Consider the following 110,339-nt stretch of genomic DNA (forward strand, 5'->3'; position numbering starts at 1 on the left):
TCCATCCAGTAGAGGATTTCCTCCAGCCAGAAGAGATCTCTAAAATGTTCACCCGCCCGTTTTTGCTGAGATTTGTTGTTCCACTTGTGCCACTGCTCATATTTTCTATGCTGGGAAAGATGAGTGAGGCACATGTTTCTAGGACTGCTACTATAATTTCAGATCTGCTGATATTTTTTGTGCATTAGCCTTCGGGCAAATAGACAAATCTGGTGTGGTTGTGGTTCTGCTATTTTTCACGAAGGCATTGCATATTCCCTCTCCACTTTCCCTCCCTCTTGGACTCACCTATTATGCTATACTTCGGCATTCCAAAAGCTGTACATTTTGAAAATTCCAAATACTCTACACTTGTACATTCCAAATACTATATACGCTTGGACATTCTAAGTATTCTACTCTCGGGCATTCCAAATACTGTATGCTCCGGCATTCTAAATAGGAAATTAAGGTGGTATCTGTACATGGTATCTGTATTTGGACATATTTTCACTTTTTATTTGTGTTTCTGTCATTCAGGGCTGATCTCGTAGTTAATTCCTTTTTAGATCCTTCAAAGCAAGGCAAAGCAGTGATACCAAAGGAAATAAACAATTACCACAAGGACAGTTTTGGAATATTCAGTACTGAAAAGAAGAAATTTAACCTTTTTTGGTTATTTAAAGTGGATGAATGTTACAAGAATCTCTATTTAGTTATATTGTAAAACTTAATTTTGCAAAAGTGCCCCACAGAAAGATGGTTTATCTACTGAAAATAGGCATACGGCTCACACTGTGGTTGTCGGCCAACAATCTACAGGGGGTGTAGAAACTGGCAGGCTGAATATAAATAGACGGTTCAAGTGATAAGATACACAGTGACAGCCGAAAATATAAGCCATGCCTATTAATGGACATTTTCACTCACAATCCTTGAGTTCAATTTACAAAAATCAAAACATGGCTTTTGTGAAGATGTAACTTTAACGTTAGGCTACGTAACCACACCTGCATTCATGTGCAAACCCCACCACTGATTCGGGAGAGTGGAGACATCCAAAGAACATGGTGTCACCAGATGCTTCTTTTCACACTGTACACTACAGCCAAACTCACATAGAGGAAGAGCTTGCATACTGTATACAGCTTTGACATAATTATTGTTCAGGGGCCCTCGATTAACCAGCAGGGGTCACTAGGGAGTGATGAAATACAGACCCTTTCTAACTGAACCCACTGGCTCATGCTGTCAGCAATTGTGTGTTACACTTAGGAGCTACTGGCCACAGTTGGCACTGACACTGTCCAGATTTGGTCCAAGACCGTGGGGCTCATCCATGAACCAGTGTGGTGCCTTAACCGAATGAGCCTTCCAGCACCCTCAGAAATGTACATTTCAGATGCTTTCTCTGACATTTCCCCCATTTCAGATCTGCCCATATGCTATTTTTTAGGCTACATCCACACGCATGCTGCTATCCCCACTGCTGATGTGTGATAGTATAAATAAGCACACACTCTCCCCCAAAGCACATTACGTTACTAACTGCTTCTTTTTACACAGCAACCTACAAGTCAAGCTGGTACACACATGAGATGGAGGAAGACATTTAATGTGTAGCTTTAGTAAGTAGAGCACGGGACACTAATACATGAGTGGAGGTTGCTAGAAAATGATGGGATGCAGATCCCAGCCAAATAAACCCTCCTTAATCCAGGATAATGGTATAGGCAATTACTGTATGTGTCATGCTGGCAACAGTTGGCATTGGCACAATCAGAATCCTACATTATGGGGCCCATCCATGCACCAGAACGGTACCTTAACCCCAATAATGTATTTTTTTTTAATCATGTATAAGATGCATTGGTAAGTAATTCATTCTAAGCAATTGTACCTGCAGGCCCTAGTCACTAGCAGTGGAGCTGACAAATTGGCATCTGAACAGTTACAGGTCTCTTAATAATATTGGTGCAGCCCCTCGAGAAAAGAAAGACTATAAATATGTACATTTTATGTGCAAAATGACAGAAGGATTAAAGATAGAGGTAATGCATTGTAATGCAATATAGCATTAAAATAATAAAAATACTACACACGTATATATCTCTAATTCAGCAGTGAAATAGGGGAAAGGAACAAGTGGGAAGTATAATGATGATGATAACAACAACAACAACAACAACAATAATAATAATAATAATAATAATAATATAAAGAGGTTATATACTTGGATTGTTTGTGAAGTGGAAAAAATAGGCTTTTAGCAGCCCTGTCTCTGCAAGAGGTGCCCTTCTGCGTTTTGACCTTTTATTATGAGTCAGAAAGCCTCCCTGTGACTCTGTCTGCCACCCTGTCATTAACTTCAACAGTGTGAGATAATGTGTCGTTCTGGTTGTGGCGCGTCAGCAGGTTACCAGTTCAGGGTTCTGCAGTCCTGGTCCTAGAGAGTAAAAATGTCGGCTGCGTTTGGTTTTCACCGTCAGATCACCCAAATCATCCAGGTGAGGTGAGTGAATTGTGTAACCAAGTGCTTTTATTTATCAAGCAAGTGTTGAGTAATAGCGGAAACCCGAACACAGTGCGGTTCTCCAGGATCGGGGTTGCAGACCTCTGTGCTGTTCATTGCTCATCCACTCACCTGTTATACTAAATTAGGCCAAGGGAGCACAACTTTATACCAGCATGGATGGTGTGAATGCTAGTTTTCATTTCAACCAGTTAATGCAGCTTAATTTTTGTATTGCTGTATACACCACCAGTGGTTCATTCCTACTGTATATCAGATATTGCATATTTTTGCTGTCCATTTGTGTGGACGTACGGGCTATGGCTGTTTTACATTCTCATCCAGGGTGTATCGCCAAACTGGTCAATGAGTGTCACCCTAATTAAAGATTCCGCTCTGTTGTCTTCTACTACAGCACAACCACATATTGCATGTCACATCTTAAAACCATGTAGATGCTCTCTCCATTGTCCCCCTGTCTGTTGCTCTCTACTCATCTTCTCTTTAAATTAACTAACTAACCAATTAGTAAATGCAAAGTTAAAGTAAGTCAGTACTCAGTAAAAAAAAAGCTAAGCAGTAGTTTCAGCTATAAGGAAATAATAAGCTATGTTATGTAAACGAGCTTGACGAACTCAACACTGTATGATTCCTGTAACGTACTGTATACTGAGTTTCCAAACGGGCAAAAGTCATGATGGGTAGATCATAGAGAGGGTAGTAGTAGGTTGCTTTTAGGTCATTTACGTGGCACTGGAATGTCTAATTGAGAATATATTTTCGCTGTTTGTAAGATAAGAAGTTGCTTTTTTAGAAAAACTGCACTTTTCGCGTTTGAAATTCTATTTACATGCATGGACATGCCTGTTTTCAAATGCTCATAAAAGCACTTTCAGTTCAATGGAACTCACACATAATAAATAATAACTTTTGATAGCCTGTATACAGAGAGCAGATTGATTGCTTAGGGGTCGGAGGGGGATTTTAGCGATATCGATATCATCAGTGTAGTATTAGCAGTTGTTTGACCTGTTGTGGACAGTTATTGCATTATAAAATACCATAATAATCAACCTGGGGTGACAATTTCAACCCTCCATTGGGGAAGGGGTCTGCCTTGTTATTTATTTTGATATCTCTAGTAGTTTTACAAATCGAGACAGGGTTTTTTTGCTTCAAAGTGCAAAGAGTCTATGCTTTACAATGGTGTAGGTGTTACAGCAGTGCACCTAGAATCAGTGACCAATGAAAGCAATAATTCATGAGAATGCTATTTTTAGATGCCTGTATCTTACTGGGGTTTAAGAAATTAATGAAGTATATTATTATTTTTGATACTTTACAGACACATCTGGAGAATGGCAGACATAATGTGTTGATGAGGAAAGTTGCCTGATTAAAACAAAATTCCTCAGGCCTTATTTAGAGTTTTATTTCCTGGCTCCAGGGTTGCCAGGCAAGACAGGTTGTCGGTGGCGATGAGTGAGTCTTCCGTTGATGTGACAGGATGACAGTGCAGCTGGGTGCCCTGACCTGGCTTGCATCTCCAGATCCTCCATCACTCCATAAGTGTGAACGGGGTGGGGGTGGGGTCCTTTCACAGCCCCCCAGGGGTGCTAGCCAACTGGTGACCCATCTTCTTCTTCCGCCTGGCAGATGCCCCATCATCAGAGGGATTGGCAAGTGTCATGGCCTCCTAAGGACATCTTAATTTAATGCATGTCTCAAGTGTCAAATTTAACTGGTGTCTCAAGTGTCAGAGCAAATCTGGGGCCCTTGAAATTGTTCTCATTATTTTAATAATTCTGGTCCAAGCTTTCTTAAGTAGCTGAATCTCTTCTCTCCACGCCCCAAACTCACCAGAACTCACGTTGAGGCAACTGCTCCCCAGTGGGTTTTAGTTGCTCTTTATGTCTCTGTAAACAACCCGAATTCCCTGTCTACTCAACTTCCTCCAGACTTTATGCTTCTTCATATGAGTTTGGGTCTGAATAACATCTTTGTCATTGTCCTCCTAATTGTTCAATTATGATCTCAAACAGGCTTCAAACTAAATCATACACACGTTGCCTGTTGCTCTCTGGTGAGTCGTCGGAGTGTGTAATGAGATTATATGATAGGCCACAGTCGATGCTTGAAAGGTGAGTTTGTACAAATTGCATTATATGCTGTGGTTGATTCCCCCAAGCTCAGCTGGGGAATCACAAAGAATGTTCTCCCTGATTATGTAAGGCTTCCATTCTTTCTTTCCAGGTCAGAGTCTTCAACAGCGGGCATACGTTGAACAGTGGAATGGTGGAAGGGTAGTGCAATGGTCCAAGGAGCTGGGCATATAACCGGGGTTGCTGGTTCAGATCCATCATGGGACATGGCTGTTAAGCTTTAACATAGAGTTGGAAAAACACACAAACTGTGAAATTCATTAGTTAATAAATACATGAATTTATACACACAGCAATGATATCTTCCAGAAATTTGAATAATAATAATCAGAATAGAAATCACTGTGATGGAGAGATTTGACCCGGGGGGGTGTTGAGATGGGGAAAGATCTCCCTCAGCACCCTGTACCTCAACAACCCATGGGACCGGATCATTCAAAACTATTTTAAATTTAGAACTGCTGCCAGCATGTTAGCGATAAGACTCCATCCCCATGACAATACTATACATGGGGCAGGCATATATACTTTAATAGAAAATAGCTGGCCTCCTTTCCCTAATGTATCACACCTCGGCCCTCACTGGCATAATCATGTCATAATGAGGGAACCACTGCCTTCAGAAACTGCTATGTCTCTGTGAAGAGAGTTGCAATGTAATGTCTACTTCAGTGGTTTTCGTTATGCTGTATTTGCATATTTCCAAGCTAAAGGAATACTCATCCATTAAAGATGCATGTGTTGAGTGTTTATGGGTTTATGGGTTAACGTTAAACGCACGTTAAAGTAGACACACACACACACACACACACGACACAACGGGCAACAGTCTTACCTGGAAAGCAGACTTTCATCTCTGTACCATCCAAAAACAGCACAAAACTGTTGAAACCTGAAATTATAGAATTAGTTAAACATACTGCAATTGATTTATGACTACACAAACGGCAGAATGCGATGCATGTACTAAAACCCTGATCTGAGCCTACACTGGCCTTGACTAAGACCTTTCATGGAAATTATTTTTAAACTGACTTGAGTTGTGAGATGCTTGCAAACATCCTGTCCATTTTAGACATGTACACATGTGAACTATACTGCGTAAATTGTTAGTACTGAGGGGATTGGGATTTAGAGCCTAGATTGGATTAATTAGGATTCACCTGGAAAAAAGCTGTGAAAAACAGCTTAAATAGGGCTTTTTAATAGAATGCAGCTGCAGGATGATCTTGTTACAATATAATTATTATTCGACTCCAAAATTTTCCACAGTACCGTATTTAAAAAATAAAAAAAAATGTTTAAAATACAAAACAAATGTCTCTTTCTGGACTTGTGTAATTATTATTATTATAATTTTTTTTTTTCCCAGAACAGAAACCCTCAACTGAATGCTACTTATCTATCAGGCATTAGTTCTTATGATGTGCCCAGCCCACCCCCGCTCCCCCAACCCCACCACCCCCCCACAGTGGCGGAGGGGTGGGAAATTAAAACCAACAGCACAGCAACCTTTAAATTCATCAGCGATGACCTAGACCGCAATGTTACGCTTCCCTGGCTGTTTCTGATGATGATTGTTTGCTGATTAGATTGGTGGAGCATTTGACAGATTGTTTGCTGCGAACCTCCCCGCCTGCTTTCCATTTCCTTCATTCCGGGGCAGTGGTGCCTTCAGACATGCCGTGCGGGTTAAGAGACATGGCAAAAGTCACTAAACAAACAAACGGACAACAGAGTTTCTTTTAACTTTTAACTTTATACATTTACGTACATGCATTCGGCACACACTCTTATCCAAGACAGATTACAAGCAAATGCATAAGGAGATTTTAAACAGTTTGTGTGGTAAGCTGCATCTGCTGCTCAGATAAGCCTTTCTCATGTGTTCACTTTTATACATTAGCTGGTACACATGGGGTCCACACAAAACGTTAAAACATGAGAACAAAACAGTAATAGACAAGAACAATACAAAGACTAAGCTACAAAAGGAAACCATTAGTAAAAAGATTCTATCGGCTTATTATTACACACACACACATACACACATTCACATGTACACACCCATAGGCACACATTTATATTTTAATATAAAAAAGCATAGAGTATGCACATGTCCAATTCCAATAGCGTGGAACCTAATGGACTAAATGAGTCCCTCAATCTCTCATGTTTTTTTGTAATCCTTAAGATTGTTACTGTTTATGTTTGACCAGCATTGGCTATAATTTGTTTGATTTTTCCCTTTATTAATTTTATTTGTTGGTTTTCTTTTGTCTTAACCCCTTTTATGGTATCAATAAATATATCATATGTTACTACAATTATTCAATGTAAGTGGTAATTTGTGCAAGGTATTTCAGGTTCTACACATGCGCACCTTACATTGTATAATTGATAGGAGGGCATTTATATTTCTCCCGGTGTGGCCCTTGAATTTTTCTGACGTTGTAGACGTCAGAAGGTCTGTCCTACCACGTGCATTAAAACTGTGTCTTTTGCCCTGAGCAAAGCGTGTTCCAGTGTTCCTTATTTTGGGCCAGTGCCTGTGAAGTGTCCAGGTAAGGAGTCTTTTTTTTTTTTTTACTCTGTGCGCATGTCCACTCTCATATAGAAATCGCATGCCTTTAACCGAGTGCGTGTCCGCTCCAGGGCTGCACGCGCTCGGTTTGCTCTCCTCGTCCTGAAGAGCCGTCCGCTCCCACGCGGCGGGGTTTTCAGCCCCCTGACGCTATTCCGCTCATTCTGGACGGCCGCGCTCCCACGCAGCTTTTTCCAGCTGGGCTTGCGCGGAACGGGCACGGGATGCGCGGCCCATCTGGACCGCATACGGCGGTGATGCGCGCGATTCCTCGTTCGTGGCTCCGGCTCCGCGAATCGACGTGGGATTCGTGCGTGGTCTCGCGACGAGACTGCGGCGGGACCGTAACGAAGAAAGGCGTTTCTGCGGCCCATCTTTGACCGCTCCAAAGACAGCACATTTGCAGGTTCAGATCAGCAGCAGAACTTCAACTAGAGGGCAAAACCAGACCCACTGAAAGGGGCTCCTGGAACTTTCAAAACTGCAGAACGTCTAGATGAAGGAGTTTATCTAACTGGCTCCCAACCATCCATCTGCTAGAAAAATCATGAAGACACCCATGGTTTCCCATAGTTCACTTCAAATCTATTTCTTTTCATCAGTGCGAGTGTTTTTATCTTGGCATAGGCCTCAACGGACAGCAGTCTGATATGGAATATTAACGTGTGAAGCTATGTATACCCCTTTTCATAGGGCTAAAAAAAAACCTTTTCATAGGTCTCAGCAGCAGAGCTTTAACTAGAGGGCAAAACCCAACCTACTGAAAGGGGCTCCTGGAACTTTCAAAACTGCGGAACGTCTAGATGAAGGAGTTTATCCAACTGGCTCCCAACCTTCCATCTGCTAAAAAAATCATGAAGACACCCATGGTTTTCCATAGTTCTCTTTAAATCTGTTTTATTTTCTTCAGCGTGAGCCTTTTCATCTTGGCATAGGGCTCGAAGGACAGCAGCCTGCTATGGAAAATTATCGTGTGAAGCTCTATACCACTGAGTCAATCGATACATTTCTTAGGAGTCAAAAAATAGATCAGAACAAAGGTATCTAGGATTCTCACAAAAAAACCTTTAGGTACAGTGTGGGATCCATAGGTCATAGAGGAAGTATTCTGGGAGCCGTGAGCCTTAGTGAGGTCATCAGCTGTGATGCTAATACATGGATGGCGTGAGGGCTTGTAATTTTTTTACCCCAGGGGGATAGTTGATTATGTTCCCTAAAACCCTTAAAAAACAGGCCTGGTGATTAACTCTGTGCTCTGCTAATCTCTCCATCCATGTAAAGCCCAGTCAGACAAAAGGAATATGTTTCAGCAAAGAAATTGTTAAAAGGTTTTACAAGAAAGATGGATATTCTAATTCTGCTACAAGAAAGATATTCTAATTACCCTTGTTTTAATGTGGCATGGTGCTAATGGATTTCTCACATTTCTGCAAACAGGCCTTTGGAAACCAGCCTGTGGCTGTACTGAATGCCTTTCCCTGCCCTAGGGTGCACATACAGATTTACCCTGGGTCTGGAGACCAGATCTTTCACAGGTGCTTCATTTCTGATACTAATTTCCTCTGAGGAGGATGGCTGTATTTCCATATCTAGCATCAGCGGTATATCTTTTAACTTTCTCCCAACTCCCTTTAATGTTTCAAACTAAAACTTTACACCACTGACAGATGATGATGTTCAATGCTAAGTTGAAAACTTTATGGTGATGATGCTGATGATGATGATTATGATGATGATGATGATTATTATTATTATTATAAGGACACAAGCTGGCTTAGTCACTGCTTGGCTGTATTTTCTTTATGCAAAAAGATTACGCAGTCAGTGAATAGAATTAACTTCCCACTCAGACTGAAACCCTGCTGCAATCCCTGTGATCGAAGTAGTGACATCACAAGCGTGGCAAGTACTGTTCAAGGCTATGTGCGTGTATGCGTGTTTGTGTGCATCCATGAGTACTCTGTTTGCGTTGTAGACATGTTTGCGAATGGGTGTTAATGCACGTGTCCCTATTGTATGTGTATATAAAAGTGTGTGTATGTGTGGGCGTAGCTGTGTTTAAAATAGCTAACCCATAAAAAAATGTGTTAGCATGCACATGTGTATATTCATGTCATTTGCTGTTCCTAGCATGTAGAGGCCTGCGTGTTTCTGCATGCCCAACACTCCCTATTACTGAAACAATTTTCAAATGCCTCACTGTTTCAACGGCAAACAATTACGGTTAATTACAATACTTCAGCGTAGCTGTACTTACAATTTAGTATAGTATAATTGTATAAAGTATAATTTACACTAAACCTGAATCATGACAAGTTCTATGAGGTGAACACTATGGGTCCTAAGAGGGTTTGGGCAGAGGAAAATAGGTTAATGGAAGGAGACAGCTGCTGACATAATCTACAAGTGAACTAGCATTGGTACATTCAGATAATTAGTTAACTGAACCAGAGTAATTGGTGCATGCCAGCAAAAACCGACATATTTTGCAACCCTTAAGGAATGGAACTGCCCAACTCTGCTTTACATAATTCTAGTCCCTTGCACATCCATTACCTTCAGTCATACAGCTGTACTTTACAACCCCTTGGTTATTTAAAAAATTTTTTTTAATATGTGTTCCCTTTTTTGGAATTGTCAGTTGTGTCTCAAGTTATGTCACTATGTCCCCCTCACCTGTACACAAAGAGCACTACACCTCCAACACACTCCTCTGTGAGCCAGTGAATATTTAACAGACAACAGTTCACACAGCCTACAGCAGGAGAGAGTTCTGAGAAGAGGCTGACCACTGAACAATGCTAGTTGAGCATAAACGGGTAGCCCTCTGTTTTTTACTGTACAGCCCTGACTAGCTTTCTGATCTCCCCTGTGTTTTGAAGGCTTGTATTCCCACACTTTGTTACCTTCGCAAGGGCAGCACACAGCATATTTCCAAATATACATCCTTTTGGACTTCTTCATATGGATAAGCAGCTAAAGGAATATCATTGAACATGTGTAGGAAAGCTCATATCCACACTATCCAGGAATTATTCCTCAACTTTGCCTAAACCTGCATCCATCTCTCTCTCTCTCAGTTTAGTATCTTGCACCCTGTTTCATATATTCCATGTTGTTCCATGTTGGCGTTGTAGTTCACACACAGCTCGCCCTGCATTCCCGCGTTTTCTAGAAAGGCCAACTCATGGAAACATTTGTCTCTGGCGGGTACTTAACCGTTTGTATTGAATCAATTAAATGACGCAAAAGTATGGAAGACATGCAGAATGTCACAAAACAATGACGTGTTTGATGAACTAATAACCATTGACACACATATCACAATTTACTTTAAATGCTAAAAAAAAAGAAACTGCATGGATTCGGTGAGTGGAGGAATGGGCCCACGTGCCTGTGGCCTATGTCTTCAGGCAAAGAGCCGTGATCTGTTAACAGCCTTGTTGGCATGCAACAGGTGCCGGGCCTGAGGTGCCCTCATTGTCATTCAGAGAAACATGGCAGCCACAGATCGGCACCATCTCATAGGGACTGTGTTGATAAGTTATGCGTAGCAAGTGCGCACACAGGGAAAAGCTCGCTTCGCAACCTCTACCTGCTGCAATCGAGGGGCCATCAGTTGTTTCCTTGGATTGTATGTGTACTGGCATGCATCTGCGAGAGTGAGTGTGTGCGCGTGTGTTCGTGTGTGTGTGTGTGTTTGCGTGTGTGTGTGTGTGTGTGTGTGTGTGTGTAGTAGCCCTGTATTATGATGACACAGCAGCAGCCTGGTTTCCTCAGGCACTAGCTTTGGTCATGTGGAGCTGTGAATTGTATACATTCGCCTGAAATTTAATATGAAATATCTTTTTATTATGCATGATCTATTGCAGTGCGTGCCGTCACAGATGCAACATTCTCACTCTTTTGTAGAATAGCCTCCAGGTCGGTCATGTTTCCTGTCAGGTGGATGCTCCAGGTACTGCGTGCTTGGACTCTGCTCTGTTCCTCTGTCAGACATGTTTGTTTACATGCCTCCACTTTCACAGAGCACCATACAGGAAACATTGTACTGCAGCACCATGTGGGTGAATGCTGTTAGTGTCATCCTCATTCTGTTATGTTTTCAATGGAGAACTAGTCACAAGAAGGACTGAGCTTCATGGCAATTTCAGAAAAGAGGGTGTGTGTGCGCAGGCATGCGTGCATGCATATGCATGTGTGTGTGTGTGCCTGTGTTTCCGGGTGGTTAGAGGATGGGACAAGGTTAATCAATGCAATGTAAATCATAGACCTTCAAAAATTGAATTTATCCATACAAAAAGATGCATTTGAAGGAGCAGGACGCAAAGATTTGTATAGGATGAATGAGGATGAATATTGTTATACAGAAAGTCTTTGAAAAATTATTTTGATGCTTGTCCAAGGACACGTTTTTTTCCCCTAGAAGGCGATGCTTGAATGCATACATTAATTTGCGCTGTGGAGAAAAATCTAAAAGTTTCCTACCTGCTGTCTACCCATCCATCCCTCTCAGGACAAACGCTCAATTTGAAAAATAAAATATCCAAAGATATATTGAAAAAAAAAAAACTGTGAATATGATGTCAAAGTGCAGAGCGTCAGTTTTAATTTGAGGGTCCATCTTCATATCAGGTGATCCGTCTAGGAATTACAACCCTTTTTATACATAGCCCATGCATATGTATTGTAATACAATATTTGCGCAAATATATGCGTTATTGGTACTTCTAGATATTGCGGAGTGATGTCCGGAGTTTGAGACTACCATAGAGTCTAATGCCAGTGTACAGTAGCTCAGTGTTACAACGTTGTTACACATTGAAAGATCTTCAGATTTAACTATACGATGGTAAAGCCTAGTTTATGCTGCTTTCTTTTGTTTTGTCTGCTAGAGTAAGGTTACTGCTCTAACCAGCTCTAACCTAGATAGCAATGAGGAATGGTCTACATATGTGTCACATGTGTCATATGGCTATTAATGTTAATGAGCACAGGAAACACGCCTACCCAGTCCTTGTCTGCTGAACAGGTCACAATAATCTAATAGTGTTTATTCAATTTAATGGTTATAATTGGGTTAAAAACTTGAAAGAAATATTAAGAAGACACTTCTGGGGAATATAACCACAATTTCAATCCAGTTGCCTGGACCTAAGGAGGCGATAATAACTGCTTCAATGTGTTGTTCTAAAAAAGAAAAAAACTGGATTAGAATTTTGAAGTTGAAGCATTTGGGATTTTTCTGTGCCTCTCTCTTGCTTCTGACCCACGTAGTGTGAGTGTGTGTGTGTGTGTGTATGTGAGAGTTTCTATGTGTGTGTGTGGTGTGTGTGGGGGGGGGGGGGGGTTAAGTACCCTTAGCAGTGTGGCAAACTGTTTTTAGTTTTGAGTACAGGTTTTAGAGCTCTATACAATTTTCAGTAAGCATTTGTTAGGAAATGATAGTTGCAAAGCATAGACTGCTGTCAGGGCAATAAAAACCCATAAAAGTATCCTACTGGACAGTAATGTACACAACAATTCAATCACAGGTACCATCACTGTGCTTGTCACACAGATCATTAAATTTGCTTGACCTAACTATTCCTGGACCAGAGGAAGACAGACATATAATGCGCACAACATTATCCAGGGTCAAGAACAGGCATGGGCGTGGAACCCATTTTTTTGCGTGTGTAGGAAAGGCCACAAAAGATCTTTATAGACTGTCAATAAATCCAGCCCTGCAAAGTTTATGCTGCAAAGAACATAGACCTTCAGAAAATGAATGATTAACACTGCAGTTCACCAATCCCGGTTTAGAGACAGTTGCTATATGCTACTTCCACCGACATCTAACTCCGACATTGTTTGCAACAATTTACCTTAAAAAAAACTTTAGCTACAGGATACAAAGCTTCTGTAAGTGGTTAAAAGCTTTTGTTGGGGGACGGGGTGTTCTTTTCATTCCATTCCGCAAGCTGAATACAAACTTGGTAAAGTGTCTGTTATGGATAAAACTTGGACACATGCAGTCAATACTGCAAATACAGCCAGCTACATTTGCATGAAGGTAAGCTATAGTCTACTGACTGGAGTTATCCAAGTAATGAAAACAAAGTTTGTTTTCAAATGCTCCGTTAACAATACAGCAGATAGGCAGTTGTTAGCTGTCAGCATCATTGTTTAGCTATTATGAAGGGAAAACATAGCTGGTGGTGAAACAATAAGAGAACTAATAAACTAAAAAAAAAGTGTTATTTGTGCACCATCTTGACATAGGCACTTATAAGATTTTATACCGCTAATTATAATTTAGTAGCCATTCAATGCTAGCTCCTATGCTACATAATTCTAATTTATCTAGATAGCTCTCTAGCTATAACTACCTGTACGCATATTAACGATTTCTCCGTGAAAGTAAAGGTTGTGTTACTTAGTGGTCCATACTGCAGTAAAATCAATATGCTGTATCATTCACATAGTTATTTGGAGCTGTTGTTTATATGTGGTGGATATGTCAGAAATCTTACACATGGCACATTATGTAGAGTGCCATTTTAATTCCTGCATCTTCATCATTCTTACCGCCTTATTGTGTTTGCAGTCAGTGCATGACTTGACTTAGCTACTGCAGTGAGTCTAAGGAAGTGGCACCGACACTTTACTATTAGTTTTTTTCTAAAAAAACCCTAGCACTTGTAGGGCCTGATAGCACTCAAATGCCTGTAATGTAATGTAATGTAATGTAATGTAACATAATGCAGTAAGTCAAAAGGAAGGGCCCAGACATTTGGTATTTATTTTAAAAACAACCCTAAAGTTGTAGGGCCTATCAGCATCATTCAGTTTATGATCAAATAATTCTAGCTCATAGAGGTATTGTTATAGCATTATTAGGGCAATTATTACATGCTTACTGTTTTCTGTTGCCTATGTAATATAATTACTACATGAAAGATATTTTTGCTGCATCGATGACTGCACCACATTCTAACAATTCACTGGGAAACTGAACCATATAAATTCCTGATAATAATGCACACAGAGTTATGCTCTTTTTCACCTGGAGGAGCCCTATGGAATAGCACTTTGGTCAGGAAAATATATTAGGTGAGTTTACTTCCGGGTGTTTTTGCATTAATTAGAAGTTTACATAAGAACCATATCACCTTCCTACAAGCATAGTAATTAGTGTATTCTGTTCTCAAAAGTCACCAGAAATAAGAATTTAAGTGCTTTATTTGTTTATTTTTTAGGTGGGTTTTGTTGTCTTTTTAAACAGACTGCCCCCTCTCTTTAAAAACCTGGAAGATTGCCAATAATTTGTTTTCGAGTTCCTTCTGTATGAAGCTGTTGATTTAAGGAAATTTAAATGAATGGACATTTATTAGAAGAACTAGAATGACTGCCAAACGGATATTCATTTTTACTAACCTATGGTGCCTATAATCCCTTCTTAACGTGTCTGAGTGTTTTACCCTTAATGGGGAATTTGGAATTTTCCCTTGTGTACATATGGTGATGAATTCCACCAATTAAGTGTTTGTTTGTTTGTTTGTTTTTCCAAATTACACTTGGTTAGAAGAAGAATCCTTGTGTCCTAATTAATGTCTGCATAATTACCTGATTCAAATCTGCAACTAGTGGAGCAACCTCTTCTCCAGGGACCATATAAAACAATGATTATTTAGTAAGTTAATCAATCAATCGTTAATTACTGTTTCTGAGTCTTCAGTGTTAGACTGCCTTCAAAAAATATTCAGTGTTGACTACCTATAATAATAATACTCATCATCATCACCATCATCATTATTATTATTATAGGTAGTCAACACTTAAGACTCTTTAAAGGCAGTCTAACATTGAAGACTCATGAACTGTAATTAATGATTGATTGAACACATCTGTAGAAGTACAGCGTGCCTGAGTATTTTCATTTCCGATTTCGTTTGGCACAACTAATTGAGGCACACACGCGCGCACACACATTTTTCACGTGATTATTGCTTTTTTATGCAAGATTATTAATTTAATTTCTTTCTCTTCAGTGATCCAGATAGAAAATTTCACTCTGAGCTCACTGAGTTTTTGCAATAACAGTTTGTTTTTGTGTGCTACATTCTGAATCCATGCTGTTGAATTACAGCTGTGGAATCTACATCAGTTCATCTTCATGAATCTTTGCACACAGTCGCTTCTGGATATGTCCAGCATGGAATAGGGCTGAGTAGATTTTTGAGAAATAAATAAATACAGTTAATTTACGGGGAGCTGCAAAGCACTTAATCGCTTTTTCAGAATTCATTTGTCTTGTTTCCGTCCATTTAAACTACTGGGGTTTTTTTTTTTTTTCGTTTCAAGGAGTCTGAGCCACATGTCATCTTTGAGGCATTATTTGGTTGTTTGTCATTTCTAGTAAGTGTTTTCGTACCAGCACAACGGTCGCTCCTGCAAGCACAAGTCAATGCACCATCGATCCAGGTCCTAAAATCTGTCTTCTTGACTTGATCTTCGGGGGTATTACACGCTTCGATACGATCCAGTTGTATAAATGGATTTCATGGGCTGGTGTGGAACGGATAAAACCGTAATCCGTGTAAAATTAATAAGTAATAAGTAAAAGTTCCGAGCCTAATTAACTCAACTGGCAAACGTGGCCCTGGCTTTAATTGGTAGGTTACACGGAAAGGTTCGAATGCTGATTAATACTAATATGGCACTTTATTTGAGGACAGATAGTTATCCCTCCTCCCTATTTACGATGTGTGTGTGTGTGTGTGTGTGCGCGCGCGCGCGAGTGCAGGCCTTTATGATATTTTCATGCACATATCACTCTATGTTGATATGCGGTGGGTATTCTCTCAGCCCCAAACGCACTACTGTCAGTGTGTACCCTTTTCTTATTCATGCTGACGTAACCCAGTTACGCAGCAGTCACCATAAATACGCTAGAGTTTAGCTCTCTATCATTACTCTACTGGAAAGCCAGAAAGCGCCGAATGCGCCTTCAGTCACATCTAAACGAGAGCACTGCTGTGCGGTGGCTGAAGTAAGAGTAGATAACCGTGAGACACAGGTGGACAGATTTTTCACCGCTGTGCGCCAGCAATATTGAATTGCGTAGTGAAGATCAGGTATTATTCGTAAATTCCGTTTAGCAGTTCGATACTCCGTTAGGTATGCTATTAGATTACATTGTCGTCATTGGAAATTCTGAACTCTAGAAAGTAAAGACACTAAGCACGTGTCATAATTGCGATTCAGGAATATTGGGACCTGTTTTCACATCTCATTAAAATACCTGTTTTAAATGCAAAGAAGGAAAATTGGCTAAATTACAGTTGCATGCTTCCAGATCCACGTGACGGATGCAGTTATGATGGATACAGACTATCATCGAAACTCTTCCTTATTGTTTGCTTTTTGTTGGTATCATCTCTTACAATGGGACTTAATGGCTCAGAACTTTCTCGGTGTCTGTTAAAATATAAGGCTTTATTTTACATTTAAATGTAAGCCCTAATCAAACATAGTTGCCTATTCCAGGGATTTTTCATCTGCTTAACTCTAAAACAGGTGATCATAAAAGGCAAGTGCTTGAACAGGAACATACAATTTACACATCTGTAACGTTCGGAATGGGAAGCTATTCAGTGCCTTACTGTAAACCTGTTTATTTAGTTAAGTACTTACAGTGGGCAGGCGCACTTCAGTCTTAGTTAAGAATGACCTCGTTGTGTGATGAATTTAAAGATACACATGCCCGATATTTTCAGGTGGAAAACTTTCGGGAAGGCTACATGTTTTATCTCTGCTTTTCAAACGAACAGGAACAGATGAAGTAATGAGATTTTAATACGGGGGTTCTGCCGCCAAAGATGTTTTCGGAAGTGGCCGATTTCAACTATAGCTCCAACGCCAGCGAGGAGTATCCTTATGCCGTACTGGACCAGGAATGGACTGACGCACCGGTGGGGAAACTATCCCGGACGGGGTTCAATGTGATGTCTGTGTTTTTGGGATCTATTATGATATTTGGTTTTCTGAACAACCTCGTCGTTCTCATCTTGTTCTGCAAGTTCAAGACATTGCGAACCCCGGTGAACATGCTACTTCTCAACATTAGTGTGAGCGATATGCTGGTCTGTCTCTTTGGTACCACGCTCAGCTTCGCCTCAAGTGTTCGGGGAAGATGGTTAGTCGGGCAAGGTGGTTGCATGTGGTACGGCTTCATCAACTCCTGCTTTGGTGAGTGTTTAATGAAAATTAAGAAATAGTTTGTTATAGCAGTCATAGCCGAATGAAAAGGGTCTTCGACAGCGCGGCAGGTACAATACTACTAGAGTGAGCCACTTAGGCTAACTCACACTGTTTCCTCACCTGTCTTTATTTTGCATTCAGGAATTGTATTGCGCTGTATTCCTTTACTTTGAGGGCATAACTTCAGCCAATGCCACGCGCTTTGCAACGATTACCTCTGCGTAAATTAAACGCACATTTATTTCGGTACCTCGAATTGACAACATGCACAGTAAAACATAGTTAAAATCCGGTATTTGGTTTAAATTGGTCAAATGACAGCTCGTATCGTTCTGCATCTGCAAGGTATTTCCATGAGGAAATCAACGAAGTTTTCACCTTTGAATTCCAGATGAGCTCCAGTGGCGTGATGGCAGTGCCTTTACGAAAAAATCACGTGTTAAAACACCACGTTTTCTGAAACCATATGAACACCAAACATGTGAAGAGTAGTCTACAAATGTGAACTATAAAAACAACCCCACTTATTACTGTAAGTGATAATGTGAGTTGAAGAAGATAATCTATGCTATTTCAAGTCACTATTTTCGTTTTCTCATGTGGAAATTGTTGTCCACATTTTAAAAAGTCAGTGACGTGAAAATCTGAAGACACAGTGTGACCTATTTTCTTTTCACATGTGGAAATGTTCATTCACGTGAAAAAAACCAATCACATGCGGAAATGTCTAGTTCACGTGTCACGTTTTCTTTTGGTTAAAGTCACATAAAAAATTGATTTTCACATGTGAAAAGGCAAATTTCATATGTGATTTTTTTTAAAGGGTGGAGTTCACCATAGGCATCAGGACTTTCTCAAAAACAAGACCAGGTTAAAACCTAGTATATGGCTGACCAATGCTGTAACTTCATAACTCGGCTGACCAATGGTGTAACTTCATCACTCACTCAGTCACTCAGTCACAGACATTCGCATTTGTAGGGCTGGTATCGCTGTTGCGGTCTAGCCCAAAAATAAGAGCCTTCTGGCCACGGAGCCATGTTACTGTATTGATCAGTGCATGTTGACATTTCATAGTAATTACAATTGTCTGAGCTGAAACTGTAGCAACGTAAGACACATGCTGAAGTGGGCATGGCTACTTAAGGTATCTCTTGTAAGCGTGGGGGGGGGGGGGGGGGGTTAAGATGAAGGATCTCTTTCAATTCATGAATCTCTGAGCTTGGTGAGAGGGTCAACCCCAACCCTGAGAAGATTGTGCTGAAATCTAAAAGCAGGATGAAATCTTTGGTCCTAATAAGTCAAGTGATGGGGATGGGGGGCACATGGTAGAGCAGAACCAGATTAAAGTGGATTTGGAGAGTGAGCTCTGCAAGCCTGAGTGAGTCAAAAAGATGTGGTGGTGGTGGTGGGGGTGGGGGCGGGGGGGAGTCATGTGAAAGGGATGAAGTGGGTTTAAGGTTGGGATGGCTGCGGATTGGGATCCGCTCCACCTGCCCAACCCACAAGCTCTGCGCCTGGTGACCCTTGAATATTGTTAGCTGCTTTGGTGGTAGAGCTCCCTCAAAGGAAAGGGCACTGTGACTAAAACTCCAAACAGGTGTCCCTCAGACAAAGGTGTCAACAGAGCCTCTGCTAGTCTCAATCTCCATCAGTACCGTTTTTATAGAGGTCAAGAATCCCATGACCACAGTAGCACAATAGCAATATACAGTATCCGCTTATAACGAGGTCATTCTCCATATCCTGAGAAAGCATGCATGAATTACATAGTGTGTCGGTTTCCAGCAACAGTAATTTATGTTATAATGAGGTTCACTGCAGAGAGAAGTGAGCCGGTAATCCTCTTCCTTCCTCTACAATTTTGATCATGTTTGCAGGATATGTTCAGTTAAAGGGGAATCGAAAAATGAAGGGCGACACATTCATTAGAAGGACAATATCAGTCATGAGACGCAGGGGCGTGTGTTTACAATGAGTCTAATGTGGAGTTTGATGTTGAATGGGCTTCTATTGGATGGGGGGGTACACGGGTATATCGAAATATCTAAATATTGAAGCAAGCAATCTAAAAACTGTCTGGGGTGCATACAAAAGCCCGGGTAGGTGTGAAAATGACCCCCAAAGTGTTATAAAGTGAAATTCCCCTTTAAATTCAATTTTATTTGTGTGCTCTTTTTCACAGAGAAACTGTCAAATACACATTTCCAGATGCATTACTTTAGGCTGCCCAGTCATCCTCTTTTGTCCCTGACACTTCTTATTTTTGTGACTGAAAATATTCATCCAGGCGGGATTTGTTTCGCTTGTCCCATAGACTGTATATAAACAAACAAATAGCCTAGTATTTTGTGCATGAGGTGATCGTCAGCATAGTCACTAATCAATCAGTAAAGAAAAGAAGTAATGAAACCAAATGAACACAAATTAGTATGAATAATATTTTCATGAATAATATTTGGGGTATTTTAATAAAGAAGGGAGAGTGGAGAAGCTGCCCTTCTTAAGACGATGGAGATGGAGATGGTATCACAGTACAGGGAATGTTATGGCAGGGAATCCAACCCCTGCTGCCCTGATTAATTTATGTGTTAGGAGTTGAGCACTCTACAGGCTGCACCGCACAGTTCCCCCTCTGGCATTTTTTAATGGTTATCCATGATTTGCAGGCAGCACTTGATGTTTTATTTTATTTATTGTTGTTTGTAGGGGATGCAGAGGCACTTTATGTTTATCTCTGTGAAATGGTAGATGGTGTTATTGGTTATTTATGTATTTACATAATGTTGCTCTTGTCTTTCTCCTCCACATATGTGAGCTTAATATTCTGAGCACAATTCTGAGTACAATTATTCTGAGCCAGAGATATGAATTCTATTGTGTTTCACTCCATTATACAAATAATTTACTGAAGACAAATGTGGTGGATTCATACTCTGTATGGCTTAGGAAATGTCCAGGTAGTGTGGTGGTTGCTTGAGCAACCACCGTTGAGCTTTTAATACATTCCCAATGCCATTCATATTGCAGAGATGGCTTGGTACTGTGGAAAATGGATTTTCTCTGGAATGCACTGATGTTTATGTTTACCTGTAGAATTGTAATGCCATGGCAGGGGAGGGGCTTCAGTGTAGAGTTTATTCTTGCAATGGCTGTGATCATCAAGTGAATTCAGGAGAGATTGTGTGGGTTTGAAGACTCAGACCAATTAACAGATTTTAAAAAAAGTTAATTTTCATTTTACATTAAAAATAAAAATGTGGGTGAATGGCCTCAAATCTAGCTTGGGGCCTTCATAATGTTTACCAAAAGAATGTGTTTAAACTTGAAAAACTGAACACTTTTCAAATATTGAAAAGCAGCCATGCTAGCCATAGCCTTAGCACAACATTTTAACCCATGTGTGAAAGTTCATCTGTCCTGGCACTGACTGAAAAAGGCTTTGGACAAGTGTGGATGCATTCTGTCAAACACACCAAAACCTTCCTTTAAATTACGCTGGAATTCAAGCTTGCTTGAAAAAAAAAAACAAACAAAAAAATGTTGTTTTACAAAGGCTGAGTGACGACGATAATCGTTCGGTAATGTGTTTCATTGTGCAACTAAGCCTTGACATTAAAACCACCAACCTTGGCACACGTTCCATGTAATTACATTATGAATCTGTGACTAAATGGGCAGCATGGGGTTTGAATCAGTGCCAAGCTGGGCGAGTGTTTTAGAGCTGCGGTTTCTCAACCCACCTTGAGTGCCATTTTCACCGTCCTGCATATACATGGATTTCATTAATCACCTTGGGTCATGGTTTATTTATTTATCAGTTATTTAGTATTACAGAAGCCTTCTGGGTAAACACCTTGAAATATTAGTTTGCCTCGTTGTATGGTCTAACATCTGAATGTACCCTAAATATAAATGGACATTTTCTGAAGTGCAGTTATGTTTTGCAGTTAATTAAAACAAGGAGCACTTTTCATGGCAGTGTCATGACTCACCAGAAAAATTAGTCCCCCAGTTTTGCAAGTTTCTATGGTCATTCTTTAATATTTGTTTCCTCTGATATTCTTTGAAGGTGGTTAGGTTCTGTGTTTGTCTGGGGCCCACCATTAATGCTGTCCATTAGAGTTATTCACTGTTTGGTCTGGCCAGACAGTTCACAAACACTGGGGAAACATCAGGATGGTATCTGATGATTAAAAAAAAAAACATTGTTATATCACCACAACCTTACACAGTCTTACTACAGTTCTGTAAATGTGACAGTTTGTGTTAGAAGGGAAAAGCACTGTGATCCCTTTGGGAGTAATGTCATAAACAATACATAATCACGTGCTTAACATCTGAGGCCCCATGCTGTTAAGCAATGAAAAGCTTGGCTGTTAGAGATTCAGCTAGAGGGATTATACTATGGGTACCCAACTACCACCTACAAAGGGTCATGTGTATGCTGGGCAGCCGATTGGTCAAACCAGTCCTCCTTGTCTTATTGGTCCAATTAGAAATCAGTTGTGTTTATTTCTACATGAGGCTTCCCCAGAATGCATTTCTTGAGTGCAGTTGTAATCTGAAAAGTGCAGAGCAGCAGGCTAATGAAGTAATTAAGAGCAATGATTGGTTCATAAAGAACTGCATATGATGCCCTGGAGGACTTTCATTTGATCCCTTATCTTTTTGCCCAGGCATGGTACAAATTAAAACCTGGTGATTTTAATTATTCTATGAATACATAAACAGCTTAGTTAATGTACATGGACACCTAACAATAATAAAATGCTCCAACCAGGCCAACATTTTTATTTTAAATTGTGGCGAGTGCTTTTGTGAACCTGTAATTTCTCTTGTAAAGAAATCACATTTCATGGTCATTTCTTGGGTTTTTACAGTAGCTAGAATTAGAATTTTTAGCTTTATTGGACAGAACAGTGTAGAGAGACAGGAAGAACGGGGGAAGAGAGGGAGAGACGTGCAACAAAGGTCACGTGGTCTGACCCAAACCGCCGACGTCATGGCTCATAATGAGTATGTGGACAGTGCTCTACAGGCTACGCCACGAGACACCCCCTGTTTGCTTTACAAATTTAAGTAGTTTGAACAGGTTCACTTGGGGGCGTAAGGGGGCATTGATTGTCACCATGGTTGCATGCTTTATATATAGAAATTATACAGAATAGAGTGTTGTATTTGGCCACTTCCTGATTTCCTCTATTATTGAATCTTTGTCACGCTGAATGGTTTCCGATCTTTAGACAAAATGTAATATTAGACAGAGAAAAACTGAGTAAACACACAATGCATTGTTAAATAATTATTTCATTTAATTAATGAAAAAGGTTATCAAACACCCATATCACCCATGTGAAGTAATTGCCCCTTTAGTTACTCAATCAACCAATAAATCAAACTTAATTGATTATTAGGTTCAGTTAATTGAACACAGTCAGCCTTGTTGAATCTAAACCTCACTCATCTTAAATCTTAACATCAGAGCGATGTAGTCACCACAAAGTTTCTACAAACACACTTTGCCATGATCAAAGGAAATTCCAGAAGATTAGAAAATAAATGTGTTGAAATATCAGTCTGGAAAGGGTTACAAAGCCATTTCTCAGGCTCTGGGACTCCACCAAATCACAGTGAAATCCATTATCTCAAAATGGAGGACTCTCAGAACAGTGTTGAATCTTCCCAGGAGTGGCTAGCCTGCCAAAATTTCTCCAAGGATGCAGCGACAACTCACCCAGTAAGTCACAAAAGATCCCAGAAGAACATCCAAAGAACAGCAGGCCTCTAGCCTCAGTGTTCATGACTTCATGATAAGAAAGAGACGGGGCAAAAGTGGGATTCATGGGAGAGCAGCAAGGCGGAAACCACTGATATCCAAGAGAAACATCAATGCTCATCTCACATTTGTAAAAAAGCACCTGGATAATCCCCAAGCCTTTTATTCTATGGATAGATGAGTCAGAAGTGGAACTTATTGGATGGCATGGGTCCCATTATGTCTGGCATAATGCAACTACAATGTTTCACAGTAAGAACAACAGTCAAACATGATGGTAGTATGATAGTGTGGAGATGCTTTGCTGCCTCAGGACCTGGATGGCTTGCCATTATTGAAGCATGCATTTTGCTTTGCCCCAGAACATTCTTACGGAGAATGTCCGGTCATCTATCTGTGAGTTGAAGCATAAGCATAATTGGGTTATGTAGCAAGACAATGATCCTAAACATAAAGGCAAGTCCACATCTGATTGGCTGAGAAGAAACAAAATTAAAGTTTCGGAGTGGCCTAGTCAAAGTCCTGCATTCCTCCACAAGAATGTTAAAGGCTAATATCACCGTGTAAGGAAGTATTTGGTTGCTGCTAAAGATGGTACAACCTGTTAATAAGTTTAAGGGGGCAATTTTTCACATGGGTGATTTGGGTGATAACATTTTTCATTAAATGAATTGTGTAAAAAATGTGTCTTCTGTTTACTCAAGTTCCAGTTGTATAATATAGTTGCATCATTTTGTCTAAAGATCAGAAACTGTTCAGTGTGACAAATATGCAATCATAGGGGAAATCAGGAAGGGGCCAAATACTTTTTCACGCACTGTATTTTTCCAGCCTTGTGAATAAGTGCATATGATATACATTTGTGTACAATCACATAAGTAAATGCAGGTTTTTTTCAGAGAAATGTTCTACCAGCTCAAGGTCTGCTCTTATTTGGTAAAGTTAAATCCTGGAGGGTAATCAGTTCTTAGTTAGTGAGCATTTGAAGATCAGAAGCTGGAGTGAAGCTATAAAGATTCTTCACAGTCATGGTACATGTGGACCAAAAACAAAGATAAATCTGATTTAAAAGCTTTGAAGATTAGAACGCTTTATCCAATGAGAGGCACCTGTCTGAGAAAATCTGAGATTAAGTTTCTCAAAGTAATTTGTTTAAAGAACATTGGCCTAATTGCCGAACTCGTGCCTCACCCAGATGGAAAGTTCACTTTCACATGGAATTCATATCTAATGCCAAAGTGTCGTCATGAATGAGTGTAATCGTCATCACACTTTAAAATAGCAAGGAACAACCAAAAAGCCTAACAAGCTCTCAAGCCCTAATCACCTGTGTGGTTTAGGTTCCCCTGTGACCAGCTAGACCTCAGAATTCATTTGGATTCCACTATTACTGTACATTTTATGTTTTTGTATTCACGCCTATACTTGTGTTAAGCCTATATGGATACACTCATGGAAGTTGCTCAAGATTGGAGCATCTTCTAAAAGAAACCTGATGTTAAATTTTGTCACTTTCATGTTATACTAGAGATTTGTGGTCTGTCAACTGACATAGTTAATAAAAAAAACGATCTGACTTGAAAATGGCATTTTTTACAGCCCTGTTTCTGATCTGAGCCTGGTTTACAGGATGGTGTAGGCATTCCATTGATTTGAATTTTAGCTCAAGATGCACCGCATAAAGAAATGTGAAACCTGGCAGGTGACATTGAATAATAATTTTAAAAAAGAAATAGTTTGCATGAGATATGAGTCTCATGCGAATTAATGCTAATCATGCGCAGGAGATATAAATCATGCACATCAGGGCGATCAAGACTTCCTTCAAGCAGATATCACTGACCCCTGCATCCTGGGCTCGGATGCCCTGGCCAGTGCTGGGGTGACCGACAGTATAGCCAAGCGGCTGACCCTGCTCAAGGATCGACGCCTGCCCCAACCCATCTCCAGTGGCCGTGTTGGTGCAGCATGGAGCTCCAGGACAGCTTGCCCAATACAGCTGTGAGGGGCTCAGTCCAAGAGAGTGCAGCCAGCTACGCAGCCTCTTGACTGAGTTCCACTACCTGTTTGCTGCCAAGGGCAACGAGCGCGCCCGTGTCATCAGGTGTGACGTCAATGCAGGCACGGCCCTGCCCATCAAACAGTGGCGATGAGAGCGAACGTTGAGGCAAAAATGAAAGAGATGACGGCAGCCCGAGTTATCTGCCCCTCGGACAGCCCCGGTGCCTCTGATGGCTAAACGCAGTCACTAATAGGGATTCCTACCTTTTCCCTCACACCGACGACACCCTGGGCAGCACCGGGGGTCTGCTTGGTTAAGCTCGCTGGGTCTCTGCAGTGGCTCTGGAGAGGTCCCTCTCACAGCCACAGCAGGCCCTAAGATGGTCGTCACAGCGGGGAGAGGGCATGTGGGTGTTTGATGTCATGCCGTATGGACCAACAGTCCAGAAACCTTTGAGCAGCTAAAGGAGTGGGTCCTGCAAGATGTCCCTGCTGCAGCCTGCGTGGTGTAACTGGAAATCTTGGTGGACGCCTCCAGCTTCATTCAACGTGGCACTAGCCAACCATCGGCTAATGCTGCTACGGATCAGCAAGGCTAACCTTTGGCTCAGCCTTGTCTGTTACAGATGACAGAATTCTCTTCTTAATGACCAGTTGCTGCAACTTTCCTCATTTATTAATACAGCTGTCTCACAGTGAAGTGAGATACTTGAGGCTAGGGCTAATTGGAAAGAATTTGTTACCAAAGTCACTGGGATGATCTGTTATCCCTTACAAGAATGTTTTATTTAAATGTGTTTAATTGAACCTTATCATTGTTCCACAGAGCGCAAAGCTGATTCCCTGACAGGGATATAAGGCATTTTAGCATAATTGTTCACACACTTAGCTTTGAAGACAGAGAACAGGGTCCTCAAATGCTGCCGTGTTAAAAAAAACCCAAAAAAACATGGGGAGTTGTGTTTAGTGGTGCACTAGAGCTGAAAGTACTGTAATGTTGACAGAAAACATACTGACTGCAACTCTGTATTTCATAATATTAGACAGAATGCCTGCAGTTCCTACCGTTGAGCCGTCAGTTGCATTTTAGTCTGCAGGGTTTCGTTCAGTTCCATTTTCAATACTGTCAGTTTGCAAAATGAATTCAATGAATGAATTACAGGAATCCCCATAGACATTTCCATGAGTGTGGTTGTGTTTGACTGCCCACTCAAAGTTGGGGAGAAATTGGGGGCAATATTCACGATTTGTAATCACTTTGGATATAGAATGGCCAGATTGAGCCAGAGCATGCAGTTTGTACAGATCGATGAGCAATCACCTCATGTGCAAAGGAGCCTAGTCAGACAATGTTTAAGGACTAATGATTATTGTGCTTTGCCACTGTATGGGTATTACTGAGATTTGTCAAGGAAGAACTATTGACAACTACCGTCCAAAATATTGATAGGTTGTGTTCAGATATGACCCACCTCCAAGCCGCATAGGACAGTAAAGTTATTCCCTGCATAAAGGGATGTGGTTCTGGTATGGATGTGCGAAGCAACAGTCACTGCTGTCACATATGAACCATCATACCCAAACATGCTTACACATAGATGCATACACATGTACAAATAATCACATCTGTGCTTGCACGTATGTATGGATACACATAAACACACACACACACACACACACACAGAACGCACACAGGCACACACTCACACACACACACACACACACACACACACGGGCACACACACAAACACACACATATGCTACTCATACACCTAGACACATACATACATAAATGCACACATGCAAATCACAGAACATGCTGTGCAATTTGAAAGTTGCTGGATTTAAATCAGTGCCAGGCTATAGGAATGTATAGGCATGAAATATTATATGAATGTGTTTTCAAAGGAGCATGCGGAGAATACGAATCTCCTATTTTTTCTGTAAGGTTCAATCAGCACCAAAGATACACTGCACCATCTTCATTGTGCCTTGTCTGTTCAAACAAACTCACTGTTTTTACCACCCTTTCTACAAGATTCATTGCAGTATGCATTTCATGTAATGTTCAAAAGTCCTGAACTGATGAATTTCCAAGAATATTCCATGTATATCTCACTGATTGTTCTGGAACATGGTTGATTTAATATGTTGTCTAGGGAATGTGTTTTTCGTTTAAGGTATTATTATTTTAGATGACATGCTATATTTTCACTGGAAATGATTGAGCATATAGATTGAGTCAAGAAAGACCGTGAGTCCTTGAATTGCATTGATACATAAAAAGCCAAGACATACCCTAATGGCAGAAGAAATAGAAATGAAAAATGAAACAAGAAGAAAAAAAAGTAGTCTTGAAGAGGAACAAGGGGAATACATAATGACTAATTAGGTAACATTTGCAAGTGTTAGATTTCATTCCACGCAGGGTCCTTTAGCTCTGTAATATTCAGACACATGGGACAAATCCAGAGGAAGGTGGCGTGCACATGATTAATGCAAAGGGTTTGGCTGTCTTCAGGAAAGGGGGGGAGTAAGAATAATGGAAGGCATGTCAGACTATCCATTCCTAATGGTGCTCCTCTACCTCAAGGGTCATGAGGAGGGGAGAAACAGCTCGGCTGTGCTCTGAAAACCCTGCCCTCGTTTCCCCACTCACGTGCTGGTCCAGAGCGATCCAGAGCTAATTTCAGACTCTAATGAACGGTCCACACCTGGGAAGATCACAGAAGTCAGTCGATTCACTCGTCTCTCTCTCTAACTGTACTTCTTCACGGACACGTTTTGCATGATGTATCTCCTGTGGAACAATGTGAATTCTTGGAAAGCAGTGATAATTGAGTCCAGTGATGGGATAGGATGACACACTGTCTGTGGTTGACTTCCAAGCTGAATACTGAAGGACTGGATTCTTGTAGGAATCCATGTTTGATTCTTGTTGCATGTGAGGCTCCAAGATCCTGGACATAATTATGTGTAGCTATCATGTTATTAATAATGGTTTGAGCCATTTACAGTATATTGTTTTATTTTTATGTTTATTTTTTTATAAAGCATCTCCAATTCCCACCCAAATTTTCAATAGCCAATCATCAACAACCACAGCTGCATTCATGCTGCAAACCCCTCTGGCGATTCAGACGTGGTGTCGCCAGCCGCTTCTTGCACTACACAGGCTACAGCTAAGCATGCACAGACAGAATCAAAGGAAGACCTTTCAGTCTCATGGCCAGCTGGTCGACCAGCAGGGGTCGATAGACAGTGATGATCGCGGATCCATAACCGACTAAACCCTCCCATGTCCTGGGTGGGCATGTTGCCCTATGGAGTTACCGACCGCAGTCGGCACCGGCATGTTTAAGATTCATTTCCAGGCCATGCAGCTCATTCATGTGCCACAGCATGGTGCCTTGACTGAACGAGTCAGTCAGCATACCTAAATTAGGCTGGTTTTATATAGGTAGCTCTGCTCACTCCGGGGTTTTCGAAGCCACCCCCTTTCGGGGAAACAGCAGGTCCTTTTTTTTTTTTTTTTTTTTTACAAATGCACAGGTATGGAACAGATGAGAAGCAAATAATTTATATTTCACCAGTAATGCTAAAACATTATCAACTGAGCCAAGACCAAGAGCACTAGGTAATTAAAATGTCTGCTTCTGGCTCTTGGTTCTCAAATTAATTTCCAGCAACACATTTTTATTTTGTTGGAACAAAGAAAAATGTTGAAGCGGCTTTGTTTTTAGCACCACAAAACACAACTTTCCTTAATTGTAAAAGTCCAGAAAGTTTTTCTGCTAGAAAACATTTTAAGGATATTTTTGGAACAAAATTGCAATAACATGTATTCACAACTTTCTATGACCCCAAAATAATAAAGACATGAAGCCAAAATAAAGGCAAAAATGGGGGTTCCATGCAAAAAAGGGCTGTACTTCCTAAACGGATCACCCAATATCGATGCAAATACCCTCAAATTAAAGCCGACAGCCAATACATTATCCTCACATTCATAATTCTATTTCAAACAACAAAAATGGTGTCACTGTCCCAATACTTTCACATTTACCTGCACATCCCAGTGTTTTTGAAAAATGAATTTGAATTAATTTAATCAAAATTTTGATACATTTTTCATTTTTATACTCTTTGAATGCTGAAGAACAAAAACTGTACCAGCTTATAAATGCCAATGCTTTTGGTTATTTGGGTTTTTTAGGTATTGATTAATTACTTCACTTGTTGCTCATTTGTGACTTGAATGGATGTCGCATATGCTCACCATGACTTCATTAATCAAGAGAAATGGCTGATCACAGCTTATGAAGAAACATTAGCATGCTCAAACATGATGTCCAGAAAGAACAAACACCCAAGTAAGAGGAACAAGCACCCCACTATTCTTCAGCAGAACCGCCTATTTGTGCCATTGGCTTGCCTGTGGTCACAGTCTGGGGTGCTGCTGAGCAGACTGAAGGCTCTGTGAAACTGCACCTGTCATACAGCTGTGTCACATGACTTCAATGACACTTTGGTCCACTTGCTGTAAAATCATTAGTGGTTAACCTTACATTTGTCATTCCACATGCACATCTAATTGATTATTAATTTTAAAGTGGCACTATCCACTCATTTCATCAAATTTCCATTATTAATATATGGCAATAATTCCCTTGCATCCATTATTCCGCTTTTGCGCATTTCCATTTTACATAATGGGCTTTCATAACTGGTATTATGTTTGTAAGCAGCTCCCCGTGGAGTTTAAGAGACTGGGCTTCAGACAGTGTAGATCAGCTGTAGATGGACAAGTTCACTCTAGTCTGGGAATGACAAGCCGAGATGGGCTGAATGGTCGGTACATTCTTCTCATGAAATTTCCCTTTGCCCTTATGAATATAGATTACAATTTTAGAAATAACCTTTCACAAATGGGCAGAATTACCTACAAATATCACATCACTGACTCCAGTTCACTTCCACGTGTCTTCTGACTGAATATGTACAGTAAGAATAAACCAGATTTATTTGTAAAACTTGTCAAGTGTCAATGCAGTTAGTTGCCTGTAAAGTATTCACAAACATTCCCGTTGAGATGCTCTTTGTCATCAAAATGAAGTGAACTTTGAGGAGCCTGACATTTGATGTGTGGGATTCTGTTTTTGGTAACTGTCACCTACCCACGGGTCTATCTATGTACTCAAATTTGCTCTATCAATGAAATTCATCTTCTCTTTCCACATAAATCTGACTACCCTCAGCTGCCTTAACTGAAATGCATGATGTTTGATGATAAGAATAGACCAGGAGGCTTTAAATGTTTTCCTGCTGTCTATACAAAGCATGGTTTCCTAGTCTTAAGTGCCATGCTGGACCTGAAATTCAATTCCTAGCATCTAATGAGGCATTTTAGTCTGTCAATTGGACGATATTACACACAACTGCTTTATTTATTTATTGGTTGGTCCTCCGCTGTTCGGGGTTCTCCTGGGGATCTGCGTGCTCGAGGGCTCCCCCGACGTGTTTAGAAAAGCATGTGAGGCAAAACGACAGAGCTGCTTTATATAACCTCCATCAGATGCACTGCCTTTTCTTTACCTGCTTCCTCAATGACTTTTCATCACATTTTGTTTGCCACAAAGATGAGTGATCATGTGATCATCTCTCCATCTCTCCGCCTGTTAGCTTATACAGATTTTTTTATGTATTTATTATTTATGTATTTATTCATTATTTTGTACGTGTGTGTGTATGTGTGTGTTTGTGTTTGGCATGTTCAGAATGATCACATGTATCACGAGTGAAAATAATAAATCTGGTCAATTAGGGTAAGTTTTTAACAAGATCTCTTGCTGTTTTCTTCCTGGAGGACTTGTTTCAAAATTGCTGCACTGTAGTTTTAACTCACTGTAGATCAGTTAGTTCATGTGACGCGGGATGATGATTTCAGCTGAAGGAGGAGGGCGTGCAAAGGGTGTATTTCCACAGAGCCGTGGGGCTCAGTGTCTCAGGTCAGACTTTTACGAGAGACGCCTCATCTCACAGGAGGAAAACTGTCAAAAATCATGATGCGTGCACTTTTTTTTCACAGAATAGGCTAAATTGAAAACAACAGAACTGATTCACCAGGTTCACTGATGTACAATAAGTCTATTACCAATAATTCCCCTATTGGAGAAACAGGAAATACCTTTTTATTGTCCGTCGAAAAACAAACTTGGGTGTTTTGACTTTGGCTTGGACTGAGGGCTGAGCCTTTATTATGTGCATGTGGTTTGGGAATACCCCTTCATGTTCCTTTCAAGGGCAGCCCAAAATGACCCACAGATCATTAACAGGTACTAAAATGAGACAAGGGGCTTTTTCTATAAAAAGCCATGATTGTCATGAATGAAAACATGTTTCTTATGTCCTCTTTTGTTTGTGTGGTACCTGTAGCTCTGCCTGCCTGTGTATTTGTAGGGGGCATGATATGGAAATGATTTGGTCAATATCCATTAACTGATATGACTGTATGACTGCCCATACTGCCATTGTCAATATCTTCAGGTTATACGTTATTTCACAGATTCAAACTGCACCCGCACAAGGTTTCCACATTATTTAAAAAACTAAATCAACATTGCCGTCAACCTGTGAAGGAAAAATGTAACAAATTTAATTTGCATAACAAAATATTTAAACTGAATTACTTTTATTATTAAGCAGCGAGCTACTGAGTCTGTGTATAGCTTTACTTGTGAGCTTGGCTGGCAAAAAAAAAAAAAAAAAAAATTGTACATAAACAGGTTCAGATGACAGTGATTAAATTTCTTTTTGAGATGTTTGACATTTGACTTGATCACTTGATTTACAGAATCAGTGGTGCATGAAATACATCACTGCTCTAGTGCATGTATGTTGTGGCATCAAACCTGCCCATAATATTGACCATAGTGTTAGTTTACCAGCTGATCCCAATAAGTATGTTTAAGCTGTCTTTGGCTGATACCTAAAATGGAGAAAACACTATTAGGCTTGATTGCCTTCTCAGCTGAAGACATAACACCGACTGCTAGGGCTAGATTGTCGAGGAAAGCGTTCCATCACATCCTCGGTAATCAGATGATATCAATCGATCAGCATATAAATCAGGTTCACTCCGAAATTGATTTTAGTGATTCCGACGGTGTTCTTCATCTAATTAAAGAGAAAATTACTCGCTTTGATCTGAAATTCTTCAAAGATGGAACACAGCTTGACTCTTGGAGCTTACTGAGAATGAGTTTTACAGCCTCCAGCTCAGTGTGCGCGTGTGGTGTTAACAGCCTGAAAGAGATAAGATAATCATTGCTGGGAAAGGGGAAGGGGGCTGATGTCTCAATTTCACCTTATTAAAGATTATATGGAGTTTGCGTTCTTTATTGTTGTTACTTAAGGTTCAGCAATTTGATTTTTCACTGCAGTATTCAGCTGCAAAAATGATAAGCGGTGGGGCTTGCTGAGTGGTTCACTATGTAAAGGCTGGTCAGAAGCCCTGCAGGGTAGTCCATGCTACAGGGGAGGGAGGGATTGAGTCTGTAGGATGAGTGCGCAAAAGACATTCTCCACTGACTCTGGCCGTGTTTGTGAGCATGGCATACATGCGCGCAGGCACAAACACACACACACACACACACACACACACGTAACATACATATATGAAGGCTATATATAGCCTGTGTCACCTGTAAAAAACTTGCATCTCTAAAGGACGGAGTGTGGCACAGTGGGTAAGGAACTGCGCTTGTAACCGAAAGGTCGCAGGTTCGATTCCCGGGTAAGGACACTGCCGTTGTACCCTTGAGCAAGGTACTTAACCTGCATTGCTTCAGTATATATCCAGCTGTATAAATGGATACAATGTAAAAGTGCTATGTAAAAAAGTTGTGTAAGTCGCTCTGGATAAGAGCGTCTGCTAAATGCCTGTAATATATATATATATATATAAAGACTAATGGTTTCAATAGAAACTGCTGCTATTTTCCTATAAAGCACTATGCGTTTGCCACCTTGGCCTTTAAACTAGCTTTTTTAGTTGTCGAGTTATGAAACTGACAGTACACAGAGCTTGATGGCTTTCTATATGTGCTACAAAGCCACGATGTCAGAAAACAGGTTCAAAAGGTGTGAAATCTTTCTTGTCTATTTTGAAAGAATGCATTAGTGGCAGAGCTTTAGTCATGCTGTTTATACTGTTGTCTGATATCTAATTCACCATTTGGCCGTTCTCAGCCATAGGAAGCTTCAAAGAGCTTGGCCGCCATTGCCTAGAGATAAGACAGAGCAGGAACTGGGGGGGTTGCCGTTTGAGGCGTGAATGTGTATGTTTGTGTGTGAGTGTGGGTCTGCATGTGTGTGTGTGTGTGTGTGGTGTGCGTGTCAGAGGGGGTGTCAGCCCCCCTGCTCTCTTTCACTGTATAAAATATGCAGCTTTCCTTTAGTCAGCAGTCAGTTTTGGGCAACCTGAGAAGAAGTTTGTAACAGTTAGTTGGAAGTGGGCATTTGAGTCCTGCATCTAGGTCTGGAATTCTACATTTTATCTCTGGTTCTTTTGGAATATTCTGCTGTCTTTTGGTTTTTGAATTTTTGATTATTTTGGGACAAACATGGTGTGTGTGGTTTGGTATGTTATTTCATTCATTTCTTGTGTGACTTCCCACTACACATGCCCACTTAGATTAAATGTAGACATGAGCTGCATGAGGCATTGTATTGTTGCTGGCATAGATCACAAGAAAATCAGTTGATCAAATTTTATATGACAGAGATCCATTATCAATGTAATTGTTGTCCACCGCAGTGCATTGCCCATCGTCGTAGTAACGGTCAGTGAAACAGACTCACCTGATCTCCTGAGCAAGACATTACAGGATGTGAGCAATGCTTATGTGGCAAGGCAAGGCAAGTTTATTTATATAGCACCTTTCAAACACAGCAGTAACGCAAAGTGCTTTACACAGGCATAAAGGACAATAGAACTGCAGTTAAAAATATAAAAACACAATTATTACATAAAATGAGAAAAAAAATAGGAAAGGAATGAGGGCATAAAGGGAGATAAAAACAGAGAAGCTAAAAGCAATACAAAAGCAATTATATAGCGTACTGAAACCAATTTTATCAATGCAGATATCTAAGCACTGGAGTAATATTGTCCACTTTCTTGGTCTTGGTTAGAATTCTAGCAGCAGCATTCTGGATGAGCTTAGTTTTGCCAAGTCTTGTTTTAACATGAAGTCTTTAATTCTTGGTATGTTTTTAAGGTGGCAGCAAGTAATTAGTGATTTAGTAATTATCTTTATGTGGTTATTAAAATTCAAGTCTGAGTTCATAACTAAATCAGGATTTCTGACATGACTTGTAGTCATCAGTGAAAGGGAATCGCGATGAGCACTGGTTTTAGTCTTTCCTGTTTGCCATCAAAAACAATAATTTCAGTTTTATGTTAATTTCACTGGAGGAAAAAGCATTGTTCATTCAGTCATGTTTACCCCCACCAAATAACTCCCACTAATCCAGAGTTCCTTCTGAGCAATTCCAGAGCACAAATTGTGCTGGAGAGTTTTTCCTTCTAAAATTATAATTCTGTCTGCATTTTGCTTGCAGTCATATATCCTGTTTTTTTTTGTATTTAATTCAATTTTTTGCCTCTGTTATGTAATGTAATATTATTTGCAGCACAATTAGTTGTACATCAGAGGAAAATTTCTAAGTTAATTTCTAAGCTTAATTAAAATATAAGTAAATAATGAGAGACACTTCCCGAGGATTAAAACTGATGTTTAAAAAATTGAGAATTTAACTGGTTGTAATGAGGACCATAAAGGAAGTTATGAACAATTATGTCACAATCTCAGAATCAAAGTCGATCTTTTTTCTCATTCATTAAGGGTTCATTTTTACTTTTTCATCTCTTTCCCTCTTTGCAATGCAAACTATGTGCAAATAGGGACTTGAATTTCAATGATGTGGTTTTACCGCCCCAGTCCTCCTGCCATGTGTCTGTTTCTCTCTAATTACCTGGATTTATGGGCTTCCAGTGACTGTGTCTTTATAATTACATGGAGTTATGGATTTTCAGTGTTCAAATAAAAAAATTAAATTTAGATTAATGGCTGTGGCATGTTGGCTCAATTATAAAATGAATTCATTACAATAAAATAATATGTGTAAGTGTACCCTTCCCTAATGGTTGTTCAGGTTAAATTTTTGACCCCACAGAGCAATGCATAATTGCTGCTAGCATTGCCTGGTGTTAGGGATGGTTCAGATGGACAGGATCCATGTCTCACCCCTGTCTAGCGACCCCCGCTGGTCAATTGGGCTCCTGCACATGAAGCATCTTCCTCCGTCTGATACAGTGTCTGTGCCTGGTAACCTTGGCTTGTGGGTTGCGGTGTGAAAAGAAGCAGCTGGTGACATTTCCTGTTCCACTTCTCTCTCCCCTCCAGGAATCGTATCCTTAGTCTCTCTGGCTGTGCTCTCCTACGACCGCTACAGCACCTTAACTGTGTGCAACAAGCGAGCCCCTGACTACCGCAAGCCGCTGCTGGCCGTGGGCGGGTCCTGGCTGTACTCTCTGTTGTGGACAGTGCCCCCGCTGCTGGGCTGGAGTAGTTACGGACTGGAGGGGGCGGGGACCAGCTGTTCGGTCACGTGGACCTCGCAGACACCGCAGTCCCACTCATACATCATCTGCCTGTTCATCTTTTGCCTGGCCCTGCCCGTGCTGGTCATGGTGTACTGTTACGGGAGGCTGATGTACGCGGTCAAACAGGTAAGGCGCCCCTCGGCATGGTGGCCTTCAGAAGCTACTTGTCCACACGTTTCCTGCAGAATTTACAGGGTGCTGATCACATTCTCAAATTTTACTTCCTGTTTGAGAAGTCCACTGTGGTGAACATGTCAAAGCAGATCCGCACTACAGATATCATAAATGTCAATGGGTTTGGGAGCATCTCCCTTAGAAATGCATGAGCATATTCCCATTTGCCAGGATCTTCTGTAGATAATCTGTAACTATTTTACTATTTTGCAGAATGACTCTATTTGTGATACAGTTTCCCCGAGCAATCAATGTATTCAAAATTCGATCAGACATCCTTAGCAGATCATGTGCAAAGGAATCTGGGAAAGGTCAGAGGTCTGAAGGGTTGTGAGCTGACACTGTCTCTTAGAGAGAATGTGGGTGCCTGCTGTCCCAGCTCTATTTGGGGTTCTCTGTGAGGAGTGTACTCAGGGCCATTGTAGCGCATGTACTGAGGGTGATGATGATCTGATGCTGGCACCATGCTCTGGGGACCTTCTATTACCTTACAATGTCCCTTTGAAGGAGAGATGGAGCGCGTAAGTGCAATTACGGAATTTATTCTTTTTGCTCTTGCACATTCTTTGGAGGGCGTGCTGGTTTAACTGATACACTAAAGCAGCTAAGTACAGTGAATTCACCGTCCCTGAGTATGTGCACATTCATTTTGCTCTCAAACAGACCTCTCATGTAGGCGGTGACAAAAAATGCAGTGGAAGGATAATGGAAGACCTTCATAAATGCCTTTATGCATGTGCACAGACTTTTCAGATACAAGGGCATCAAGTCTTTTTTAAGGAGCTTAGCATTGGACTGAAGTCGTATTAAGGTAAATGAAAATATAATTCCCCATACTGGAGTGCTTCCACGTCTAGGTGTAAAAGGTGTAAAAAGCTCTTTATAGGATGGAGAAACTATCGGATTCTTGAAACCTAAGATGTCTCAATAGTGCATTATAGTTCATTGTGAGTGCTTTGTCCTGCATGGCTGGATGGCATTTAGAGCTACAACAGCCCAACCCTGAGCCTCTGGCGCTTGATGTCGCTGCCATTGTGACATTGTCGATTTTCATTTCGATCAGCGCTTCTCAATGTTACACTTTGATAGAAATCTGTCAAACGCCTGACCGCTCACTGCTTTTTCTTTTACTTGAAAACCTAACGAATGTGGCCACTCATGCTGTTCTTATCTTCAAAATGCAGATTCACCCCTGATTAATTACTTGTTGTCTCCTGCTGTGGGGACAACAAGTAATGTTTAGCAGTACGACGAAACCCTTATGACCTGCTGCATTAAGGCCATGTTCAGAACAATGGCAGCGGCTCACGGTATATGAATGAGAGGCAAAGGAAAACAGGAAAACACTTCACTGTATTCTTTTTATTCAAATCATGCAGGGCAGGGTACGGACAGCTGTCTCAAATTGATCTGTTAGAATGTGTTCAATGCTGTTCTCCTGTTGTGTGACAAACAAAGAGCATCGGGGTCTCCTTAGAAAACGGACTGCCTCTGTTGTGAAAAGGTTACTTCTTAGTGTGTGACTTGATGCCATATTTACGTTCCTGTATCTACCCCTGTGTTTGGGTGGTCGTTCATTGGTCTTTGCTCACAAAGAGGTCCTCCTGTGAAGGGAAAGGTGTTGCTTCTCCTTTCAACGTGCCTGGCTTTCACGTATCCATAGAAAACATCAAAGAATTCATTAAAAGCAGGAGGAAAACAGCAAGCATCTCATTGATGGCACTCCTGCACACTGTTAGTAACATGATGTTTCACATTTATTTGTGAAAATAAATGTGTTCGGGTTAAAATATGAAATATTTTAACAGAATGATTGAATGTATTTGTGCTGGTTTTGGATTTGTGAGGTGTCAAACTCAGAAGGAACGTTAAATACAGGCAGAAGCATGCAAAATGTTTGTGAAGGAAGAAATTGTGTGTGTGTGCGTGTGTGTGTGTTTCCCCAGTTGACAACTGTCTACCATGCTGCAATTAAGCTGTGACAGAATGGCGGTTTAACCCCCCCCCCCCCACCCCCCCTCCCACCACCACCCTTGATATTGGCCAGCATAATCCAGTTCATGATCCAGTTATGAAATGGGTGATATCAGCCTGATTGACTCACTGATTAACAGGCAGGATCAGTCACACCGGGATCCTAAATGTTGGCGGCTTAGACACCTGCCTGCTGAAAGTACCACATGCCCGCAACACCACGAATGGTAATGGAGGAAAAAAAAAAATCCCACCGCAGAGGGCATTTAAAAGTAAGGATTAAATTACACGTTGATTGACTGGGGAAATTGCATGGAACCAAAGCGCAAGTGTCTTGGCTAATGGCTCGTGCGGAGACGCGGTGTGAAACAGGGCTGGGGAAGAGAGGCTGCCGCTCCGCCGCCCCGCGCCTCCTCTCCGCGCCTCCGCCCCGCTGCCGTCACCGCCGGGGGCTCGGGGGATTGCGCGCGCGGCAGCCGTGATAATGCCTGCTGGCAGCTCCGCAGCGTGCTGATGGGCCGAAAATTGAAGGACTGTCCCAGCATTTCTAAATGGAGCGAAATGGAATGGATGGATTGATTGTTGCCATGGTGTCGTGGGAAGAAAAAAAGAAAAGACTCTGGTGGGTCAGTGTGCTCCTGAGGGAGAAGGGAATTGGCGCTTTAGACCCCCTGCTGTACCGCCAGCACCACTTTCCAGTAGTCATGGGAACACAAAATCAGGTCCTTTAAGCTGTAAATGAGAAATCACATGACTTCCATCGCACAATATCTGTTTTGCTTGAGAAAACTGGCAGTCTCCATCGCCTGCTAATCGTGGGATCCTAGAAACCAAGATGATGTACTGTACGCAGAAAAATGTTCAGTGTTAAATCAGTTTTGATCCAGTGGCTTTTGTGCCGATGGAGTCCGTTTTTAATAACCATTTTTATCATTGTTAATATGAAAAGGGGCTGACCATGAATTGCATACATTCAGCTTTGAAGTAACAGCCCCCCAACAACAAACAAACAGGCGACCCTTACCTGAAAACCCCTCCCATCTCAGTACGTCATCATTCATGTAAAAAAAAAGTCAAGATAGCAGAATAAATTCTCTGATGTATAATTAGCTCCATAATATTTGGGACAAAGGCATTTTTTTCTTCATTTTGCTCTGTACTCCACAACTATATATATTATATGATATCAAACAATTCTCAGCTTTCATTACATGGTATTTCACCATGTAGAAATTACAGCACTTTCTATACATAGTCCCTCCATTTCAGGGCACCATAACGTTTGGGACAAAATGACTGCATAAATGTTTCTGATTAGTCAGGTGTGTTAAATTGCTTCCTTAGTGTAAGTATAAGGGCACGTGAAGTATCTAGTCTTGAGTCTAGGCTTTTGGTTGCCTTTGGAGTCGGTTATTGGTGTTTGTCAAAATGAAGACGAGAGTTACACCAAAGAAAGTCAAGGAAACCATTATGAGGCTGAGAAATAAGGTAAAGAAAAAAGTCAGAGACATAGGCCAAACCTTAGGCTAGCTATAAACTAAATATATACTATTGGGAACATCATTAAGAAGAAATAATGCACTGGTGAGTTCAGTAATCACAAAGAAACACTTTCCAGGAGGCAGGTGTGGATATGTCAGTGACACAGTACTGTCCGCAGACGACTTCACAAACAGAACTACAGAGGCTAAACTGCAAGATCCGCTATTTAGCTACAAAAACAGGATGGCTAGGTGACAGTTTGCTAAGAGGTACCTAAAAGAGCCTGTAGAGTTCTGGAAGCTGAATCATCAGTTAAGTATTATTGTATAAGTGTTGAGGTTTAAGATATATGGGTGTGTTCACCTGCTTGATAATAACTCCTAACTTCGCTGCTATTGCTTTCAGGTGGGGAAGATCCGGAAGACAGCTGCTCGGCGGAGGGAGTACCACATCCTCTTCATGGTGATCACCACCGTGGTGTGTTATCTACTTTGCTGGATGCCCTATGGCGTGGTAGCCTTGATGGCAACCTTTGGGAGACCGGGCATCATCACACCGATCGCCAGCGTGGTGCCCTCCATCCTGGCCAAGAGCAGCACCGTCATTAACCCCTTAATCTACATACTCATGAACAAGCAGGTGAGCCAAGCCCTGCCTCTTTGTTTCTGCTTGTGGTGCATTATGGGGGTTGCAGTCTTTACAGACTCAAAGATCTTTGTTTTCAACTTGATAGCCTGCTTTTGCCTGGCTTGAGTTTGGTTTTTCAACACTGTTTTCCTTGCTCTACAACAGTGCTCTTCATGTCAAATACACTTGTAAAATGAATCTTATTCATTCGTGTTTTTTAAATAGTATTGGATAACACTTTTATGAGGAGTTTGAGTTCCGGGAAGAAGTAGTTAATGAACGCCACTGTACATATTTAGTCAAATCAGACGTTCCAGTATTAGACAAAATCAAATGGATTCGGCATGGGATTACAAAAAAACACTGAGTCAGACTGTGGATTGAAAATGATTCCATTTATGTCCTTTTATTTAGACAGTAGAAAAAAATAATTGAACAAAGAAGAAAATATTGCAAACAGCATAATACAATTTCTAATAAAAGATGTTAAGTACAAACTAGTGAGAAAAATGTATCAGCTCCCAAACTGGTTTAAAGTGAATGGGCTTGCCTAGTACAGTAGATCTAATTCCGCTGACTTTACCTGTCAAGATTTAAGGTTGTACAAACATTTGCTGAGAGAGATTTTAAGACTGATATTACTTAAAGTCTAAAATTTCAAAAGCCATCTTTATAGTGCATGAAATCCATAATACACAATAGAAAAAAAAAAAACCCTACTGCAAGTGCTCCCACACATTTAAGTATTTACACACTCAGCGAAGGAACTTTTTCTCAAACTATGAGGAAGTTTATCTGGCAAGACATCTGTCATTTACAGAACAACAGGGCCGCTATAGCCAGTATTACAGCAGGACCCCATAAAAAGATTTGGCACAGTATCAAGATTCGACTGCCACAGCAAAAGGCTGTGCATTCTCATAAGTGCTTCCAAATCCATTCATAGTTTGTTATAACCTGACATCCCTACACCAAGCCAGTGATTAAAGAACAGCACAGGTTATTTACACAGTGTACCTAGGCAATAATTCATTCATTTATTTACTTTAAAAAGGACCGATTTGCATTTTAAGAATCCCAAAACTCACTTAAAGGTTCGGGAAGAAAACAATTTGACTTGATCAGGAAAAAGACCCGAAGCCCTGATTTAAACTGCATGCTACGTGCATTCAGTAATTTATTTCTTCAAGAAAATATGATTTATTATTTTTATTCTCTTGAATTCAGTGTGTAGAATAATCACAGTCTTGTGACTCCCAGGTCTGTGTGCTGTACTTGAGAGGGTAAATAGGAACGGACTAAGTTCTAAGGCTTACAGTGTAAGGCTTTAAACATTGTATGCTTTCGCATGGTACTTTAGCAAGCCAATTTATGGAAACACAGCACATTTAATCTTTCATTAAACTGCCTGATTTATAGCACATGCTACATGAAGTCAACATTCTTACTTATTTTAAGAATGTCTAGAAGTACCACAGGCTGTTTACCAATAGACAATGTCATTACCTGTATGAGACGTACTCTGTATATTTGTGTATATGTATATACACGTACGCACACGCACACACACAACTGATATAACATGTTTTATAAGCACTCTTACATGGAATTCATACAAGCATTCAGATGGAGATTAAACCTAATAAAGGGACTCATTGCTTTATATGGTCATGAAGCAGAGTGATGAAGGGGAGTGTTTCTCATTGGAGCTCACATGCTGTACAACTGTATAGCTACACACCTCTGCAAATGTGTTTCCCTGTTCTCAAGGAGTCCTGTGTGTGCTAGTTTTCACATGCCTGACAGATCCAGTGTATCATTGAGCTTCAAATAAATAAATACAGGTATTGAGCTGACATCGCAGGGCAGTTATTTTCAAGCAGAATGACAGCTACCCCAAGTAACGATTGTGATCTGTTCTGTACTACAAAAATTAATGAGAGTTTAGCCACTACGCAAGGACAGACTGTGATTTATAGACATGTAAGCACATAGCTAGCATGTTTATTTACCTTAATATTTACACTCAAAGTCACAGTATTTCATTTAGATAACTATTTTTGAACAAAGTGGAAGAGTCGACTAAGTTTTAATGCATTGTTAAAAATAAGCACCTCTCTCCTGCAAAGCTGCTATGCTCTTAGCTTTTTTTAAATTTTACAGACAAAGAGCATTTGAACTGAGAAAATGCATCCAAAAGCAAAGCGTTTTTCCTTACATGGAACTCAAGACACCATATTTATTTGCGGTCCAGATGATGGATGAAGAGTCATGAGTGATCAAAGGGAATTTGTAAAAAAAAAAGTATGGTTACAGGCAGATTCTTTTCCTTTTTTGACTGGTTAGACCATTAAAACAGCTCACAAAAACAAAAACATGTGGGTGGGTATCAGAAAATGCCACTTCACTGTAGTGTGGAAAATTGCAAGGGTTTAATGTCAGTGAAGGAAGGAATGTATTTTTACTGGGTAGTGCGAGATGAGGGTAAGTTAGGACAATGGCTGACTGCAATTGGGAATGCTAGATATACTCCAGATGCACCTCAGACTCAGCTAAAGAATGCACAGGAGTTTCAACAGGCACTTTCACCCAGATGATTTTGAGGGTAACATTTGGGCAAGACTAGGTTTCTGAACATACCAAGCAATCGTCTGCTAGCTTGGTCAAAGCCATCTTTACCTAGTATGGGAGGTCAGGGGGCGGTATCTCTAAATTCAAATTACCCACCCATTGTAGTTCTTCAAAAATGATAAAGGGTAGAGGTGACATCATTATGATGTATACCTCTACCAGATTTGCACCTTTTGTTGATGATATTCCTGTGCAGAGATTGCTTTGGCCAACCACTAAGAGAGACTTAATCAGTTGCACCTTGATTTGTCCAATGAGGTTAATGTTGTTTTGCTGTAGAATTTCCCTTTAAGATCCCACTGTGATGACTGGCCAGCAACAGTCATCACAGTGGCAGTGGGCGACTGAGTTGAGTCCACCCACGGAGTGTGGGGACACGGTCAGTGGGTGTGACTGTATCTCATCAGCGGATGTGCTGACTCTGCAGCACTGGCAGTGGACAGCGAAAAGAACCATGGACTGTCAGCATGCACTTTGGAGAGACTTCACTCTTCACTGAACTGATGAAGGGGGGTTCCAGCAGTGGTCAAGTGATTCAGTTGGACATTGCAAATAGAGAAGGAAGTTGTAATTAAACATTAAATATGACAATAAATACATAATTTAACTTAAAATTTATCAAAATAAAATGTACAACTTAATTCATTGAGGTCAGGTAGAATGAAAACCAGAACACACAGGTGTCGCATATTAATTGGGCCACAGTAAGGAAGCACTGCTTTCAGACTCTCCTCAAATCATTGTGGAGTATGTGTGTGTGTGTGTGTGTGTGTGTGTGTGTGTAGAAAATGGATGTACATAAGGCTGTATCTACAGTACAAGACCAGACGGCTGCAGAAATCACTCGAAAAAAAGAAAATGCATTTAGAAGAAAATGAAAACATCAGGCAGAAAATAGACACATAGAAAAATGCACATCTAGGCATTTGATGACCGCAGGGTTAGCGATTATCAAAACCATCATGGCTGATCCCAGGAGGATGGGCATAAAAGGCTGTCTAACATTCAGTATTGACTAGAGTGTCTAGTCTAACGTCACACGCCGCCAGCCACTATTGGACACAGACATACAGACTCGAGTACAGCTAAATAAGACATCCCTGTGCAAAGAACAGCTCAATCTGGGACTTACTTGAACAACAAGCATTTCTCATTGCAATGCACATCCAGAAATCACACAAACACTGCTCTAAGACTTGAGCTATTGCTATCGTAGCATCTTAGGCAGCACCAGGCCAAGTTTTCCGTTGTGTTTTCAGTTCAGAGGATGCTAAATTACTTGGAACTCCTTTCTTTATGGCGAGAAAATGTTTTGTCACCCTCCCTCAGACCCAGTCTTTACGATTGTAGCCGTTGAGCTGCTGCTAGTCTCATCTGAATGACGTGGAATGCCCTGATTGGCTATTGCTATGGTTCTAGTTGCGGTTCTTCTGGCAGTCCATCCCACCAGAAGGAAGTCCTGGAGACAGGGTTGACAGATCAGGAGTCGCACTTGACCGCGCTGAACCCAGTCAGCGTGACCCTACCATTGTTCTTGAGGTCATAGTCCGTGCCCGTATTCATGTGCTGGATCAGCATCTTCTCGTACAGCAGCGGGTGGTAGGCGCCCAGCGTGCAAGCCGAGTCGTAGTAGCGCTCGTGGTAGTGGCACAGGTCCGTCTGCCGAAGAGAGGGGATGTACTCGTACACGTCGATCTCGTCACAGAGCGACATCATGACGGCTATTCCTGAAATGCAAACAAGAAGAAGAATGTCCAGTTCAATTCACAGCAGTGCTGCTGGAAGACATGCCCTTATCGTAAATGCAAGGCACGACCGTCGGCACCGGAAAGGATCTTAAGCTATAAATGTAAGCTTAAAAAATGTTAGCACTGGAAATTAGCATGATGCTAATGTTGAACTGGAATTCAGAATAAGCTATATGCTAATGTAAATTAGTGCATGTATCTCTCCCTATCTGATCTTCAGCACAAGGAAACACAGTTGCAAGACGCTCAATTAAACAGAGCAGCATTGCACAGAGGTGCTATTGTAGCACAAATGCGAGAAACATTTTGAGCCCAGAGCAAAGAAATTGGATAGTCACAGATAACCCAACACACAGAGAAGCTTCACTGCCTTTTAATGGGCTGGGGAATAATTTTCTAGTTTTTCCAAACTTACGCAAATTGCTGCTTTTCCATGTTGCTTTATTCTCTCAGCCCACTTGAAAACTTGTTTATAAATGGAACCAATCAAAAAACAAGGAAAAAAGATTGGCTGTGCGATTGATGACTTGAATTCCCGAAGAGTGGCTGATATTGCCGGGGGTTCTTGTCTCCAGTTCTACAGGTGTTTCCTGATTCTCTTTCACTGCAAGCAGCAGTCACCGGAGAACGGCCTCACCTCCATGCCCTCCAAGACCACGGTCATCCAGCTCAACCGCAGGGTCTACAGCAACAACGTGGCCTGCACCGCCCAGCTCTCCCCTGGGAAGAACCAGCTCGACTGCAGCACCCCCGTCACAGAGAGATCCAACCCCTCAGAAGTCCCTCACTGACAGCCCCACACGTTCCTCCCCCTTCCAGCCCCATCCCCACCAACATGTGGCACTTCCTGTTTCCTGTATGAAATCTCACTGTGATTTATGACATAGTCTCATATCCAGCACCTGTTTTAACTTGCTCGCTTGTTATTAAGTATAGGTGTACATATGATCACATTTTCCATGTACAAAAATTCCAAGTTATGCACACATACACTGTCTATAACTCATTCATTCAAACTGGCAAAATCTAGGCCTGCCATTAAAAGTATTGATATCAAAATGATGCCACGTTACTGTACTACAATATAGGCTATCTTGCCTCACCAAAATTAAATAAGATGTATTCCAAAGCAATGCTACCCAATGTTATAGACAGTGTATGTCTTGTATGTGTGCGTAACTTGGCATTTTTGTATGTTGAAAGCATGTTTTTTTATGAGATATCGTTTCTTTTTGCAAAGCGTTTTGTTATGAGAAAGTGAGAAATGCGAAGTGACCCTTTAAGAAACGGTTGTTGATTATGACTATCCTTTTGTGAATTTGTACAGTCTGATGAGCGTGTACCGTTTAGCAGTTTCGCTTTGCTATATATGTAAAACAGTGGCTGTGACAAAGGGTGCAGAAACGCAGAAACGTAGAGAAACGCAGCTGAAATATACCCAGTGTGTGTACTCGCGGATTTGACGGCCATCCAACGAGCCTTGATTGAGAAAATAATCAGCAAGCCCGTAGAATTAGAGCTCCCTAGGTCGCAACTTGTGTACCCTTCTGTCCTGCTCCATTTTCTGTTATTTCGTGGAGATGCAGTTTTAGTGTTTGTAAGGTTCATAAGGCATTTTGATAGGCTTATGTGCAGGTAGGAGCCCTCTTCGGTGTTTTGCTAAGCAACATCAGTCAGTTTACGTGAGAACTGGAAGTAGTAAAACCGGAAAACTTGATAGTGGAGAATAGGAGCAGACGCATATGTCCCAGCAAGCTTTGCATATGATAAAATAACAATAGTACGAAAGAAATTAGGAGAAATTATGAAATTGAGTAGTTGAAACAATGTTTTTAGCAAAATGGGCATGTAGGTGAAGGTTGACATGATCACAGACTATAGTGCGAAGTAAATGAAGTGACCATGAGCGAGCTGAGTTTCCTTATCGAACGGCTAGGAAGTTTCTTGGGTGACAATAGAAGAGCCCATTGAATCCATATGGCTTTGCAATATTGTAGCCGGTTAACTGAACGTGTAGATGGTACATCGTAATGCAGTGTATATACTGTACGTTTGGTGAACGGCGGGTATATGTGGTGCAAAAGCAATAATTGAGAAGTAGTAGACAATTATTAGCGAGGGAAAAAGCAGGTTAAAGAAACTTGTTTCTGAGTGGGCTTGAACCTAGGGCCCCATGGACCATGGACCATAGACTGTAACACTGACCACTAGGCCACGAACAGACTAGCTGTTCTGACTGGAAATGTTTCAGATGAGAAAGGTATGGGCATTTTTTGTGTGTATGCAAGATTTTCATTGGCTCATGTAGGTGAAGGATTGGCTGGTGTCGGTAAAATGTCCAATGGGGAGACATTTTGTTTGTGGGATAGGCAGCAGGAAAAATAAGAATGAGAAGAAGAAGAAGAAAATGCAAAATTCCCGTTAGTTTGGGGCTTTATTGCGTGGACATGTGAAGTTATTTATGAATTCTGTCTGTTGAAATGGGGTCAGAATGTGCAGAATGTAATGTTTTTAAGGGCTGAATGTCTGTGGCTGTTGTGGTTATTTCTGTGGGGAACCCTGAAAAGTGGCAAACTCTCTGCGCTGTATAGGTATGGGGCATGCCGCCCTGCCAAGGCATAAGTTGGCGGGATGGCATACCTGCCATCCCAAAACCATTACTGTCTTACAGTCGAGAGGTGTAAGTGCTTTTCATGCTTCTTTTATTTTAACCTGTGCGCAACTTATTCTATGGTTGTGTTTGGACTGATGCAGTCTTCAACCTTGTGCTGTCCTTAATGTGATTGAAAACAAATTTGTAATAAAGTGCAGTATGGCAAATCAAATATTAATTCTGGATATAGATATATAACACACACGCATGCCTGCACACACATCCACACACGCACGCACACACACTCACTCACCATAGACCGTTTAAAATCAAAGGAGGCTTGGAAAATGACTACAGACATTTCAGATTGGTTGTCGCATTTCTTCTCTCAAAGTGCATTTATGTCCAGTCTCAGCCAAAAATGTGTTTTCATGTTTTGATTCGGAGGACTTCATTTTCAAACTGTTTTCTGGAATTCCGGAGAAAGAGGCTGACTGTGGAAAAACTTTTGAGATGCCCACTGGTTTCATTTGCCACACCAAGAGTCTGGTGGTTTTGAGTCTTAACGTGGTGTGATTTTCTCATTTGCTGCCTTGCTAGTTTATTCACATCAATCCTGAATCCATGTGAACCCAGGGGTAATTTCTCTTTTTTTTTTTGCTAAGGTTTGATCTGAGCCTGTCAGGAACCTCAATAATATCCCCAGCCCAGCAGCAGAGATCCAATAAAAAATCCCTTTGAATATTGACTGCTTAGCACTATTTTTTTCATCCACAGTTAAAACCAGCGGCACTCAGGACAAACAAAATTTAAACGCAATCACAGCACATAGCAGCACTGACTGTACCATCAGAAGCAAGAAATAGTAAATTTAGCATCAGAATGCAGAAACAGAGCTTGTAGCACTAGAAAGTAAAAACAGAATGTTGCATCAAAATGTAGAAACAGAGAATGTAGCATCAGGATGCAGAAACAGACAGTGTAGCATCAGAATGTAGAATCAGTAAATATAGCATCAGAATGTAGAAACAGAGAACGTAGCATCAGAATGTAGAAACAGATAATGAAGCAACAGAATTTAGAAAAAGCAAATGTAGCAGAAGTGAATGTAACAGAACGCATTGGTTTTGAATGCAGCTGGAACACCAGCAGCAGGTGCCTGGAATTTGGTTATATGGCACTGAGATATGACAGAGTGCATTGCTCAGTGTACCGAGGAATGCTGTGGTCACAGTACATTGGGGATATAGGCTGTCAGAAAGCGCACACACACATGCACACACACACACACACACACACACACACACACACACACCAGTGCACACACGTACAGTGCTCCCATCCCTCATTCTGGGGTCCTTCTGGAATTTTCTAGGCCCACCTGTGAGGGGAGCTACACATTGTCATGCAGAGCGCAGCAGCACGGGGCGGGGCCGGAAGGACCCACCCGCGTCTTTGATGCTGCTGACCCCAGGGCCCGGCTGCTCGGTTCCAGCTGTGAGGAGAAGCCGGATCGATACGCTCAAATCAGCTTTCATCAGGTCCAGCGCCTCGCACGCGCACACGGGGCGGGGCACCGCTAGCTGCACGCCCGCACGTGCGTTCGTAACGCCGGGTGTCGTCGGCGTGAAAATCTCTTTCAAAGAGCCTCGCCAGCCCGGCCTGCCCAGTGAACCTAAACCCGTTCTGTGTGAGCCATACGCACGGGCGGCCACGGGCCATTAAATATGCCAATCAATAACACCACATTCACTGACAGTGGGACTGAAGTGGATTCCCCTCCCCGGCGGGGTCAAAGGGCATACTCCCCACCATCCAACGCAGTTGTTCCGCATGCTACGAATGTCACCAGAAACATGACAGAGCTCTTTCGTGAGATCTGCTTTGTGAGGCAACACACTGGCTCAAAAAACAAAGATGGCACAGAGTAGTGCAGATTAAAACAGACATCAATACTGAAATATGCAACATTTCCAGAAATAGTAGTACAAAAAGCAGGGTCCCCAATTCCCGTGAGGGACCCGACAGCCAGGTGTGGCCCCTTCTGAATGAGGGTGAGGGACCTTACAGCCAGGGGTAGCCCTTCTGAATGAGGGTGAGGGACCTTACAGCCAGGTGTGGCCCCTCTGAATGAGGGTGAGGGACCTTACAGCCAGGTGTGGCCCCTCTGAATGAGGGTGAGGGACCTTACAGCCAGGTGTGGCCCCTCTGAATGAGGGTGAGGGACCTTACAGCCAGGGGTAGCCCTTCTGAATGAGGGTGAGGGACCTTACAGCCAGGGGTGGCCCCTCTGAATGAGGGTGAGGGACCTTACAGCCAGGGGTAGCCCTTCTGAATGAGGGTGAGGGACCTTACAGCCAGGGGTAGCCCCTCTGAATGAGGGTGAGGGACCTTACAGCCAGGTGTGGCCCCTCTGAATGAGGGTGAGGGACCTTATAGCCAAGGGTAGCCCCTCTGAGGGCTAAACAATCAGCTCAATGAGCTCGGACTGAAAGGCCAAAAGGAAAGACAGACCTCAGGATGGTGGCGACACTGTTTCCTGGGGATGTACTAAATGAATACCCAGCAAGTGCCAACAACAACAGTCAGACCCAATCCCACTGACAGACGGACACGCAGGCCACAGGATGGGCATGAAGACGGACGGAGGGGCAGTCAGGAAGGCAGAGGCAGGCGGACGGACGGGCGGCACTTGCCGATGAAGCCGGAGGAGGGCGGGTTGGGCTGGATGTCCTCCTGGGTGTGTCCCTGAACGAAGTCCCACAGCTGCCAGAGGAAGGCGGGGTGGAGGATGTAGAAGGGCTGGGCGGGGCGGCGCCGCCTGCGCTCCGCGTAGGGGCGGAACAGGTCGTAGTCCGGGCTCCGGTACCACTGCAGAGAGGGGAGGGAGGCAAAGGAGGCTCTCAAAAAACCCCGGCGGACTTCAAAACCGAGCCTCACGCCCCCGCCAACGTGAGCCCAGACCAATAGCGTCCACCCCGCTACTGGCTGAAACAAAAACTGCCACCTGAGAAAAAGGACTCGCTAAATGGAATGGGTGCTGATGAATGGACGTGTCACAATAACACTATTCATGAGCTCTCGATAAGACCCGATGGACTGCCCTCAACAACAACATGACTGGATAGAGGCTATTATTACCCAGCGTTACCACTACAAAGACTACTGTGCTTCCATTACCGCAGGACGTAATAATAAGGATTCTTACCTCTCCCAAGCAGTAATTAGAATGCGGTACTTCATTAGAGTGTAGCGCTGCTATAGTGTAAGAAAACCAGACGTGGAGCTCATCTTTTTCAACCGTGTGCAATTTCATTAAACTTGTTTCAATAAATTTTCAATTTATGAGAAGAAAACAAAAATGTAGATAAGATTATTTGCTCTTGTAAACATAAACATAAACATAAAAATTGGTCAAAAAAGGGTGCTCTAAGTGTCTAGGAAATTTCAGATTTCCGAAAATCCACTTCATATATAATGCTGTGCAGTGTTTATCGAAGCATAATGGTAACAATCACAAAAAACACAACAAAACATGATCTGGTAACGAGAATTACCAGCACACGTGCATACAGTACACTGCAGGCACAGAGAAACGAGAGCGCAGAATAGCCTCTCCACATCAGCCATCAGAGTTCAGATTAAATTCCAGGAAGTGTCAGAGGCACATGACAGCTCCAGCTGCGGTGATTTATGGGTCCTCCATGCCGTCATTGTGTGAAAAATAACATCTGCTCATGCTTAATTCCCGCTCAACACATCTACGACCGATGGCCCTGTCACCTGCTCGCGCTTCCATCCCCGAAAACGCCGCACCCGTGACAAAATGCGCACACGCAAGGGGGGGGAGGGGATAAAGGTGAGGTTGACACCTGACGTAATGATGCGTGCGCAAGCTTCGCTGACGCCGGTATCGGGAGCTACGCGCGTGCACCCAGATGAGGTATGTTCTCGCGAGCCAATGCTTCACCGTATGTAAGAGCAGGTGTGTTTCTCCACGCACAGATCGTGATTCGTGACCCATGATTGATAACATGGCGCGGTTTGCTAGCAGTCGCAGCGCACATGACCGGTTCTTGACGGGCTATTTGTTCAGATTCTTTCAATATCTTATTTTTAAAGCAAAGCCGTTATTTACTTCAGGTACGCAGTGCTTTGGCAGAAGGAGAGGAGAGACAGAAAAAATAGCTTACAGAATAAATCCACATTCTGTATATCCACCGAGTATAGTAGCAGGGAATAGATGACAAAGTACAAAGAATAACCCTATGTGCAACAACAGAGTATAGTGGTAGATTGCATTAGAGCTGAGTGTTGATAGTGGTATAGGGGTAGTACAGAGCTGAGTGTTGATAGTGGTATAGGGGTAGTACAGAGCTGAGTGTTGATAGTGGTATAGGGGTAGTATAGAGCTGAGCGTTGAGGGGGACTCACCTTGTGCAGGTTTACAGTGTACGGTGCTGGGTCCCAGGCCAGCAGGACCACATCCTTATACAGGGAGCTGGTGTTGAAGCGGTGGTTGGGCTTAGCCAGGATCTGTAAGGGATTGAGAGGCGGGGAAGGTGAGTAGATCCCCCCCCCTTCCCAGAGGGCCACAGATCCCTCTGCCCAAAGGCAATAAAGTTATGAATATAATGTTGATTTGGGTATGTTTTGGGTATGGGCATGTTTGTGTATGCCGGGTGCATGCGTGAGTGTGTGTGTGTGCCTGTGTGGATGTGTGTGTGTGTGTGTGTGTGCGTGCTTGTGTATGCCCATGCATGTGTGTGAGTGAGAGGCTGTGCCTGTTTGTGCCTGTGTGTGTATGAGAGAGAGTGTTTGTGAGTCTGTGTGCGTGTGTGTGTGCGCGCCTGTGTGCGTGCGTGCGTGTGTCTGTGTGCGTGTGTGTGTGTGCGTGCCTGCGTGTGTGTGTGTGTGTTTGTGTGTGTGTATGTGTTAGCGATAGGTCTCACCTGAGAGTTGATGATGCGCAAGGTGGTCTTGTTACCGACATCTATCTCGTAGCCCTCCGTTGGCGCAGAATTGAAGCGGAGAACAGCATCATGGGAATCTGAGAAAAAGCAGGGGTCAAAAGGTCAGGATTCAAAAGCTGAAAGCGGAAAGGTGCTCCTTCTGTAGTTAACCCCTCCCTCCCGCACACACACACACACACACACACACACAGATAATTTGATTAGATAAAAGTGCTATACTTTTGATTAGGAGATGATTTTATCCACAAAAAATGACACTGGCATATACTACACATACATGTCCTTCAGCTCATCCATTTATGCAGCTAGATATTGACTGAAGGGCTTCATTAAGTCCCACCAATGTTTGAAAATAAAAAAAATAAAAACAGTAGGGACAAAGAAACTCATCCTACAGGGTAAATTTTCAATGAAAAGCCTTCATGAAGACTGACAAAAGTTAATTCTACAAGCAATTTCTACATTATAACAGCTGTTTGATCTTGAAAAATAGCAATCTATAACTGCCGTACAACTTTATTAAACAAATTTATTTACAGCACATATATACAGACAGACAGAGGTTTACCACAATTAATCTTCCTCAGATAGTTGAATAAACAAAGAATGAAGCATGACTTCACTTTGAGTGTTGTGTCAGCCATTCTTTGAACCGTGTCAATTATGATGAAATAATATGAAATAATGCCATATCAACGTAGTCAATCCCTAAGGCATAAGAAAAAAGGCAAGGTATGAACGCTGATCCTGAGTTCTAGAAACGTTTAAAAAGCCTTGTGACTTTTCTTCTGTGGATTAGCCCAGCTGGAGTCATGGCAGATCCAAATGAACAGAAATAACAAAATACCTTTCACATCTGATATTCTGTTCTTCTCTATTAATGTTTTAATGCTTACTTTTGCCATTAAACGTGTACTGTATTCGATACAACGTTGAATTAAAAAAATATACCAAGTACTCAAATGTTAAGTGGTCGAGTAAAAGATCAATAATATTCTATCATTAAATTATACCATTCACTGTGCGCTTGAAAAAGGTCCAGGCAACATGAGACTATTCTCTGCTACATAATATAAAACAGCAAGCACACACGCACACAGACTAAAGGTGAAATAATAATTGCTAAAATTAGTTCTCTTCAGTTTCATGGATATGACTTAACACTTTTAGTGGATATCCCACTTAAACAAAAGTTTCATAATAAAGTCAATCTAAATCCAGTTTGCAAGTGATCAAGTGTTTATTCCAGTGTCCACAACAACGGCTCCACCTAGTGGCCAGGCCCAGACATTAAAGTCATATCCTACCTGACACTGTCAGTCCACCGGTTTGATGGTAAAAGTTTGATCTTTACAACCCAAAAGCCACACCATGTACACACACTCCTCACTGCCAGTTTTACTGTTAACTAACTCTCTTACTGTCTCTTACTGTTAGCTAACTCTCTCACAACACTGAGTTGGGGGTAAAGGGAACACACACACACACACACGCACACACACACAATCACACCCTTGCACAAGGTATACGGGCAGGATGATGGGCACACGTTTGGACTCTTCTCACCACACACAAAAATCAATCCGCACATTTTCTCCACCGGATGCATGACATAAATAGATTTCAAACACGCCTTTCACCCATCCATTACTGTCCTCTGACAGACACATTTGCTGACCTTCATTGATTGAACATGAGTATGAGAATAGAAAAAAAACATATATCATTAAAACATAACATAACATATGGCTTTCGCCAGTTTCTGAGACATCAATTCAGCAGATAGTCAGTCACTCAAACAGTGTTCCTATTTAGAAATTTCAATCATCACCAATATGCGTTGGCGTTTTTGTTTCCGAGCTCGGATTCTTCACAGTTTGAGAGATGCACCTAATCTGGACTTGTATTCATGTAACGCCTCAAAATACGGAGTACTGATCTGAGGCCAGTCAAGTATTTTAGCCCGTATTGGATAAGATTACCATATGGACAGGGGTAATCTGACCCTAGATCAGTGCTCCTACCCTGGGATACTTCTCGAAGACGATTCATGGTCTTATCACATACGTTTTGTTTCCGAAAATGAACAGGAGATATAAAAGAACTGGAACTGGGCTGGTGGTGGGCGGAGCTGACTGACAGCAACTATCTATTTTTTTTTTTTAGCGACTGGCACCAGCCGAGCACTTTTTCCCACAGCTCGAGACTCTCATGTGGTTTTCACACCTGGCTCCATTGGAGGGTTACAGAGCTTTTTATACTTTTTGCACTGAGTTTCAGTTCTTTTCGACAGTTGTGAAGACCCGCTCTGCTTCAGAGCACGGACACAAATAGCCACCCTGCTTTTTGCTCTCGTCCTCGTCATCCTCGGACAGGATGCGGCTCACCCACGGCCATTCCGTGGCGCAGCGGCGCAGATGTGCCGTTCCGTCTGCGGGAAAGGGAGCCAGCTGACAGCGGTGTGGCGCGCGCGCACGAAACGCGACACCCCAACAAAACGAGCCCGCCGCTTCCCTCGCGGGCCTCCCGCGGACGACGTCCGCTCCGCCGGCTCGGAGTCAGACCAGACGCATTTCACCGCACCGGATGCGCGGAGAGTGTTCGTCGCGTTCCGGTTCTTTAAAGGTCACTTTAGCAGCAGCTGTCCCCACAACAAACGCAGGGTTTTCAGTGCTTGTGGGGAGGCTATTAGTTCTGGGAGGGTGACTATAGTCCTGAATGCAAGGAGTGGTAACCTCTGTGGGTTTCCCAGCATGCCTTTGTCTTGCTTTCAAAAAGCAAGTTTGAAAACAAATTTAGAAGGGAAAATAAAAATAATTTTTAAAAAATTAAAAAAATAAAATAATAATTATAATGATTGTTGTTGTTTTGTTGTTGTCATTATTAATATCATTACTAATAATAATAATAATAATAATAATAATAATAATAATAACAATGTTATTATTAATCCAAGTTATACATAATCATAAACACTTGAGTATTTATGGGAGCTTCAAAATGCTTTGAAAGCATTTGCTATCTTGCCTATCCCACATACAGTGTACATTGGAAAGTGCTGAACTTGAAATGGAAATGAACATTAATGAGTGCAATTGATTATATGCTCCGCTAGAGGTCAGCAAAGACTAACTCAAGCAAGGTTTGTTTTATTCAGGATTCTTTCAACAGTCAGTAATCAGAGCCTTGCAGCTGGTGCCTATTCAATCATTTATTCATGTATGGTTACAGTGCAACTTAACAAAATAAGACTTATAATGCCTGAAAAGGAAAATGTACAAAAGATCTCTGAGAACTCGGGACTGAGGGAGATAAAAATTCTAAAATTACGCCAATAAAAATAGCCAGGAGAAGTAACTGGGCCAACTGCTTCAATATATTTGGAGAAGACAACCAATTTAGCCAAACATTTAATTAAAACTGTTTTGAAGTGAAGCATGATTCATTTAGTTTGAGTCGCAGCCAAATAACATGTCTGATTAATTGAGGCTTTTAAGCCATGTAGATTTGCGGAAATTTACCACCTCCCTACTTTTACCATAGTATTCCCCACTCCTGAGCAACAAATAATCATTTTTTCTGGTGTCCAATTGTGAAATCATTTTCTCAACGATGGTCAACAACTAAGAATCTAGATCATTAATCTGAACTGCTCAGAATAACATTGTTTGTCCTTGACAAAGAGATAATTTCCCTCAGTACAGTCTCTATTCCCATCTTCAGAGGATATGAGAATTAGGCTAAATGTATTGACGCAGCACCGTAACTTTGCATGCCAGGATCTGCTCCCTTGAAAGAATGCGCTGTAAGGGAAAACCCTCTTAAATGTCCTGCTAATTTAATTTCCCCCGCAGGGACGGCAGGCTCAGTTTTACCTAACACTCACTCTGCTTTCTCACTATTCCCAAAATTCCAGGCAGTGGAGGACTGTACTAGCACAGATCCATCGTTGGCTGTGGGAACAAGTGCTCCTGCTGCAACACATTTGACAATTAAAGCCGTTTGTCTGCAATGACTCCAGTCCAGGACATGGACATAATGGAACCATATACTATGCGTTTGTGTATGTGTGTGTGCATGAGTGTGTGTTTTCACAGTACACATCCAATGTATTACATAATCAATGGGGGCACCAGGTGTTTTACACACTTTTTGTCATTCCCAAGGTGCAGGCAATAAGACTTTGTGTTGCAGGCCTTTTTTAGAAATAGGACCAGTGACCTCTTGCCTCCGGCAATGCCCCTGATCCTTAGAAACTAGAAACCGAGGAAAATAAAGAGAGCCCCATTCCCTTTGTAACCGGAGACCTATAAAATACAAGGGGGGCTAGCATCAACTCCCCCACAGCTCCATAGAGACACTGCTCAGTAAACCGAACTGTCGGAGCTGACTATTGGATGGATTGGATACTTCACATTACTTGCTGAGATAGTCACACACCCGCTGCCTTATTCAGGGTACAGAATTAGGGCAGGGGGGAGAGGTGAACCTCACCTGACATATAGACGGGACAAAAATGAACTTGGTACCAGAGCACGGCCGGGCACAGACGCCCCCAGACGAAGGTGGGTCTGTGCACCGAGGGAACTGCCACGCGCTCCGAGCGGGAGGCGCCAGGCACCCGCCGCACAGACAGGTGGCGAGGGAGGAGAGTCCAGATCGGGCGTCCGTACGGACGCGCGGCGCCTGGCTGTCAGTTCGTCTGGAACCCGTCCTCCCCTCAAATCCCCTCCCCTCCCCAACCGCGCCGACAGATTGCTGTCATAGCCTGAGGATTCAGCCGGCTTGCCTTCCAGCGGAGGCGCACAGAACAGGGGTTCTTCAGCTCCTAAACTGCACGCCGGTAAAGTGGTTTTACGTAGCCGCTGCCATCCTCCTTATTCCACTGCTACAAGAATGCTCTGCATTTCCTTCAGGAAACACACACTGTGAACTATGGGAATCCAATAACATAGAGCTCGGATGAAATTCGATTTTTGATTAGAGAAACTTTATTATCCACGCATGTGGAAATTTGTCCTTGGCTACACGTGGCATATAAAACACATTACAAACATAAATCACATAGGCTATTTAATCATGAAAGTACTCATAACAGACTGAACAGCAAGATTTGCTAATGTGCAACCATACAGCACATTTGTATTCCAAGTTTAGGAATTTAGAGTGCGTACTGCATTCGGAACAAAATACCTTTTATAGAGATTCTTAGTGGCTCTTGGCATCCCATAGCACCTACCTGAGGGGTGTTGCACAAACCATGAGAAAAGGGGATGAGATATCCACAATTTGGTTTGTGGATTGGGGGATAAAAAAGCTAATCAGGTGACTCTAGAATCGCAGACAATAAAGCACAAAACAGAACCTCCAGAAATCCTACAATCCCTTGAGAAACTCACCAATCTCCTTGCCCAGGGAGGAGTGGAGGATGGCCCCCGCGGAGGAGACCACCGCACATGTGCGGAACGGGGCCTTGTAGAGCTGCCCCAGGGGTTGGGTGGGAACCAGCCGGTCCCAGCCCAGCCCGGAAAAGGGCTGCTCGGTCCCATCCAGGGCCCGGATCTGCACCTGCTTCTTCATTTCACACAGCAGCTCCTGGCCTCGGAGATGGGTCCTGCGGCGCCCCCTGTAGACCGCGCGGTGCTTGTTGGCGTTCAGGTACTCCATCTTGGCCCTCTGCAGGTGGGGGCTGAGCATGTGGGCGGCGCCTTCGCCCTTCCACAGCTTGCGGATCACTGTATTGGTCTTGGACAACAACTGCATCTCCAGTTCCTTCGGGTTCTCCTGGCGCTTCCTGTTCCGCGTCGTCCGCGGCGACCCTCCTCCCCCCGCCTCGTTCCCTGAGTTGGCCATGGCCGGCGCGGTCAGGGGCCCCCTCGCCGGCCCCTGGCGTCCGTCTCCGCCCAGGGGGCGGGACGAGCGCGGGCCGGGGGCGGGGCTGGCGGCCTCTGGACGCGAGGCCGCTGTGGGCCGGTTGTCGGCCTGGATGGAGGTGAGGCGGCGGGCGTCGGCGTGGGACAGCGGGGCAGAGGAGTGCCGCTCATCGGAGTGGCCGTCCATGTAGTAGGTTAACAGCGCCACGCACAGCCCGGCCCACGCAGCCATGGCAACCAGAAGCTTCCACCGCCTCATGCCGGACTTCATCGTGGGTTTCTCCCCCCACCCCCCGCCTCAGAACCCGGGCCGGCCCAGGATGTACAGGGGCGGGGGGCAGGACAGGTCCTGGGAACATACAGCACCCCAAAGAAGCATGTTACACAGCCCAAAAAGCATCCCTCTATCCCCAGCTCCCTGTGTGCCAGCTCTGTATGCCCTCACTGTCTTTCTCCATCACACTCTCCTCTCACTTTCTCTCTCATATCTTTTTCTTTTCTATTTCTGTTTTTTACTAAACCATTTCCTCCTCTGGTGTCATCTTCTGACAACTGCATTTATACTTCCCACTGGTGCACAGAATGACCACACCCAAATAGAGTACATATGCATTTGTGTGTGTGTGTGTGTGTGCATGTGTGTCCGCATGCCCGTGTGCATGTGTATTTGTTGACAGTCAGAATGACAGGATGATACTTACCACAACAGCTACCCCTACTTTGAATCCATTTGGTTAACAGACATCGGCAAGGCCCTACAAAATAAAAAATAAAACGAATCATTAACAGATGAAGTGCGCACACAAACACGCACACGGGCACACACACACACACACACACAGTTTCTAACAATGACTCCAAAAGAAACAACCGCTACGTCAACCTGTTCCATGTCATTAGTTCACCGCTTACAAGGAACATATAGGTACGTTGCATTCTCCTCTCAGAGAACGACGTCACAGGTCACAGAAGCGTTCTTCTTTAAGCACAGTGTGTGTATATACAAGTCAAACATAGCATAGTCCGTCTTGTATTCACAAATAAAAATAAATACTTGTTTGAAATTACCGTTGATTAAGTCAATGCTCTTGCTATGTATGCCCTACACAAGTTTTTTTGCTGTAAAGTTATAATTTAAATACGTTCTGAGGAGTTTCAGATACTAGACGAGTTTCTTGCTTTAAGTTACAATTTCAACTTCCCCTCAAAAATAATTAGGCCTATGTCTATTGTGAAGAAATCTTCATTTTTTTATTTTATTGTATTTATTTTTATTCTTATTTTCTTGATCTATCTTCCTCAAAGGCAATTTGTGCTTAGAGGCTATATATGTACACATTTAGGTAATACATAACCTTGTTTAAACTGAATACAACTAGTTGAACAAGGAGCATGTTAAACCTCCTAGTGTTAAAACACAAATGTACTGCATATAGTTGAATGATTTATGATACATCAATATTTAATCAAAACATGATACATAATCATCACACATCTGAGTTACATGTAAGATATATGTGTTTCATAAAAGTGTACAAAGTTGATACTGCGGGCATGATAAATTGTTCATTGATAAATGGGTACCCATCAGACTTTACTCTAGCATAAAGGAATGGGCCCTGATTACTAGCCAGTCATAATAGTGTATCCAGAGCAACGTACACAGCATTTACACTGTATCCAGTTATACAGCTGGATATATACTGAAGCAATGCAGGTTAAGTACCTTGCTCAAGGGTACAACGGCAGTGTCCTACCGGGGAATTGAGCCTGTGACCTTTAGGTTACAAGACCAACTAGAAACCATTAGAGCCCTCTCAAACACGAGGGTAAAACAAGCTATAATGAGCAGCAGGGAAGAGGAAGTGAGACTTTCGAGTGCAATGACACAGCTCTGATAGCTTAGCACGCCATGCTGAGGCACGCCACAGGGGCCGACTGATTTCTCCACCCGTTTCATTGAACCAGTTAAGCAATCAGTCGAGTTTTATTTTCTACAGCCCAAAATACAACCAGGCTGTGGATCTAGGACACATTCTGGTCATAACAGGACGTTGTACAGATTCTGAAAAACCGTACGCTCAGCAAAATATCTCCTTCTGTAAGGGGACATATTTCATCAGCTGAAGCTGCCATGCATGGGTAGACAAGACACGGGCAAGACATTCTATTCTCCGGTAAGGCAATGTCCGAAAAAAGGTTCTCCAGACTTGTGCCACACACAAATTACAGCTGTTCAAAGCCCAGGAAAGAAAATGTCTGGCATGCAAGCGATGAACCCCTGAAGGCTCATAGTGATGTCCTTTGAACTCTGTGGGAAGCAGCCAAAATGGAGGATGATGGTGAGAAGCTAGCTTATCTCATGCAGAAACAGAAACATGAGTGAGTCTGTGGTTGAGGCGGAGAGAATGAGAAAGTAGGATGCTAACAGGCTCTTGAGGTTGATGCCGCAGGCCTATGAGGTTTGCTACCTACAGAGAGTGAAAGGTATGCAGTCAGATTCAATGCCGTTCTCTTATACTTATAAGGTACAACACACAGACATGTGCACAAAGGCATGCATGCGCCCACACACACACACACACGTTAAAGACATAGACTGTTAAAGAAGCCCTCCGCTCTTTAAACCCGGAAATGCAAACCCACAGCCTCCTCAAATAGTTTTCAATAAATATTTTTGCATGTCTGAGAGTGTGGAAGTGGAAAGGAACTTTGAAAACACGCTTCAACATTTCAACTCCCTAAGAGACAAAAAGAGAATGACAGAGAGAACAGTATGAACAGAATGACAAGCAGTGACAGTGAAAGAGGCCAAGAGACAGAATGAAAGCAGTCTTGGCGATGCATAAGCAAAAACAACAGACTCCACACTTAATTATCCATTGGCTCATCAGATCCAAAACAGTCTGTTTAATATCATTCTGGAAGCTTCCACAGCCAAAAATCCTGATCAAATGCAGCGGCGCACAAGAGTAGCGTTCAACCAAGATACAGGTGAAGAAGTCAAATTTCATTAATAAAATCATTTTGCCGAGCGTGTGCAACCACAATTTTACAGCAGTTTCCCTGGTTCAGCTACTGAGGGTGGGAAACTGCTGTAAAATTGACCTAGCCTACACCCCCTTAAGGGGATTACACATGTTAAATCTGCGCAGTGTGGGTCATTGGGAAGTGAGCCGCTTACTTTGTGATGTCAGCAGAGGTCAAAGGTTACAAAACGCAAGTCAGGCACCACCCCATGCTGGGAGTTCCATTTAAAAAAAAAAAATTATTTTCATGAAGATAAGAACTGATGAAACAATGAAAACTCCTTTAAACTGAGTACTCGTCTCACCACTGCACCAAGCGACTCATGATGGCGGCGTAGGGCAGCATGATCGTTAGTATCACACCCTTCCTGGCAGAGCAAATATGTAATTACAATGTCTTCTTAACTGAATGTTCAAATGGTGATGTAACAATCACTAATGGTAAATGACAGCCAGAGGTGTGCGTGGCAGTTTTAACAGCTGCAAATGAAACAGTCCCTGACATGCAGAGGGGCCCCAAACGCCCACAAGCATTTTTGAAAAATGTAAATAGTAACATTTACATTTGCATTTTTTAAGGTTGCCCTAAGACCAGCCATGCATTTGCCATTCGTAGCTACAGTGCGGCACATCTGGCACTTTAGTGAACTCTGACCTTTCATAACCATAAATTTACGGCCCGGGTAACTCCTGTTTACATCAAGCGGCCAACACCGGGCTGCGTTTTTGAAGCCAACTTCCTGCTCTTGTTGAGAGACGTTGCGCACTAGCTCCAGTGTGGTTGGCTCCAGTATAGGTGTATCAGCCACCCATTTCAATGTAGATCAATGGCAACAATACAGTCCGAATACAAAGTCAAAAATTTTTCCCCACAAGAAAATGTAGTTGCAATAGGTGTTTTCTAATTTGATAGGGGATGTTTTTAGGGGTGAAAAAAGGGCTTCTTGGTGCGTCAATTCGCATTGCTGTCTTTGAGAAAAATAGAAAAGTGATGTGTTTTTGAGATGGGATCACTTGAACATGGTGTTAACAAAAAAGACCGCTTTCTCTTGCCATCGGTCTTTTATGACTGGTGCATCGTGCGTCTAATTTGGTGCATTTGCTGCAGGACTACGAGCACTGAATGGGTACTTATCCCAGCAGGGGAGATATCACCAAACAAAGCAGGACAAGTCAAACTGTGCTGAACGATCGAAGAAAGATGTGCTCTGGCATCCAGAGGCTATTGAAAATAACAGAACACAACTTTACTCAGAGAAATATGAGGCTACTTCAGATGAGGAGCTTATCGCTCTGACTTAATCTCGTCTCACACAGACGAGTCTGTGTGAGACAAAACTAAGTCACATTTAAATGTAACATATTGCACTTATTGTAGGTAGCTTTGGATAAAAGCTTCTGTCAAACTGTTTACGGTTCCTGGAACAAAAACCCCATCTGTGTAGCAATTGTTGCTAGTTCCTGTTATTTAGTTTTCTTTTGAGGAAGGGGACCTGAGGGACTTTTGACAAATCCCTGGACTCATTGTTTCCTCATGTTAATGTTTTTTTTAAAAATTATTTTTATCTTTTTTTTGTAAGAAAATAAATGTTTGTCTTTTATAACTGGAGTTTGGTCTGGTCATAGGTTACATGCTTCATTATTAAAAGTCAGGTTTGAGGATGTAACCACATCCTTCAAACTGCCACTGCAGGAAGGAGGACGTCTGCCAAAACGCTAATGTAAAATACAGTGTTTAAAACAGGCCTTCTGAGCGAAACTGCGGATGGAAGAGTGCGGATGGAGCAAGAGTGAGCGGACAGGAGGACACTGACATGGACATGATCCCAAAGCGGTCAAATCAGGGGGAATTAAAAGGAGCTTTTTTTTCTCAAAGCACAGTGTCTGTGGACGTCAGAGAAGGGAACTGCAAATAATTCACGCATTTCCTCAGCCTCCACTAAAATGTTGTTTTATAATAAAATAAAAAAGAGACATCTATTCATAGATTTAAAGAGATATTCCCAGTCTTTTTTTTTTAATTAGTCAAAAAGTCCTTGGAAAATTATCTGAGCAAAAAACAGAGAAGTACAAAATAACTTTTCTTTCTTAGACCTTCACAGTAATTAAATAACTTACAGGAACAATGTTCACCTTCTGAATGCCTGGAGGGGTAGAGGGCTAGGGGGAGGTGTGAGATTACTCCAGGTTACGAGCTTTTCACTCTGACCTAATGTCACCTCGCACGATGACTATCACAGCACGAATGGACTGTGCCCAAAATCTCCCTGCATGAGGGGGGGCGGGGCCTCCGCCTTCCAGGGACAAATGGATTTGAAAAAACTGGGGAGGGAATGAGAGAATGGGACCGGAAGGATGTCTGGAAGTTTTCTTCACTCCGTCCTAAGGACACAAGGCCTGAAATCTGAAGGGGTCCCTTATTGTCATACACTGCACCCAGACTCAACTTGTTTGTGTGCACAGTTTAATACAGAATGAATGTGAACGCTAGGGTGTCGAGTCTGTAGATTAACATGCACAGGAATCTGTGTACATCCAGGCATGCCTGCATGTACATGCTGGTGTGTGTGTGTGTGTGTGTGTTTGTCTATGTGTGTTTGGTGAGAATTATTTATCAAGGAATTCTTTGTCATCCATCACCACGGGGTAAAATGAACTATTTAATAACTTGTAGTGGCTTGTTCTCATCGTGGCCAGGGTTCAGTAAATGTACAATAAAAAACTTAGGGCATGAGCCAACCTAGAGGGGCATATAAATTATCCTGTCTACTTCTCCAACCTCCACCCATCATCATTTGATCTAATTTAAGCATATTAGGCAAAAGCAGAGGAGCAAGGATCAAACATAGTTCAGCAAGTACATTAAACAAGTCTTCTCATGTTTGCTGCAGAGATCTGGATATCCTTTATTACAGTGTTCATTCTGTTAGAAGCCTCCACACAACAACCTCTGAAATGAAACTACAGGTGTGCAAGTTAATGAGAGAATAATTACCCATCAGTGTTTAGATATTTCAGAAAGGCTGTTAATATGGTTTCAAAATGTAAGTGTGGTCCAGAAAGAGGATGCGAAATATATATTTTAAGTCTTGGTTTATCGAAACAGTTTTGCCTTAATGTGGTGATGAAAACATGCATAACAACACTTGAGGCTACATGCAAAATAAATATGCACAGGAAACAGACAGAAATAGCCCCACAGGACCTACCTCTAGAGCACGATTGGCCAATGAGGTGTTTGTGTCTGCATTTCACAGCACTTTACTGTGGGCTAATCTACAAGTAATCCAATATTGGTGTTTACAGCCAGTTAGTTCATTAAGCCAGTGTAACTGGCAAAAAAAAAAAAAAATTTGCACATACACTGGTCATCCAGGTATAGAACAGGCCCATCCTATCTGAACAGGGAAATTTGTGAGATTTGTTTACACTATGCCACGTTCATTGTTCAGCGATTGACTTATTTACAGATGCACTGCAATATTATTTAATGTATGACTTGCAGCCTTCAATTAGTGTCACACTTACAGAATGTCATTACACATCAGAAGTGACTTACCATTAATTTATTAGGAAAAGCTGGGTGGTTTATCCCCAAAAAGTGAGATGGATTTATCTCTCACCAGGGTCAACCTGGTAAGGCTCTGAGTGGCATACGCTTATAAGCCTGAAAAGTTTGACTAAGAAACAGAAAACCAGAGCCATCACCGGAGAGCATGGTATAAACACAGACTAATGTGGTACCCTAACAGCCCAAGGCTCAGTGTACCACCATTCAATAAATGATGGCTCGGTTTATACAACAGGAAAAGTCTGAGGTTGCAAGCTAATTCCAAAAGTCAAAAGCATTCTAAATATTATTCTCAAAGAAGGCTTTTCAGCGGTTTGGAAATGTAGCATGAGTGACTTTCAAACAGAAAAATGAGCAACGTGGAGTCACAAGAACAAAACTGGTGCTGAATCATCAGAGCCTTCAGCACAGGGTCGCACGGTTTTCTTTAGCAATCAGAAAATCCCTGATGTTAACTTACCATCATCCACCGCTTTGCCTGTCTTGGTTTCAATAAGAAAATCTATTGTGGTGACAGTCGCATGTAAGTATGCCTTTTGAAATGACTACAATATTTGTTACAGTCAGTGTAAACCCTTCACCCTTAACAAGAGGGGAAAATAATAAGTTGAAATTAGAAAGCTAAAACTAATCATATCTTAGATATGACCTCCCTTTATTCCACTGAGAGAGGAAATCGATAGAATAATATTAGCGGCAAGTAAATTAACAACGGCCCGCTGTCTTTTTCCATCTCTACAAATCATTTTATTACAGTGAGTAAACATACAGCTTTGTGTTCTTACCTTTAAAGGTCAATGGCAAGAGAACATTTGATGGCAGGTGTCCATTCTAGAGAGAAAAAATGACTTCAATTTCTTTTCATAAAACATTAATAATCCATCTGGTAACAGATCAGATTACCAGTCCACATGAAAGCTCAACAGCAGCAAACAAACAATGATAAATCTCATAGACGTAAACGGAAGTATGTGACAAGATAAAAGATGGCCATTGCAGTACATACACGACAAGGCCTGTGATGTTTTTCTTTCTAAGTATTATGAAAAGTTGAATTCTATTAGTCAATGCAGTCTTTCATTCACCCCCAGATAAATATGTATGCACCAAAGCCACTTGAGAATGACTATGGGCAACTGCATACAACAATCAGTTTTAGTATCACATTTTAACTGTGCCACTGCTTGACAATGCTATTGGACAAGTGAGTATTACTTCAAACTAGGTTTATTTTCTGAATCCAGCAGTAACAACAGTCAATGCCCTTGTTAAAATGTTCAGAACTCTGTATACTAAACACAAGTGGTACTGCATGCTAGAACCCCTCATTTAACCAACATATAATATATATTTTACTTGATTAAAATGAATAATCATTGTTGAAAATTAGAATTATCTATTAAATTGTTGAATTTTTTCATAGGTCAGTCTGCAGTAAACTGGTGGAATTAATACCTTACCCAGCACTGATTGAGGATGTTTGGCCTCATTGGATGATGCCAAGTTAAGGCGTGGAAGGTGTTTTGATGTTTGTGAAGGGCAGGCCGCATTCTTATAAACAATTTAATATGGTATCCAGGCCATAATCTAAACACCAGATATCTGACATCCTGTTGTATAACAGGATTCACTGTCTGACATGCTGTGCCCATAGTTACTATCTTAAGTGTAGACATACCAGCTGTTCTCAGCTCGTTTTCAGCGGAATTAGATGTTTAAATGAAGGCAATAATCCTGGCTCTCGCTAACTGTCATAGGCAGGGCCGATGTCAACAAAGCTTTGTTCGGCTGGATTCACACCAGATCAGGCAATGCAGCACCTTGCCGCAGGGTTGTGCGGAGGTGTCGGTGTGTCACTACATGGCCCATTTGTGTGACGTCATGTTGTGAACTTTAACCCCCCCCCTCCATTTCCTGTCTGCTATCTCAAACTAATGGACACAAACACAAACTGAAGGAAGCTTCTTGCTATCATTATTTTGCAGCGTAGACTGCAAGCCAGATGCAGATGTTGAAGCTGGGTACACAAAATAAACCAAGCGAGGACTGGGAGAGTATCATCGTTTGGTCCATGAACTCCGTAGTGCTAGGTACAATAAACTAGCATGCAAGAACTGCTAAATAGCAAATCTTTTTTATACAACTTAATTCTAACGTTCGGAATTGATATTTAGCTAGTAACTATTGTTTCGGTACTTGTCCCATTACCGGCACAGTCAATTCACGATGACGATCATAAAATCAAATCTTAGGAAATGAATTGTGTCATCAATTCATCTGACAGTTGCTCGGTGAACAGCGGAATTCTACATGGTAATTTAAACAACTTATGTGATTGGCCACTGCAACGTGACTCGGGTTGCGTTATGGCAAAACTTGATTCTGGTTCTACTTTCTTCCCGCAGGCCGCTGCGTTTTTTTTTCTGCACTCCACGCGGTCCTCACTCCCGCAGCCTAAACGCACTACCCCCATTCGAATGAATGGGAAGACTGTCGTTTTTGCCGCATTGCCTGATCTGGTGTGAATCCAGCCTTCACCACCTTATGACCACAGCCGGAGGTGGGCGGGAGGCATTGCTAGGGGCTTTACAGAGCTTGGTGCAAAGCAGGACTATCAATCCGTCAGTGTATGCCTGCCAGAACCGTGCCTCAGGAAACCAGCAGGACAGACAGGTGGGATTCTATGGCAACGGTGCGATGTGGACTAGCTTCAGTTCAGGAGATGAGGGGCGAGGCAAGGAGACGAGGGAGGTGACGGGAAGTGGAACTCCTCGCTGAGAGTGCACCTCCAAAAATGCTAACAACTTAACTTAATCCTCCCAAGCGTGACGGAAAACAGCCTCCAACCCACAAAGGAGTTGCCCCCCCCCCCCCCGCATTTAATTTAAAAGCTTCAGACGTCTGGTGGAACAGTTACAGGAAGAGGACATGTGCATATTGCCCCCATGCAAAGTGAGGAAGATGGAGAGGAAGGCAAAGAAAAACCCAAGGATTACAGTTTTAAAACAGAAAGATTTAGTTGAATCTTAGGGTCATCAAGTTTCAAAATTAACTGTTAGATTCCACCTTCATGTCAACACACTCTTTGGAAGGGTGGCACAAAAAAAGCCCTTACTGAGAGCAACACATGAATTGAAGCTCTAAGAATTATTGGAACTAAAACTGGAATCATATATTGTTATCAGATGAGACCAAAATAAAATTTTTGGCCATAGCTACCATCGCCACGTTTTGTGACAAAAGACAACTTCACAAAAGGAAAAGAACCCGATATTCACAGGAAAATATGGTGGTGGTCATTGATGCTTTGGAGCTGTTTTGATGCTAGTGCCAAACCCTACATGCCAGCCAGATCCCTCCGTTCTGCTACCTCAGGACGCCTAGCACCTCCCCCTCTTCGCACCTGCACTTCCAGAACACGTCTCCTATCTGTTCTGGCCCCACGATGGTGGAATGACCTCCCTGTGGAGGTCAGAACAGCTGAGACTGTGAACAATTTCAAACGACGACTGAAGACCCACCTCTTCAGGCTGCACCTCTCTCCATCCCTCCCTTCCCCCCTGTAAATGACTAAACTTAGGGTTGTAACTAGGCAGCTGTTTCATAGGTTACTTAGTTGATGCGCCTGTCTTGACTACTTGTATTTTTATTTATTTTTATTTTTCCATAGATTGCGTTGTTGCCGTTCTCGTTGTTAGTGTTAATCAGTTTAACCATCAGGGTCCAAGTTGAACTATGCGGTTGTTCCCTGTACTTGGACCGGTACTTCTCTCTAGGGGTTTCGTCATACTTGTTCCTGGTTATGGTTATACACTTTGTTGTACGTCGCTCTGGATAAGAGCGTCTGCCAAATGCCTGTAATGTAATGTAATGTAGTGGTCCAGGGGCTCATGTTAAGATCAATGACATGAATTCCACTGAATACAAGGATATTTTAGTCCAAAAGTCCTGGTTGCTTCTGCCAGGAGGTTGAGACTTGGCTGTAGATGGACCTTTCAACAAGACAACGACCCCAAAAATACATTAAAACGTTGCGGGAACACAAAATCAATGTTTTGCAATGGTCATCTCAGTCTCCAGACGTGGACCCTGTTGAAAACCTACGGCCTGAATTGGAAAGGGTTAGTCCACAAATGCAAACCTAAAAATATCAAGGATCTCAAAATGTTCTTCATGGAGGAGTAATCCAAGATCCAGGAAGAGGCACAGTACTATTATCCTCTCCAGGGGAGGCTCAATAATTCTGCTCAATAAATACATTCTGCTCAATAAATTGTACACGTGCAAATAATTCTGAAACCTGCTTTGCATAAAAAACATTAAAGTTACAATCTCGAAGATTTCTGTTTTGTTCTTTTTGGCGGTACCAATGGCGAAAAGCAGTAATCGCAGGTGTGTTTTTGGACCTCACTTCCCAGAGATCCAACCGGATCCAACGAGTGTCGCCTGTGTGGCGTCAGTCAGTTGGCACCTGGGCCACGCCAACTATAACACTTACTATTTACTAAATAAAAAATGGTTGTTATAAGAGTAATGTTATGTACACACTCATTCATTGTCTAACATTAGGCTAACTTAAGCTGCCTTTACACTGCCGAGCTGGGTTAAAATGCTGTAGCAGACCTGGGGTAGAATTAGTGATGATCAATTTCCACAGATGTTCTTTATCCACCTTTTGCCCGGTATGAACATCTTTACACTGCAGAGAAGAATTTGCGGGATTCACTGCGGCTCGTACAATTATGTATCTAGTGCACACTAAACAGTCTTTCTCGTGAATGATTGTTGTGTGATATTTTTGAAACAACTGCCTTGCAAAATGTTACCGCTGGTGTTTCTGGTTTTGCTAGCAAACTGTTCGAGAATAAAGCGGAGCTGGGTGTTAAATTAGCAACAAGAATACTAAAACAAAAACAAAGGAGATTTCATCAAAAAAGGGCAAGGCTGAAGAACCATATGAGCAAGCGTAATAAAATAATAACACTAATCCATACTGCTGTATTCTTTTATTTAGTTTTCTCTGGTTTGACATCTTTACACTGAAATCAGACCTGGCTCTGCTCCACCTATACCCCTGGTTAATGCTCTGTGTAAAGACGGCTTTATTCCGATCATTATAATATATTGATGAACTTGATGGCAATGTAAATAATGGTAACGTTAAGGCCAACTCAGATCAATGATTCGCAACGAGACAAAACGGTTTTAGAATGTTGCAGAGAAAATTGCAGAGGTGTGAACTGGTTAGTTGCAGAGCGTCTGATGCCGTTGCCTGGGGTCTCAAAAGACCCACCTTGTCAAATCGCCAAGTGCAGTTAGAACGTTTACAATCAGACGTCTTGGAATTTTGCAAGTTGCATCCAGTCTCGTAGCCGAATCATTGATCTGAACTGGCCTTTAGTTAGCTACATTGCAACATTGCAACAAGGTAGCATTGCATTCGAGAGACGTTTTGCAAGGTCGGTACCAGTCGGTAGCATTAGCTAGCGTTTTTTCTAATTGTTAGCTGACATTAAATTGTGTTAATTACATTAGCTAGCTAGCTAACGCAACGTTACCTGATATGAGAGATGGATACTGCGTGCAACGTTGTCTAAACTAATGTTGCCTTTCTTGACATGGTCCGGTAGCTAGCGTTAGCTGTGCAAATAGCTAGGCTATGTCATTTAGTAACGTTACATTGTCATCAAATCGTCAACAAATAATATGACCTCTCATGTAACACAAAAACTTTACTAAAACAGTACTTCGCTCACACGCAAGTGAGTTGAAGAGCGAGCTTGTTGCGTTAGCTCCGTCTACCTTCTCTGGCGGATCAACCACTGATGGATGATGAAAAACGCGTCACTAACTATGCGCCACTTGTGATTTTTTCCCGGGAATGTCGTCACAGACACCCAGTTCTTTAATCATAAATTATTATATTTATAATAATATAAATTAATATAATAATAGGCTCAATCACCATTGTGTTACCTAATCGGCGACAGATAGTGACTTAATTTATTTTAATGAAAATCTTCGAGATTATTACTTTAACATACTACTCAATAAAACGTTTTGTGATTAAATTATTGCGTTAAAAAAAACGTATAAGCCCCCCCCCCCCCATGTCTAAGCTCAAAATATGACTAACTGCATGTGTTTGTATTTTATTGTGTGTGTTCTTGCACCCATTTTTTTCTCATTTTCATGAAGGGTGTCAATAATTTTAGAGTTCACTGTATATAAAGACACAGATTTCATCCCAGATTAAATGACACATTATTTTTCCACAGCGATGGTTCCACAGCCTGGGACAAAGAGAGCATTCTAAAGGCTCCTGTCCTAAAAGCATGCAGCCCAGCTCAAGGCGCTCATCTGTCTCTAAGGAGACGCCACTTACTTGACACACATGGGTGAGCTGCAAAGCCCAGTTCATGGCTTTGCCCACCAGCATTCAGCCTTCTGGTCACCCAGCACACCTCAGATTGCATTATCTCATAGCCTTACTGTCCTGCTTCAACTCGTTATTCCATAAGCAGCATTTTTCAGTGCAGTGATATACCACGCAAACGGGCGCAGCATGCTGTACGTTCGACAATGATAGCCTGCCTTAATCTGCTCTCCTGGCCAGGGGGAGAGTGCACAGAAGCACAACTTCTCGCTAATGGATCCTGAGCTAGAGTGCCTAACAAGTCGCCCAAAAGCAATGAGTGAGGCGGCAACCACACAGCTGCTACGTCATCGCAAAGCGCTACTTCACAAGGCCGTCTGTCCCAACACTGTTTGGCATTTCCCTCCTTAGACCTGGTGATAGCTTTGACCTTGATTTTCTGTACCAAAAGGCAGTGCTTTCAACAGGGATTTTCAGGAAAGGGCCATGCCTGCTTCCCCTCCGGTGGACACAATGCCAGCAGAGATTCACGTCCACACCTGTGGTTTGATATAGATCTACATGTGCCCAGCATAATTGATCTGACCCTCTCACTCCCCAGAGGCACACTGGTCAGCCTGAGAATATTTATCAATGGCCCACATCCACTGACAATGTCAAATATTAAGAGGGGTCAAAGGTTGTGACAAGAATTTTTTCCGTGGCAAAAATGAAGGTGGTACAGAAGTTACCAAGCACTATAAGATAATGCGCACACTAGCATTTAAACATGGACACACCAAGGTAAAGTTACTTAATTGCTTGTCGGACCGCACCATTATGCAGAGTTCAGAATAAGGAAGATGAAACTGTTCTTTTGCCTATCAGCTGGTGTTAGGTTATGGAAGTGAAAAGCAGCATCAAGCCTAAATATCCCATAAATGGTAAGGGATGAAGATGATCACTCAGCACCATTATAGGCAGGGTGCAAACTGACAGGGTGGAGGGTGGGGGGGGCGGGGGGGGGGTGGGTGGGGCTGGGGAACCTTTCATCCCAGACAAGAATGGTATCACTCCCACCCCACCCCCCCCCCCGCACCACACTCTGCTACTTGCCTCTCATTCTTAATGTGTTATAATACATCACAAACAACAAATAAAAGTTAACACTTAGATTTATAGTTATTATATATAGTATACTGCAATGTTACCTCATACATTTGTTTTTTCGATGGTATCATTCCTGCGCCATTATTATATATTTATATGTCTTGACTCCCAGATCTGTGATAGCTTCTGACACCTCCTCCCCCAAGCCCCTCCCCCCGATGTCCGCAATCGGTTAAGCCACTCCAACTGGTTTCCCCCTCTGTTTTCTTCACAATTCACACCCTAAATATAGGGACATTTTTTTCCTGGAGTTTGTGATATTATTTCAGTTTCTTGCAGTGACAGGTATATGGCATTGGGGGTTTGTCTTCAAAGCAAGAAAAGCATTTCAACAAGTTCAAGGTAGGTTGTGAATTGTAGGGTTTATTCACAATTATAAACATAAATATCAGTTTTATATCTTCCTATTGCTTCTCTCCTTAAGGGCAGCAGCTTCTTGTTTACAACCTGTATAAGACCTGTGCAATGACAAGGCAGTCTATGCATCCTTCCAAATCTTTAAATTATTTCAGTTAAACTGATAAACTTTTGTTAACCCCTTCAAAAATGAAAATGCCAATGACCTTTTAAAAGGCTAAGAGGGTCACTATATATGCATATATTTTATGAAGTAATATTGCTCCCTCCATTAAATAAATAAAAACCTCCACAGGAATTCTCTCTCTCACTGAAATACTTGGCAAAGCACCAGTTTGACCTTCATGGCAAATCTTTCTCCAGTAAATAACATAGCGGACACCCATTTCAATGACATCCTTTTTAACTCAGGATAATAGAGTGCTGAACGCCTTAAATGGATCCCTCCCAAGAGCAAGGTCTTTCAAAAAACGGAACACTTCAGTAGCATACAGATTGAGGGTACAGGCTGTCTCTCCAAGCCTGGCAAGCGTGAAACCTTCAAGCACTGTAGGGGCACTTAAGTCAACCCGCACAACAAGGACAATAAAACTAAAGGTCAAACGGCGCTGAGAGTTTGCGAACACATTTATTGAGGGCTAGGTCGCTTGTGCTCGGAAACTTAACGTGGGCTGCAAGTGTGGATGCCTACGCTAACACTTCTTTAAATTACTTCTCTCTCTGAGTTATTGCACTGTCGTTAAAGCAGGGTGCTCCTGCAATAAACTGTAAATTGTGCCACAGAAACAAGAAATCGTGTCAAAATGTCATGATCAGAGAACTTTTTTCTTTTTTTCTGGTTCACAGTTGCACGCAGAATACTGTTGAAGCAGTGACCTAATTACCGCAAACCTTCTGTCACACCAAGTGGCTAGCAGGACTTAAGCTAATTAGCTGAACATACATGGTGTCTGTCAGATTGTACGTCAGACTGCTTTTCAGAGGCATGTTTAAGTGCGGCTCCAAATTAAGTGTATGTTTTAGTGATCAACAAAATTAGCTCATGAAAATGTAAAAAAAAAAAAAAAGTTTCACTTTGATATATTTGTTAACGACCATTGCTGATTGAACATAGGCTGCAGTCTTTAGATGAAGTAGTCTCACATTTTTCAGCATAGTTAAATATGAAAAATACTATCAGAGCAGCCTTAAATTTACCTTCATGCCTTCAAAGTCAATCAAGAATGACAATATACTAGATGTAAATATTGGGGAAAATATATATCATTTTGTGTAAGTATCAAGTGATTTCTCTGACTAAACATTACATTACAGGCATTTGGCAGACGCTCTTATCCAGAGCGACGTACAACAAAGTGTATAACCATAACCGGGAACAAGTATACCATCATCAGACATTCTTGTGTTAACCGCAGGAAGGAAGTGTCTGTATATGTTTTCTTACTGTTTCTGGCTCGGAAATCCCCCTCGTCAAATCCAGCGAGTTATTCATGAAGCTAAACCTGGACATCGTAATCAGCTACTTAGTTGATAATAAGAAGCAAAGATGTTCTTTAGACCTTGATATTCAAAATGTAAACTTGATGAAATACAAAACACACATCTCCCTCCCCCCCATGCATTCCCCTTACTTGTTCAGACCCTTAGCCCTTTCACAAAATGCGATAAAAAAACATGTTGCCTTTGCTTTACAGAGAAGAAGCTCACAAAACGAGCGCTTCCCTGATCTGTGGCATGGATGGAGTGTTCCAAATTGTAAAAAAAGGGACTCACTGGGAATCAACGAGCCATCACAAGCTACAACATAAAGATAATGATACAAAGTAAAATGTAACTGCTAGATGAAGGTACATGTAACATGAAAGTGGCACAGGAGATACAAACTGTACAACCAGTTCTCTCTTTGTGTGAGAAGTATGAAGTCTTTTTCTTTTTTTTTTTTTTGTTTAATCACCCTAGCTACTGAGTTCATACTCAAACCAGACAGGCTGATTAATTGCTGAAGTAATTCTGCCTTTTGCACTATTATCTACATTTTTAGATCCTGTGCCTACATTAGGGTAGGAAAAAAACAGGCGCACAATTGTAAAGCATTACATGCCCAACATATTAAGCACAAGCGTGAAAATGCTTCCATATCTGCGCTGCAGTGCCCTCCAACTGGCCTGCCAGTTTGGGGTCTCTCCATTGAACCCTATAGGTCTAATAAAAAGAAACTGTAACTGCTCATTTGCGATAGATTGGTAGCTCAGGGGTTACCATTAATGTTGGGCCCTGTAATGCATGTTTATGATGTGATATGACTGCTATGCATTGCATGCCAGTAAACTTTAAAAGCTAGCAATAAAGTGATTTGCTTATGAATAGGCCTACTATACTGTATGTTCTTAGCCAATCAGCTAGCAAATACGCAAGCAAGTTCTTATAGTTACCTGTTTTACAAACAATATAAAGTTAGATTATAAAATGCTATCAGTTTAACTGGCCTACCACAAGAACCACACCTCAATGAGGCAGCTATGTCAGTGGAGTCACTTGATCAGTTCTGAGAACTTCTGACCATTCTGAACCACTAAGGCTGTTTCAAATTATTTTTCTCTGTATTATGAAATGTTCAGCGATTAGTTGCGTTGCATTAATGTTGGCCAGTAGCAATGGTATTCATTCATAAACCTGCCTTGCTCAGTGAAAGAATAACTATTCCCACCTAGAAGAGTTGATACGGATATTCTCCACATTTCAATAAATTGACATCAGGATCAATCAGGCTACATCAATTGGTCTTTTTTATTCTATGCTACTGCAAAAGCAAGCATGGACTTAATGTTTTCCATCAGTAGTTTGTTAGTCAATTCTCTGTGTTCTTTTCAAACACAGGCTTCAAAAGAATAAGAATATCTTCCAAGATTGTTAGAACACCATACGTTAATCTCAACAGCTATAAACTAGATAATGGCAAATCTGTGAAGTAAATAGGCTGCTAATGTCATCACTATTAAAATCAATGTGGCAGTACAAGCTCGGGTTCCAGGAGCCCCCTTACTGGACCTCAGGGGGTCCCAGGTGGCGCTGCACCCCTTCCATCTACTTGCAGGACATGATTCAATTCTATACGCCTGCTCGACCACTCCGTTCTGCAGCAGCAGGGCACCTTGCACCCCCTGCCATCGAGGGTAAAGGTTTCTCGTTCATCCCTCCCACGGAGCTTCTCCACTCTAGCTACCCAATAGTGGAACAAACTCCTGGTCCTTCTACAAACCACTCCCTCATTGCCCATCTTTCGCCGTGGTCTGAAGGTACATCTCTTCAGTCTACAGCTGGCCTAACTAACTATCACCACTCTGCGGATCATTTCTATCACTTAAATTCCCCCTCTTTCATGCTACATGTACCTCCATCCAGCACTTATTGTGCCTTGTATCGTTGTCTTAATGTTGTAGCCTGTAATAGGCCTACCTCCTAGTTTTACTTAGCATAGATTAGGTCAGAGTACTGCTCAATGTGTGAACTGGACTTAATGTGTTCTTGGCTAATGAATAACTGTACAAAATGAGTATTGTACATTATCGGACCTGTGTTTTGTAGTTGTTCCAGTGACCTTCGGTATGCACTTATTGTACATCGCTTTGGATGAAAGCGTCTGCCAAGTAAATGTAGACGAACATTTCACTCAAATGCACACAAAAAGTTATGGGTAACAAGCATGTCCCTATTAACAGCTTGTCATTAAAATGTATTTTCCTCCCCTTTCCTGATAAAATAAGAGCAGTGGTAATTTGACGCAAGCCACTGTTAACTGTTAACAGGCTAACTGTCTGAAAAAATTGCCAGTTGGTGGTGGTTTTGCAAATAACAAGTAGCTAGTTCCTGTGGAAACTCTGGCAAGATCTCTTGCGGCGGCAGCGGAAACTGAAACCCTAAACCACTGTATATGCACATAAACAAAATGTTTTTCTAAGTTGTTATATTCTGTCATACTTTCCCTGTCATGCCACATCAATGTGAATTATATCTTACATGTTATTACAGTGGTCTAAACGTCCACATCAGCCTGAAGAAATACTTAAGTTAAAGCACATCAAACTTTACAGCTAAGTAGATGTTACAGCGTCTGTCTTTGTGTAGTAACTTTTCCCCTCTCTGTCAACACAGAGCAATCGAGTATAATACATTGACATACTAGTATAAGTGTATAAGTCATCCTAGTCCACTTGTTACTATCCTTCATATCAGTGGCGGCTGGTGATAAAAAATGTTTGGAGGGCGCAATTTTGTGGGGGACAAACAAACTGAAGCAGCACTTCATAGCTCAGCAAAAAAACACACTGTAATGTTGCCTAAACACTGGCCAGTAGCACTAGTTGAACACATTTTGCCCTCCTTAATAATATAAAATAATATGTAGAGATGACAAAATGCCCATTTCACCTACATTACCAAAAGTTACCAATAGGCAACAGCTCAAGTTCTAAATATGGAATTACTAAAGTCATTTTTACTGCCACTGTTACATTCTATGAAGTCATAAAAAGAGTAGGAAAATATTAGCTAACTCCAAGGTCATTTATAGAGCCTTCTGCTGCCATCTGCGGGACAAAATGTGAATATGTGAATGCTGAAGTTTAAAGGAGGCAACTAAATTCAGCAACCTACGGAATATCCTGGGATTATCGGAGCTCTTACTCTCATCATGGCCACACAAAACCAACTCAAAGGCTCCACAAAATTTCACGCAGTCTATTATTCGATTTTGTCACCTCTTCGTTGTGCCTTCTAATGCCAATCCTGCAGCCTTCATCTAGATGTTCAGCAATGCTAAGCCTGCCAAAAAAATGTAGTCTCATACTATTGTCTAGATGGCTGCAGCTACTTTCATGTCGTTTGCATTTTTCAGAAAGATGTTATAGGTCTTGTACCCCCGTCGTTGTCCACAGCGCTTCGATGCCGACACTTTGAAATAGCAAACAGGGAAAGCAATAAAAGGCATTACTTACACCACATCCAGCTAGCCAACTCCATTCGTCATAACAAGAGCAGGAGAAGCCCCGGGTGTAGGCTCGTCCTCGATCACTTGCCTGCTGCTGAATTTGTAAATCGGGTTGTACGGTCCAAGCTCCTTTATCCTCTTTTTTTTTCTTCCAGCGAACGCCTTGTGAAAGGCTGTTTTTGTAAGGAAATAACTGAATTTTCTTTGATTTCCGCGGTTCCACTTGAACTTGCCATCTCCTGAAAGTACCGGTCAGCTAGCTAAGGAGCAGGAGTGACAGTCGCGCATCCGTACTTATATTAATGGCAGGTGTGAACATGGAAGATAGCGTTGAGAATTGTCCAATCGCATTAGATCAAAAAACATAAAAACAATACCAATTCACTGCCAATAAAAGTGGGAGTGTCTGGGGCGCAGAGAGCTGCGCCCCATGGAAAAGCTGAAGCAACCATTTAGAGAGCAGCCTCAGGTCACCTGCTCGCCAAGAATTGAAGGACTTACATACACACTCATTTGGCCGGTGCCCTTCACCCAGGAAGTGTATGTATTCACACAGAAATTAACCAAATAGAATTTGATTTTGGAACCAATTTTTAATTAATTCTGACAGGCGCTGACAGACTACCAGGCACATTGTACGAGTAAACAATTTTTATTTTATAATTATTTTGCATTTAGGGGGGGCGGCGCCCCAGCGCCCCGCATTAATGAACCGCCACTGCTTCATATATATGTTCTGATAGTAGCGCAGATTTTACCCTCAATCCTACAAGCATACTTAGTTTGACAATCCCACTTCAATTTATTCTGTGATTCAAAATTTGTTAACTTACTCAAATTACTGTTGACATTTGAAACCAGGTGTGTTGACATTACATTACATTACAGGCATTTAGCAGACGGTCTTATTGTTGACCACTGTTGTAAAATATTAGCCTTCTATATGCAAAGCATGGTTAAGGTTATGGCAAGGTGTAGACACGCTTAACTCACATTCACTAAGAACCAATCTTAATAATGAGAGCATTTTCCCAAATTTCTGTGCTTTCTAATTTAGCTGACACATCGCCCCACACTGCAAAGCACGTCAGTGAGCAATCATTTAGTTTCAGTACCCCACCAATCATATCATAAGCACCAAAGTCCAGATTTCTAGAGAAAATGCTCTGTTCACAGGGTCTCAATTTGTGTAAGTCATGCTGGGTTCCTCCCTCTGAAGTGATACTCTGGTTCCAGATGTTCCATCCTAATTCACCCATTTTCCCCATCTGTTCCTCTTCTTTGCCCCTCCTGGCTAGGAAGTCTGAGCTGCTCTGAACATTTCAAACTAACAAACAGGCCAACTAATTACTTTCAGACTCACAACAAGCTCCTTAATATTTCATAGTGTGTTTTTCTGCAGTACAGAATATTAAAAAACGGCTGCATTTCACATCCATGTAAAATTATCAAGATATAAACAAAAATGCCCCTTTTCTTCATGTCAAATATATTAATACTGTGCATGGAGATCATAAGTATTGAGCCATAAAAGTTATACATAGTTTAGCTTTCCACTGCTGTTCTCAAATTATCTGCAACGTTAATCGCATGGGATGTCAAATCTGTCACAACGAGAAATGATCTAGAACTGGAGGAGATTTTCTGTCAATATCTGCATTACGAAAACAACCTCAATTTGGTGTCAGTGCAGCTAGCGGTTTCCATAATGTCTCAGAATGTTTCAGATGATCACTTATGCTTGATGGTGTCATGGTTCTGTGTTTCTGTCTATCTTTCCTTGTTCGGCTGCCAGCTGGCGGCACTTCTGTTTTGTGTCCTGCTCCCCCTGTTTAATTGTATTATTGCTTTCAATTATTCTATTATTGTTTTTGGGTTGTCTCATTTTCCCTTCCCTCTCTGTGGCCTGATTGTTCATGGTGCCCTCCTGTGTCTCGTCAGTGTCTGGTCTATATAAGCATATTGGCTTGTGTTTTGGTTTGTGCGCCTTCTTGTGTTTTGTCGTGAGTGTTTTCCTCCCTGCCCATGTTTTGTTTTTGCATTGTTTTTTTGAATTTCTGCATTTTCTCTGTTTTTGCGCATTAAGATCTTTTTTCCCCTTTTGACTTGCTCTGCGCGGCTTCGTTTTTGTTCCCTTTTGTTTTTGTTCTAATTAAAAGCAACATTCTTGGTTTTGCGTTCACTCTGGATTTTGGGTGTTTTTTGACTCCGCGTTTGGGTCCATTCCCTCGCCCACCCTGACAAATGGTTGAAAGTTGGCCCACGAACTATGGCTAATGAATTAATGAAATGAAATGCTATTGTATGAAATATGCGTCAGAAATGCAAATCATCATACATAATAAGTAATACACCTACATATTAGGCTATATAACAATTCCAAAGTACATGAAAAGTTGCATCAACCAATGTATAGCCCTACATGAGAAAATGAAGGACCTCTAAAGATTTAGAAAGAGAATGTGACCAAGGCTACTTAACACAGACTTTGTTTATTGGTCACTAAGTGTTGCACTCGGTGCACTTAAAGCTGGTAAATCACCCCTGAAACATGCCAATGATTTGGTGATTGCTTTGCATGGACAACTACATGTGTTCCCTGGGGTTCACTCTCAAATATGTATTTGAATTATATGATTTTCATAAGTTAATGTGATAGTAGAATTCATCAAATGTCAGTTCAACATGCATTTTCTTCATCTTATTAATCAAAGAAATTGCCCTTATAGTTGTTCAATGACACCAGATAATTCACAAAGGAATTGAGGCGTCGGGATATGTTTCAAAAAATTAGTCAACTGAGCTTAGGCGTTTTACAAAAGCAGCTTTTCTGTTCGTTTTCATTCTCTCCTGAATTCAGTTCGTGAGGCCGCACGTAGTGATCCAGAACTGGTCAGGACACCATTGTCTATAACGGTTGAGTAACTCCTGCTTTTATGTACCCCTCTTTAGGTCACAGTGTAACTTACGTATATTCGCGAAATGGGATAGCTCATTCTCCTGTACATATCCTAGGCTTTATGCTTGTTGTCACTTTGTCACTAAGCTCATTTCTAAACATGTACAATTACCCGTTATCATAGAAGTAATACCGCATTTCTCTAAAATTGGTCTATGTCCATTGCTGCAATTTAACCACGCAAACGAATACGCTACTGACGTTTGTTTTTCATTTGCTTTGAATATTTCCCTCCATGCTGTGTCTTCCGTGAGCTGAGCTCATTGTCGCTGAATAGCCGTTTAAAATAACTGTTCCAAAACGCACACACATACGCACGCACGCACGCAGACTCGCTCACTCAGTCACTCAAAAACACACAACACGCACACCATCAACATCAACATCATTGTAACACTCACGGGGACTCCACTGTCCGAAATGTGCTATCTACTTAGCTAACCAATCTATCTAAACGGTACCACAATAGTTTCTACAGCGATCAGCGTGTAAGTTCTACTGGAAGGAAACAATGAATTACCTGCAAAATTCGCCCGCCTTCATTATTTTCGGAAACACAAATGCAACCATATATTTTCGTCCAGCTCTAGAGATGGCAGTCAGTTATTGCATGTCTTTATTCCACCTCTACAGATGAACGACAGCGATGGTTTCAGCACTGACGGTCATTGATAGCCCTTTTCACTGCCATTCCCTCTGAGTTTGTGTGTCTGTGTGGTTGCCTACAAGGAGGTGCGCGTGTGAGCTGTAGGCGGGGCAACACAAGGTATACTATTTCGAGAGATTTTTTTTTTCTAGCTACATCTCCAAAAGATTTATTTATTTATTTATTTATTAGGGGTCCAAGCAGCGAAGCTGGTGGAACCCTATTGTATCTGTTAGGATTATTATTATTATTATTATTATTATTAATATTATTATTATTATTATTATTATTATTATTATTATTAATATTATTATTATTATTATTATTATTATTATTATTATTCTCCGCTAAAAGTGTCTGAGGCTCAGCAACCATAAGTTGTAGACCAACCAAATTTGGTAGGTGTGTTCCTATGCCCCCCCACTACTCAGACACTACAAATCACCTATGTCGGCCAGATGGTGGCGCTATAACAAAGGGTCATGCGTAAAAGGCCATAATTCCCGCACCATAAGTTAGATTAACACAAAACTTCATTGACCTATGCATCTGAACGTGCTCTACAACTTTGCTATTGGGACTACCTATGTCCGCCATATTGTTTGCCCGCGATTTGGACTTTTTTATGAGTTGCGGTACGGAAGAGCTGTAGCTCCAAATCTAAAGTGTTACGACATCTAGTAAACTTCTTTACGGCAAGCGGCTAGAAGTCATCCATGACGACGCAAGTAATCCGACACCGCAGGGTCTAGTTTTTATGGGGCATGCCCCCGCCAAGGCGTAACTTGGCGGGATGGCATACCTGCCATCCCAATCAGTGAGGGGAGGGTTTGAACGTCGGGGAAGCAATGGAAGACAGTGACAGCCAGAGTGCATGCTAGGCAACTAAAAGTTTGTTAGTAAAAGCGTTTTGAGAGGATGAATAATTAGTTTTCTTTAGCATGGATCCATTTGAAGACAGTGTAGGGTGAGTTTGTTTGGTCTTTGAATCTGTCATTATGCTGAGAAATAGCTAAACCATTTTATTGATAGTATGTTAGCTTCTGTGCAAACCCGCGGAAACACGCTGGTATAATAAAACAATGACATAATACATAGTCAACTTTGTTCCGTTGCTACCATAACATAACAAACTACCTTGTGTCTACGGCTGCAGTTTCTCCCTGCAATTACTAATATTGAATATAAACAAAATATACAATTTATGCTGTAGTCTGCCAATGTCTAAATAATATGGTACTCTGAGCGTAGTACGAAGGTAGTAGGGATGGTGATCTGATATTTCGTTTTTTGCTACTAAAAGTTTGTTAGTAAAAGCTTTTTTTGAGGATGAATCATTACTTTGCTTTGGCATGGATCCATTTGAAGACAATATCGGGTGAGTTCGTATAGTCTTTAAATCCGTCATTATGCTGAGAGAAATCGTATTCTCAATTTAATCTCTAAATTGACTGTAAGCTTAGGGTTGTAACTAGGTAGCTGTTTCGTAGGTGACTTAGTTAATGCACTCGTCTTAACTATTGCTTGTATTTTTGCATATACTGCGTTGTTGCTGTTCTTGTTTGTGTTAGTGTTAGTCAGTTTAACCTACAGGGTCCAAGTTGAACTATGCGGTTGTTCCCTGCACTTGGAACGGTACTTCTCTCTAGGGTTTTCGACACACTTGTTCCTGATTATGATTATACACTTTGTTGTATGTCGCTCTGGATAAGAGCGTCTGCCAAATGCCTGTAATGTAGTGTAATATTCTGTAGCAACAAGATAAACCCGACATTAGCCCTAAAATATGCCACTACAGCAGTGAAAACGCTGCTCACTAAATAACGAAATAAACGAGACAAAGTTTTTTTTAATTATACCAAGTCAATATCTGGGACTAAACATTGAATAAATATACAATCTTACTACTGGTTTTATGCGTAAAGTTGTCCCTTTTGAGACTGAGTGGTCATATATTGTGTTAGAAAATCAGTTTCTGAAATATACGCGCATTTGTGATGCCTGGGTAGGCTATCTTCAAAAATAGCTGTGCGTAATACCACACCTGTTGCTTACGGCGTTGTCGCCCTTTTTAGTAGAATTTGGCTTGATTGACAATTCATTTATTTAGTAGGTGAGAGTATAAGCTTTCTAACAATGTATAACATGTTTGATTTTGCTTCTGGAATAGCGTTTTATAGGTCAGCGTAACCGAACATTTTCTTATCTGCCAATGTCTAAGTAAATATTAGGCTACTCTGCGCGCAGCACACAGGTCGCGAGTTGATATTTCATCTTTTGTTTCGTTTTTTCTCAATGTTCTATTTATTATTTGAAATGTGTATTTATGTGCTATTATTCTATCTGTCTCTGAGGCGCTCTGAAATGTGCATCCTCTGCTAAGCTGAGCAATGGATTGGACTAAGTGTCTGACGCCCATTTTAGTTGTGGCGCGGAAGCGCTGCAGCTCTACATACACGCCAGACCATCTAAATGCTGTTTTATAATTTTGCGTAGTCTGCATAGTTTCTGTTGTTTGCGGCACTCGCGAAGGGCTAGATTATTTATACATGTGCGGCATATTGCACAGGCCACGTAATTAGATTTTGTTACTGACCATTATAGTTCAAAAGACAACACCTTCATTCATATTTCCAAACCTACTAAATACTGCACCAATGACCACAAAAATGCTCAGCTAGATGTAACTTGTTGCAGCGAAGACATTCACCTGACAAAAGCGCTTTTAGTCGCATATTTAACGTTGCCTATCGGTTTTGTGAATCAACTGTTATAACCTGTTAGTCAAAGCCGAATGCCAGTGACCTCATGTCAGCAGTCAACCAACCATCTTCTTTACTGCGTATGCGGGCACTGGTTACTAACTACGCGCTTTTAATTTCTTGAGGAGGTCTGCGTCTTCAACGTGGCCGTGATCTGCAACCGTCGCACGTGCGGCTCATTGGGCACAACCCCTACACAGACCTATTTTCACGTGTACTATGCAGAAGTATAAAACAGCCTTTAGTGTTACGACATAGTAAAGGCCTTTACGCCTAGCGGCTAGGAGACATCCTCCTCCTCTGATGAGAATGAAGCTTTTGAGATAACACATTCTAACCCTCCTTTTGTTTCTCAACCACCAATAAACCGTTCTGTCATCTCTAAACCACCAAAAGATCCTCCTGTCATCTCTCAACCACCAAGAAACCTCCCTGTTGCCTCTCAACCACCAATAAACCCTCCTGTCATCTCTCAACCGCCAAGAAGCACCCCTGTCATCTCTCAACCACCAAGAACTGACATGTTCACTTCCAAAAATGGAGAACTACTATGGTTCGGATCCCCAGTTGAAAGACAGGGTAGACTTAGTGCTGCTAATGTCATCAAAATGGTTCCAGGCCCCACCAGATATGCTAGCAGTCATGTACAAGACATAAAGTCTGCATTTGAACTCTTCATAACACCATCAATGCAAAAGGATATTATTGAGATGACAAACTTAGAGGGGAGGCATGTGTATGGTGACAAGAGCTGGAAAGAGCTGGATGTGACCCACTAGCAATCCTATATTTGGGTTGCTTATTTTGGCAGGAGTGTACAAGTCAAAAGGTGAAGCAACAGCAAGCCTTTGGAATGCTGACACTGGTAGGGCAATTTTTCCAGCCACAATGTCTCTGGAGACATTTCATGTTTTCTCCCACATTATACCCTTTGATGACAGGGAAACAAGGCAGGGTCGACAGGAGCGTGACAAACTTGCACCTATCTCGTCTGAATGAAGAATTGATACCCACGGGTACCTAGTTGAGCTGTTATGTTCATTTTTTATCAAAACTCAATTCTGGTGATTAATTTACTTGTTATTGGTGTTTCTTCATTATTGAATAACTGTCATATGTTACTTATTGATGTTCTGAAGTGTTTTCTGAACCTAAACATTTGAAATGTTGGACATTTTAAATATTTTTTCCTGGGGTCAAATTGACCCCGAACATAAAATGTTACTACGCTTGATAATGAAAGGTGTGTTTCTTTCCAAATGTTATTTTTCTTTTTTAATGTGCACTTAATACCAACAAAGCCCTGCAAACACCAAAACATACTTTGTTTTCCATTAGGTCAATGAATGAGATTGTACAGTCAATTGTGTTACTGTAATGCACTTCTAATGTATATTTGCTAATGACTTTACTTGAGCTCAGCAAAGTTCATTGGTTAGTAGCCCAGTTTTGTTAGCTGGGGTTATATTATCTCTCAGACATTGAGCAGAAATTAGCCGCACTTGTCAAGATCGTAACCTTTCACTGCTACCAGACTGACCAGGATGTGGTCTGATGCAAGACTAGTCCTAACAAATCCCAGGGATGTGCCTTGCTTATAAACTTGTGGTCAGTTACTTCTGATGAATTATGTGTATATATTGTGTAGGTGGGGCAGCATGTTCAGGAGTCAAATAAAGCTGATGCAAGCAACTACCTATGAGATAGTGCTGGCTAAAACCTAATTTAATGACTAGGCTAATTTATCACCAGGAAGGAGGACAGTGATTGTTTTACATTACTCTTTTTTGAAGGCAAACTTTGAGGGTCAGAGACTCTACAGAGATGAAAGAATGCCAACGGTATGTGTACAAAAAGGGCCCACGGTGTTTATATGGTTGCGGAACACCTGTCTTTCAGCAACATCAGAGCTTGCCCTGTTATTAAAGAATGTCAGAGTCCAGGTATGTCTGTGTTATACACCAGTCTCTTTGTTCTTCCATGGGAAGCTGTATATACACACACACACACATAATATATTTCATGATTTCAAATATTTCAAGCTTTTAGTCACCATAAAAATATCTGCAAGTTGCATTGAAAAAATGTAAAGAAACATCTATTTCCATCGATATTTCTTTTGTATGACTAAGTGAGATGATTTGCTGAACATTCTGACTGACTTGTATGTGTGTATTCAAAAGCTCCCTTCAGCCCTAAATTAAATAAAAATACTGCTTTTATTCAGCTGGATGTGTACAGAGGCTAAGTTTCTTTGCTAATGGATTGCCTGTTCTTAGCAGTTTGTCACACCACCAGTCATTGTCATGGTCCTGTTTTCCTGTCTGTGTTTCCCCTGTTGGGCCGCCAGATGGCGGCACTTCTGTTTTGTGTCCTGCTCCCCCCCTGTTAATTGTATGATTGTTTCATTGTCTCGTTATCCCATCATTGTTCCCACCTGTGTCTTATCCCCTTCTGGTTTATTGTTTTGGTTCCACTGGTCTGTTACCTGTTTTGTTCTCTGTTTTTGTCTCGGGTGTGTTCCTTGTGTTTGTTCTGGCTTGTGTTTTGTTCTGGCTTGTGTTTTGTTCTGGCTTGTGTTTTGTTCTGGCTTGTGTTTTGTTCTGGCTTGTGTTTGTTCTGGCTTGTGTTTGTTTCCTGACTTTCACGTACCTGCCTTCTTGTGTTTGTTCCTGAATTCTGTTTGAAAACTGTATGTACCTGCCTGTATTTTGTTCCAGATTTGTGTTTTGTTTGACCTTCCCTTGTGCTCTGCCTTCCCGTGTTCTGCCCTGTCCGTGTTCTGCCCTTGTCTGTTCCCTGGTTGTTTGCCCTTTTTGTTAGTAAAATCTTTGTTAATTTTCCCTTTTGAGTTCGTGTTTTTTTTTTTCCCCCTCTGCGTTTGGGTCCCCTCTACCCGAACCGTGACAGAAGGAACCAGCCAGTGTGGGACCCAGCAGAGTTTTTTTTTTTTTAATATTGTTTAACATGCCATCGGGGTGGTGGGAGCTTGAGCCTCCCAGTGCCCGGGGCGGGCGGTCGCGGAGGCACCATGGTCGGGCTGCCTCCCGGTCGGCCGGACCTCCAGCTGATCAGCAGGCGGATCCTGACCCTTTTGAGGGGTCTCGGCTTGCCATTTTTCCGGGGTCCGGCCCGCGGGGGTCCCGCCGGTCCCGTCCGGCTGCCCAGCCGGGTTCCCTACAGCTGTGGTCTGTGTTCCTGTCCCCTGCCCAGCCCAGACGGCAGGGCCCTCGGCCTGCTCCACCTCAAGTCCCGGAGCGGCCTTCACGGCCTGCTCTGCCCCAAGTCCCGGAGGGGCCCCCAGAGCCACCTGGAGCCCCGGAGAGGCTCCCAGAGCCGCCTCGGGCCCCGGAGAGGCCCCCAGAGCCACCTGGAGCCCCGGAGAGGCTCCCAGAGCCGCCTCGGGCCCCGGAGAGGCCCCCAGAGCCACCTGGAGCCCCGGAGAGGCCCCCAGAGCCGCCTCGAGCCCCGGAGAGGCCCCCAGAGCCGCCTCGAGCCCCGGAGAGGCCCCCAGAGCCGCCTCGAGCCCCGAGAGGCCCCAGAGCCCTCGAGCCCGAGAGGCCCCCAGAGCGCCTCGGAGGCCCCGGAGAGGCCCCCAGAGCCGCCTCGAGCCCCGGAGAGGCCCCCAGAGCCGCCTCGAGCCCGGAGAGGCCCCCAGAGCCGCCTCGAGCCCCGAGAGGCCCCAGAGCCGCCCGAGCCCGAGAGGCCCCCAGAGCCACCTGGAGCCCCGGAGAGGCCCCCAGAGCCGCCTCGAGCCCCGGAGAGGCCCCCAGAGCCGCCTCGAGCCCCGGAGAGGCCCCCAGAGCCGCCTCGAGCCCCGGAGAGGCCCCCAGAGCCGCCTCGAGCCCCGGAGAGGCCCCCAGATCCGCCTCCAGCCCCGGAGGCCCCGCCTGCTCTGACCCTTCCGCGGAGGCCGCCTGCTACACCCAAGTTTCGGGCTTTACTTGCGCCTCAAGCCCCAGGGGGGCCTCCGCAGCCGCCTCGTGTCCCGGGGGGGCCTCCGGAGCCGTCCAGAGCTCCGGAGAGGCCTCCAGAGCCGTCCAGAGCCCCGGAGAGGACAACGGTCCCATCTGTTGTCCCGCAGGGCCCGCTGCAGACTGCTCTGGCCGCCCCGCAGGCTAAGCCACCTGTCTTGCCCCCTGGCGTTTGTGCTCCCCCTGGCGTTCCTTCTCCCCCTAGCGTTCGTGCTCCCCCTAGTGTTCTCGCGCCCCCCAGTGTCCGTTCTTCCCCTAGTGTTCTTGCTCTCCCTAGTGTCCACACCTTGCCCCCTGGCGTTCGTGCTTCCCCTGGCGTTCGTGCTTCCCCTAGTGTTCTCACGCCCCCCAGTGTCCGTTCTCCCCCTAGTGTTCGCCCTCCCCCCAGTGTCCGTCCTCCCCCCAGAGTCTGCACTCCACCTAATGTTCCCACGCCACCCAGTGTTCCCAACCATGTGTCTGTGTGTTCCCCGGTCCCCGTGTCTATTTGTCTGCCCGCCTGTTTGTCTGCCTGTCTGCCCACCTGTTTGTCAGCCAGTATGTTGGCCTGTCTGTCTGCTCCCCAGGCCGTCAGCTCGACGGCTAATGTGTTCTCCCGCCTGTCTGCCTGTCTGTCTGCGTGTCAATCCGCATGTTTCTTGTCATGTCTCCCCGTGTGTCAGGTTGTGTGTCAGAGTTCACCCCTCTCCTTCCCTCTCTGTCTGTCCCTTAGCATGTCTATAGGTCTTGCCGTGTGTCTCCCCGCCTGCTTGTCCCTTTGTCTGTCCTTGTAGGTCTCCCGGTGTTCCAGTCCTGAGTCCCGTCCTGTTCCTGTCCAGTCCTGTTTCTGCCCTGAGTCCTGTGTCCAGTCCTGTTCCTGTCCAGTCCTGTTTCTGCCCTGAGTCCTGTTTCCAGCCCCGAGTTCCCCTCCAGCCCCGAGTTCCCCTCCAGCCCCGAGTTCCCCTCCAGCCCAGAGTCTTGTTCTTGTTTTGTTCCTGTCTCTAGCCCCCACCCTCTGTTGACTCCCTCCCCGGGTCGGCCTCCTGGGACGTCAGGAGCCGTCCCTTGGGGGGGGGGGGTACTGTCATGGTCCTGTTTTCCTGTCTGTGTTTCCCCTGTTGGGCCGCCAGATGGCGGCACTTCTGTTTTGTGTCCTGCTCCCCCCCTGTTAATTGTATGATTGTTTCATTGTCTCGTTATCCCATCATTGTTCCCACCTGTGTCTTATCCCCTCCTTCTGGTTTGATTGTTTTTTGAGTTCACCTGTGTCTTGTTACCCCTGTCTATTTAAGTTCTCTGTTCCCTTGACTCGGGTGCTGGTTCCTTGTGTTTGTTCTGGCTTGTGTTTTGTTCTGGCTTGTGTTTTGTTCTGGCTTGTGTTTGTTCTGGCTTGTGTTTTGTTCTGGCTTGTGTTTGTTCTGGCTTGTGTTTTGTTCTGGCTTGTGTTTTGTTCTGGCTTGTGTTTGTTCTGGCTTGTGTTTGTTCTGGCTTGTGTTTGTTCTGGCTTGTGTTTGTTTCCTGACTTTCACGTACCTGCCTTCTTGTGTTTGTTCCTGAATTCTGTTTGAAAACTGTATGTACCTGCCTGTATTTTGTTCCTGATTTGTGTTTTGTTTGACCTTCCCTTGTGTTCTGCCCTGCCCGTGTTTGTGAGTTCGACTTGTTTTCTGTTTTATTTCGATATTTTTTTGAGTTTGTTTTGGCCTTCGTGCCCTTGTCTGTTCCCTGGTTGTTTGCCCTTTTTGTTAGTAAAATCTTTGTTAATTTTCCCTTTTGAGTTCGTGTTTTTTTTTTTTTCCCCCTCTGCGTTTGGGTCCCCTCTACCCGAACCGTGACAAGTCATAACACACAACCCTAAGAGCGGCCAAGTAATATGGAGCCCATTTTAAATGTAAGCAACTCATATTTTAATTACATGCATGTAGAGCATGTCCATGTGACTGTGTCCATTTTTTTTTTTTTTTGTGAACTTGAATGGAGGGTGGCTTGTTGTTGTGTGTTACGGCACTGGGCATGTGAATCTTTGAATGAGCTCACATGCCTGTTAAAACATGCTGAATTTGGCATCAGTCAGCATTTCGGTCAGATTTTTCTACCAGATTTTTTTTATTTTTTATTGCACGCACAGGCTCCAGACCGTGTTATGATTGTCTGTCACCACATAGTGTTCCTTGGTTTGTTTGTTTTTCTGTTTTTTTAAATTTTATTTTTATTTTTTTTAAATCACTGTAGACATTTCCTTCCCTTCATTTTCAATGCTGATGTATTTGGCTCTTTGGTAAATGGTAAATGGACTGCATTTATATAGTGCTTTTATCCAAAGCGCTTTACAATTGATGCCTCTCGTTCACCCATTCACACACACACTCACACACCAACGGTGAAAGGCTGCCATGCAAGGTACCAATCAGCTCGTTGGGAGCAATTGGGGGTTAGATGTCTTGCTCAAGGACACTTCGACACGCCCAGGGCGGGGTTTGAACCGGCAACCCTCCTACTGGCAGACAACCGCTCTATCCTCCTAAGCCCCACGCCATAGGAAATAAAATTTGATTTATTAATTATTTTATAAGAAATCTAAAACTTGTCTTTCATATCTTGAATCAACAAATGCTGGCATGTTATCATTGACAGAAAGACCCAGACAAACACACTTTGTAACTATGCAATGTAACTTATTTGCAGTGTAGTCTTATGAAGTTACACTACTATTAAATTACTCATTAAATATCATGTGGGATTTAAAATGATTAAATAAAACTTACTGAAAGCATGTAGATACATAAAAGCAGTGTAAACAAGTGTAGTTAACAAGGTTCTCCAAAGCCCTCCAACAGTTCTTATAAAGTATTTATTCACAGTTTTAGGCTGCAGTTATGCGACTTTTAAATTTTAATTTCCCAATATCTTTCCCATCAATTTGGCTTATTATAGTAGGGGTTCTTTTGCCCAGTAGCATAATCTCCCAGAGTAGCATAATCATATTGCCACTCACTTTGGAACTGAATCTTTGGGAGCCTTATTTTTCCAGTGTTTTTCATTTCACAATGCAAACACGATTCCTCTAGTCTTTTGCGGCACACCTTTCTCACAAAGTCTGCTATTTGTTTCAGACCCAACGAGACCCTGGGGATAAAACTGTCAGTCTTGTCGCTGTTCAGGAAAAATCCAGTTCTGTCATTTTCACTGGTGGGAATGTGTTTATGTTCTCACAGGCATGTAAAAGACCTTTTTGATTAGGAACAAGAAGTGATGTTTTTCCCCCCGAGCCCTTTCAGCTAGGTATCACATTTGGGCTCTCTGTCCCACTCTTCCGGGAAATGGACCGAGCAGTGTGACGGCTGCCAACCGTCCAGCTTTCCCTTCCTGAGCTCGGGGTGACAACTTGTGGTCAGCGGGGCTCCCAGATGCTCTCTCAGATCTTTCAAGCTCCAGGAAACTGGATTCAAATTGTGGTCATATTCCCTAGAAGTGACAATTGATTGTCTTCTTAATATTTCTTTCAAGTTCCAGTTATTACCATTAAATTGTAATAAACAGCATTTGATTTTTGTTACCTGTTCAGCAGACAAGGACAGAGAGGGCATGTATCTTGCGCTAATTAACATTCATACCTGTATGACACGGCATATGTAAACCATTCCTCATTGCTAGCTACTGTAGCTTAGAGCCAGTTACAGAATATTGTCCCATACAGTAACCTTACACTAACAGACAAAACAAAAGAAAGCAACATAAACTAGACTCTATCATCGTATAGTTAAACCCGAAGAGCATTTAATTACAGCACTGAGCTGCTGTACACTAATATTAGGCTCTATAGACACATGTCCAAGCTTGAAAAGCTATTTAATTGTCGCTAGCTAACAGTAGGCCTACCGATCCACCTTGTTCTGGAACTAGTTCCAATCAGAGAAAAGGCAAGGCTTAGGCATTTTAAAGTTAGCTTGTCTTACCCACACAAAAGTGGTAAGAGCATTGTTTACATATTACATGCTGAAAGGATTTCACTGGACTTAAAGTTGTTGAAGGTCAGGTGTGTTTGTTCTTCTGTATTGCCTTACTGGGGCTGTGGGACAGCCTAATTCCAACAGTTCCCAGAGAAACAGCAGCATAACATGATTCTGCTTATATTTTAGTTCTGACTTAAAATGAAATATGATAGCCACAAAGCAATGCTGGTGCATGCAGACAAACACTGTTTATGTCTGAAGATAATTATTGAAAGTAGGTGCTGAATAAATCTTTTTTTTCCCATCAATATTATTATTATTATTATTATTATTATTATTATTAGTATTATTATTATTATTATTATTATTCATCCATTCATCCATTATCTAACCTTCTAACCTTTAGACTCTCCAATATTAACCTAACCAGGATGTGGGAGGAAACCGGAGCAGCCGGAGGAAACCCCTGTGGACATGGGAAGAATGAGCAGAAGGTAGCAAAACACATTTACAGTAAAGAAAAAAATGTTGATCAAAGGGGTGTAAATACTCCTTTTAGCCAAGCTCACTGTACAAGTATTTATCAACAAAGAATGACCCTTTACCTTGGGTAGCGTTCAAGCCAAATTTAATTTTTTTGTTTTCATGTCCTAAATTGGCTGTCCATTTTAACTGTTTAAAGCAATCATGAAGTGTAGCATATCAGCTACTATTGTGTTATACCTTTTAACTGACTCCATTCCCAGACATTATCACAAGATTTGCTTTTCTTTTTTAAATGTTTGGTTTCTATAATTTACCTAAAACTATACCACTCAGTTTTCAAGAAAATAAGAATAATTTATGTTTTATCTTTTGGACTTTTGTAAAGACCAGAGGGAAACACTCTGAAAGATTATCACAGACCGGTATGTGCCAAAATTTAGCCAGGATACTTTTTTTGAAACATTTTCAAATTTTGTAATGTGCCATATAATCTGTTGTGTTTCTGGTTAAACGACAATTTTATTGAGGAAGAACAGTCATAACATCAAAACCTATGTCCAGAGAAACATGTGTGACCCAACATGGGCTTGAGATATGCTCACCCAGCCACTTCACAGGAGAGGCAATCAACGCTGCAAAATCACTATCCGTTCAAAAAATTGTTAATATCAGAATCGCATTTCTACAGATCAAATCTACCATTCGCCTACATTTCAAAATTCTAATCACCAAATAAATATGTGAAGATTTTGTTAAACGGGAAATATTCTGTCCTCCAGTCCCTGATAGGTATATGCCTGGTTCACACTGCAGGGCTTTTCAAATACTAACCAATATTGAAACCTTGGGAGACTTCATATAGATTTCATAGATTTTTTTTTTTCCATTCCTCAGATATCACACACAAAACAATTTGGCCCTGACAGCACATCACAGACTTAATATTTACATACGTGCTCACAGGTCCTGACTCTCAGAACCCGGGAAACAGTTGTGATCCAACTTGACTTCAGAGCAAAACAAACATCTTTCATTGGCTACTACAGGTTTCTGTTTGAGATTTAATTGCTGTTCCCCTCACACTACGAGGTTGCCGATTATCTGCCCAGCGCATCCGGCAGTGTGAGGTGTTTACAAACCATAGTGTGAGGCATTTACTGATTTTGAATCATACATATCTAACATTTGATATTTACTATTCAAAATCAGGGTGACCCCAAACTGATCATGAGGGTAACCCTGCAGGATAATCTGGGCGGATAATCGAATCGGCGAGCCTCAAATCGGGAACACCCCAGAGATTGTTGGGAGAGGCGAATCAGACCCACTTGACGCAGTTATCCTGTAGTGTGCACTAGGGCCCAGGAATTACACTCACCATAATGGTGGAATCCCAAGCAAACTCTTGCTTGTTCAAACATGTTTGTTATTGGTATGGTCTTGCAGATGGAGATCATACTTTATCCGTATTTATGATTTTACAACGTTCTTGCCTCTCCTGTGTGGTCGAGCATGAAACATGTATTTCAAGACTTCATTGGGTCGCATTTATTTTGTAAACATCAAAATTCAACTTCAAACGAGTTTATAGAATAACATGAGCAGTGTGTGTGAGTGTGTGCATGTGTGCATGCCTTTGAGATGACCTCAGATGGGAGCAGTGTTCATCTGTGTCTGATCAAAACTGTAGTGTAACAGAATGAAATGAGTCAAAGGTCATTATACTAATATGTATCACAATAAATCTTCCTTAACCTCGGGTGGTGTCCGTGCCAGACTTTAATGGTTTGTTTTCCTGTCCTAAATTGGGTGGTCCATTTTAACTTAAGGTAGTTCATAAAGTGTAGCTTATCAGCTAATCATGTGTTATACCTTTTAACCCAGTCATTATCACAAGATTTACACTTCTTTTTGGAATTTGTGTGTGTGTGTGTGTGTGCGTGTCTTTGGTTGTGTAGGTGTTTTTCATCAGCTGAATGAGCTTAATCTCTCATCCATTCATTTTCTATGGCTGGCTATATTTGGCCAGAAACATAACAATTCCCAAAATTTTGATCATAACTGTTGTATGTTCAAATACCTAGTATAGAAAAATTCATGAAGCCTTATTGCATTAGAAAGAAACCAAATGTCTGTCATTGAAAAGTTGTAAATCAGTCAAATTTGAATGGAACACTGCCAGAGGCTTAAAATGGTGAATAAGGAAATGAGCAGGAATTTGTTTTACGTGTTGAGACAACAGTAAAATTCCATGTGTGGATAGCTCCAGGTATTATTTTATGATGTTCACAGAACAGAGAGGCTGTAAGTGAATTCATTGTGGTTCTGTTTCTTTGAAAATTTAGGGAATGTTTAACATACATACACAAACACACATGTACACACACACACACACACACACACACCAGATAAAGTAGGCCCATTGGTGCTCATTCATTGAGGTTTTACATGGGTTTTGCCCCACTGGTGTTGCTTTTATCTCCCCTCCACTCATGCATGTTACTTCTGTCCCCCATACTCTCTTTTCAGATGGCTAGCCTGAGTGTTTCACACTGAAGATTGACCATGAAAAAAAGCAGAAAATCTACCACGTTTTTCTGACTTCATTTGTATCACATTGGTCTCATTTCTCACCTTTACTTATTTTAAAAAGCCATGAAATTAGTGGAAAATCCCTGGAAAAGATAGAAAAGAATGCCTGTGAAATTTCAGCACTGGTTGGATTTTCATCTACACAAAGTGATTTCTCAGTCACCTACTAGGAAAATGTGGAACCTTTGCTGAGAGTTGGAGCAGAATGAATTATTCTGGCTCCCCTTGCCACTCACTCAGTCGCTCTCTCTCTCTCTCTCTCTCTCTCTCTCCTTTTTTTTGCATTACTTGTGTGCATATGTTGTATGTGTTTCCGATTTGCATGTGTTTCTTTACATAATTGCAATGCATTTGTGTCTGTCAGGTTGATGTTAATTCACTGTAGAGTGATCGGAAATGTGTGCACTCGTAGCTGTTGCTTGTATTATTAAACTTTATGAAGACAATTAATATAAATATTGCTTGAAATGATTCAGAGATCATGTAAGCAAAATGATTGGCAGAGATGCCCAACATTCCAAGTAAAAAAGGAAAACAGGTGAGCATTCCTTCCTCTGCTGTCATATGACCATATTGTTGTTTATGTATAGGTTTCAAGAGATTAGTTGCCTTCTGTCCATTTGTATCTATTCATATCACTCATGAACCCCACTAGAGTATGCCCCAGCTGCATCACCAATGGGTGTCTCAACCACACACTCAGAAGACGCAACATTCAAAATAGTACCGAGTGTGATGAAAATGTCCGCTGGTCACAGTGAAAAGAAGTAATGTTTAAAAAGCAAGGTCCTACCACTGTATGTTTCTTGGAATGGAATTGCAACGACTATTGAATGAGACCATAGGCGATAACCAGGCATCCTTATGTGAGTAAGTGCCTGTTTCATGATTTCAAAACCATGAAAACTTCTTTATTACAAAGAGTTCCTGATAAAATATTACCTCCACAAAGTTGCCTTCATTAAAATTGGCCATAATACTGTTGAACAGACCTGTTTTATAAGTCAGTGCAATCTTCACCAGATTTCAACAGCACAAGTCAGTTGACATTGGTAATGGAGTTTAACATCAAAAGTCCAAATGGGTTTGTGTAACAGTGCAATAAAATCACCATTTTAATTATTTTAGAAACAGGTGTCCTTTCATGCTATTGTTCTGTTATGGACGTGACCACTCTTAACTTGTAGACACATATAGGGCCTCATTTTACTCATGTTCCTTTTCATAATGCAATTCATGAGGTTTATGATTTCCAATTGTTACATAAAAAGCAATCAGTTCCATTGCTCAAAAACACAATTGAACCTAAGATTATTTTGAATAGGACTGTTGAAACCAACATGTAGGCTATAACCAATTGCAAGGAAGGCAATCATTTGTCTAACTGTACTGGTTGGGTCCAGAGTTATAGATGCTGGGACAATATACCTCTACACTCATTTTTCTCTTTGGCTAACATTTTTAATGAAGGCGCAGTGTAACAGCTGGAGAGCTGTTTAAGAAGGCAGTGCCACCAGAGAACTACTCACTGAATTTTCTTGCAGCATACCTGAGGGCAGATGTAAATAAATTGAAAGCCCTCATGCAGGAGTGAACCCAGGAAAGGTTCAGCGGTGTGTCAGTGCTCTCCAAACTTACAGAGCTGTTATAAATTGACCGATTGATTGATTGATATCTTCTTTTAATGTCTACATTACATTTGTACCCGTTTTTTTTTTCTTTCTAGAAGTGTATTACATTTCTTAAAGCTTGTTTTTAAATAAATAAAAAATATTTTAACATGTTCATCAGAGCGTGTTTTGCAACGCCTTGGCTTTCTCAAATGCTATGGAAACACATTGCCTACACGCAATGATGGTTTAATGTTTGTATTTTGAAACACAGCTAATTCTAGTTGTGAATTATTGAAATAACAAATTTATTTATTTAAGGTTCAGCAGTTACCACTTAAGGTGGTGCCGCAATTCCAGTATCCTGTAGGCTCATATAGGCAAACGGCTGGTGTTGCAGCGCTGAACGAAGAGGAGGGGGCCATATGACAGCATTTTGAAATGTCTCTGGATATGAACGTACATGAACTGTGGAAGCCTTTGCCTTTTTTGTCCTCAATCTATATTTGTGCAATCTTTGGATCTTTCTTTTCTGACATTTCATATTGTAAGTCCCAAAAGCAAGATCATAAGCCTCTCCAATCGTAATAGCAAGCTATGGGCTTTCTGTGACATCACTGCTCTCACTCCAGCTGTATGACTGAGCTATTTTCTCCTGCTGCGCAGCCATTACTATCATCTTCAGGCTCAAAGTGATTGTCTTGAACTGATATTTGCCCTGTGATAAGTCCAGAGAGATGAAGGCAGAAATACATTTCCTTAAGGCTATTTGTGAGGCATGTGGAACAGATACAGAAAATATTGTCCCACAAGCAATACATATACTGATACGGATAATGTCATTGCCTTACTTCCCTAGTATATTCCTAGTATATATTATATATGTATCAGGTAATACTGTATGTCTGCATCTACTTATATAATAAAGGAAGTGAGAGCAATGCTCTCTTCAAATTTGAAATTCAAAAAACAGAAATGCCATCGGCTATGGGCACTCTGTTTAGTTGTTGACACTCGATTGACCGATTCAATACAATCGGTTTAGTCACAAGTCATGCTTAGGCACAATGTTGTTATTTATTTATTTATTTATTTGTTTACTGATGCTTATTTTTTTATTGTTTAATCTGTTTACTTGGTTTATTTATTTACTTTCTTTCCCTCAAAGTAAACATCACATTGTTAACTGCTTAATTGGTTTAGGTTTTGAAAATATTGTGCTGTGATTTTGACTGCATGTTGGAGAGGACGTTTGAAACAATGGTATGGTATGAATGAAAAATGTATTAATGTAGTTAATCAATGTAGTTGTATCAGCGTTTAGCACTGGGGGTTTATTTCTTGCTACGAGGTCTTTTTGTGACCGTCTTTAGCTTGCGGGAGTGAGACAATATGAAATGTGCTTTAATTCCTGGCAGAGCAGAACGGCGAAGTACCAGCGGGCAAGCCGCTCAAAAGCCGGAACTGGGTTGTTTCCATGGTGATTGAGGGCATGATGGACGTGCCAGTGTGTGCGCACTGGTCCAGCACCATGGCTGTCTTGCATGGAATCTAAATGAACTTTGCTGTAATTAGCAGCTCTTCCCAACAGATGATACCCCTATTCTCACATCTATTCCTGTATCCTCTTAAGCTCAGCTGCGCCAGATAAACATCATACTAGTTTAACTGGTTGCTCCTCGGCAGGACTGGTCATGTTTATGTAGCAGTGGAATCGATATGCCACTCACCATTCATTTTTATTAGCTTTTTGTCCTGTATTTGAAGCCACACATCTCTGTTTGGAAGAATAATGATGCACTGTGTGGAGTTGATTAAATCATCACTCATTTTGATAATTTCTCTTGGCTCCACATACAAGCTGTATGAACAGAACTATTATCAGAACAAACAGCTAAAATGCAGGGCGTGGCAGCAATACATTTATGCATATATGAAGACATGCATTTCTGGTTTAAGCTTCGACTACAATCCCACTTCGACTACAATCAGTGCAATGATGGGTTCGGAGTGTTTCTCCTCTGGAAGTAGTGATGCCATACGGTATCAGGCAACATTAAGGGCATAGGTTGTTTATGTACAAAACAGATGTCATTAGGGAACAATGAGATAGGCTCTCGCAGATAGGATGGACATGTGTACCCAGTCAAGGCCCCAGAGGGTGTTTAAACCAGGCTAGAAGACCAGTTTGGGGTGGGTTGCTGTACCGCTAATATGTTTTGTGTTTCAGCGACTTTCCTGCTGGCCAGTGTGATTACAATAAACTTTTACTTTCGTCAGTGAAGGGTTTGTTGTCTTGGTGAGCTCCTGCATCATCCTGACTTTGACTCCACAGGAAGAAGCTGAGTCCTAACAAATTGGTGAGTTTGGAGGATGGGATTTGGCTGGCGATGCCTTAGAGGTGATAGCAAAGCAAGGGAAGATGCACAGAGGAAAAAGCCTGCCGTCATATACAGTAGTTCAGTTATGACGATGCTTAAATGAAATTAAATCCTTGTCACTTTCAATTTTTTTGAGATGAGGAATATATAAGAGACAGTGACGGGAATGTTTAACTGAATGTAAATATAATGTAATATAATGCATGTAGAATGAATATGTTTTTCTCTCAAGTGCAAATTATGAATCGTTCGATTCAGAACATCTAGGGTCAGTCAGCAAATGTGTATAAAATTGATTGTTGGACTAATTATGCTGAAGCTGATCTCACTGTGTGTATATCTGATTGACCTGAGGTGACTTGGTCAAGAATGAAAACCAGACTGTCTGTATGTAATATCAGGGTCCCTGTATGAAAACATGATGAAATCCAGACCTTCAAAAACAAAGTTTCATTGTAATTATTTGATGTCCTCTTTCAGAAACTGGCATGGAACTGGGTGTGTTGTATGGACTGTCAGTAAGCAATGATATTGTTACAATTGCAGTATTTTGCCAACATACTGTAGATTATGTAATGGTAGTTATTTGCCTGGAAGAAAACCAACAACGCCTCTGCTGTGTTCTGCCATCATTGCAGCTATACTGTATGCCCAACTTAATGATGCATTACCTGAAAATAGGTGGAGCTAAAAAAAAAAAGAAGCTAGCAATCACTGGTGTATTTGAACAGATCAAACGGATTTGCACACGGGGAAATGCAAACATTTGTTCAAATTAGTAAGTCAATGAGTGTATACAATATTTCACCGCTCCTCATTTTTTGTTTTATTAAGTGGCACTGTTAAATCACCAACCCAACCCCCAGAAATCTAATCTGTTTGTTCTCACCGTGAATTGGCCATCATTGCTGGGCGACAGACACGTCTATGTGAATTAGTTCGGCTGTATCAGATGTGATCTTTGGAGAGTTGCCGCCATCTGTTCGCTCGTGCAGCAAATGTCTCACCTATGCTGGTGATGACCGTTGCCTTGCTTAACCCTGATAAAGGGATTTTTAATATTGAATGGCAACCTACCAGAAGAAACAGTGCTGTCACGTTTAACAAAAGCCATCATTTCTCAAATCTTCTTTGCTTCATTTCTTTAATCCTCGGTTGCTTTCTTAATTATTTTTCACTGTTTCCTGGAGATCCTTCCGCAATATTTGCCAGGTGCATTTGCCAGCATCAAAAAAATGGGATTGTAATATACCTCTTCCTACAGCTTTTAATTTCTCCTGGTTTTCTTTGTGAATTGGCATCAAATTATTGTAAACATTAAAGTATGATCGTTTGGATTGAAATGGAAAACACACTTCCGATGAATTCACCCTTAAATCGTCCTTTGCATTGCCATCATGTAACAAAGCATTTCCATTCCGAGCACACAGTGTACTCTTTTCCACTTTAAAGGCTTCACATATCAAAAGAAGTGAATCCATTCCTGTGATGTCACTGTTGAAGTTGGAGTGGTGGTGGGGGGGGGTTGTGGAATCTTTTCATACCCACAAGCCATCTCTATCTCACCTTCATGGGTGTACAATGTCAGTCCGACTATTTACTCAATTTTGGCTCGAATGAAACTGATTTATCAAAGTCTTTTGCATTTTCCCTGGGCACATTTCCCTACTGGAAATGTACACAGACGCTGGCGTGCATTCAATCAATGTTTGCCCTTAGCTGGACTTAAAATAAACGTGCGTCTCACCTTGAATATCAACTACAACATTGCCCTTTCAGTTATCCAAGAAATATGCTACAGTGCTAATGCTCCAAACACTCCAAATGACCATTCATTCTCGATTTCATGTTCATATCTCAACAAAAATTCTTAAAGCAATATTTAATTAGATAAATAGCCTTTATTCATTTTATTATTCTGCCCTATTGTTGAAATTTTGCACACATTTTAAAATTATTTACAAATGACAAATAATTGATTTAAATGATCTACACATTGTGTTCAACTTAACCCTATATTCTCAAGCGCTTTATGTTGCAAGATTTTGTCCATTTTATTTACAATAAATTTAGTTCAACACCCAATTAAATTCTGTATGTATGAAGAGCTGAACTTTAAAATAACATAGACACAACAATGGTTTGGAAAAATGATATATCTTTTATTAGCTATGGTTATGAATATATGAATCATAGAAAACAATAATTTGCATAACATGAGGGATAATATTATATGAGTCAGAAGAAATGATCATTCTGCCAAGGGTAACTATAAACGCTAACAGTATTAACATTAATGTAGGTTCATTCATGTTATGGGTTACTATTCCATGCGGTTAGTTTGTTTCATAAGTCTCATAAGAACAAAGCTTTAACAGTGTAAAACAATGAGGACAGGGAATATAGCTATATAATGTTACAGTGATGACTTTTTGTAGGCCAACCCAGAAGCTTCTTCCTCTATGGGTTCCTACGGCAGATTTCCAATGTTTTTTTTCCCCATTTGGATTTTGTTTTCTGTAGAAAATAAGGCCTGTGGTTAACACAAGCCTAAGAGAGTATTTGTTTTTTTCAAAAAGATGAATTAAATATTAATTAATATTAATATTTATTAATTTAATTTAATTTAATTTAATTTAATTTAATTTAATTTAATTTAATTTAATTTAATTTAATTTAATTTATTAATTAATTAATTATTTATTAATATCTCAACCATGGATTTTGGATCTGTTATGTGATTTTAAAAAGTAGGTTGCTGACAATTTGCTCTGTTGAAACTACTTTCACAATGTAGGGGTACCTTTCACGATGCAGGAGCAACTCTGTTTCCGTCTTACCAGTCAGACCATGACCACATAGCCTTTCGTCTGTTGGCGACCATATCTGTCTCTCATAACAGATTTCTCAATGATCAGGCTGTGGTCAGGATCTGTCTCAAGAGATACTTGGCCAATGTGCAATCATGTTTTAGGGCACACACATTTGTTTTAAGTTTTGGTTGTATGGTCCCAATGTTTCAAATATGATTTTTTTGGCTTACTTACATAATTTTGTTTATTCTAATTTCTGGGGGTTTAAAAGCAGAGCAGGTCTGAGCCTGTTTTAAATTTGAATGTGTTATTTGGTTCGTAGACTGGCTTAGGGGACTTTTTTCTGGCATCCATAAGATAAAAAAAATGTCAAGGGTGTAAGCTGTATGTAAAACTGTGTGTGCTATCCTAAGATCTGATGTTTTATTGGTAATAATATAAAATTAATTTTCTACCCCTTTTATATTGGCAATGTTTTCACTGTACCCAATGCTCATTCTTGAATAAATACATACAATTTCTAACATTTATATCACTACAATTATATGTTTAACAAGACCAGGTCAACACCTAGTATATGGCTGGATTGGTGACCAATGGTGTAACGTCATAACTCAGCTGACCAATGGTGTAACTTCATCACTCACTCAGTCACAGACATTCGCGTTTATAGGCATGCTACTATATATTGTCAATCAGGCTTTAAAAGATAAAATATAATTTACAATAGGCCTATATCAATACTGTACACAATGGCCTGCGATAGTGGTATGAAAAACTGCAGATCAAACACCAGTGAGACTAACCTCAAGTGAAATACATTTTTTACTTAATTCACTCATTGTGCCCTCAGTATTGAAATGCAACGGTTTCTCTGCAAACTTTTATTACCTGGAGCTTACTCACTCCACAGAGGGTCCATCATATTACAGAAGTGTGTGAGTCAAGAAACTTTAATTCATCTCCAGACTTACAGAGGAAAGGTACATACATGCAATACGACTACACTACATTATAACATATTTGAACAGGAGTCATAAGACAACATAAGAGCATTTCACAAGAGTGCGTAACACAGTGTTCTAATACATAATCAATGGTGTACTAAAAAAACAGAGAATGAGACAAACCAGTGAAGAGAGAGTAGCAGTCCTCCAGGTGAGAAAGCACTAGGGCCTAGCGCAGGAAGTGGAGTGGTGTAGGCGGTGACAAAAAAACAGATTCTTCAGATGTTGCAGAGGAAGGATCTGCATGTCCAGCTAGCCGACGCTATGTTTTCAGGAAAGGTCATGTTGTTGTTGAGCCTCACTTTCAGGTTTATGGCAGTAGGTATAGCAGCGCTACTCAACTCCAGGTCCTGCGGGCCACAGTGTCTGTAGCATTTTCTCCGCCATGCAGTACAACATCTGCTTTCACTAATTATTTACAACCTTCAGGAAGCAGTGGCTGAGCTGAAAAATTCTGCTTAAACTGATTATTGGTCTCGATCTGTTTTAAATAATTTCCCTTGATTAACAATACAGTGAATCATTCACAAAATACTCAATACCATCTGATATAGCCAGTTCTCCTGAATTAGGCTATTAGGTGAGTAATACATTTCTTTTTTTACCATTGAGAAAATGATGCACACTTTATCAACATTATTAAAATTTTGGATACATTTGTTCTTTCTACCCACACCCTGAGAATATTCATAACAGAGATGCAATGCGCAGATTTTGTAATTTTCGATGGTCTTGAAGTGCAGGTTTTGTAGCCTTTATTGAAAGTTGTACTGAAAGCAAACACAGTTTTTAACAGAGTGGGAATTTTTTTTTTTTTTTTTTTTGTTATGTGTACTCAGTGATTAAAACGGATCTTCCTAAACTGAATTTATCATTTAATTTCCCTAATTTAATGTGAATAAAGAAGCTGCGTGTTTGCCTGACCATGTATTATTCAGATCATTGGCACAATTATTAATCAATGAAAATGAATGAAAACAGTTGAGCCCAATGATCAGTTTAAAGGGAAGTTTTCTGCCCCATCTATTTCAGCTCAGCAAAGACCACTCTCAGTCAGTAAGGTCATTAGTCAAATCAGGTGGTGTGCACAATAAACACAATGATATCACTCAGAAATGTGAAAAGACTTCCACAGTAGCATAGATCAACGTATCCTTCATTGGAGTTTAAAGCTTTGCTCGTCTCCTCAAATATTGGGACACTGGAGAAAGGAAGGGTTGCCCTGGAAACTGATCTTTGTGTCCTCCCTCGCTTCAGTGGCCCAATATTAGAGGAGACGAGGTGGTAGTGGAGGAAAGGAGGAAGCATTTTCTCCCTCTCCAGATCAGGTTGTTCTAAAATTACAAAAGCACAAACGATAGGTCGAAGCTGTATATAATGGGCTACATATGCATTTGTAAAGAGAGAGATCTCCATGTCTTTCACAGCTTGCAAAAAAACCCTCTTTGCATCACTCTCCTTTTCCTGGAAAACATTCCATCCACATGCCACATGTCTCTTTCCGCACACCGCTCCAGAGCAACGACGATGTCACCCGTTCTGTCTGTCATTCATATGAGCACTCTGCCCCTCAGGCTTGGAACGGAGAGCCTCAGCACTGAGAGCTGGAGGTGGGGCGGGGGAGGGGAGGGGATGGGTGCATTCTATTTGCCCATCAATCTATGAGTTAAGTGATAGAGAAGTTGACCTTGTACTATTGATTGGGCAGATGTAAGATGCTGGCTTGGCACCATGCCTAAAAGGTTCACATTTGCCTGGAATAACATTTACTCAACAGACTGCTGTCTGGATGTGATTGGAGCAATGACCCCCCCGCCCCACCCAATGTCTTTGTCTGTCATTGTGTCTCCAGTGATGATGGATTAAACATGACTCCCCCCGCCCCCCACTCCCACCCCTTACAATCATAAGAAGCCGCAAGGTACTGTATGGGAATGCATTCTGTGCGAATGTGTACACATTGGCATTTACAAGCAGCTACTCAGCCTAGTTGCTTACATGAATAAAAACCGCATAATGCTGCCAATTGTTTGCTCACAATCACAGAAAAATCCAAATCTGTCTCAAATCTCAAGTTTGGGGGTTGTGACATAAAATTGTGAAACCACACACTTGACCTGACAGTGATTTTTAGTGTTTTAGTATTCTTTGGAATGCTTGGTTCTGTACAGGACATCTTTCATTTAGCGGTTCTTGACTGGAAGTCTCCCGTCCATCTAAATACAGCCCTAAATTAGTCATCAGCTGCTATGATTTCAGCTGCACGGACACACATACACTCAAGGACACTTCATAATTTCCTATCTCATGTGGCGGAAAATAGCTCTGAAAAAAAAACAGTAAATAAACAAATTTTCCTCTGGCAAAAAGACCTACAGGTATATGCTTAATCATGAGCACTTAGGTTGGCTATGAGTCACTCCTGCAACATATTTCCATATACTGCTATTGCATTAGTCTATTAGAAATCAAAATTACATTGTTTCAGTACAACACATTGACATGTAATAGTATATACATATTAGCATTCACTTAGCAGGCACTTGTATTCAGATCAACTTTGACATGGACTGCCTCACACAGGACAATGAAAAATTGGATATGACGAAGACCTGAAAATATCTTCCTGTTTATCTCGCCAAGACATATAAAAAACTAATTGAACAGAAAGCAATATAAATCATCAAACATCTAAGTCTCACTTGGAATGCCAATTTCCGAGCACCAGCAAGGTCTGGCTCTGCGTTGAACACGTTATTGCCCGCGTGATAAGCCCTCTGCACTTTCATTTCCTATAATCACAGCTCCGACCACAGCTAAATGACTCAGAAAGAGCCTCGTGTCCATTCTCTCCAAATCTAGCAGGTAATACCGCCGAGTGACGCACGTGTGTTACTCAGACAGAGGATAATAGTTCCCCTCTCACACACAATACTGTTCTTTCAGTCCATCTTGACTATTACCTTACTATTGTTACTTAATTCAGATGAAGCTGTCAGTGAAATGAGCTAGTGCTCTACTAGGGCACACTGTTTTAGTGAAAATTGGAGCAGTGCTTTGCCGACCAGGCCAATTACAGCTGCCTGGAAGCAGTCTATGAGCTCCACGTTGTTCTTTCATGGTCGGATTTATTTTAAGCTCACCATTATGTAAATTGCCGTCCTGGGTTACACCTTTTTTAAGAAGTCCTTGTTGCTGACACACTGTGTGCTTCCATTTACTAAAACCAGAGCAGCCTTACATGAATAAAACATTTAGGTGTTTTGTTTATTTTTTATTTCCTTCTTCAACTGAATGTCAGACTGTGCAAGTAATACAGTAATACAAATATTGCATGACCTAACATCTGTCCTCATGATACAGTCAACCAGGTTTATACTTCCATAGGCACCTTGAGAAGTCTTTGAGACAAGTCCATGTTTGTTTGCTTTTTTGCTGTTGCTTTTAATAACCAACACTAACGCATACAAAACGTAACAAAACTGTAACAAATCAGTTAATTGATGGTGGAATGGACAGAGCTTACGCTTCTCTGTGGCTTGCAGGAGTTGAGCTTGACTATGGGGTTTATTTTTCAGTTTCGGACCTGGAATAGGTAATTTCTGGGCCTTGTATGTCTCCGCACAACTCTAAGTTTCTGCCGTTACAAACCTGACGATCCATGCAGTTTCAGTTTCAGTTCGCAGTTCTGTACAGAGTTATTTTGATGCAGTCAGCCATGACATTAGAGCTAGACAACCCTGGTCCTGAAGTGGCAGATGGTATGGGTTTGTGTTCCATCTGAGCTTGATTGCACAGTGCAGTCCATTAGCTGGAGGATGAATATTTAAAGTATGGAGAAACGCTGATTACCTCTAGAATATGGGAACCTGCATTCATTAAAGCACATAATGAATATAATTATGTAGTTAGGGGTTTCAATGGAGCAAATATCAATATCATCTCTGCCTCTCCAGGGCCAGGGACCTTGCACAGCATCACTCCCACAGTTTTCATATTCATAGTTTTATGGTAGGGATGGAACTATACACTTTCCAAGAGGACTATGTGTAAGTTGTCATGTGTAAGTTGGTCTGTTATTTAAACAGTCTGTCCATGCTGTTAAGGAGCCATGCAAGTCTCCACACGTGTGCACAAGCAGCTGGGGCATAGAAAAAACAAAGAACACACATAGCTTCTCTGTGCTTTCATGTACATACAGCCACCTGCATAACTGTACATACAGTTTCAGTCTTTCAGCCATTAGTGAGTGACCTACATTCAAATTAAAATACATTTTGACGGCATTGAAGGCTAATGAGGAGCCAAAATCAGCATTGAATTTTTTTTTTCTTGACTGAAGAATGCTGTGCTTTATACCTGACATTTGTTGAGAAGTGCAAAACACAACAAAAGCCGAATGACTTGAAACATCTCACTGACCACAATGAATGTTCGTGGGACAAGTGGTTTCTCTTACTTTATTTGTTACACAACTATATACGCAGGTGCTGCCCTCACTTTGAGTCAGAGCATGCAGATAAATGTCAGACATGTCCCTGGTCTAAACAGAACTGATCTTCACTGACATGTTGGGAAGGAGTACACATTCCTCTTGAAAAAAGGTTAATTTTTTGACTCAAACTTCACTTGGACCCCACAATTTAAATATTCAGAGATGATGACATTGTGGTCATATCCACGAGGGAGTTGTCTACCTTTAATTAAAAATATTTCCATTGACAACAACAAAAATTCTGTTAATTATAAACAATTAAAACATGGACAAATCCATATATAGATACTGTGAAAGGGTAAAGGGATGGACTACCTTCTTTACGCCATCACCCTACTGAGATGTTGACACAGACACTCCACAGCCTGGATCTCAGCACATAACACCACCAATACTGGATGATCACCACATGATTCTCAGACTCCCCATTTGCCTATTGCCTAAAGAGAACCCATCATTGTGTCAAGTTCGAACATGGAATCCCCGAGGGTATCAGCCACATCTGCATGATTTTGCATTCTCAGACCATTGACTTTGCAGGAATGACAGACTTGACTCTGCAGGTCTTTAAAAGAACACTCTGTACCGTACCAGGGCCATGCATTTAACCTCAGTTGCTGACACAAGAGTATGCCTTTGAGTTATAACCTCAATCACAAATGCCACCATAAAAAAAAGTATTAGATGAAAAGAACAGGAAACCAGCCTTCTAATTTGCCTACCGCTGTAGCTAGAGAGTACCAGCACTGTCAAGCCTAGACTTGATCATCCCAAACATAGGCACCATCTCTGTGGGAGCTGAGGGGCTTGATCACCCCAAATATTTAAGCGGAACATTTTTAAATAAAAATATTTTTTGATAAAAAATAAAATATTATTCTCTTGCCTAAACATGTGTATCATTCAAGCTTTAACCAGTTGGGTGCAATTTTTTTGAGTTTACTGTTAGCTCGATGCACGCAATGTGTTACAGCTGGCTCAAAAACCATGACAAATAACGGGAGATGACACAAAGTTAAAGCAAAAAGAAACATTCATTTATTTGAAACAACTAAAAATGGCAAAGTACTATGAGATGTGGAGTGGAGAAAAGCAGACAAGGATCCAGCACCTGAGTCAGGGAAGACAAGAACTTAAATAGACAAGACACTGACAAGACACAGGAGGGCACAATGCACAATCAGGCCACAGAGAGGGAAGGGAAAACGAGACAACTAAAAAACAATAATTGAATAATAGAAAACAATAATGCAATTAGACAGAGAAAAGGAACAGAACTATAAACAGAAGTGCCGCCATCTGGCAGCCCAAAAAGGAAACGCAGACAGACACAGATCCATGACAGCCATTGCCACAAAGACCGCTTATTCTTTTTTCCAAAGTCTTCAGAAGTAGCCTTATAAACAGGGGAACATGTAGGCCTAGTGGTGTTTTTCTCGGGCATGTGTGTTTTGTCAGATGAGCACCCCCAATAATTTGTGACCCCAAGGGTCTTTGTCTACTACATTTCCTGACTAGTTATCCCACATCCGGTCACTGACATCACAAGGGCAATGGATTTGACACCAGGGAGTTTTGTGTTTGAATCCTGGCCATAGCATACTGTGTGCAAGGCATTTAACGTCAGTTGCTTCTGCAGGCATCTATGAGATATGAAAACGCACAAGAAATGTTCAAGGTTAAGGAGTCTCGGCAGGGCAAATAAATAAGTGATGCAGTCTTATGCAATCTCTGTTCTGAACTGCATCTCTCTTCAGCCCCTCCAAAAACAGCCCCTCTGGAGCTGCTCCAGGGATCAAGCCTTCCAAAGCTCCCCTCTGCCCCTTCCTCCCCATCTCTTGCTGGCCCCGGTCAAACTCTGCTCCTCGAGTGCACCCTTACACCAGTGGGGGAGCTACAGTGAGGATATGGCTGGAGGCCCATGCATACAGTACCCTACCCCGACCAGAGTCAGGATATCTTCTGAGCACATTGCTGTTTCTGATAGCAGCGAGTTTGGATGGATTTCTGACCGTGGTGAAGTAGTAAGGGCTAACTTCTGATGTAATTTTGGAAGGTGTACGTTGGCCATAGGTTGGCCTTCATCCAATCACTGATATCCCATTTTATTATTCCTGAGAATAATACTGATGTTCTTCATGACTGTAAGTCTGGATAAGCACATTTGCCAAATGATTGTAATGTAATGTAATGTAATGTAACGTAATGAAGGAAATAACAGAAAAACTTTGGCCATATGAAATCAGACCTCCCCAGGTGGCTGTTGACCCATCTAGGGGTGCTTTTTTTGTTCTCCGTTCAAAGCGTCCCATTCAGTGAAAGAACAGACTCGGGAAGAAGGCACTTCCCATCCCCACCGCCGCTTTCCCAGCATCCCGAGTGGCTCTTTGTAGAGGAGCGGAGCGGAGCGCCTCTGGACCGCTGCCTTTGGAGCTGAAATGTCTCATCCTGAAAGGAGCGCGGTGGGCGGAAGGTGCCTCACCAAAATATTCAAACGCGCTGCTGATTGCCTTTGGCACCTGAATTTAATGAGGTGATGAGTGGAAATTGATGAGCAAACTGCAGTTCACCCTGTATTTGCTGGGACACGGTACTGTATGTGACAATCAGGCCTTCTGTTTTGTCATTGCGTACTGAATCTATTTTTACTTTTTTTGGAACACAGGAAATGCATCACGGTAAAAAAATAAAATAAATAAATGTTTTTACAGCTCCTTGATTAAGTCTGATAGGAGGTTTACGCCCCCTCTGAGGTTTGATATGACCAGAAGTGCAAGTGCTTGAAACGATCACTGCCAATATAAACATCATTCCTCCTGGCTCCCGGCCATTAGACAGCATGTGCTACTTGCTACGTCTGCAAGATCACTTCCTGCACGACTTCTGTCCATCTGGAGGAACAGAGATTGCGATAAATCAGTCATAGGGGCCTTGGCAGGACTGGGACCGTGAGGGGGGGGGGGGGGGGGGGGGGGCTGTCTCCTGCCGGGGGGGGGGGGGGGGGGGGGGAGGCAGTGGGGCTTGTTCCAGGACGCTCCGACAGCTCCCAGCAGGAGCAGGCACTTCCTGAAGGAGAAAGGGAAGGCTGCATCTGCTCTTCACATCAAACTCCCTGGATACGGAGTGGCAGGGGCGAGGGGGGTGGGGGGGGTACACATGGCGGGTTCGCCAGAGGGAACGTCCCAGGACGTTCGAGCGAGGATGCGC

At 41.9% G+C, this 110,339-nt stretch overlaps 2 protein-coding genes across 4 annotated transcripts; one reads left to right on the forward strand and one right to left on the reverse strand.

Moving 5' to 3' along the window:
* Window positions 1–16,213: 16,213 nt before the first annotated feature.
* LOC135250334 (vertebrate ancient opsin-like) lies at window positions 16,214–47,879 on the forward strand. Its single transcript, XM_064326535.1, has 4 exons — window positions 16,214–17,470; window positions 35,732–36,057; window positions 39,967–40,200; window positions 45,143–47,879. The coding sequence occupies exons 1-4, from the start codon at window positions 17,101–17,103 to the stop codon at window positions 45,356–45,358; spliced, it is 1,146 nt and encodes a 381-aa protein (XP_064182605.1). The 5' UTR covers window positions 16,214–17,100; the 3' UTR covers window positions 45,359–47,879.
* On the reverse strand, window positions 40,563–81,174 carry LOC135250333 (beta-galactoside alpha-2,6-sialyltransferase 2-like). 3 transcript variants are annotated; one of them, XM_064326532.1, is made up of 8 exons: window positions 80,955–81,174; window positions 65,392–65,437; window positions 58,708–58,761; window positions 57,533–58,355; window positions 52,113–52,210; window positions 51,595–51,696; window positions 49,857–50,031; window positions 40,563–44,546 (listed from the first exon to the last, which is right to left on the reverse strand). In XM_064326532.1, exons 4-8 carry the CDS (start codon window positions 58,275–58,277, stop codon window positions 44,299–44,301), a joined length of 1,368 nt encoding a protein of 455 aa, XP_064182602.1. In that variant the 5' UTR covers window positions 58,278–58,355; window positions 58,708–58,761; window positions 65,392–65,437; window positions 80,955–81,174; the 3' UTR covers window positions 40,563–44,298. The 3 variants fall into 3 exon arrangements, with proteins under 3 accessions (XP_064182602.1, XP_064182604.1, XP_064182603.1); XM_064326534.1 differs by lacking the exon at window positions 80,955–81,174 and adding an exon at window positions 70,992–71,319; XM_064326533.1 differs by lacking the exon at window positions 65,392–65,437.
* Between the last annotated feature and the right edge of the window lie 29,165 nt (window positions 81,175–110,339).

Source organism: Anguilla rostrata, chromosome 3 (genome assembly GCF_018555375.3).
Source record: "Anguilla rostrata isolate EN2019 chromosome 3, ASM1855537v3, whole genome shotgun sequence".
NCBI lineage: Eukaryota > Metazoa > Chordata > Actinopteri > Anguilliformes > Anguillidae > Anguilla > Anguilla rostrata.

Bases quoted from the DNA above. Each gene is read 5' to 3' on its own strand.
- LOC135250334 (XM_064326535.1), top strand. From the start codon at position 17,101: ATGTTTTCGGAAGTGGCCGATTTCAACTATAGCTCCAACGCCAGCGAG. The intron at 17,471-35,731 runs GTGAGTGTTTAA...TCTCCCCTCCAG, and splicing joins CTTCATCAACTCCTGCTTTG to GAATCGTATCCTTAGTCTCT. The intron at 40,201-45,142 runs GTGAGCCAAGCC...TCTTGTCTCCAG, and splicing joins ACATACTCATGAACAAGCAG to TTCTACAGGTGTTTCCTGAT.
- LOC135250333 (XM_064326533.1), bottom strand. From the start codon at position 58,277: ATGAAGTCCGGCATGAGGCGGTGGAAGCTTCTGGTTGCCATGGCTGCG. The intron at 52,211-57,532 runs GTGAGTTTCTCA...GCTTTTTCTCAG, and splicing joins CTCCCTGGGCAAGGAGATTG to ATTCCCATGATGCTGTTCTC. The intron at 44,547-49,856 runs GCAAGTGCCGCC...TTTGCATTTCAG, and splicing joins GCCCTCCTCCGGCTTCATCG to GAATAGCCGTCATGATGTCG.